The sequence below is a fragment of the Engystomops pustulosus genome, chromosome 7 (genome assembly GCF_040894005.1).
Source record: "Engystomops pustulosus chromosome 7, aEngPut4.maternal, whole genome shotgun sequence".
NCBI lineage: Eukaryota > Metazoa > Chordata > Amphibia > Anura > Leptodactylidae > Engystomops > Engystomops pustulosus.
In genome coordinates, this window is record NC_092417.1 from 91,192,529 (window position 1) to 91,336,707 (window position 144,179).

General features: G+C 41.8%; 3 protein-coding genes across 4 annotated transcripts; 1 reads left to right on the forward strand and 2 right to left on the reverse strand.

The window, feature by feature from the left end:
• Positions 1-8,872: 8,872 nt before the first annotated feature.
• VPS35 (VPS35 retromer complex component) lies at positions 8,873-59,293 on the reverse strand. The gene is made up of 17 exons (XM_072117206.1): positions 59,142-59,293; positions 49,554-49,652; positions 43,465-43,561; positions 42,385-42,508; positions 41,174-41,356; positions 40,530-40,743; positions 40,066-40,149; positions 38,847-38,956; positions 37,357-37,453; positions 36,710-36,858; positions 33,582-33,789; positions 33,350-33,505; positions 20,416-20,538; positions 18,393-18,572; positions 16,797-17,036; positions 12,905-13,048; positions 8,873-11,029 (listed from the first exon to the last, which is right to left on the reverse strand). Exons 1-17 carry the CDS (start codon positions 59,142-59,144, stop codon positions 10,850-10,852), a joined length of 2,391 nt encoding a protein of 796 aa, XP_071973307.1. The 5' UTR covers positions 59,145-59,293; the 3' UTR covers positions 8,873-10,849.
• Positions 59,294-67,281: 7,988 nt separating this feature from the next.
• Positions 67,282-79,652, forward strand: ORC6 (origin recognition complex subunit 6). Its single transcript, XM_072117208.1, has 7 exons — positions 67,282-67,562; positions 67,974-68,103; positions 69,701-69,864; positions 72,385-72,474; positions 74,658-74,770; positions 74,892-74,966; positions 78,270-79,652. Exons 1-7 carry the CDS (start codon positions 67,498-67,500, stop codon positions 78,395-78,397), a joined length of 765 nt encoding a protein of 254 aa, XP_071973309.1. The 5' UTR covers positions 67,282-67,497; the 3' UTR covers positions 78,398-79,652.
• Positions 79,653-94,867: 15,215 nt separating this feature from the next.
• Positions 94,868-141,475, reverse strand: MYLK3 (myosin light chain kinase 3). 2 transcript variants are annotated; one of them, XM_072117211.1, is made up of 13 exons: positions 141,262-141,475; positions 122,636-122,726; positions 118,073-118,424; positions 114,326-114,696; positions 111,661-111,766; positions 107,517-107,610; positions 105,492-105,601; positions 103,679-103,820; positions 103,138-103,208; positions 102,929-103,057; positions 102,455-102,607; positions 101,687-101,819; positions 94,868-100,491 (listed from the first exon to the last, which is right to left on the reverse strand). In XM_072117211.1, exons 1-13 carry the CDS (start codon positions 141,352-141,354, stop codon positions 100,420-100,422), a joined length of 1,917 nt encoding a protein of 638 aa, XP_071973312.1. In that variant the 5' UTR covers positions 141,355-141,475; the 3' UTR covers positions 94,868-100,419. The 2 variants fall into 2 exon arrangements, with proteins under 2 accessions (XP_071973312.1, XP_071973311.1); XM_072117210.1 differs by lacking the exon at positions 141,262-141,475 and adding an exon at positions 129,310-130,004.
• Between the last annotated feature and the right edge of the window lie 2,704 nt (positions 141,476-144,179).

Sequence of the window (144,179 nt, forward strand, 5' to 3'; positions counted from 1 at the left end):
GGTACTCTATGGTTATAGCTAAAGTCAGGTTTAACAGAATTCTTTTGGTTAACCACAACAGGAGTCAGGCCCTGTCTTTGTTTTATTATGTCTGACCCTCATATCTCCAGTGTGTCCCATCAGAACAGGGAAATCAAAATAGTGGTCTATGCCAATGAGATCTTGTTTTTTGTGTCTAACCCCAGGATGTCTCTACCTTAACTCTTGCAACATGTTGAATAGAAAACAATGCCTCCTTCTGCTACCTTGAAAGTGGGCCCCTTTAACACCAAGAATGACCTACAAAAAGTCTAAAAACATGATGTGGGATTAAGCCAAACCAGTATATCTATTGCAGAGGGAACTGGTTTGGTTGTGTGAGAGGCTATTGACTAGGGTCAGAAGCTAAGAGTTCTCCTTATGGAGAGGCTGCTAAATAGGGCGCCTTATAGTGGTGTGGAGACTTAAAGCCATACATGCTCCACTAGGGAATTCTGGGAAGCATGCAAATACATTTTTCAAGGTGTTAAATGGAAAATAAAGCCTCCTTTTGCTACCTTGTAAGCAGCCCCCTTAACACCAAGTATGACCTACAACAAGTCTAAAAATATGGTGTGGGATTAAGCCAAACCAGTATATCTATTCCAGAAAGAACAGACTACCAACTGTAGACAGCACTGTTTCATTGTTTTCCATTTAACACCTTTGCATACTTCCCAGAATTCCCTAATGGAGCATATATGGCTTTAAGTCTCCACACATCTTTAAGGCGGCTTTAATTGGCAACCTCTCCATAAAGAGAACTCTTACTTTCTGACTCTTGCAACATTTGAAGGACTACTCTCATTGGTTGAACCTTAAAATTTGCTTTACTAGATCTAAGGCGCTGGGTCCTACAGAGTTGCCACATAGACAGGGTTGTAGGTTGGTGTCGCCATGTTAAGAATTAGCATTGATAGGCTAAGAATCTTCCACTTTTGTTCAGGGTCCTCCTAACCGGTCTGTCCTTCAACTAGCAGAAACCTCTGGGTTGGCAGGGTTGAGCCAATGTAGATGGTTTACTTTCCAGTCCTTTCTTTGTACCCTGCCTTCCCCGGACTCTTTTGAACCTGTAACCAGCTTTGTTCAAAGGTTTGTGCTTGGGCATGGACCCTCTCTTCTACTTTCTTTATATACAACATGATACCATCAAACTCCACACTCTTTTCTATCTCAATGGGAGTCAACCTCCAGATTAATTTTTCTCTGAAACAGAGAGAGAAATTTCACCTAGGCCTATAAGCCCTCAATCAGCTCTTACTTCCAAGAAATTAATTATAGGTTGTTGTCTAAATGGTATTGAGTACTTACTCTGTTACACTATATTATTATGTAGGCTGACTACATTGCTGGAAAAGCAGCCTGGAGTAGTGCATGTTCCTTCATGTTTTCTGGTCCTGTCCACCCTTATCTCCGTTCTGGTACTCTTTTCATGCCATCATCCAGCAGTAGATTGACCTGGCTTTGCTTATCCTTCAGCACTGTCAGATCTCCACTCAGGTATATATGCACTTACTTAAGCATTTTCTAGCTGCATTCCTTTTCTTACAGAACCAGCCAAATGCTCCTTCTGTATCCCTCTGGCTTTAGAAGGTTAATTATATTATGCACATGACTTCTATATCCGGGTCCTGAAAAATTTTCATTCCACTTCTCTTGACTTTTTTCAGATATAAATAAAGAAGTCTTATGCTGTCTCTCATGTTAAATCTGACATAGTTTAATCTTATAAGGGTGCAGCCCCTTTCTGCTTTTGTGTTTCCATTTTCCATAACCCTTTACAGAGCTGTATGAGGGATTGTTTTCTGCATAAAAAAATGTATTTTCTAATGACACCATTTAATATTCGTGCCATATAATGGAAAGCTGTTTAGAAATTCCAAATAAAGTGCTGGTGAAGAACTGTTGCTTACGTTGTTCTCAAGGAATTGGTCCACTCTTTTTTTACATGGATGATTTGGTACTATCCATAAGTATTTTCTTGTGCAGAGGTGGTGTAAGGAGGAAAATAGTCACAATTACTGGAAATGCATTAGGAAGAGCGACTTATCAAGGCTTGTAAACCAGCGTGCCGAGGCTCATCATCCTGTTGTATGACCCATTTTCATCCAAGCCCACATATTGAGTAGATGGTTTCAAAGTTGACTTTGGAATCTTTTGGTACATAGAAGACTTTTTATAGTCGACTCCCTGCCCACGTCCTGAGGCTGCAAAATGCCTGTTAGTTGTAATTAGAAGTTTGGCCTAGTCTGTTTAATAAAACACTTGTTATTCATCTGAGATAGCATTCACCTAATTCAAAGCAGTTTTGGTTTATTGTTTTTCTTTTTTCTTTAATGGCCGGATACCTAAAACCACAGAATAACCTGAGGTCACACGTTATGTTGCTTTCAGCTGGTATTATGTGAGAGCTTTCGATTTCTGCTGCAAGCTACTGCTGCTTGTTGAAAAGTAATTATTTTTATACAACAGGAACATTTACTTCATGAGAGAATGGGAAAAACTTCCAGCTCAGACACCCCAAATACGCACTTGAGCCTGCGTTGTCTCCATGGAAACACATATATCACAGATTGTTTTCAAAATGTTCTTTTGGGGCCTCCAGTTGAATTACAAATTTACAATCTTTTTCAAAAATAACTATTATACAGCCTGAAATCTTAAGAAGCATCGCACATGTCTCTACCTAGTTAGTGAGGATGATAAGACGCAAGTGTATTCTTTAATGGGATTGCTTATTTCTGGGGATTGTGTTACATGTATGTGTACATAAAAAATAATTTGCATTATAAGTATAGTCCATTACTTACAGTATATATTCCAGAGCTGTGCTCACCATTATGCTGATTGAGTCACTTTGGTCATATATTACTTATCCTATACTAAGTATTATCAGAGCTGCACTCACTGTGTTGGTTACATCACATCAAATAAATAACTGTATTAAATTCCACAGATGAGTTCATCTTTCTGTTGGTTGTCATTGAAGCTTTTCTCAACAAGCTTGCGGCCAGATATACCTAAATGGAAAACTAAGCTTTTATAGTGAGCCTTAGCAGTGCGCAGAAATGCAAAAACTCCGAACACATGTCAATACTTCTGGAGAAGGAGATGACCCTTGGACATTTAGAGTTTGTAATTTGGCAACAATTTTCAAAAGTAAAGCACAATAAAAGACACAGGGGTATTGTTTTATCCACCAGTTTTCCGGCAGACAAGGCACTTCTAAACTGATGGGGCAGAGAATGGGGCAGGAGTTGCACAGTTCTCCAATGTAACAGGGGCACAACGTTGTATTGCTCTGGTTTCATTGAATGTGTATGTACACTGGAATCTGCACAGAGAAGAAGTCCAATAAAACACTGGACTCATCTCTTGGTAAGTATTATGTCTCACCCCAGAACTAAAAGGCCTATCTTGGCTACCAGTCCAGAAAAGTCTACTAATGGTTCAGTATTCCAAATTTACCAGTCTTCGATTTAAGCGATTCTTCCATTTTGTGTATGCAGCCATCATGCACACAATGGAAGCTTCCAGAGTTCCAGCTACAAACTTTATTTGGTCTGACTGCAACTCCTCTGTAACCTTTTCTTTCTAACATACAGACATTAGAAGAAACAAGTGAAATTTAAACCAAGTATGTGATCACAGAGGAGACCTGCACATAACCACTGGGCCTAATGCACACAAACATGAAATGGGCCTGTGTGCAATACGTTTTAGCAGCTAGCCTCCCATTTCAATCTATGGACTCATGCCAATAGCCATGGATACCATGGGCCTGTGCAGGAGAGAAAACATATCACAGGTCCCAATTACTTCCAGAGCCTATGGCCCATGAAGTTTTATTTGTAATGTCATCTGCGTGTGAGCAGGCCACAAACAAGGGACCATGGATTCTTTCAGTGGCCCTCAAACAGCTCACATCCGTGTACATGTGGTGTTATACTGTCAATTTTCAATCAGTAAATTCCTCACATAATACAGTAAATTACAATAAACTAACTGTTATCAGTGAAGCTTTAGTACCCCTTTCCAGCCATTCATTGTCGTAGTACTGAGAAGAATGAGCTGAGAACCAGAAAACCAAAAGTCTTAATATCCTCACAGCTGAATAGCTCAGTGTAAATTACGTCTCCAAGTAATAAGATGAGATAGTAGACATGGCACAGATTCAATTTCCTGTGGATGACCTCAAACCAGCCCTGGCGCAGACCTGCGTGAAATCTAATACTTTATCATTCCTCTTTTGAAGTAATACAGATGAAACAAATTGATTGAGGAGGTAGGAGTGAGCCGAGATGTAGGCACTTTCTATTCCTTCCCTCAATCGTTGAGGTAAAATGACCTGAAGGATTGACTCAAAATGTCAATTCTTTTTTAGAAATGGCAGCCGTCTCTGGCACTTGTGTGCGATGTGCAGATTATACATAAAAGCAGTCATTTCATAAACAACTGCGGGAAAACCTTTAACTCTGAAGTGTTTAAGGTGGAAATCCTGCCTCAGAAAAATCTTAGGGGGATGCCACACATGGCGTTTTGAACCCGTTTTTGGTCCGTTTTCAAGCAATCCGTTAAAAATCGCATCCGCTTTTGACCAGTTTTAATTAAGATAATTGGTAAAACCTGTCAAAACGGATGCATTTTCAAAAAACGCATGCGTTTTAAAAAAAACAGATGTGTTTTTTAACTCATGCGTTTAACGGACTGCTTAAAAACGGACCAAAAACTGTTTCAAAACGCCATGTGTGGCATCACCCATAGTCATGTAGTAAATGTTTTGTCGTTCCAGCATTTGCTGGAAACAAGCCCATCTAAAATTTGCTAAAGTCTGAAAAGGGTTCATATCTTATGTCTGTGCAAACATTACAGACGAAAAGTTTAAAGAAGACCCAACACCAGAATTTTACCCCTCACACCATTAATACCTGCTGCTTAAAGGGTTAATTGTCCTCCCCAAATCACCTTAAATTATCTGCCACTGAGGCTCTGTACCTTAATTACAGATGTTTTTCTAATATACTAATGACAGACAAAAATTATGAATGGAAGATTCACTCTTTCTCCAAGATGCCAGTGAACCAGGCCTCCTTGTGATTGACAGCTCTGTTTCTCTACAAATCTCGGCCTGAGTGGACAAGGAGTCCTCTCCCAGTATTTGCCACAATGTTGCCCCTCTCACTGCATGATGAATTTAGCAGTGTGCTGGAATCTGCAGAACTTATCATCATTTCACACAAACCACGATGGGCAGAGCCACGATGATCATTGGAATATCTCGGTTGTAAGTCTGCAACAAAAACCCCATAATGCTATAAAAGTGAATACAACGAAACTCAATGCCATTAATCACAAAATGGAGCTTAAATACTTTGCTTTTACGATTCACAGAATTTTCTGGGCTTTCTAACTCCTTAACCCCTTAAGGACGCAGCCATTTTGTAGCTTAAGGCTCAGCCCGATTTTTTGGATTCTGCCCTGCGTCTCTTTATACGGTTATAACTTTTGAACACTGTTACTTATCAAAGCGATTCTGAGATTGTTTTTTCCCCACTTGTTGTACTTCATTTTAGTGGTAAATTTTGGCAGATAAGTTTTGCGTTTATTTACAAAAAAAAAAGAAAATATGATACATTTTTGGAAAAATTTGCCATTTTCGAAATTCAAAATCATTGCGTTTTCAGGCAGATAGATTTACCACCTAAATAAGTTGCTGAATAACATTTCCCATTTGTCTACTTTACATTTTCATAATTTCTGAAATGTTTGGATAATTTATTTTGATGTCACGCGGCTTGCAAATAGAATATCGCTTTTCCGGATTTTCAGAATTGACTATTTTGGGGATAAATACAGTTTTGAATGAAATTTTACATATTTAGCATCAAACCCCCTATATAACCAACACATTTTCAAATCTGCACCCCTCAAGCTATCAGAAACAGCATTTACAAAGATTGTTAACCCCTTGAGATCTTCATAGTAAAATGGAGGTGAAATTTAGAATGGTCATATTGTTCCCTTATACGTTCATTTAGCCCTAAAATTTATACATTTCCAAAAGATAAAAAGAGAAAACCCACCATACAATTTGTTCTGCAATTTCTCCTGAGTACAAAGACCCCCCACATGTGGCTGTGACTTGTGTTATGGGGGCACAGCGAGGCGCAGAAGGGAAGGAGCACCCTGCAGCTGCCAGGATTTTAGTTTCCTCATTGGCCCCTTTTGAAGGCTATAAAATTTTCGCTTTTTCGTTATTGGGGCCATGTGATGCCATTTTTTTTGCGGGATGAGATGCTTTTTCCAGTGTTACCATTTTTGGGTTTGTATCACCTATTGTTGAAAATTTAGGAACTTTTTTTGAGGACATGAGTAGAAAAGCATCAATTCTGTACTGGATTTTTTACTTCTTTTTTTTTTTGGTGTTCACCATATAGCCTAATAATCATGTTATCTTTATTCTATGGGTTGATACGATTACGGGGATACCAGACATGAATATATTTTCTTACGTTTTACTAAATTTGTCAAACAAAACCCTAATTTGGGGAAAAATCTATTATTTATGTATTGCCGTCTTCCAAGTGGCATAACATTGTTACTTTTTTGGCTACGGAGCTGGTTGATGGCTTGTTTTTTGCGGGACATGTTGTACTTTGCACCAGTATCATGTCGGAGTACATATGGTTTTTTGATCACATTTTATAGCATTTTTTGTGGGATTGAAAAGGTAAAAATCATAATTTTTGGAGGGTTTATAACAGTTTTTTTTTATGGCGTTTATCGTGGGGGTTCAATAATGATTTACTTTTATTCTACGGTTGTTACGGACGCGGTGATACTATATATGTGGTGTTTGTGTTATGATTTAGACTTTTTTTTGAGTTATATGTCTCTTTATATGTTTTGGGGCTTTTGGGCATTTTTAGTGATTTATTACTTTATTTTTTTATTGAATAACTTTTTTTTTTTTACTTTTTCACTTTTATACCATGGGACATTAACAAGTAATCATCTGATTGCTTCTTCATGATAATATTCTGCAATACTCATGTATTGCAGAATATTATCAGTGTCAGCCTATACACTTGCATAGGCTGGCACTGTGCCAGTAAGATGACGTCACAGACGCCATCTTACTGGCAGTTCTTGCAGGTAACTCTGGGGTCCAGATCGGACCCCAGAGTTACTATAGCAACGATCGGCGCCCCCCGAAAACTGTTCGGGGGGGGCGATCGTGGGGGAAAGAACCCCCAGCTGCATGTTAGATGCCGCGGTCGCGCTGACCGCGGCATTTAACGGGTTAAGCACCCGCGATCGGAGACAACTCCGATCGCGGGTGTTACACTGGGGTGCCGGCTATCAGTCACAGCCGGCACCCCGTCTTTCCCGATGCCGGTTCAGCTCAGATCTTGAGCCGAACCGGCATCAGCTCAGCGTCCGATATATCGGACGCTGAGCGCTAAGTCACTGCGCTCAGCGTCCGATATATCGGACGCTGAGCGTTAAGAGGTTAAAGAGGACCTTTCACCACCTCACACATGTGTAGATTATCATACACAGCTACACAGATTCAGAGGCACTTTGAATTTTCCTTCTAGCCCCCACAGTTGCAGAGATATCATTCCCAGTTTCTGACCATTATAATTTATGTTTGGTCAGAGAGGAGGAGCTGGGACTGGAGGTGTGTGTTATGCTAATCTCTCATTCTGTCCAATGTCAGAGAAGCTATTATGAATTTGGAGTTTTTTCTACGTTTCTATGCATCACGTTTACACTTACGCAGCGTTTGCATCACGTTAACGAGGAGTTTGCGTCACGTTTACGAGGCTTTTGCATCATGTTTATGCTTACAAGACTTTTGCTTCAAGTTTATGCTTACGCAGCGTCTGTATCACGTTTATGCTTCTGAGGCTTTTGCATCACGTTTACACTTTCACAGCTTTTGCATCACATGCTTACGCAGCGTCTGTGTCACGTTTACGCTCACAAGGCTTTTGTGTCACGTTTATTCTTACAGTGTGCATCATGTATGTGCTTATGCAGCACATTTACGGTAACGAGGATTTTGCATCACGTTTCTGCTTCAATTATGTCATGTTTACACTTACACAGTGTTTGCATTATGGTTATTCTTACGCGCCATTTGCATCACAGTTAGGCTTACACTGCATTTGGATCACAGCTATGCTTCAAAGCATTTGCGGCAAACTTTAGCCTATGTGCGGTTTGTCTCACATTTATGTTTGCGTTTATGCGTACGCACCATTTGTGGCGTATTTACGCGTAGGCAGCTTTTGATGTGCGTTTATGTATATGCTGATTTTCTGTTTATGTTGAATTTGCGTTGTGTTTATGCTTATGTGGTATTTGCCAATGCTTACATAGCATTTGCGTTTATGTCGAGTTTAACTTGTGGTTTTGCTTATGTAAATGACGCTTGCGTTTATGGCAAATTTACTCTTCCTTGCCATCACATTTGCGTTTACACTTACATCTACGTTCCATTTGCATTTATGTCTTTTATGTATTGCATTTACGCTTATGTGGTGTATGCGTTGATGCCTCGTTTGCACTTACGATTACATAGCGTTTGTGTTTCTGTTTACATTGCCTGCGTGTTTACCAATGTGTGTAACAATGTCAACGGAATATTAGAATGTGTGTGAACACAGCCTTTAGATGCACAGGGGATTTCTACAGCAGGCAGGACCTGGCATATAATTCAAGCGCACATCTAAGAGCCTCACACATCCTGTATGGACCATGTCTGGTCCATATACACCCTGCAGATGCAGCCTTTCATAACCCTCATAATGAAGGGCTACGGAGGCTAAGAAAAGACACACATCGGAACGGTTAATAGTCATTTTATTATACCACGGGTGCAAATCATGAAACTGAATAAATGTGTATATCGCATTTATATCTAAATTTACAAGAATGGTTATACATACACTATATAGATCGTCACAAATGTTCTTAAGATTTCTTCTTATACTATGTCGAACATGAACACCGATGATAAAAGAGCTCTGCGCAAAGTACTGGCCCCAATGGACAAAACAGAACTCTAGTTGCTAAAATACAATGTCAACTCTGAAATTGTAAAAGTAGAAGCCGGAAGCTCCCTGCACATGAAAAATAATGGGGGGGGGGGGGGGAGTGGGGGGTCTGAATCTGTATCTTCACTCTTTAGATCGGTGGCTACAGCTGTAGTTACAATAATGCAGATTAAGGCTGGAATCACACATGCAGTGTTTTTGTGCCAACCACAGGATTGGATCCAAATAAAACTAGATTCTAAAAAAGTGTTAATGAAAGTTTTTACTTTTATTTGTATCCACTTCTTGTTGTGACTCAAATTAGGCCTCTTGGAGTAAGGAGATAGGGCTCATGCACCAGAAATCTATGGAGAAGGGGAAAATGGTTCCGGCTTACCCCTTCATATCTTTGGGAATACAAACTTAATTCAAATCTACAGGGGGGAGGAATCCAAGAGAGGGGGTTGAGTGATAGTTTAAGCCTCTCTTTTAGGGCTGAACATGTATATAGCATATAACATGGAAGTATCAAACTGGCAGCAAGGAATATATGCTGTATGCAGATTTAGGTGCTGCGCATTACCACCAAATATAAAATCACCTAAAACAATTAAATATTGCCACTAAAGCTCTCCTACAAGCAATTACTACAATCAGCAGCTCCTCCATACATTGCAACAGCTGATGTGATGTAATTTTAACCTATGACCGGTCAGCAGAATAAAGAGACCAATTGATCCGTTCAGTCAGTTCCAGAAAACAAGTGTTCCCCAAAAGCAGCATACAGGGAAAACCTTGAAGAAAGATCTCTCTGGCTGTTATACAGTGATGAATGCAAAAAGGACAGATAAAAGATTACTGCTTCTTTTCACAGGCTGAAAACACTGCACTTCAGATGCCTCCTGTGACACATTGTTTGGTATTTAATTGCAAGTACTACTTTATTCTACTGCTGATAAAAAACAAAAAAAACAATGGATGGTGTGCAAGAGGGCTAATCACACTGTCTACAGATGGCAATTGTATCATTAGTATATATGAGATCAGTAGTGCCAAAACCCGCCTCAGAAATTCCAGTGGTTGTGAAGCCGCTGTCGCCCATGCAGATGTAACCAACGTGCCGATTTATGGGAAATTAATCCAACATTAACAAGTAGTCCACCCTTAAATGTTTTGGTCCCACATAATGTGCCAATAAGAAGGCCAGCAGCCACCACTATCACGTTGACAGCTACTTGTGACATTCACAGACCATGTAACAAATACCTGATCATAATCATACATATTCCATTTATGTCAATGGTAGCAACAAAAACAGCCGAGCAAGTAGCCTCAGATAGTTTGGTTACTCCCATTGTCTTGAGGAGATCGTACAAATTCAGTCAGGCTACTGCTCATCCAAAATAGGAATTACCAATTACATTCACTCATTATTTATTGTATAGGCTTCCCCTACTGATGGCTGTAGACAGACAGAATTACATTTAGTATATTTGAAACTTTAGATTTTCAACTTCAACAGGCTGGCAATCGCTTTAAGCCATGGGGGTGATTCCTGCGTCTATGAAATTCATTATCAAGGAATATAGAAAGAAACTGGGGCTAGGATGAAAAGTTGGAAATTGGTCGTTTTAATACTTGGATTTTCCAAAAAAGGCACAAATCTATCACCAGAGGGGTAAAAAGAATATTAGAATTTGTAATATATATGAAAAACAAAAAAATCAGAGCGATATAGAAGATGACATCCTGGTAGAGGGCAACATATGGGACGAATGGTATTCACTTCACAGAACAAGACCTTCATAGACCGGACCTTCAGCTTCTGGCGACTCCTTTCGTAGACGTAAATGTTCCAGAGTGTTGTGAAAATGTTTGTTAATCTGTTCGGTCTCCTCACTAGCCTCCAGGTTGGGAAGGTCTTCACGGATCTTCTGGATCAGCTGGTTTAGTACCTGAACTGTAACCTAAAATGGCAATGGCAGAGGTTTAGGAGATGACGGGAAATATCAAGGTAAATTAAAGAGAAAAGACGGATGTCTATGAAAGTTTTTTCAATGCAAATAACAATTTTATTTAATTACAGAAGACAAATGTATTTTTAAAAACATTTAAAAAGCACAAGTCTGTGCTGCACATGCTCCACTATCACAAATGGTAGATAAATCTGCTAAAGATATAGTAGGTAAATGGAGATATAGGTCATCGAGGCTAAAGTTAAAATGGACATAAGTAGAAATGAAAGACCAAGGTGAGCATCAAGCATATAGTCTATAGAAGGTCACAATTTACCTCAATGTCTAGATCCTCCAGCTTGGGGATAGAAGGGGCAAGAAACAGTCCCAGTCGCGTGGGGACTGTTTCTTGCCCCTTCTATCCCCAAGCTGGAGGATCTAGACATTGAGGTAAATTGTGACCTTCTATAGACTATATGCTTGATGCTCACCTTGGTCTTTCATTTCTACTTATGTCCATTTTAACTTTAGCCTCGATGACCTATATCTCCATTTACCCACTATATCTTTAGCAGATTTATCTACCATTTGTGATTGTGCTGCACATGCCCCACTGACTTGTGCTTTTTAAATGTTTTTAAAAATACATTTGTCTTCTGTAATTAAATAAAATTGTTATTTGCATTGAAAAAACTTTCATAGACATCCATCTTTTCTCTTTATTTTAAGTTATTATATTGGGTGTCTTATAGTCTGATAGACCCAACTATATAAATATTGTTCAAGGGAAATATCAAGGTGTAATTCTGTGTCTATAAAGGATTATTTCCTCTCTATTCATGTGTTTCTAAGAAAAAAGAAGTATGTGCTCTTAATGGTCACCAAGGAAAAACTGTGCAACTCTTAATGTTGTTACTCAGCCTGCAATTGACTGAGCAAACTCTGGTGCACCCAAATTTACCAATTGTTATTTACTACAGCCTCATGTCAGCATCTACTCCTCAAACTGTAGCCATTTGTGCCAGCTTATACTCCACTAAGCTTAATTTGACCAGTTTCAGTCATAAGCTCACCATTACAACTATTATAACAATTTCAGCCACTACGCCTTTCTTTTGCACTTAAGGAGAAACAGTAAAGCTACACTGACAAACACTTCCTACAGGTTTAGGGTTTGTGCACTGGAAAAATCTAATGCAGCTGTCTGGGTTGTCCCCAATTACATCCAAGGGGTCAACAATTCCTACCAAAGGAGAACCTCAATTTAAATAAGAGCTCCCCAAGCTGGGCTTGTGCCCCTCAAGCCTTAGACTCCATGGAAAAGGGATGCACTTTGGCTGGTAGACATATATTTATATTAACACACATGATCGGGCAGATCTTCTGAGATAAGCTACATCTTCAGATAAGGAAAGGCCCAAGTTTACATCTGGTCAAAGTAATTAGTGTAAAAGCGTTAAGTAATTCTCACCATCTTAGTAAGGTTCACAAATCCCTGAACCTGCTACAAAGGTTAAATTGTAGACCCCCCTTTCACCCTATCATTTTTCATCTCGCTAAATCTTCACACAGTGGAAGAGAACTCATCTTTCCTGACTTGAAGTCATCAAGGGATGACAGGGACATCACCTCCATACTAATCCATAAAACATTAAATAAACCTGTCCGAGATGACAGAGCTATGCCTTATCACATGGAAGGATAATTACAGGGTTTCTTTCCACATCTAAGGACACTTTGCATCTGTATTCTGCACATGATCTATTCACCAGTATTTGATCCTGAGTAAAACGCAACTTCAAAAACAGACTCAAAACTTGCTGCAAATTAATGATTGGTGTGGGGGAAGGGGAAGAAGCAATGAAGACTTGAGAGGTATTCACGTACGGCATCATTTTCCTTCTCGTAGAAGTAGATGTATCTGTTGAGAATTTCGATGAAGAGTTGCACTTGAAGGGAAGGATCCATGCACTGATTAGCGATCTTTAGAGCCTTCTTCAAACACTCCATAACCCGTTTGCCACTGTGAATCTGAAATAAGACAAAACCACAGACACACTGTATTTCAGTGGAAACTTACAGATTACTTCTACCAGAAAATCAAACAAATTCTAAAAGTCGGCGAGAAAATAAGGAGTTTGATGCCTGCTGCAAAGTTTAATGGAGCTCAGCAGAAGTACATAACAATACAGGGTTCTGTAAAGATGCGGTCCCATAAGGTTACAGTTTTAAGGGATGCAAAGCTTATGCTGGCTATTAATATACATTATTTATAGGGAGATCACTCATTTCTGTAAAGAGCTACAAGCCTTTGCTGAGCCCCAGACATCAGATATTTGTAGGTGTACTGGTTTCTTAGAAATAGGCTGTATAGAAGAGAAATAGGTCACTCATTCCAGTCAGCCTGCACCACTGACTCCATCAAGACCAAATAGCCCACTTTCAATGAAAAATAGTGTACTTTCACCTCCAGTGCATGCCTAAGCTGTACTATGATAATACTAATTATAGTAATCCCTTTTGTGAGAGATTACAGTAGATATTAGCCGCCATTTTGTATACTCTTCCTAGTGAAAAGAACAGGTAACACGAGTTCCGTCAATTGGAGGAGTTTTAGGTTTCGGATTCTCAATTAGCTGTTCAGTTATTCTTTAGAACCCAATGAAGTTACTTATTTAGCTGTGCCTATACTAATCACAGTAGCCAAGCATAAATATGTGTAACACCAACAGTAAAGTATGAGCTCCCTTTTCTAAGATACCGGAGCCAGCGTCTTGGTTTTGCTTTCATCCTGATACATCAGCATTGGTGCCTTTTCTATTTCGGAAGTCACTCTACAACCTAGAGAAGACCTGAGACTTCACAGCAAATTCATCTCAAACACTTTCCATCACCAAATACAGTCAGTCCCCGGGTCGAAACTTTATATTTTATAATTGTAGATCCAGACAAAAAAAATTTTGGCCCCAGTGACAATTGGAGTTTAAACATTTTTTTTCTGTAATGGGACCAAGGATTATCAATAAAGCTTCATTACAGACACCTTACAGCTGATTATTGCAGTCTGGGACTATAGTAAAGCATTCGGAAAGCTTCACCAGAGGTCAGAGGGGTCTGTCTGTAACTATGGGTTGTCTGTAAGTCAGGTGTTCTTAAAGGAAACCTACCATTTAGAATGGTAGGGGTAAGCTGTAAGTACCGAGCACCAGCTCGGCTTCGGCACGATCGTGCGCGCGCCTACATAGGATATAGCGGAGATGTTGCGCAGCGCCGAAGGCCCTCCTGCTCTAAAGTTTAAAAAGTGTTAAAACCGCGATACCGCGGTTTATAACACTAACGAAAGTAAGTACCGGCACCAGCTCACCCTGAGCTGGTGCTCGGTACTTACAGCTTACCCCTACCATTCTAAATGGTAGGTTTCCTTTAAGTAGGGGACCGCCTGTATCCGGTTCTTCCATAGCAGGGTATATCTTGTAAAAACAAACATCCAACAGCCATTTATATACCCCCAGATCTTATGAATTATGAGCTACCCTATGACTCACCACTCTACCAAATTTACCAGCAGCTGCTGGGAGTGTTCTAGAAAGAAATGGGAGGAGAAATTAGACAATGAGGCAGTGGCTTCCCTTGAAAGAAATTTGGAAATCAGTGGACCAATTGGATTGAATTTCCGGCCTAGAATGTGATGTATTCTGTCTCCTAATAGGACATGAACTCCCGAGTGGATACTCACCATAAATGGAAATAGGCGGTGGGAGGAAGGTGGCATAGAGGCAACACTGCTCACAGAGGGTTGGTATGGAGTGTAGTGAACAGCCCAAAGTTGGCCAGAAGAGTTCTATGAATGCTCAATTGCTATTTATACTTCTACAGAGGACCTGTTCTTGCTATAAAATAGGTGTATATTACTTTAGGAAAAATTTGAATATAAAAGTTGTTCGATTTAACAAAAAAAAAAAAACATAAACATGTGGCGCTTTTGTTCTATGACCTCCCTAAATTTTAACATCCTTGGTAAAGCCCAAAGTAAGCCATCAATAAATCTTACCATCTAGCAGTTGTCTACTACCTGAAAAGCACCCATTCATATACCAGACCTTTCAAGTGAAAAGACCCATTTTGTTTATGCTGCAGCATACAGTGGATGTGAGAACACTGCAGGCTCAACCTTATGCGATTACTGTGTATAGCTTAGAAGACAAAGGGTAAAAATCACAGGAATGGAGGAATGAGGACTGGGTATAAGTAAGTGACTCATGTCTAGTAGAGTGCATACAACAATTAACCCCCAACACACGCAAGACCTTGGCTCTCCTCTCTTATTATGCATCCTATGAAATACTCACAAGGCAATAATTACATCTCAAGGACAGAGACGCTAAGTTGGCAGTACAAGTAAAAGGAGATTGTCTTTTCTCAGAAATGTACTTTTCTAGTTGAGGACATAAAAATTGTATATTTGTTCAAGCTGTTCTAAGTATAGATACAGGAGAATTTTCTTAATCTAGCAGAAGCAGCATCAGACAGACCATGAAAAAGATCCCAGAAACAAAGCCCAAAATAACTCCGCTGCATAATGGCTCTCATTCACACAGCTGTTTTTTTTTTCAGTATGTTATGCATGGATTTCAAAGCATACTGCCCCTATATTGTCTATATGCCCATTTCAGAATCTGCTGAAAAAAAAAAAAAAATATGGGGCAAGCACTTTTTTTTTTGTTAGAACTTGAACAATAGATGCCAAAGGGTCTGCAAGCAAAAAAAAACAAAAAAAAAAACGGATGCCATATAAATGAAGCTGGGGAACCAAGCCTTTGTGAATTTCTTTTTTTTTTTTTGCAGACGTGCAATGGACATTCTGTGTGAATGAGCCCTATAGAGATATATATATATATATCAGATCTATATGGAAACATTATGGATCAGCTCAGAGGTGTGTACGGTTTCAGCCTCTAGATACTGAGAACAACAACTACATTGTGCTTGTAAAGGACAGTGATGCCATATGGAGAGAGCTTACATCTGGCAGCATTTACAACGACCTTTTGCTTAATCTAAAAAAAAAAAAACACCCAAACACGCACACAACAAAAATTCCATTTGCACACCTCTTTCCTGAAATATTTAGTGCTGCTTTGCCTCCCTGTTCCAATTAGTCTGCTCTTATGTAACAGGACAGGATTGCAACTGATAGGAAATAGGTCACAGTTTTACATAACATCTAAAAGGCACAGACTGAAATTGTTAGAAAACGAACAACACGATCCAGCTTCAAAGGATGTAACAGGAATCCATATAAAAAATTCAAGACTTTATTCCATCTTTTTAAAAACCATATATTCGGCCATGGGATACAACGGCATGACTTTACACAGCGTGAATCGTCTACGCGTTTCAGGTGTTAGACACCCTTAATCAGTAGTCATGATTAAGGGTGTCTAACACCTGAAACGCGTAGACGATTCACGCTGTGTAAAGTCATGCCGTTGTATCCCATGGCCGAATATATGGTTTTTAAAAAGATGGAATAAAGTCTTGAATTTTTTATATGGATTCCTGTTACATCCTTTGAAGCTGGATCGTGTTGTTCGTTTTCTAATTTTTACCTCTCCTAAGCCAGAGTGATCCCATGCTCGGATGGTTCCAGGTGCTATGAAACACATCACCAGGGTGAGCTGACGTCTTTTTTTCTTTTTTCAGACTGAAATTGTGATTTACACAGCATCACATGGGTGACATAATGCTGCATCTACTTAACAGCAAGACAAGTTCTCACCTCTTCCCCGTTCTTATCCGTGTTCCGCCCGGACCAGAAGAGATGGGCAGAGGTGCTCACAGCTCTGCACTGATCAGGCTTCTTCAGCAGCTTGGAGGCTGCCAAGGCGCTCTGTGTCCTCAGAGGCTCATGGTTTTCTTCACTAAAACATTTCATCTTCTCAAATGTTCCAATTATGAGGGTGATCGCCGCCAATTGTGCCTTCGAGTCACTGATTTCATCTTCATACAGTGAAAATGCCTGTTGACGGTAAACCATACAAGCATCAAGTCAAGGGATAGCAGCTTATTGACCAATAGAGCAAGAAAGCAGGACACCCGCAGCATACTCTGTATACACTTCTGCTCTGCCCCTTACCATACTGAGCGAGCTCATGAAAATCTAAGGTAACCTCCCCACTTGTGAGAGGTATGGGAAGAAGGGGACAGGTGACCTCAAGTTATTACATTATTTTATTATTTAAGTTCCTGCATTGCAAACACAAAATATTCTTTACATTCAGAGGCTAAAATACTAACACTGTTCCATTCAGACAGCAAAAAGACTTGTAACAATGTGTTACAGCCGGAGGTTAGGAAAACACAACAAAGTCATTTAACCTCTGAACGTTCTGCACCATAAGGGGGGACTTCATACAGAAAAGGGGTTTGCTGCATATTGCAGCAAACACCCACCACTTACACCTGCAATCAGGGCAAGCAATGATCACTGGCATTAACCCTTCTGATGACGCCAGTGGCATATGAAAGACAGAGCCGCGTGGACGCTGGCATCTTTGTTCCGATGTTTGTTCCCATGGACGTCATCAGGGAACAGCGATCAGTTGCCGTGACAGCCTCAGGTCTTCATCAGATCTCGAGGCTGCATGTCATCTGCAGTTTTGTTACAATAAGCCAGTGGGTAAAATTAGGTACCTCAGCTTATATTCATATATATGGTAGTTGGGAATGTGAGCTGCAGATCAGAAAAAAAATGGAATTGGATCTTTAACTGTGCATATCTTTGGTTCTGTAGCTCACAGACCCACTTAACCATCTTTAACATGACATCAAGTTGCTCGGTATTCTAGAATCGAAGTTGGAGATGCTTGATGTAAAGCTTCCCCTGTAGCCTGTAAACTTGACTCCTCTCAGGCAAAATATATTTTTTTCACATCACTTTGGAGGATATTTTTTTTATAGGGAAAAGGGCAAAATTCCACATAAAAGTGGAAATTCTAGAAAGGACATTTCATATTATACCTGAGCAGTTTAGTTGAGTAAAATTTGGTGACAGATCCCTTTTAAGTCACAGAGGTGAAACCAACTTCAATCATAAAACGATAGTTTACCCTATCAATACTGTATAATGTGGGAGTAACCCTTGTAATACCACAAACGATAAAAAATGTTTGTACGTATGTGCATAAAAAACCCTGAGGGAATACAGGTCACCATCTTAATTCCCAACCTGTCTTTACCATAAACCCTAGGCAGAATAAGGCAGGATGCCCCTGAAGAGCATCAATTTCCACGGACATGCTCCTATAATTGAAAAGCAAGATTGCAAGGTCATCAGAGAAGTGACAGCATTAGACAAGCAGCAAAGGGTCATTACCTGAGACATAAATTCATAGGCCACCGTCTCATGGTTTTCAAATCCAATTTCTCCAGCTGCCAGAGCACCTTGGAGGAACAGTCTGAGGGGCAACTCCGCCAACTCAGCTTTAATTAATGCACTGATCGTCTGGTGAGCAAAGGAGAAGATCTTCTGACACTTCTTATCCCATTTATCATCCTGCACAGAGAAAGAAATTATTACCAGGCAAAGTATACATGTACAAGCACTTTAAAACCTATCCAGTGATTAGTTGTATTAGTTCCCTGGGGAAGCTGGGAGACAATCGATGGTACTATTCCCTCAATAGTTGCCGCTCAATTTTACTGGCTTCTGAATGGTAACCAAGTCTTGTTAAACAGGGATATAACATGTGTATATCACTACACAATTATATGACTTTCCTATGGGTACAACTCCAGGCACACAGTTTTTCAACAAAGTTTGAAATAAAATTGAAATATATTTTGATAGACAGCACATAGGGTTTTGTCGTAAATTTCAGACATTTGGGAGATTAGCGATTGTGCACTCCATAAGAGGGCAGTTCAATAAGTACCCGTGTTTGATGACAGAGGGCATTCCTGAGGGAAGTTGGTGTTATCATTGTGTACTGCCATCTATCAAACAATGGCAAAACAAATTGCAGACTGATCGATAGGTTAGTTTGGATTTGCAGCCATTGGAGTAAGACGTGTTTCGTGATTTTCACCAAGATGGAAAAAGAGTAGTATCGTTCGGTAATTTGCTTTTGGTTTTTGGATGGGAAAAAATGCGGGGAGATAAAAGAACAAAGTTGGACGAATTTAAACGTGGGTGAACATCCGTTTTTGATGAGGAGCGACCAGGACGCCCGGCAGACGTTGTTACCGTGGAAATCATTGAAAAAAGTCCACGACATGATACTCGCTGATCGACGAACGAAATTGCGCGAAGAAGCAGAGACCGTAGGTGTGTGGATCGGAACAATTAGTTTTTTCATTGCCAACTTATCACCAAATATTGTCGGCGCGATGGGTGCCGCGATTGATCACTGTGGACAACAAGCAGATGTGTCTGTTAACCTCGAAGCAGTGTTTGGAGCAATTTAAGCAAGATCTGAAGGAGTTTTTGTGTCAAGTTGTCGCTGTTGATGAATTCATTATTACACACCAGAAACTAAGCAACAATCAAAACAATGGATTTCTCCTAGTGAAACTGACCCATCGGCCGTAAAGGTCATGGCGACAGTTTTTTTTGGGATGCAAACAGCGGCATCCTCATGGATTTTTTAGAAAAAGGAAACACGATCACTGGACAATACTACAGTAAGTTATTGGACCGCTTCGCCAAAAAATTAAAAGAGACACAGCCGCATTTGGCGAAAAAGAAGGTGCTTTCAACACAATAACGCACCAGCACATTCATCCGGAGTTGTCACCGCCAAACTGCATGAATTGCGTTATGAATTGCTGCCGCACCCCCGTATTCACCCCATCTGGCTCCTTGCAACTTTTTCTTGTTCCCCAACATGAAGAAATGGCTCACAGGAAAAAAAAAAATTAGCTCAAACAAGGAAGTCATCGCCGAGACAAAGCCGTATTTTGGAGAGGTCGACAAATCCCATTTTTTGGAGGGGTTAAAAAAAATGGCAGGAACGTTGGGAGAAGTGTATCTTTCTAAAAGGGGACCATGTTGAAAAATAAAAAAAAAATTGGGAAAAAATGGTGTCTTCATTTCTAACATGCGTACTTATTGAACCGCCCATGTATTTGCAGGATTTGTGGAAGTTCCTAAACAGGGTCTACTACGAGGAGATTTTACAACAAGCTCATCTACCGTAATCTGTAGACTAGGAACCGACACCAACACAAGAGTGTCAAGCTAACACAACTGTGAAAAGTACTATGGTTTTAGCCATTTGCAGACTTTGTATAACACTACCCATTGATCATAATAATAGTGTATGCTACAGATATGCCATCAATGAATCTGGTTTTCAATGCATTTCATTACAGTAGAATGAAGAAAAGAATGGACTTACCACTTTGGAGTTTTCTTTGTATCGGAAAGCAAGCTGATATGCTGCAAACACCAGAGGCGGTAAAGTGAAGCGGATCCGCTGGTTCCCACCTGCTCCAAAATGCTTTCGAGCCGTGTTCAGGATCTTAAAAGAGAATACGATGAGCTGTCAATAAGGCCATGGGCTTCATGCTCACACTTAGCATCGTCAGCAGCGCATAACGGACATTGTTAAAGAACAGGCCTTTTGTTGTAATTGCCAAAAACCGCACCACACATGTTTATGGACAGGTCTGGTACTGCAACTCAACACCTCAAGCAGGTTAAATACATTGTTGTGGGGGACACAAAGATAATAGAACAGACACAAAGCAGGGACATTCACATTGCTGTCTGAAGAAGGTGGATGGAAAGTGGTAAGACATTGGGGGAGATTTATTACTGTGTTGATACGTAGTTGATAATATAGGAATATTGTTTACAACTTGTCAGCTTTCTAGATTTTATTACATTTATTAATAAATCAAGGTTGGCACAGAAGAATGTGGTAGCGCATTGATCCTTTTATTTTATAATTTTTTATTTGCATATTTAGCTAATCCCTAGACTGCCCACAGCGCTAATAACAACAGGGGAAGATATAACAGGTTGCACCTGATAGGAAAACATTTTATCAGTAGCTTGTGCGGATAGCATTTTAATAAATCCATTTATGGCTGGTGGTTTAGATCTAGGTTATTTGTGTTGAAGTGTTTAATATCACCCTCCACAATCACACTTGGTTTTCTCAGCTTCTGCTAAACACTTCTGGTGACAGGTCATGTCATTATTAAAAGCTTACAAAAGCGAACATGCCATGCCATATTGCTGCATATTTTTTTTTCTCTTTCTCCCAACATTTTCAAAACATGTAGCAAAATGTGCATGGTTACCACATTTTACACAATTAAAGAGGACCTGTCACCCATAAAAAGGCACTAGGAGCTGCTACCCCATTTTTAGCAGTGATAAACCGTTAGCTTTATCGGAACCCTGCCACACAGTACAATAGGTCCGGCGTATTCATGAGGGGGCGGGTCTAGGAGCCGGTGACTGCTGCATGAAGCCGGTCAGTCACTGCCAGCCTATGTGGGAGGGGCGTTCCAGGGAAGAAGCAGCGCCTCACTGGCTCCCGGCACGCACCCACACACACTATGATGTCAGCAAGCGCGTGCCGCAGACCTGCCGCCAGCTGGAAGCAAGAAGAGGACCTACGGGGGTGTCGCAAAGACGAGTATTGATTTAATTTATATTTTTTACTTGTGTTATCTAAAAACTGACCCAAAATTAAGGACGCCACACAGATTGTTTTTGCGTTCCCACAGACTTTTATGGAAGATCCAAGTTGCCCACAGGAGGCTAGAATAAGACCTAGGATCAGGGATATGTAGAAATCATAAAATGGAAATGCAGATTCTAACTATGTCCACTTTGAAAACCATGTGTCACTCTACAATGCCTATTAATGTCCAGGTTTGAGTGCTCAAACACACCTCATCCAGTGTTAACATTATCAATAGGAGTGGGATATCAATTTATATATCAAAAACAGTACGTCCTTGCGGGGCCATACTTCACGCACCAGTACGTGCTATTACGTCCAGCTTCTGGCATTGGCTCACGAGTGAAGCCGGCATCACAAGCAGTGGGTGTCATCTGTATTTCACAGCTGACAGCACGTTCCAACACCCGCAATCAGAGCCGGCTCCGACCAGGAGTGTTAAACCCCAAGGATCAGACCCTGATGCCGCTTACCAGGGGATCTGACCATCTTCAGCGCAGCCTGAGGTCTGCCCGATGTCTTTGGCAGTGAGACCCCATTCCGGGTCTGATGCAAGTCCAGACAGTTTACACTACAATATGTAAGTATTGTAAAGCAGTGTACTGGACTTGAAGCAGCGATCAGAGGATTACTGCTTCAAGTTCAAATACAGTAAAAAAAAAAAAAAAAAAAAAATTATATATATATATATATATATATATATGTATATATATATATATATATATATACACATACACATATATATATACATATATATATATTAATAAATTATTATTTAAAACAACCCACATAAAACACAATTTTTGGAGCCGCACCATAAACACTGTGAAAATAAAAACATATTTTTTATTAGTACAGGCAGTCCCTGGGTTAAGTACAAGATCGGTTCTATAGGTTTGTTCTTAAAGGAAACCTACCACCACGGATCTACCTATTAAGGCAGATAGTATAGCCCTTTTTAGGGCTAATTCTTTTGTGGCCCAGAACTTTCTTATTTTAATGCAAATTTCCTAAAGAGGCTACTGAGGCATGGGTAGCCAGGGCTGAGGCTACGCGCTTCAGCTACTCCACGCCCCAGTAGCCTCTTGTGTTCTGCCTACCAATGCAACTTCAGCGCGCAACTACAAGGAGCTTCGTGCACTCGTCTGCGAAGCTGGGTTATGCGCATGCAGGTCGCTGATTGCGCAGTCTCGGCTATGAAGCCGTGGAAATGGTCGTTCTGACCAACACATACCTGCACATAAGTTTAGCTGAGTTGATGTAGGAACATATTTTAGCTAAGCATATAATCCGGCCATTTCGTTATAAAAAAGATTTTTATATTTGCTAATCACCCACTTCTGTGTGCGTCACATCGCTGTGACGCACACAGAAGCGCCGAGTGGGTGATTGGCAAATACAAGAATCTATTTTATAACGAAACGGACGGATTATATGATTAGCCAAAATATGTTCCTGCATCCTCTCAGCTACACTTATGTGCAGGTATGTGTGGGTAACCACAACTATTTCCAAATGGAAGGATTCCTTTAATTTGAAGTACAATGTGTAAAGAGAAAACAATTAATAAAAAAACCCTGGATAGGTTAAAACCAAAGTTATAACCACTTATATTGGCACATGGCAGATATAAAAAATGTGACTCCTTGAGGCCAAAATTGGGCCTTTCCTGAAGGGGTTAAAACAAAACCACCAGGTAAGTGTGCAGTGATCTGAATCACCTACCTCATCATCCATATATATGGTTAAATCTTAGTACAACAAGTAACCAGAGATACTCCTTTTGTCTTTACGTCTAAAAAAAAAAAGTCACCATTCTGAAACTTGCACAAAACTTGATAAAATAAACTCCAAGGCACAGTACAGATACAATTTATATAGAGAGCCTACCTGTTATTCAACATCATTCAATTGTATTGGCCCCTGAGGCCACAAATACAGTTGAAAGAAGGTGGGTAAATTCTGACCATCATTGTAGCCTATCTCCAGGAAGAATGGTGGGTCCAGCAGGATGACCTCCAAAGACAATGCAGTTCTGCCAACAACTTCTCACTTTTCCAGCATTTTCAAACAGCCAATGAAGTGTTGCTTTAGAATATCTCTTAAGTTGCTGCCACCAGAGAAAACTTTTGGGGGGCGGCTGTAGCTCCGCGTATGGCTGTGTACTGCGGCTGTAGCTCCGCGTATGGCTGTGTACTGCGGCTGTAGCTCCGCGTATGGCTGTGTACTGCGGCTGTAGCTCCGCGTATGGCTGTGTACTGCGGCTGTAGCTCCGCGTATGGCTGTGTACTGCGGCTGTAGCTCCGCGTATGGCTGTGTACTGCGGCTGTAGCTCCGCGTATGGCTGTGTACTGCGGCTGTAGCTCCGCGTATGGCTGTGTACTGCGGCTGTAGCTCCGCGTATGGCTGTGTACTGCGGCTGTAGCTCCGCATATGGCTGTGTACTGCGGCTGTAGCTCCGCGTATGGCTGTGTACTGCGGCTGTAGCTCCGCGTATGGCTGTGTACTGCGGCTGTAGCTCCGCGTATGGCTGTGTACTGCGGCTGTAGCTCCGCGTATGGCTAAGTAGATGTCGGCGCACTGGGACCACGTGACTCCACAGGCAGCGCGCCGTGAACGAGCAGGCAGCGGGACGCCGGGGCCGCGCAGGCAGTAGAGCGCTGTGACCCGGCAGGCATCAGAGTGCAACGGGGCCGCGCAGGTACCCAGCAGGCGTCGGTGCCCACTTTGATGGGATTGGGGAGATGGAACGCGTGCCAGCAGAGAGGGCTCTGCGTGCCCTCTCTGGCACGCGTGCCATAGGTTTGCCACCTCTGGCCTAGGAGATGGAGTGAAAGGTAGATCCTACCAATGTTGTCAGGGATCTGCAGGTGCAATTGTTTCCATTCTGTGTTGGTGAACTTTTGGTCCCTAACACAGGTAGTATCCCTAACCCCCAAAAAGTTAACTCCCGCCCCAACAAGGGCACTCACCACATTTTCCCTGTCAGGGTACCGTTGTGCCCTACCTAGGGGTTTCATGTGCCGTCATGGTACACTCATCAGGGGAGCTTAAAGGAAACCTACCACTGCTGGCATGATAAAATCATGCGAGCAGACCACCTGGTAGGCTATGTAATACTGATGCCGGCACATACTTTAGTTAGGCACGGCGATCGTTAGTTTAGATAAAAAAATGTTTTACTTACAGATGAAAATATTCCTCCGGTGCTACCCCTACGTCATCTTCGGAAGGGAGATGCCTTCCGATCTTTAATTATTCACGCCTCCTTCATTGTAGCCGTTTCCTTCGGGTGCCGAGAGCCGTGACGTCACCAAGCTCTCGGCACCTATCGCTGTCCGGCTGTGTGAGAGTTAGTATCTGCGCATGCGCGATAGGTGCCGAGAGCTTGGTGACGTCACGGCTCTCGGCACCCGAAGGAAACGGCTACAATGAAGGAGGCGTGAATAATTAAAGATCGGAAGGCATCTCCCTTCCGAAGATGACGTAGGGGGTAGCACCGGAGGAATATTTTCATATGTAAGTAAAACGTTTTTTTTATCTAAACGAACGATCGCCGTGCCTAACTAAAGTATGTGCCGGCATCAGTATTAAATAGCCTACCAGGTGGTCTGCTCGCATGATTTTATCATGCCAGCAGTGGTAGGTTTCCTTTAAGACTATATAAAAAAAAAATGTATCATAGGTCACTAGTGTGGTGAAAATCTACTGCATCAGACATATGATGCGGCAATCGTGGTGTCAGTTAGTTCATAGTAAGAGCCACTTCTAAAGGCCAAGAGATGCAGTGGCAGCTCCTAATCATATTGCGGATGCCACAGAACCCAAGTCTTGTAGTAATTAACAGAGCCTATAGTGAATAGGAGTTTAGTATATAATACAGCACCAGGACTCCACATTGTTCAGAGTGCTAAGTGCTCTGTCATTTTCTCTGTAAAAATGCTCCTTCTCTATATAAAAAAAAAAAAAAAAAATGAATCACTGAGAGATTAATACAGGAATAATGGGGCATATACAGACCCCCACTTAACCCCTTCAGAAACAGAGCAAGATTGAAGCTTCTCTGTAAGGAAACCCAGGCCTCCACATCTTTGCTAAATGAAGCAATTAAGAATGCAAGAGTGCGGCTCCAGGGGATACTTCATGCACGTATCTATGGATTTTCTGAAGCCTTCTAAGAGCAAAAATCCTTCACAAAATCCCCATTTGTGAGACTTAATTGTAAAAGAATCAGGAGTACTGGTTCTTACGTGTATTAGACCTCTATTTGCCACTAACCCTTGTGGTCTTATATAATCACCGAGAGTGGAATACCGCAATTTAAAGCAAAACCAAAGAATTCATTACAGTGCAGTCCAGGCGGGAATTAGAAGCCATGTTGTGCTACAGAAATTCCCACTTGCTGCACAGTTGCTAAGGATGGTTCAATCCAAGTCAATTAAATAAGTGATGAGGAGGATAATGAATCACTTAGCATTTGTACAAGAGACCCCTTGACACTCCAGATAGATTAAATATTAAAGCCAAGAAATACAAGTACAAGAAGTTTCTTGGAAATGACAAATTTGTGTTAACAGACTGGGCCAGTGTGGTTTAGCCCGTTGTCACAGAACGTGAAGAGTGCCATGTCACAGACTGATCTATATCTATATCTAGATATATACAGTGCTCCAGCTTCCCTGATGCAGCAGTGAAGACAATGTAATCATTACAGTTTCAGCTCTGCAGCATATTGGAGGAAGAAAGAAGTATGTACATTATTAAAATGTAATAAGTGTATATGATTGCATGGACACCGTGGCATACGTCCAGCTTCTACAACCCCCACACACACAGAGGTATGGTTATACAGATCTCCTGGGCTGTTACCAAACACGGTCTGAAGCTTCACATGGTCAAAATTGATGATAGATTTTACTTCTCAACCACTCATTAATCAATGGACTTGTGTAACAACAAATAACTATTACATTTATTATTCAACAGACCTATACCGTAAAAAAAAAAAAAAAAAGCGTCCATGCGTTCTATCCACTGGCGCATACTATGACGCTGCTGTATCGCTGCTGCTGCTGCTCTTAGTGTGCCTCAGCGGGTACAGCACATGGACGCGTCTCTGGCCGCTCTGTTACCAGTGAAAAAGAAAAGGAAGGAGGAGCCGAACAGAGTATCGGAAGGTGAGAATGCAAGTTTGTTTTTTTAAACAATGAAGGGAATTTCATCACTAGGGCGTCCGCTGCGCGTCATTTCACCACTAGGGGACCAATGCATTTGCCACCCTCAGCTTATACCCAGGTCAATAAGGTTTCCCAGTTATTTGTGGCAAAAGTAGGGGTCAATAGAGATTATATATATTTTTTTTTTTTTTTTTTATTTTTTTTTAGGACACATTAGAATATGGTTTCATACAATAAGATGATGCCTCTAATAAAAGTATATTTTTGACTATTGAAGGGAAAAGGGAAAATTATGAAAAATAAAAAAGAACATATTATGCCATTTTTAAGTGGTGCCATTTTTAAGTGGTAGAAAATGATTTGGAGAAAGCAATTTTAAACAGGCCAAGTATAATTTATTTGGTAGTTTGGCTTCGCACAAAACGTCAAACGACTGGAGCGAGTTATGGATTATGAAGGTTTTTCCCATTTTTTTGGCACCACACACACTATGCCAAAAACAAACACTATGAACAACCTCAGAATAACTACTTTTTTGGAGGTCCCTTCTTCCTACTGCTGGTTTTCTGGCACCACACTGCCATTCCCCACGTGATATCAAACCAGTGGCTACTCGTGAAACAGTTGACACCCAAAAGTTTTTCAGTCAGAATGCTTTCTTCGTGCTATCCGACTATTAGTTTGTGTAGTCAGAGCATCATCAGAGTTGGGCCTGATGATCACAAATGGAACATTCCAATCGCATATGCGTTTCCAGAAAAACGCATGTGATCAGTAACCTGCACCCAGTGTATTGAAACACATATGTGATCAGACCGAGGCCCGTCCCTGGGCACTAGCGTCGCTTTTGTAAATGCAACGCTAGTGTTATGTGCGTACGCACCCTAAATGTCACCTCGAGATCTCACTGCCTTCCTCCTACGCTCACCGTTAACTGCTTACCACTGCAACGTATAAAGTCAGTGGTAGGGAACTGGTTAAAGTTTTAGGTGAGCAGGTGGATCTGTGGCCATAAACCACTACAATGGTCTAATGCTACATGAGATTTTCAGGTTTGGCCCACTGCTCAGCAATACAAGGAAAAGCCTAGGGCCAACACCAGAACTGGGATCCAAGTCCAAAAGCAACATTATGCTTTTAAAACAATTCCATAAACTATTAAAACAGCTTTTAGCAATGGAGAATGTCTGATCAGTGTTTCTATTCCATAATAACCATTTTTGCTTGCTAAACTCTACCAATTACTGATCCCCCTGATAAGCTACGCAGTGTGAATTATGTCCTGTCACTTGTTCTGTAAACACAGGACACTTTTGGGAAATTGCTTCCTTTCATGACAATGATGAGCTGTCACAGGCTACAACAAAAACTACTGCTGGAAAAGCAACAAGTCTTGGCAGGAGGCGACGTAATCAGTAGCTTCCCACTGCAAGATGAGAGGTGCTGGTGTACAGCCGCTAAGCTCATTTACAATGAAGAGGGGATCACAGCGCTCACAACCACCATCTCCAGGCTGCTTCTCTTACTATACATTCAACAATGACAACACAAGGTGCAAATAGACATGAAGATAACTAGCATGATGATTTCCGGACCGAGTCTCCATTGTAAAAATCTCAGACAACATTCACACATAGTAGTTGAATCGTATTTTGAAACGCACTTTAAAACGCAACAGTCATGGGCTTGAACTGGGCTTTGAACTGAAACAAATGCAACCAGTAATGAGCACCACATGTTTTACCTTGCTTACAAGAGAAAAAAAAATGCATGTTTTTTCAAAATCGCTTAAATAAAAACTGACTAAAAATGGCGTTCAAAACGCCACGTGTGCCACCACCCCAAGGGTGCATTAAGACAATCGGGGTGTTCTTTGGGCCAAACACATTTGCAACAGCAACTAAGTAGGGGGAGAGAGTGGGGGGGTTGTTTGATAAAAAAAAGGAATAATGCAAGGCATTTTTTATAAGTTTATTTAAGGTTGATGGAGCAGTGGTGGTATACTGCGCAATTTTTTGCTAGGTTCACACCGTATTTTTTTTTTAAAAAAAGGATTTCTCAGGATGAGGGCTTTCACATTTGTGTCGTTTCTCACATCCATGGTTCTGGGATTTCCAGGAATGCCTCACATTCACATGCATTCACATGCATTATTTTTTTTTCACCAATGCAGATCAGGGTGCGTCCACACGTTCAGTTTTTCAAATGCAGTTTTTCTGAAGCCAAAAGCCAGCGTGGATCAAAATGGGGTGAGACAAATAATTGAAAGGTGCTACTCCTACTTTTACTCCATTCTCGGTTTGGGCATCAAAAACTGCATCTGAAAAACTAAACATGTGGTCGCACCCTAAAAGTAAGCAATGAATGACAGCAAGCAGAGATCTAGAAAATCATGGGGAACAGAAAATTAATTTTAAAAAAACAACAACAACAATGTTAAAAATAAGCTTTGGTGGGAAAAAGTATAGCTAAACAATATCCTTCCTTCCCCTCCCTTTCTTTGGTTGACTAGATGGACTTAGATGGAATATGGAGCAATGGGTTTTCCGTCTCAAATGAGGTCCGCATGAAGAGACACTGATGACTGACATGTAGAGGACAGGACCCTTTTCTTCCATCAGCATATACCACATTATTGCTGCGGCTGGAGGCACAGCTGACTCATACCCAGAGATCTGCTGAGATTCATAGAATGATTAAAGGATATTAAAACTGGATTGATAGGGGAAAGAATGAGGATATTGGAAGCCTTGAAAGGCAGAACAACAGTTGTATGAAACATTCACAATACAAGTAATTACGCATATGAAATGTAATCGAGTCAGAGCTGGAACCATATGCAGCCATCTGCTGGAAAAGACAGAAACCTCCAAGAACTGAAAATCAGTCCAAAGCCTGTCAGCCGCACATACACGTCCACAGAACAGCCAACATGGCCGCCGCAGCATCATCATGTGCTAATACTTCTCCTCTGGTGCGATTTTAGATGTGCAGTAAATGTGTCAGAGCCGCAAAACATTCACAGCTCTTTTTGGAGGCTTATTTTTATGGTGTCCAACATGTCGTGTAAATAATAGGATACGTGATTTCTAGGGAGGTCACTACGATTACAAAGACACCAAATAAAATTTAGATTTACATGTTTTTTCCTCATGCACAATAAAGGGAATTATTTGCTTGCTACAGTCTCCATAGCAATTTTAATTTTATGTCAACACAGCTGTATTAAAGCAATTTGTTTCTGCAGACTACATGGTAACAGATTTTTTTAATGTTAACCTTTAATTTAAGAGAATAAATGACAGTAATTTTTTAGGGTTGGTTCCCATGAGGCAATATTAATTGTGTGTTATTTTTATCAATAAAAACAAACTTTGAATGCAATACTGGATGTGCTGGTTATTCCAGGGACACAAGGGGCCTCATTTCTATTATATACTGTTCAGAGGTTCAGAGGGAAAAGATAACCATAGCTCTGGTAAAGTAGTGCAGGGATTTTGCCTTCTGTATTTTTGCATGGTTTTTGTTAAAAAATAAATAAATTCAAAAACTAATTAACAAGAAGGTTTTTGTGGCTTTTTTTTTTTAAATTTAAATTTACTCATTGGTTAAAATCTATTTTCATTTGTTACATTCAGGGTTATGTTCGACTTTTTTATCAATTTTTTTGGAAGCAAAAACAGCATTTTTACGCAAATTTTTTTTATGGTGTTCATTAAGTAGGTTAATATCAGATAACATTTATAAATCAAGGCATAACTGAGGCTACTGAGGCAGGGGTCAGCTGTCATTAAATATGCAGGGCTTCGACCGAAATCTCAGGCACAGAATCTAAGCCCTTGTGAGGAACAGGTCAGTATAGTGTGTCGTGATGTGCTAATGCAAGGGCAACACAAGGCACTATACCAGTGCCCAAAAGGTGTTAAAAAAAAAAACTGTCCGATTAAAGGGGGGAAAAAAAACAAAAACAAAACACTGGCCCGCTACATTGACTCATACTATGTGAAGCATAGTCTTCACATATTTCATACATAGGATGTATATAACACTGATGTGTCTCCAAAGGTGGGGCTAAGGAGAGACACCCAAGATAAAGGATGGGAGGGTGCACACCTTCTGCACATCATGAACTTCTGGGAACATCTTGAAACTTATAGAATGGAGCTATAAGTTAGCAAGAAAACCTCTTTTACCCCTTCAGGACTCGGCCGTGTCCTAGATGCCAAAATAGGCTAAATTTTTCAAATCTGCCCTGTGTCACTATAAGTGCTTGTAGCTTTGGAACGGTATGAGATATCCAAGGGATTTTGAGATTGTTTTCTCGTGACACATTGTACTTCAAATTGGTATGAAATCTTTTGTGTTTAGTTATGAAAACTATTTGGCAAACATTTTGAAAAATTCTTTATTTTCAAAGTTCTAAATTCTCTAGATTTGATGCAGATAGTCATAGTGCCCAAATTATTTCATAACTTACATTTCCCAAATGTCTGCTTTATGTTGGCATGGTTTTTTAACTTTCCACATATTTTACTAGAATGTTATAAGGCTCAGAATTTGGGGGACATTTTTCACATTTTTGGGATAATCAACCAAACCTGGATTTAGAGGCATCTGCTCAACTTTCAATTGACTGTGAGAGGCCCAAATAATAGCTAGACTTGTAAATTACCCCATTATGGAAACTACACCCCTCAATTTATGAAAAAGCACTTTTAAGAAGTTTGTTAACCTTAAGGGGTTTTATAGGGGTTAGAACAAAATGGAAACATGATCTACAAATTGTAATATTTTTTAACAATACACTCATTTTGGGCGGAAAATTAAATATCACAATGGATTAAATGAAAAAAGGCTCCACAAATTTTAATACCCAATTTCTCCCGAGTGCACGGATACTCTATATGTGGTGGTAACCTGCTGTATAATTTTCTTCTTTTTTAAATATATATACATAGGGGCTTATTTTATTTTCACACGAGATGCTTTGTTGGTGGAGAAAATGAAAATCATACATTTTTGGCAAGATATTTTTGTTTTTTGTTTTTTTGGGCGTTCATCATACCATAAAAATAATACATTTGTTTTATTCTATGGGACGCCATGATTACGTGGATAGATCATGTAAAATAGATTTTTTAATTTTTTTTTACTGAATAAAAACTAAATTGGAGAAAAAGTTGTTAATTATAGCAACACCGTCTTTTCAGATGTACAAGGTTTTTTTAATGGTCTCTTTTTAGCAGCTTAGAGCATTTTTTAAAAAGGGTATTAATATTTTTTTGGATTTTTTTTTTTTTTTTTAAATGGGGTTCACTGTGTTGGTCGAGAAATGATTCTGTTTCATTATTTAGCTTTCCATGGATGCAACGATACCAGCTACGTGGGGGGGGGGGGGGAATTGTGTATTTTATTCAATTTTACTTTAATTTGGAGAAAATCTTGTTCATTTTAGCATGACCATCCTTTCAGATGCATTACTTTTTTATTTTTTAGCTGATGAATCTGGCTAAGGGCTTATTTTTTGCCAGAAGAGTTCTATTTAGTGGTCTTATTTTACAATGTGTAAGGTTTTTAAATCATTTTTAAGAGCATTTTTTAAAGGGTATAAAAAAAAAATTATTTTCTCAACTTTTTTTTTTTTGGAGGGGGGGGGTGTTAACCATGTGGCTCCTGTAACAAATCTGTTTTATTATATCGATTGTTATGGACGTGACCATACCGTGTGTGTGTGTGTGTGTGTGTGTGTGTGTGTGTGGTGGGGTGTGTGTGTGTGGTGGGGTGTGTGTGTGTGGTGGGGTGTGTGTGTGTGGTGGGGTGTGTGTGTGTGGTGGGGTGTGTGTGTGTGGTGGGGTGTGTGTGTGTGGTGGGGTGGGGTGGGGTGGGTTGTATTTGGGTTTTATACATTATTAAGTGTTTGTGTGGGAAAGTGACAATGTAGGGGCTTATATTTTTATTTAATGGTTTAAACTTCTTTTTTTAATTTTTTTTCACCAATACAAACTTGAACCATTGATGCTCTGATCTCAAGTACAATAAACTTCTCTACACAACTAATTCATTGTGGAACAGTGTAAACTGTTTGGCAAGCTCACGCATGCGCAGACAGTTTACAGTCAAGACTCGGAAGAGGTCTGACTGCACAGGGGCACTCTTCAGACCTCGGGCTGCCCAGAAGAGGATCGATTCTCCCGGAAGAACCCTTATACGGCGCGGTCATGCTTGACCGCGAGTGCTGATACCTGCTGCTTCTGGTGCCGGCTCCGTTTGTGAGCCGGTGCCAGAAGCAGGACGTGATAGAACGTCCTGGTGCAGGAAGTACTTTTATGTAACACATCAATGAACAGTGCCACTAGTGGAAAAATTCTGAAAGTGATGGTAGTCCTAAAGTACAGTCAAAGGACATAACAGGTTATACAAGCACTTCCATTAACCATAGAATGGTTTACAATCCTTACCAGGTATTGCTGATCAGGATCATCAGACCTTAGAAGGTGAATGAACCTGCCTACAAGCCCCTGCTCATCGGCAAAGTCTTCAGGATCAGGATCCTCTGCTGGCTGATCGGGCTGGTCCTGGATGAGTGTTGATACTAAATTCATGATGGCATCCACCTGCCAATAAAGCCCATAGTGATGCAAGGTGTAAAGAAAACCTCAGAGTACAGACAGATGTAACCTCTGACCTTACCTGCTCCTGAGAACCAACTTCAGTGTTGTACTCTAAGGCACTGCTCAGGACATAGCAGCTCATACTCTTTCTGGATTCATAGTCAAAGTATTCAAAGAGCGGATAGAAATGTTTCAGCTTCAGAACGGTCAGGATGTTGTTATAAGTGTCCACCGGTATCTTCAGAAGTCGGGTTAGTTCCTTAGAGACCGCACTGCTGGTGGCAATGCTGAAAAATATAAATTTAGCAAAATATATTACAGTCTCAAAAAAAACTGCAAAGGGGCACCACTGAATCTCATGGTTTCCATGGCAATGAACACAGTAATGTGGTTTTAGCATGTACTGCTGGTGGACCCAATGAGTAACCTCATTAACCAAATGAAAAATTGTACAGGTATATTTCTATTGTATTATTTATACCCCTTACACCATCATCTTTGTTTCTTCAGTAACATCATTGTCCGGTAGCAATGACTTCTCTTCTATGCCACCCGCCGTCTTGTAACCATATCCAGGGATATTTATAGACCTGCACTTTCATAATGTTTAATAGAATTATGTGTAAACATAGCCAACAACAAACTCAACATTAATAGTCCAACTCAGCTGCATCATTAATATATAGCAGTACAGTATCTGCTCTGCTACATATCTGGGAAACAAGAACTTCATGCATCATGTATCAATATTATGCACAGAGTTCAGTCGCCAGCAGAGTGATCAGTCTGTGTACAGCACTTATTAAAGAGAACCCGTCAGGCAAAATTACCCCCCTAAACTAAATATATTTTCATAAACTGCCATTAGAAAAAGCATTGCTTCTATCCCTTCATTGTCCCTCTACTTGCTTGTAAACCTAAGCAATGAGGTCCTAAAGCTGTATGTAAATGACATGGGAAATGTCCAATGAGTCATTAGCATATTCAAGATGTCCAGCTTATTCATGAGTGGGAGGCACTGCCACATCCCCAGTGCATGACTGACAGCTGCTCCATGTAATGGCTGCTCCATGTGCTCCACGCCCCCTGCAGCCTGTTTGTATGAGCAGCTCCAAGGCAGCCATGTTATACAAGAACATGTCAGGTACTACTTGTGTAGTTGATGTCTGTTCCTCTCACATGTGTATAGCAGAACATGTCAGGTACTTGTGTAGCTGATGTCTGTATCTCTTGTGTGTATAAGGAGGATGCAGCATGTCAGCAGATGCAGCACACACTAACTATGTATAACTATATACATTACACACAGACATGAGCAGGGGGAGGAGAGGGGGAACAGGGATGACATCACTGCCTCTGACCATGTGACCAGCCTCATTTACATAATAAAGAATAGATTATTTTATAATGATTAATGTATGAAATAACTAGATAAAGGCTGGGATGAGATCCTTGTGAGCTGCTCCAACAAGTAGTAGCGACAGGACAAGTGACACAGACCTGATGACAGGTGTCCTTTAAAGAGAACCCGTCAGGCAAAATAACCCCCAAACTAAATATATTTTCATAAACTGCCATTAGAAAGCATTGTCTCTATCCCTTCACTGTCCCTCTACATTCCTGTAAACCTAAGCAATGAGGTCCTAAATCTGTATGCAATTGACCCGTGAGATGTCCACTGAGTCATAATCATATTCAAGCTGTCCGGCTTATTCATGAGTGGGAGGCACAGCCACCCCCCCATTGCTTGACTGACAGCCTGTATAATGGTGTGAGGTATGATGGTGTAATGGCTCCTCCATGTGCTTCCTGGTGCTGGTACTTGTGTAGCTGATGTCTGTGACTCACACACACGTGTATAATTGACATCACTGCCTCTGACCATTTGACCAGCCTCATTTACATAAGAAAAGATAATTTTAGAATGATTAATGTATGAATTGACTAGATAAAGGCTGGGATGGAATGGGATCCATGTGAGCTGCTCCAACAGGTAGTGGTGACAGAATTAGCTGCAGAGACTTGACGACATGTGTTCTTAAGGACCAATTTAAAAATCGGCCAAGGTGTGGGGGGCAGGATCTTGGTTAATTTATACATCATTAATAGTTCTGCTCTGCTTTCTTGATCTGTAAAAGTGAAGCCTCCAGTCTTTTACCTCATCAGCCTCATCAGAGATTCCTGTCCATAAAATGGCTGCAAAGAGAACATGACCCTCTATCTGTGACCATTTTTTGGTCAGCAATGTCTGGCTGTTGAGGTAAAAGAAGGAAGCTTCACTTTACACATGAAGAAAGTTGTGCAGAACTCCCAAGTTTTCCCAAGCAATAATCTTTTTGTCCTTTCCCATCATTAAAGCAAAATTACAGCCTGAATCTTGTGTCCAAATAAACGTACCACTAAGGCTACATTCACATGAACGTATGGGAGGCGTATACATATGGCCGATATACCCCCCCCCCCCCCCCCCCATACATTGCAATGCGGGAGCGGTACGGTGCAGCACATGTGCGCCATGTCCTATCTTTCTCCGGAATACGGCGCCATATATCCCTGTGGAGAGGGTCGGTGTGAGCAGAGCCATGCTACTGTATGGCTGGCAACGGCAGTGTCAATGTAGGCTAAGGCTGCATTCATTCAGTCGTTGTAGGGACGTATATACAGTTGTATACATATCCCCATAGACTGCTATGGTGACACGGCGCCCTATAACCTCTGCTTCTGTGTCCCTTCACTCCAAGAAGCGACAAGGGGGCACAGATGCGTACGCAAGAACGGTAATGTGGCTAGTGACTGGCTGCAGTGATCAGGGGCGCTTTACCACCAGCAGTCCGCTGGAAACCAAATATAGGCAATGGAAAGTGGTTCCTATTCCCTGACAGCAATCATAGTGGTTGAATATGACGAGAACTAAAATACAAAGTGCTTCTTAAAAGTTGCAAATCTTTTCAGTTTAGATATTATATATTAACTCAGGACAACAGTTGCCAAGTGGTAGTATTACATCCTCTTTGTAGACAGGTCTGTGGTACGGTTAAAGTACAAGTATCATATAGTCCCATTAAGACTTGGCACCATTTATAATGAGACACTTCGGAGATGACAGTCTACTGCCAAAAAAGGAATGCTACAGAATACGTGCTATGGTTTCTGAAAGGAGTCCTCTAACAAGCTCTCACAGCCGCTCTATTCGTCTCATATACTCACTGTTCAAGGTTGAGCTTGTTAAAGATTTCTACTGTCGTCTCCAGCACTTTATCAACATAATCCACCCGATCAGGATAACACTTCATCGCCAAGTTAATAAGAGACACTTGCAGGGACACAACGTCTTCTGAGGGCATGTCCTGTCGAGACTGAGTATGAGTAGGTGGGAAAGAGAAAAGAGCAATACTTTAGACACATTTACCATCTAATTATGTCTGCAATACAGTAAAATTCCCTTAACCCCTTTCAAGGGGTTCACCGCTGACTATGTTTACATATATTCGTAGTAACTGATGAGAATTTTATTACAGTATACTGCAATATCCCTGTAAAGGGGCAGCTTCATGTCCCAAATAAGTTCAATGAATAATATAATGAGTTTATCAGTGTTACAGTTTACATTTGTTCAGCAGCACAACCAATTTGTATTGGGAAATCTGCTGCGGAGGGCTACATTAAAGATCAGAGGGAAAACAAGCCTTCATTAAAGGTCATCACACTTTCTACATTACCTTTACACGTCAAGTACAGATTTGTCCATGTAAAATAGACAATAAGATAACGGACTGTCAGCATGGCAAATGTAAATCTATGCATAGAGAATGTTAGCAGTAAGACAGAGGCTTACAACTTTCCATTGTGCTCACCTGTATGACTGTGGCCACTTGCTGAGAAAAAATGTCAAACAGCTTTATGTCTGCGGGAATTCCAGGTCCATCTTCACGATGCGCAAACAGGGCTAACCTAAGACAGAAGAAACCCAGTGAAATGAAGAGCACAGATCCATCCTCAGCCTCCTCTAAGGGAAACAGCAAACACCAGGTTGGAAATTAACAAGCGTTCAGAATTTTAATATCTTTATAATGGCAAAGTTCTAAAGCCAGTGATTTGCTGCTGTCATTGCTCAGGGTATCATCTTATATGGACAATAAGGAAAACGCCCACAACGTACACTCAGAGGAGGTAAGAGATGGAGGCCAAACACTGGCATAGCCACTAATGGCTTCCCTGGGCGTATACTGTGCTCCCCAGCATGAAGCAGGGGGAGCTTTCCAGGCGTACACCTCAAAAAAAAAAAAACAAGGCGTGAACAGAGCCTTAGGAGGTTGCCATTTCACGCAGGGCGACCATTGCTAGAACCATCTTGCATGCATATATGGTAAATATAGGCAACTGTACATTTAGTTCTCATAACCAAAAATAAATAAACTAACCCTGAAAGCCAAAGCAGAAACTAAAAATTCAAAAAAAAGGTAATTTGCTACAGAATCTGCAGGAATAATTAAATTCCAAGCAAAGTTGTTTTACGCATCCTGTGAATGGGTTAGCATTGGCTGTACAATACTGCAGGTCAGCTACCAGTGATATCACTGCCACCACCTTGCTACTACTTCACACGTAAAGATTCTTCCAATTGAAAAAAAAATGTATATGAAAAAAGAAAAAACATATTTTGTATACATTTCTGTAATTTAATGTAGTTTAATAATTGCAGCTGCACCATAACTCCCATGCTGTTAAAGGAGGTGACAATTTTCTAGTGACCTCAACAATCCTGTCTGCATATTTCTAGGTTTTTATTTTTTAGGGGTAATTGCCTGGCACTGGTTATTGTCACAAACGGCAATTAAAAGGTATATGGGACCTTTTCTTTCAAAATGATCGCAAAAAAAAAAAAACTTGATTGTTTTTGGAAAACTCTTTTTTTTTGTTTTTTTTATTTAGTTTAATAACTGCATTATTTAGTTACTAATAGCTTCCTACAGGTACCCTCTTAAGAAGCAACATGCTCTATATTTTGAGAAGTACTTAAAGAAGACCAGTTAAAACTGCTAGCGTTATCAGAACCCACCAACAAAGCTAGCAAACACTGCAGAGCCATAGCCTCAGAATGCCGGACCGAGCTTTCACCCCCTACACCATAGGCCGGCATGAATACGCCGGTCCGCTGTGAGCTTGGTCCGGCATTCCGCGGGTATGGCAGTACATGCTAACAGTAATACTTTCTCAAAAGCTGGAGAGCTACAGACAAATGAATTACAGGAACATTAACAATTATTCATATACTTTTGTTATCCTTCCATCCCCAAAAAGTGGCTCCATCTGGCAGCTAATGCAAACCATGAAACAAACTTACCTGTCGATTAAAGCGATGATAATATTTTTCACATTCACATTTTGATGAAGCTCTGCACAAGCACGAAGGAAAGGGTTCAGTGTTTGGAGGTGAAATTCATCAGGGAAAACCTAAACCAACAACCATCAGGTTATGGAAAGATGTGGACACAATACAATGTGGGGTCCTAATACACAACTTGAAACCAACTTCCACAGCTAGAGTCGGCTGCATAGCCTTTTTAACCCTGCTACACCATTTAAACAGAATAAATAAGAGAGCTGATTAAATCTGGTATAGCCACAACCATGCTGACCCACAAAACAAAAGTTAATTCTTTAGGTGTGAACAGCTTCCTGTTTAATTATTTGTGTATATAGCTGCAGAGAACAGCTGATCTGTAGGGTGCTGGGTGTTGGACCCCCACCGATCTAATATTCAATACCTATTCTTAGGATACTATACACAAGAGGTGGACCAGCACTGCCCAACAATAACCACTGATCAAAACATGCCAAAATAACTGATTTAATGAGCCATTTGCAGTTTCACCGTAAAGAATAGTCTGAAATAATGGATGGACACACAATTCAAGGATCAGCACAAAACCATGTACAAATAAGAAAGTTGTATACCTAAATGCTCAGGCCATGAGAGCGGGGTGCTGGGGACAGATGCCCAAGTCTATCCCCAGCACCCCGCTCTCATGGCCTGAGCATTTAGGTATACAACTTTCTTATTTGTACATGGTTTTGTGCTGATCCTTGAATTGTGTCCATCCATTATTGTGTTTCACCCCTCTTTTTGTTGTTATCTTGCATTTGTATGGACTTGTCAAAAGATTTGATTAGCTCACCATTTATAATATTTATATCTGTACATTGTTGTATACTATATTGTGGCCAGTAGGGGGAGCTGGAGTTCCGGGAACAGTGCACATTATCATGAGTCCTGCACTTTCCCGAGGATGTCATTCATTTGTGACTTCGTTCACAATTTTTAAAGGTTTTTAAGCATGTTTTGTGGTGTATTTTTATATTAATAAAGATATTATTTGCTTGATCTATTTTTCTTTTTGTGGCTATTCTTAGGATACAACATCAATACCTCTTCTGCAGCCGGGTTTTGGTTAAAACAACTGATGAAATAAAAGAGATCTGAACTGGCCCATGCTCATCATTTCCTGTTAATCACATAGTAAGACCCACCCACTGGACTCTTCAGGCAATACTGTGCTCACCTGTATAATACACTCCATGAGGTATTCCTGAGCCAGGGCATCTCTGCAGTTAACAACCTGTTCCAGGATCCCAGGTAACACAATCTGCAAGAGAAAACATCATAAATTTTGTCTCTTAAACCAAGTTCATACAGATTCATATGGTTCATAACAGTGAAATATATCCATAAGCAATGGTTGCAGGACTGAGGAAGGGAGGAGAAAAGCCGTGTGGATTTAGCCGCATTTTTTTTTTAATGGAGTAAAATTAAGTCTTAGACACTTGTACAGGCGTTTAGACAACCTCTGTCCATAAGAATAACAAAAGGTATGATGGAAGGATGACAACCGCACGACAATAGAAGTAATGGATATTTAATTAGAATCAGTTACGGTTTTCTGAAAATTCTGATGCGAAGTGGCCCTCACCAGCGACCTAGTCATAGAGGAAGCATCAGTCTTCAGACAAAGCTTGTACAACTCACCTGCTTATACCGTTCAACATTCACTCCCTCCAGCTGACTAAGTCGGACCAAATTGGTTCCAACTAGAATACGTAGTTCCTGCCTCTCACGTTCCCTCTTCTCTTTGTCCCGGCTGTGGCCCTGGTGCTGCATCCGCACCCACAGCTTGTTCATTTCAGCAAAATTCAGCAGGACGAAATCCATGGAGTCACTAATGTCTCCGGTGACTTCTTCACTGCAAAACAAAGTACAACAATGTCACCACAATGCAGTACACATATAAGTAAGTACATCATTCAGTCAAACCAACGAGGTCACTTTCATAACTCAAGATCAAATTCTCTCCAATCTGATGTGGGATGAGCTTAAAGTTGCATAACATAAGATAAACAAGATTACCTTTTTTAAAGACCATTTGCCATTCTCCCCACATTAAAATGGGTCTTAATAAAAAAAATCCCCATACCAGATAGCCATTACTTCTACATGTAGTGCCCTCTACAGATCTGGGCTGTACGAATATATGAATAAGATATAATAGCTGTTAACAAAATAATTTAATAATAAAGGTTGTGATTGGGATGATACCCTAGCCTAGTCTAATGACCACAGCACTCCCTAACAGCATTAGCAACCCCAATATGAACGCCAAAGATTCTCATTACTCAGTTTGTTCCCCTTCGTCTGGAAGGATATTTCGGGTGCACTGAAGTAGATAATTGCGTAGAAAAAGTCCTCTGAGCGGATGCTGGACCCCACGACACATCTCTACCATGTCTTTAAGAATGTCTTTTCTTGACTGTGAAAAAGACTTCACATATACAACGCCAACAGTGATCAGCAGATACCTACAAGAAAAAGCACAAGGTAGTTAGGTATGGGGGAAGTACTAACCAGTAGAAACAGAACTGTGTAGATTTAAAGTGTAACCGTCATTCTGAGCAAAAAAAATAAATAAAATACATAATTCTGCTCCAGGTGTCCCTGGGAATCATTCCTCAAAGTATTTTCCCTCTCGGTCCTCATTTAGTACCTTTTTTGGCCCATAGCAACCAGAGTCTCCAGCTCTCAAAAAACTACAATCAGCAAGATGGAGGGGCAGGCCTTCCTCCTGTCACCTCATCACAAGCACCTGCTGCTGACCAATGAGACCAGAGCCATCTATGTAATATCTATCTATCCCTTATCTATCTAGTCATATCTATCTATCTATCTATATCATATATATCCTCTATGTATCTATGTCTATCTATCTACGTAACAATCCAGCACAGCACATGAGGGCACAGCTTGCAGAGTTGGAGAGTCTCTCCTGCCACTTCCTTGTGTGAGGTGATGGGGGGAGGGGGGTGCTGCAGCTTCTGTCTGTGTGGATTATGTGTTATACACAAGTGTAGGGAAAGCTGGGAAGAGATAATGTAGGTGCTTGGACACTACATTAGTGAGGGCTTCTCCCTGCACATGGCTAAGTGCTGGGGCAGTGAGACATGAGGTAATCAGCTGTGTGCAGTGAGACATGAGGTGATCAGCTGTGTGCAGAGAGGAGTATGGGGGCTTCTTTATGAAGACGGAATGTCCATAGTAACAGACATATGAGAGATCACTGCCATCTAGGGGAAGTCTGCAGAATACAAGAGGAAGGAGCAGGATTCGGGAACTAATCCAATTGCAAAAGGGCTTAAAATGACCTGCCCTACAACATATCAAAAGTTTTTTTGAAATGACGGTTACACTTTAAGCATTAGACAGATGATAGAAAACCTCAGTTGTCATCAAGGATGGTCCATCAAGTAGGAATCCACTGACGACAAAGGGACCAGCTCTATAATCAGAATGCCAGGAGATGTAATAGGACAGAAAAAGAAGTTTTACTCACAGCCTGGGGATGATGTTCCCAGCATACTGGACAAGTTCATACAGGTCAGCCACCTTCCTTCCTTTAGCAAATTCATCGGTTAGATAAACCTCCAGGTAATGGAGTTCATCAGAGATGGCCATATCTGTGGTTGGTTCCATTAAGGTACCATGTCCTTCTAATTTTATTTACGGAATAATATCTTCAGTCATCATGTATCAAAGACTAGTCAAAAATCCATGTTGTGCTAATCCAGCTAGGAACAAACACCACCAGAGGTTCCCAGAGTGAAGTGCAGGTCCTCAGAGATGTTTAAACTAACCTCTGAAGGACTCCTCTCCCACATTTTACATGCACTATCCAGGTCATTTTGCCAGAAAATAATACATTTGAATACAGATGCCTAAAAGCATACACATATAGCACTGGAGAACTTTAATGACCTATGGACCTGATAATGGTAATATAGGAACTACAATCCACATTGCAAAGCTGCTCCCAACAATGCACAGATAATTTATGAAGATGTATGTCTCATGACAGCTGCCCAGGATTTTATAAATCTTAGCATATGACTAGGTGCCATATCTTACAAGCAGTTGTTGCCCAGCAGGGCTCATTAGGAATTCACAGTTTCTTCCTACATATGTGCACTCTACATTGTGAGTAGGTCTCCCATTTATAAAATCCCTGGACACTTTAAAGCTTCATACACACATGTGGCTTGAAGCATCCAGTATATGGTCGCTGTCCTGCTGCTGTCCATAAACAGCGTGCAGTCCTCATGTCTGGCCTCCTAACACCCTGACCTTCTGCTTCCTCTTTCCTTCATGGGTGGCACCAATATTGATTTCACAGTTTTATAAAGAACACCCCATCCTGCTGTATTTACTAACATCTAAAATCCAGGTTAGACAAGGCAGACATGTAATTCCAGTGATGTACTGCATGCAAGATATACATAGAGGCTGGTGCCCCTTTGTAATTCAGGAATACAGTGCACCAGCGGAGGGAAAACTAGGGGTGGCATTCAATATGCCAGTCTTAATAAACTCCCCCCCACTCATTTCAAGCAAATCTGGAAATACCATGAAAGGATACAAAGCTCATAGTAACTTTTTGGAGACAGCATGGAGGTTCTGAGTTCTCCAAGCATATTTGAGGCATGCTTCAGTGCATCCATCAGCTTGTTCTTGTCCTGAAATAAAAGAGTCAGAGAAAAAAAAAAAAAATATCTTGGTTACTCTATACACAATCTTTGGAAAAAAAACATGGATACAACTAAAGAAAAAAAAAGGATAAAGGTTTTTCCATAAACTCCCACACTCTTTACAACCGTAAAGACTGTATGAAATTCCTAAGCTTTGAAGGACCTCCCTCAGAAGGCACCATTACTCAGAAAAGGGAGCCTTACTGCCTAACAAATGGCTGACCACATCCAATGGGTAATGTTGGGATTCACAAATGGCAAACCAAGCCATGTACCCTCTGGAGCTTCAGAAAGACAGTCAAACCTGTGGAAATAAAAATCCTGGGAATACCTAATCCATAATGTGATGGCAACATCTGGAGAGCAAAGAAAACATTCTCTCTAGCACTTCTACACTAGAAAAGGAGGCTTTAGACTAAGTCACCAACTCAGACCCTCATGTAATGGAGGAAAAACACAAAAAAGAATAGAGTTCACATGGGAAGACCTGAAAAACCAGGTTAAAATTCCACAACGAGTAGGAGTTGTGATAAAATGGACCAACTCCACAAATATATAAAAAAAAATTATTTAAATGTCTGTTCCAATGCTGATCTAAGTATTCAGGCCAGGGGGAAACGTATTGGTCTTATAGATACGTTGTCATACTGATCAACTTTACTGCACAAGTAACCAGAACCCTAGCTGCATCAACAACTATCGTACAGCAACAAAATGCCACCACAGAAATGATAAATACACGGTGCAGCAATAAATACCACCCCAGAAACCAAATCATGCATTCAGAGCAGACAATAATATTGCAGACCCCAGAGCATATAACATTAAAACCAGAGACTACAAAACAGACAACTAATAATACTGGAGACCCCCGGGGCAGACAAAAAAAAAATTCTCTCTTTTTCTCGCTCTTCTCCTCCCTGCAACACACTTTAGCAGGAAAGGAGCCAGGACCAGCTGACAAGTACTTACCACTCGGATGCCAGTGCATATACAATGTCAGAATACGGAGAGGAGCGGCAGGAGAATACCCGGCAGTGGTGAGGACTTCTCATCTGAACTCAACACTACCCAAACTTCTGCACCAATGAACATTTCCATCAGTTATGGAAGAGCCCATTGGACTCAGATTGTCAGCAGGGTGATGGAAGCAACTCAAGGCTTGACAGCCTGCATGTGGCCTGTCGGGGAATGTGGTGCATCCTCTTCTAGACTTTTTTTTTTTAGTAGAGATCAATGTGTGCTGCACTTTATGTACATGCTCAGTTGTGAATCTTCTCCACTACGGAAAAGAGGAAAAAGGCACTTGGAATGAACGCTTCATCTTAGAACTGCTAGAATGACAACAGCTCTGTGGGACGGAGTCTGATACTATTTTGGTGGGGTCAGAGTTGGGTAAATTGAGGAGTTGGGAGTTTTGCCTTACCAACTCAGCCCTGTCTGAGGGGGAAGACACCAAAGCAAGAAGTATGACATGACCAAAACACTCTGATCAATCTGGAGCAGGAGGAAATCACTAGAACATTCAACATTTACCTTTACTGCCAGAGCCTAAGGGTTTTTGAGAACTGGACATAAGCCGAGACAGCTTATAGTAGCATTGTTCTAGTGTGTAACAGAAGCACCATCCTAGATATTAGATTTTATAGTTATTACAAAAATACTGTTACTCATTGCTGCATTAGGGGACACAGAACCATGGGTATAGGCACGGCAGCTAAGGGGCTCTCACTTGCTAGAAAACAAAGGTGGTGGCTCTGCCTCGGTGGGCTATATCCTCACCACAGGTCTTACGCTGATCAGTTCATGCAAAAGCATCTCATGTAATAGAGAAACCGCACAAAAGGAATAGAGAGGGGTAAGAGTCTAAAAAATTCACATGGGAGGACATGAAGGAGCAGGTTTAAAGGACACCTGTCATCAGGTCTCTGTCACCATTTCTGTCACTACTACTTGTTGGAGCAGCTCACAGCCTTAATCTAGTCAATTCATACATTAATCATTGTAAAATTATCTTTTCTTTATTATGTAAATGAGGCTGGTCACATGGTAAGAGGCAGTGATGTCACCCCTGTTACCCCTCCCCTCTCCTCCCCCTGCTCATGTCTATGTGTAATGTATAGTAAAGCATTGCTAGTGTCTGTGCTTTATCTGCTGACATGCTGTGTTCTCCTATACACAAGTGTGACACAGACATCAACTATACAACTACCTGACATGTTCTGCTATAACATGGCTGCCTGGAGCTGTTGTATCTCTCCTATACAAACAAAGGCTGCAGGGGGCACCAGCACTAGGAAGCACATCATTATACAGGCTGTCAGTCAAGCACTGGGGGTGTGGCTGTACCTCCCACTCATTAACTGGACAGTTTGAATATGCTAATGACTCACTGGACATTTCACAGGTCATTTGCATACAGCTTTAGGACCTCATTGCTTAGGTTTATAGGCATGTAGAGGGACAATGAAGGGATAGAGGCAATGCTCTCTAATGGCAGTTTATGAAAATATATTTAGTTTAGGGGGGTTATATTGCATGACGGGTTCTCTTTAAATTCCACAAGAGTAGGATTAGCAACTCAAAATATAAACAGATAAAGAAATAAAAACCCTAATATGCCCTGAACCCAAGAACACTGCAGCAGGTGCCTGTAAAAAGGATATAACATAAAGCAGATTTTACAGCAAGAACAAAAATCCCAATTTCTCATTCTAAAACTTGGGGGGGGGGGGGGGCAATTTTGACCATGGGCTGTGTAGGCTTCACTGGTAGCTGACAGCACCCACCTGAATATAGTGGTCTTGGAAGCAGCCATGCATTTATACAGACCCTCGGGGATCATGAACAAGGAATATGTACATCAAAAGAGCTTGGCGACAGATTAGTTGCTAGGTGACAGCTGGGTGGCCCGCACCAAATTAAGTTTATGAAGAAAAATGTCCAGCGGCTGCGATGTTGATGGGCAAAAATACTAGTGGTGAGGGTATAGTGTCAGCCGCCTAGGGGCCGGGTCTATCCCATTGGTGCCATGGCCCCCAGGGTTAGAACGAGAAAAACACATTTATTAAGAGCAGTATTACTGAATTGATATTGTTTGTATCATTTGGCAAGGTGGTTTCCCTTTAATTCCATGACCTATAAAATAGAAAATTCATGCAATCAGAAACAACTGGAATAAACAAGACTTATTGGGAGTGGGATGTGACAGGCCGGGCTGATGACGGGCTGCATCTCATTGTGGTTAATTCCAGCCCAGACACTGGCATAGTGATTTACATTGATTAGGAGAGCAATTTTCAGTGCTGTCCCATGGGAAATTAGGCAGATGAGGATTGATAAGACAGGAATGAATTTCAGCATGTTTTGAGGTTTAATTCATTGCGCTCTATTAAAATTAATAGGCTTAGCATTGTTTTACTCCATTTTATAAATTGTCCAATAAATTTAAAGAGGACGACGTAGATTTCCACACAACCACAGAAAAGCCTGAATATTTCACGCGCCCCTACTAATTCATGAGAAAACATGTTTATCACAAAAATAATAAGCCTAGAGTATTTATTACAACCAATGTACAACATTATTGATGAAGAAGAATTTGAGAACACACACAGTAACTTATATCACAGAACTGCATGCAATTACACTGAGTGATCAACTTCTGTTCCATAGAAATACTACCCATTGTAAGCAGGTGGGTGGGAAGGGTTTTAAAGGGAACCTGTCACCAGGGACCTCATTTTTCACTAAACATAGATTCTAAAAGCCCATGACACCTGCAGTGCAGGTGCCTTTTCTAAGCATTTGCATTACAATATAATTGTGTGTTATAACTTACCTTGCATGCTGACAAAATCCTGGGGTAGTCCCAGGGGCCGGACTTCGGTTTGGATGCATTTCAAAAAACAACATGTGACTTGTCTGACCTGCTGGCTGTCTCCATGTTTGTGCTCCTGTACAGCTTGTCCCTCCCCCACTGATGTCAGGCTGACCAGGCTGTGACCTCTGAGAAGAAGCAGGTGGAAGAGCTGTGCAGGAGCACAAAGGTGGGGGCCAAGCTCTGAGGAGTAACACAGAAAAGTCACATGTTGTTTTTTGAAATGCATCCAAACCAAAGTCCAGCCCCTGTGACTACCCCAGGATTTTGTCATGGAGCAAGGTAAGTTATAACTCACAATTATATTGTAATGCAAATGCATAGAAAAGGCAGAAAGGCAGATTTGCACTGCACGTGTAATAAGCTTCTGTAACCTGTCAGTGAAAATGAGGTCCCCGGTGACAGGTTCCCTTTAAGACTGACGCTTCCTAATTTAGTGACCAATGTGGGTCCCAATAAAATAACAGTTATTACATATACAATTTAGTTCTCTGTGTTTAAAGGGAACCCATCATGAGGATTTAAAGTGAACATGCCATTCAAATTAATGAGTTATAAACTTTTATGCAACCTACCTATTGAGTCCTGCATATTCATTCTGACTTGTACTTCCCTGCCTCCCTGTTTCTGATCAACCGTTTTCTTTGCTACCCCCACGCAGTTGTGTGGAACTAGTACTAGTCTGACATATTTCAACCACAGACTTATGAGGGGTAGGAAATGCTAGACAGTATTTTGCTGGACAGCTGAGAAAGAGACAGACTGGTTGTGTGGGACACGGCTCTGCTATATTATCAACCACTTCCTCAGAAAAGAGGGAGTAAGAGTTAGGGTACAGTCACACGTACGTATGAGGGATATACGTCCCCCGTAGGCATCTACTTTGCCCAGGCTTGGTACGGTGAGCACAACCAGTGCTCACTATTGTGAGTTGTGGGCGCAAAAAGTATATAGCATGCTCTAGCTTTGACCGTAAGAACGGCCGTGCGGCTCTATTTTCTATGGAGAGGGGAGAGCAGCGCTCACCTCTCCTCCTCTCCAGTATCCCTGACGTATACCCCAGTGTGAATGTACCCTTAGGTTGGCTGTGTGATGAGAAATCCCCCTTGCTTCTCACTCCTCCCTTAGGAATGTCTTCTTCCGGGGTGGGGTAGCATGACTATACTGCAGCTCCATGCTTCCATGACTGGAACAGAGGACATCAATAAAGGTTTGTTTCTTTTTTTTGAAGAATGGTGGCTCTGATCTCCTGGATAGACGCATCAGTGAAATGTGTATAAAGACATCAAGAATGTAAAGTGTGTGATTTGTAGGGGAGGGGTTCGCTGGTGACAGGTTCTGCACAGAAACCATCACTTACCTGTTATCCAGAACAGAGCGAATCAACATTTTACAGTGAAAAGAACTTTGAACATATATTAGGCTACATTCACACAGCAGTATGGGGGACATATATGCAGCCGACGTATATATATGTCCCCCATAGACGGCAAGGGGCACACAGCGCAGTACGTGCGGCATCATACCGTTCCGTAGCCGGGGTAAACATAGGACATGTCCTATCTTTCCCCATAATACAACGCCATACATCGCTATGGAGAGGGGCGGGGGTGAGCAGTGCTATGGTACTGTAGGCACAAGTCGTCTAAATGTAGATATACGAGTTACTGTGGCCCGACTCATCCTCGCTTGGCAAGGAAGCACATCATTAGCGGCCATCTTTCAGCAATTATCACTTAGACTTTTGATAATATACATGGAGTATGGTACTACAAGGGAAGGAGGGGACATCCTAACATGACTCTTGTAAAACATATTCTGTCACAAATGAGGTAAAAAAATAAATAAAAAAAATCTACAAAATACTAAACCTGAGATAAAGCAGCATGGCGTGGATGATTCATTGATACAAATACAGTCTAATTTAATAGCCGTTTGGACCAGTACAAAAACCCACAGACAAAATGAAATGATGTTCACAAGCACCATATTTCTTCTGGTCATATTTTATGGTAATCTGGTCTATGAGGAACTAATTGTCACAGAAAGACACGAGGGATCACACAAATCATGGGCCTGTCAACAAGCTTGATCACTCACCAGGCATCTCTTCATCTGAAATGACTGCACTTTTACAGCTTGGACGGCTTCATCCAGAAGCTTCTCCTGCTCATCCTGCGGGGACTGCTGTGTAGTTGGCTGGATAAACACACAAAAATAAAAACATTAAAAAAAAATACAAAATTACAGTACTTTGAACACAGGTATTAAAAGAAATCTACCATCAAAATCAAGTACGATAAACCAGGGACACTTCCTCATAGATCCAGGCACCGTGATAATCTTCATATCCATGGCCTCCTTCCTTCCAAAATCAACTTTTAAAATTATGCCAATGAGCCTGGGGCTACCCATGGCCCACTGTGATCTGGCTTTACAGTGCGTTACACTGTCTGAACCTGCCCCTGCTCCCACAGCAATTTTTAGAACCTGCTGTAATCTCAGCGCTGAGGAATCAGTGGGGAAGGTGAAACAGTGTAACAGCCTATAAAGCCAAATCCCAGAGGGGCTCTGTTAGTTCCCTGGCCCATAGCATTATTTTAAAAATTGATTTTAGAAGGAAGGAGGTGATGGATAAAAACTATAAGAAGATTACCACAGTCACAGTTCCTGGATTTATGAGCAATTGTCCCTGGTTTATCCATGCTCGATTTTGCTTGATGTTGTAGAAACCCATCACACGTGCAGTGAAAAATGCCTCTCTGCCTTTTATAAGCATTTACATTACAATATAATTGTGTGTTACCTTGCACCTTGATAAAATCCTGGGGTAGTGACAGGGGCTGGGCTTTGGTTTGGATGCCCCACCTCTGTGCTCCTGTACAGCTCCTCCCTCCTGCTCCTTCACAGAGGTCACAGCCTGGTGAGCCGACATCAGTGGGGGAGGGAGGAGCTGTACAGGAGCACAAAGGTGGGGGCTGAGAGCCGAGGAGTCTGCAGCACAGACAAGTCACATGTTTTTGAAATGCATCCAAACCAAAGCCCAGCCCCTGTGACTACCCCAGGATTTCGTCAGGGAGAAAGGCAAGTTATAACACACAATTATTTTGTAATGCAAATGCGTATAAAAGGCAGAGAGGCACTTCTGCACTGCAGGTGTGATGGGCTTCTGCAACCTGTCTTAAAGAAAATGAGGTCCCTGGTGACAGGTTCCCTTTAAATAATTCTGGTCATAGGTAACTGCAATTTTTTAATGCACTTTTAGTAGTTATCTATTCTTCCAAGGAGCATCTGAAAGAACAATGTACCAACACTCATACAATTTGTGTGCTATGCTTGAAATTGCAGGTCGTCCTCACTGGTATGCAGATGTGCTGCAGTACCCGATGCTGTCAGTGAATAAGACCGGCACGGTATCCAGTCCTGTTGTGCTTGTGATTGCTGGACGTCAGACCAAACAAACAACACACTGATGATAAAGAAAAAATCCAGCTCCACGTCCTCCTGATTGTAATGGCAAACTTTATTTTAGCACATAGCTTGTTTAGAGATCAAATCAAACTCCGAAACACATTTATCTTATGATTTTACCCGATGTCAAATCGAGCTACATGATGAAATAAGGTTTGCCATTACAATCAGTAGGACATGGAGCTGGATTTTTTCCTTTTTTCTGGTCGATACTGTGCCTCACGGGATCCATGCACCATCCGTCCTGGAAGTGATTGAGCTGGTACATGTATTCATATTTTTCTAACAACGCATTGGACGATGGACAATTTTAGGGACTGGCGACAAGACAGGTCATTATAGCCAAAAAGAACACAAATCTCTTTAATTCTGGGCATAGTGCGGCGTCTCTTCCACACGCCTGAGAAAGATTTGTGCATTAATATGCAGTGTACACCGATTACTATAATTTTACAATAGAAAAGATCTGACATCAGACCGAAGACTATTAGTTTTTCCAGCTGGCATAAAACCAGTGCATGAAGGAAGAAGCTGTAGTATCCATGCCGAAAGCCATAACTTCAAGTAAAAGAGAGCTATATTTTAGGTCTTAGAAGCCTGCTGGGTATATATTAGTCATTTACTATTGCAGTCAACCCCTCTGCTCAAAGCCGTTTGTCACGATTCAAGATTTCCCAGTTTTGGGCAATTATGTATGCCATTTTATTATAACTGTAGTGGTATACATGGAGCTGTCATCTGTGACAGGGGAATTGTTTCAGGATGATTGTGCAGCGCCATGACAAAGCAGATGGGAGGCAAGAAAGCACACAATCAAAATAATCAGAAACAACTGTACAAGCTGTAAAAATAAGGCAAATTACGGTAAGATGCTGCACCTTCTCAGACAAGAACTGCAAAAAAGGACCTGGATGGAACCAACAGTCATTCAAAATACAGGGTTTAAAAAGTGCGGTCTGACCGGAGCTCAAAGTTAATTCCTCAATCTTTCACTCCGAAATGCGAGACTTCTTTTGGCTGATGCAGATATTCTGACCAAAGACCTTTATTGGGAATAAGACACCATTCATACACAAAACCTGTGCAGTTTTTTTCTTTCCCAATCTCCACTGTAGCTCAGCTAGCTATACAGAAAATATATATACAATGTGAGGCAGGCACTGCTACAGGTAATGGGTCATGCATCAAACCATAATCCAACTTAACAAAAAGAAAAAGTGATGCAACAATTGACCAGTATCAAAATTTATTGAGTCATTCAATATATGTAATAAAACAACATACAAAAAAAAAAAATATATAAAAACCACTAAAAATGTGCACACATGATCAGCAACTGAATGGGTACAGAGAAGGCACATGCATGCTCTACCTCCTCTAAATATGTATGATGTTCGTCTGCTAGAATATTAAAAGATTATTGTAGTTGCTCAGTAGAAAAGAACCATCTCATCTAAAAATGGGAATATCAGAGGGATATATTGGGGGGGGGGGGGGATTGTAATCTTCTGATACGCTGATAATAATGCCTTCGAATTGGAGGAGCGTGCTGGCAGAGGCGTGTCGGTATTGCTCAATTCAGATACGCTGCTAGTTTTGTGGATTGGTTGAGAGTGTAGCTATAAGCTCAATGGCTAAAGCCCTAGTGGGATTCTGGAACGTGGGAAATTCAAAAGTTAGTGAAAGGCATACTTCTACAAAGGACTGGTAGTGTCTATACCAGTGATGGCGAACCCTTTAGAGCTCGAGTGCCCAAACTTCAACTAAAAGCCACTTATTTATTGCAAAGTGCCAGCGCAGCAATTTAAGCAGTAATTTATTTCTCCTTGTTCTTTGACAATTTTCAACCGTTCAGCCTCCTAAGGACACCAACACAGTTGAAAGGAGGAGGGCAAATTCGTCTAGGAAGATTCTTTGAGTCCTGTCTGGTCAACTTCATTCTGGGGTGATGGCCTGGGTGCCCACAGAGGGGGCTCTGAGTGCCGCCTCTGGCACTAGTGCCATAGGTTCACCTCCATTGGTCTATAATAGGTTTAAAATGTGAAATATATATAATATGTATTTATGCATTTGTGATTTTATATTGAATAACGATGTACCAACTACATGTATAATTTGGAAGAGAGGACTGACGTCAGTCATGCCCCGGAGGAGGCTAAGAGGTGAAACCCTGGGTCGGGCAATGACTGCCATCCTCGTGGGTTGATGTATGATATGTGCATTTTTCGCTTGTTTTATGCGAGTAGAACTGAGAATAAAATTTTTATTTCTGTCCAAACCGCCTACGCTATGTCCATATATATCGCTTCTGTATAGCTAGTTGAGCTACAGAGGAGATTGGGAAAGAAAAAAACTGCAGCGGTTTCTTGTCTGAATGGTGTTTTATTCCCAATGAGGTCTTTGGTCAGAATATCTGCCGAAAGAAGTCTCGCATTTTGGAGTGGAAGATCGAGAAATTAACTGTGAGCTCTACAAGCTGCTCTGACCTGCAAAAGCCAATGAACATGCCTGTAGCACAGCCCTGTCCACACAATGTATTGGGGTATCTGAGCTAGGACAAGAGTCAAGGGGAGAAGCCCAAATACCTGTGAAGAATGAATGGACCGACTGGGCAAAGTACCACTTGGCACCCCAATGTACCCACCACTGAAATACTCGCTGTAGTCTTGGAACAAACACTAGATCGCCAACAAGAGGTGTGGAATTTGGTAGGAGGTTTTTGAGTAGCCTCCATAAGGCAGGAGAAGAGCAATCAGCCTGAAACAATTCTGCTGTTGCAGATGATTGGCTAACTCCCAGCCAGATATCGTCCCATTTCTTTGATTAATGTTTAATTGCCAAAACTTTGGTGTACAGAGAGACTGGCCTCTCACCAACCTTCAGTAATTCACACAGATGAAGTGGGATTCGTTCAGGGATGGGAGGCTCGGGACAATCTGAATCTTCTGAAAGGTCTCATTCAGGAATTCAAGAGATACAGCACACTCAGTAATTTTAAAATTACTCCAAATCAGAAGCCTTAAACATCTCAGGGATAGTTTCCCGTTTCAGTGGCAGCAGACCTCAATCTGGTACCTGGGTATTTCAGTCCCTACTCAGTTGTCTAAACTATATACCCTTAATTACCTACCTCTTCTGGAGCGCACCCTGGGGGACCTACAGCAATATAATAGAAAGCAACAGGCATGGTTTGGATTAACGTCCTTAAAATGGACATCCTTCCTCGGTTCCTGTACGTCTTCCAGGGTGTGCCCATCAGCCGGCTATCTTTTTCCGCACGCTCCGCTCTGCAATGCTAAAGCCGCGGTCACACGTACTGCTAGGCGTCCATCATAACGCGACGCTAGCGCACAGGGGGAGGTCCTCGGGCCAAACGCATGCGATTGATAAGCCGATCGCATGCGTTTCTCTGGAAACGCATGTGCGTTCGGGCCGAGGACCACCCCCTGTGCGCTAGCGTCGCGTTAGGAACGGACGCCTAGCGGTACCTGTGACCGCGGCCTAAGGTTTATACGGGGCTCCACTCAGCCCAGAGTTGGCTGGAGGACTTTAATTCACCCCAAGTACAGGGGGGACGCTGGTCTTCCAGACCTAAAACTGTACCAATAGGCCTCAATGCTCATGAGACTCTTGGAGTAGCATTTTCACTCCACGTCTAAACAATGGGTGTCCTTAGAACAGGCTTACGCTCCAATACTTCTAAAGCTCCCCCAATGGATTTCCCTGGAGTTTGTCTTTCCCATTCCCTCACAGGCCACCCTTTTGAAAAATGCTTTGCGGCTATGGAGGTCGCTGATCTCTAGAGGGATCCTATCCCTGCAGTTTAGCCTCCTCACACCAATATTTCGAAATCCTGGTTTCCCTCCCGGAAGTTCCCAGACTACCGTATATACTCGAGTGTAAGCCGAGTTTTTTAGCACAACTTTTGTGCTAAAAATTCAACACTCGGCTTATTCTCGGGTATACAAAATAATAAACTTACTACTCACCATTCCAACGGCCCGGACAGCTCCTCTTCATCCTTATGCCGCTGGTCCGCGGCAGCTCCGTGGCCGCGCCTCTTCTGTCTTCATGCCGGCTCGGGCCGCGACAGCTCCGTGCGCACGGCCCGGCACTCAACTGTGATGTCATCCGCTGTTGACGTCACAGAGTGCGCCGGACGGGCCGTGTGCACGGAGCTGTCGCGGGCCCGAGCCGGCATGAAGACAGAAGAGGCGCGGCCAGGGAGCTGCCACGGACCTGCGGCATGAAGATGAAGAGGAGCTGTCCAGGCCGTCGGAATGGTGAGTAGTAAGTTTATTATTTTTTTACCGGCAACAGGCGCCTGGCAGGCTATGTACAGAAAGGGGCTGGCAGGCTATATACTGAAGGGGGCTGGCAGCTATATACTGAAGGGGGCTGGCAGCTATATACTGAAGGGGGCTGGCAGCTATATACTGAAGGGGGCTGGCAGCTATATACTGAAGGGGGCTGGCAGCTACATACTGAAGGGGGCTGTGAGGCTGTGACCAATGCATTTCCCACCCTCGGCTTAAACTCGAGTCAATAGGTTTTCCCAGTTTTTGGTGGTAAAACTAGGTACCTCGGCTTATACTCGGGTCGGCTTATACTCGAGTATATACAGTATATGATATCCTACAGGGTTCCTTTTATTATTCACAACTCCATTCCTTTATGGCTAGCACAGGCTCCGCTGTTGCATACATGCAACAGAATCCGAGGGACTATTTTGCTCAACTTCTGCTCCTTCCCATGTTCTCTCACAAATATATTCCCTTCTGTCCAAAGGCCCAGACACTGCGGAGCTCTCCTTTGTCAGAGGTTGGGAGCGTGATTCAGGCAATGCCCAGTCAGAAGAGGATTGGCAACGCTACTTCCTCTTCACCCATGTTCCGCATGGAGGAGCTAGCAGTGGTAGCGCCAAACGTACACAAAAGATATTTACATGTGTGGCGTCTATGGCTGGAATTTAAAGGCTCCAGGGAATTCAGGGACCTGCTTGGGGTCCGTGCTCCCAATCTTTCTTTTCACATTTGTTTCACTCTCTTTCAAGATGCATTCTTCTCCCTCCAAATTTTCTGCTGGATGATGCATAATTACAGTCGGTCCCCTACTTAAGAACACCTAACTTACATACAACCCCTAGTTACAAACAGACCTCTGGATTTTGGTAATTTACTATACATTAGCCCTAGGCTAAAATAGACAGCTTTAACAGTTATCAAAGGTGTCTGTAATTAATCGTTAATTCTGGTTCTTATGACAATCCAACATTTTTAAAATCCAATTGTCACAAAGACCAAAAAAATTTTGACTGGGGTTACAATAATAAAGTATACGGTTCTGACTTACATACAAACTCAAGCAAGACAGTACTAGATCATCCAATTTCCACACCGGTATTAGCACATGTATGTTGATACCACAAACTGAAAACCAAGCTAGTATGGTTGTTTGAGAAGAGAATGTGAGTAATTCACGGCAACAAATAGATGTGTGTAGGTACCTGTAGGTGAACGATCATGTCCAGCTTACTGTTCATGGATACAGCTGTAAGTCCAAGCGTTCAGTGGGTGATGGCTCCTTACGTAGGTTTCAATATCCCAGGAGTGATGTTACAAGTCGTTCTCCGCAAGAAATCTTACTTGTATCCAACATAGGCAGGTTTGTAGTGATGTTCCTGTACAAGGTAGCAGAGCCCCGGCCGGTGGCTTCTGCTCCGTTCACAGTTCTGGTACGGTCCGATGGGTGACGTCACCACGCTACGGGGAATCCAGAAGGACAAACTTTCCAACGCGTTTCGGAGACTGTCAATGTCTCCTTCGTCAGGGAATTGCACTTCTGGACATGCATCGTACCATTTATAAACGTACCCTGCCTATATTAGTGAGAGCCGCTTGGACTTACAGCTGTATCCACGAACAGTAAGCTGGACATGATCGTTCACCTACAGGTACCTACACACATCTATTTGTTGCCGTGAATTACTCACATTCTCTTCTCAAACAACCATACTAGTTTGGTTTTGAGTTTGTGGTATCAACATACATGTGCTAATACCGGTGTGGAAATTGAATGGTCTAGTACTGTCTTGCTGCAGTGGGTTATGTACATATAGGTTGGCGCAGGTATACATTTTTGTTTTTATGTTTGTTCATAGAGTTACCTTATAAAGTAACCTATTTTATAGTTTGGGTGCAGGTCACCGACTATTTATACCAGCGACATCACACAGATTGTTAGCAACCCCCATTCCCACTTTGGCGCCGAACCTATTCTTGTTTTCTATCTTGTATGTAACCCGGGGACTGCCTGTTCCAGAAACTTAAAAACATGTGGCCACGAAAAGGGGTATGCTCTGGCCAGGCCGACTTGTTCAACTGTTCGCCGCCTCAAAGATTTAATGCAGTGTACCATATTTTTCTTTATAGCCCAGATGTTTGTTCAACTTTTGGGCTTGTCCCATAACAGTGCATGCTAGACCCAGACTTACTTGGTAAACTACTAGGGACTAAAAAGTCGCACACCACAAAAAGTCTCAAAAGTGAGACTAAACAGGCAACTCATCACATGTATCACAAAGTGAAAAAACATAAGATACATTGCAATGATTAAGTAGTCCAACTTCAGGAAACTTGAAAAAGTGGCAACTGAAAAACTCTGATGCGTGTTGGATTGTACAGAAAAATAAATAAAGGTAAACACGACGTTTTGTGCCGTCTCAGTGTTCACCTTATTTTAAAGGGAACCTGTCACCACATTTTCACATATACAGCTCGGGACTGTTTCCTACAGAGTCCTATTAACTGACACCCTTAGATCGTCATAAATCAACTTAATCTTATATTATTCCCTTATATTTCAGAGGGGGTAGAGGTCACACTAACTTTTTCTGGCAGAGTAAAATTACTCCTCTTAGCATTTGCGAGGGGTATTTTTAGTCACGCAAGAGTACAGAATTTGTAGCAATATGGTGGCTGCACAAAAAAAGTGCCTGTGGAAACGCTGGTTGGATCCCAATGACTGAGCACGGTGCACTGGACTCATTTCATCAAGTCGCTGTAGATTATGCAATACCTATGCGGCCAGCCTGCCGCCCAGCCTCAGCCTGCCAACACAATGTTATTTGGGAAAAGAGAGTTTCTAATATTTAATCTGATACTAGAAGAATGGTTCAAGCTGCCGGAGGATATGGGCTACTAAAGCGACGCTTCCCCTACGGCTTCTCAAGTAAAACGTGACTTTTTTTATTTAATTATAGGTAAACGTGTACAATTTCCTATAAAAGTAGGATTGCTAGAAACACATTTCTTGCTATATCTGAGGGTGCAAGTAGTTTAAAGGGGTTTACCTCATGTTTTTGTAATGTGTGTGTAAGTGTAAAAGGGCAAGATATTACGCAATTTACCAACATACAGTGGTAAAGAACTTTTAATAGATGTATATTGGTAATATCCTGCCCCTGACACATTACAAAAACATAGTAGCCAATCATTTTAAAAGCTGCTGACTGGTTCCCTTCTGTCCACAAATAGTGGAGTACTTGAAATTATTAATTCAAGTGAATAGAACAGATATGAAGTAGTAAACTCAACCACTTAAAAGAGAAATCATCTGCCCTCGCACACATGACGTGCCATCTTATATCCCACGCCTAAAGCACCAGGCTGGGCAATATTTGCAAATGGCACATCCCTATAATTCAGGCCTCTTGGTGTGCTCCACCACTGACGTGCATGGCATCACATGACTGAGGGGACACTTCCATTGATTCTATGGGGGAGGGAGGAGTAAAGTTGCTTACCTATAACTGGCTCCATCACCTCATCATGGATAGCAGTACATATAGTGCAGTCACTACATAAATGTGTATAAGTACTATCAGGGTCATATGGTTCTCACAGCGGCATTTCATAGGTATATGCGGGTGCAGTATATGGGTATGTGATTAGATTAACATCAGCTGCGCTATACCAGGAGTACACACATGTGTATCACACACTGAGCCCCCATACGTGTATACTGCCTGTAACCCGGAATACAGGCACAGGCCAAGCATCACACCACAGCCTGGGCCCATCGCTGCCTGCCCGCCAGGTCTATGACTAGAACCGCACCAGAGGCGCCTCCACAGCGCAGCACAACGCCGGGCAATAGAGCCAGGAATGCCACCGCCCCGCGCCCCACACATCGGGGACCCCAGACCCCAAAACTCACCATGATGTCTCAGCTTCTCCTTCCAGTCATGTGACCTGCAGACACCGTCACGCCCTTCTCTAACATACAGCGCTTGTCATTGGTCAACTCCTGAAGTGAACAGTGCTCTAAGCTGATTCGATATTCCACGGATGGTGGACGGCGCGTCTAACCAATAACAACACAGTCTGGGCCTTCAGTCTGTCACAGTCCTGTCATATCATGTGTCCAATGCTGTGCAGTGTGATGTGGGCACAGGCGGATAACCTGCTGTACAGACCAGCACATTCCTGACATCCGGCTCCTGGGAGAGTCTGGACCTATAATGAAGAGACACACAGAGTGACTGTCCAACTGTGCATAAAGACAGGAGGCGACTTTCAATTGTCACCCTCTGGGTTCAAACAAGTTTTGTTCCCAATCATTGAATCTATAAGTAAGGTGCAGATGCCACTATTCATTCTGTGATACTCCCTTACGTGATACTTACAGGGGTTGGCCACTTTCAGCAAATAAGTAGATATGGTTTGTGTAATGAAAAGTTATACAAATTTCCACTATACTTTCTGCTTCAATTCCTTACAGTTTTCCAGATCTCTGCTTGCTGTCATTCTAGCGCAGTGATGGCTAACCTATGGCACGGGTGCCAGAGGCGGCACTCGGAGCCCTTTTTGTGGGCACCCGGGCCATCGTTCCAGCACACCAGACAGGACTCTAAGAATCTTCCTGCAGTTCCAAGCTACTTAAAAGATGCTGCTTTCAGTGATATTTTGATACTTGCTTTGCTACTTGGGACTGTAGGAAGAGGGAGAATGTGTAGATCAGGCCGAATTATCTTTGGAGGACCTTCTTCTGGTCCCACAATTCTGTGTGCAGAGGGACAGTGGAAAGAAGCTAAAATGATGAAAATTTTCCGTCTTTCTACTGTGTTGATGTCCTCAGGAGGCCAATATGATTGAAAATTGTTGAACAGGGAGCAACAAGTTACTGCTTTAACTTTTGGATGGCACCTCGAGATAAATAAGGGGGGTTTTGGGTTGCAGTTTGGGCACTCAGCCGCTAAAAGGTTCGCCATCACTGTTCTAGAGAGTAATCAGAGCTGTGTGACACTTCTTTGTGTCCATCACATCACCAAGACTAACCAAGTATATAACTTATATGCTGAAAGTGTGCAACCCCTTTAATATGTAGATAGGGATGCATCATTCCACTCACCCTCCTCAGAGATTGGCAGTCCCCTTAAAGAAGACCTGCCACCAGAATTGTACCACCCTGACTAACAATGACTGCTGATAAAGGGTCCTCCCCATATCACCTAAAATTAGCTGCCCGTGGGACACTGTACCTTAGTTACAGATGTTTTCTGATATACAAATTAACTTTCCTGACTCATATCTCTTGGCTTTGACATTTTTCTCTCCAGTGAGCCACACCCCATTATTGTGACAGCTCTGTGTCTCTTCAAACCCCATGCTCTGCCCCCTTATACTTAGGGACCATCTGCTAATATTCTACTACATACATATAAAGTTCTATGTACAGATGGGAAATATTGTGTCAATTTTTTACAGGGTGCCTTGTGTTATGTTTATGATATGAGACCAGAGTGACATCATTGCAGGTCCTTTAGTCTTCTTATGTATGTGATCACTTGAAATCACAGCAGCCTGCATGGAGGATGCAGAGGTGTAGAAGTCCAGGGAGGCTGCTGTGACTTCATTTGAATACATACAGTATGGTACGGCAGGGCCGGAATAAGGGTGTTGGGGGCCCCTGGGCGCAAACTGGTGGGGGCCCTTCTAACAATGTTTTTGGGGGTATAAAGCCTGCCAGCCCCCTGTAGTATGTAGCCTGCCAGACCCCTGTAGTATATAGCCTGCCAGACCCCTGAAGTACACAGCCACCAGCCCCCTGTAAACTTTAGCCGCCAGTCCCCTGTAGAAAATGGCGATATCGGCGATCTCCCCCTGCGGAGGCAGCTTTGTCTCACTGACACAGCTGTCATCCTAGACCCCTATGTGTGTTGCGGGTGGCCACGGGCCGCTGCGCATTGCACACAGAGACAGTCAGCGACTCAGCTGAGCTGAGTTGCTGCCTGTCGGAAACTGGTGGGGGCCCCTTAAAAAGTGAAAGTGGAGGGGGCCCCGGGGCTCGAGCCCCGTGAGCCCATCCTTTAATCCGGCCCTGTGGTACGGGTACAGTTTGCTATTGTTAAGAGGTTAAAGGACCGGAGATTATGTCACCTTGGTCAGGTGGCATGCACTGCTGAATAGTAAGGAGACATAAGGCACGGGGAAGAGTAGATGGGTAATATAAGATAAAAGGGGATTTATGGTGATGTGAGGGAAACAATTGTTAGCCAAAAGAAGGGTGTCAGTTAGTTATTAGGGCTCTATAGGAACCTGTCACTGGCTAAATATCTGAAAATGTAGTGACAGGTTCCCTTTGACCTTGTTAGATAATTCACTGTAACTGGAGATAAACTTTCTGTAAAATGAATAACTTCTTGATGTTACAATCCCTTGCTATTTCATAGATCTTTCATTGCTGTCAGTGAATGGTATGGTTTGGGTTCCTATTTCCAAACTTAAGATTACAATTTGGTGGGGGCAGGGGGCTGCATGGACATATGTGTTGGTTGGTGTACACAGTGCTGCATGTCCAGATGACATTATAATGTAAGTGACTATGGTATCATATTCTGGATAACTTTAGTAATACTGAATGACAACTTATTGTATTTCTGTTGTTTGTTCCTTCTTTCCAAATTGGAACACGCTGTAACTTTTATTGGTAACCCTCATATTGGGTACAACTTGATATCCATGCTTCCTTCAACATTGTGTTCTCCCTTCCATTCCCTCCCCCCTGGTTCTTTTACTGTTATAAAAATCCTAATAAAATGTAAATATGTAAAAAAAAAAAAAAGTGACTATGGTATCTTTAGGGGCATACAGAGAAGATGTGCTGTACTGGGCTGAAGACCACTGTGGCCACATACACTCACCGGCCACTTTATTAGGTACAATCGACTAATTATAGATATGCGGTTCACGTTCTGAATTTTGAATAATTTTCTGCTTAAATAGAACGTTTAAAAACAATAACTTTATTATGTAACACAAATTATTAAAATCTGGGCTAACTAAATAGCCGTATCAAATTATACTGGACTTACCAGTGCGATTCCCCTCAACCCTCTATATATAATCAGGTGCTCAATAGCCACCAGGGTGTTCACACTAGACTAAGATACGCCACCTCAGCTCTATGTAACTGATTAGCATCCAGAACCTCTAACTGGCTGCAAAGGTTAAAGCAAGCCAGTGAATTGCCTATCCTTGTATTTCCTGCCTTACGCATTTCAGCATTGGCCCTTATGACCAATGCATCAGCAGAGGCACTACAACATTCAGGCACATTCACACATTTGATGCCGCAGAACAGACGCTGCGACCACCATTGGTAGTGTTTAGGTAGTCACAGGCGTCCGTCTGCTTCTCCGGCACTGTAGCGGCCGCTACAGTGCCGGAGAAGCAGACGGACGCCTGTGACTACCTAAACACTACCAGTGGTGGTCGCAGCGTCTGTTCTGCGGCATCAAATGTGTGAATGTGCCTGAATGTTGTAGTGCCTCTGCTGATGCATTGGTCATAAGGGCCAATGCTGAAACGCGTAAGGCAGGAAATACAAGGATAGGCAATTCACTGGCTTGCTTTAACCTTTGCAGCCAGTTAGAGGTTCTGGATGCTAATCAGTTACATGTAGAGCTGAGGTGGCGTATCTTAGTCTAGTGTGAACACCCTGGTGGCTATTGAGCACCTGATTATATATAGAGGGTTGAGGGGAATCGCACTGGTAAGTCCAGTATAATTTGATACGGCTATTTAGTTAGCCCAGATTTTAATAATTTGTGTTACATAATAAAGTTATTGTTTTTAAACGTTCTATTTAGGCAGAAAATTATACTTTATTAGGTACACCATGCTAGTAACGGGTTGGACCCCCTTTTGCATGATGGCATCACACAGTTGCCACAGATTTGTCGGCTGCACATCCATGATGCGAATCTCCCGTTCCAACACATCCCAAAGATGCTCTATTGGATTGAGATCTGGTGACTGTGGAGGCCATTTGAGTACAGTGAACTCATTGTCATGTTCAAGAAACCAGTCTGAGATGATTCCAGCTTTATGACATGGCGCATTATCCTGCTGAAAGTAGCCATCAGATGTTGGGTACATTGTGGTCATAAAGGGATGGACATGGTCAGCAACAATACTCAGGTAGGCTGTGGCGTTGCAACGATGCTCAATTGGTACCAAGGGGCCCAAAGAGTGCCAAGAAAATATTCCCCACACCATGACACCACCACCACCAGCCTGAACCGTTGATACAAGGCAGGATGGATCCATGCTTTCATGTTGTTGACGCCAAATTCTGACCCTACCATCCGAATGTCGCAGCAGAAATCGAGACTCATCAGACCAGGAAACGTTTTTCCAATCTTCTACTGTCCAATTTCGATGAGCTTGTGCAAATTGTAGCCTCAGTTTCCCGTTCTTAGCTGAAAGGAGTGGCACCCGGTGTGGTCTTCTGCTGCTGTAGCCCATCTGCCTCAAAGTTCGACGTACTGTGCGTTCAGAGATGCTCTTCTGCCTACCTTGGTTGTAACAGGTGGCGATTAGAGTCACTGTTGCCTTTCTATCAGCTCGAACCAGTCTGCCCATTATCCTCTGACCTCAAAAAAGCATTTCCGCCCACAGAACTGCCACTCACTGGATGTTTTTTCTTTTTCGGACCATTCTCTGTAAACCCTAGAGATGGTTGTGCGTGAAAATCCCAGTAGATCAGCAGTTTCTGAAATACTCAGACCAGCCCTTCTGGCACCAACAACCATGCCACGTTCAAAGGCACTCAAATCACCTTTCTTCCCCATACTGATGCTCGGTTTGAACTGCAGGAGATTGTCTTGACCATGTCTACATGCCTAAATGCACTGAGTTGCCGCCATGTGATTGGCTGATTAGAAATTAAGTGTTAACGAGTAGGGTGACAGGTGTACCTAATAAAGTGGCCGGTGAGTGTATATCATACAAGCCGGGAATTGGGACTTTTGACTTTAACAGTAATGTAATTAGGCAAATCACCTCATCTCAGCTGTGTAAACGTAACCAAAGCACAACGTGTGAACGCGCCCTCAGGGCGCGTTCACACGTTGCATTTTGACCTGCGTTTTTATTGCGTTTGAAACGCATATACAACAGCTGAGGAGAGGTGATTTGCCTAATTACATCACTGTTAACGCATGCGTTAACAAAACGCATCGCAAACGCGATGTTAACACATGCGTTAACAAAGCGTTAACGCATGTGTTTTGTTAACGCATGTGTTAACATTGCGTTTACAAACGTAAACGGTAATGTAATTAGGCAAATTACCTCTCATCAGCTGTTGTATATGCGTTTCAAACGCAATGAAAACGCAACCAAAACGCAACGTGTGAACGCGCCCTCAGGGTGCGTTCACATGTTTCGCTAGGGTCGCGTTCATAATGCGACGCTAGCGCACAAAGGGTGGGGCTCGGGTCATTCGCATATGCAACGGTAGCGGAACATGTGAACGTGCCCTTAGGCCGGCGCCACACAGGGCGCTTTGTCTGCGCTTGCAAACGCAAACAAAGTCGCGCCCACCGGGGCGGGCCTCGGCCCGATCGCATCGGCGTTTCTATGGAAACGCCTGCGATCGGGAACGAGCCGCCGGTGTTTCGCGTTAAATTCACGCAAAACACCGGCGGCTCGTTCCCGATCGCAGGCGTTTCCATAGAAACGTCATTGCGATCGAGCCGAGGCCCGCCCCGGTGGGCGCGACTTTGTCTGCGTTTGCAAGCGCAGACAAAGCGCCCTGTGTGGCGCCGGCCTTAGGGTGATGCCACACATGGCGCTTTGTCTGCGTTTGCAAACGCAACAAAGCGGAACGTGTGGCATCACCCTAAGGGTGAAGACACACGTGGCGTTTTTAGGCCGTTTTTAGTTAGTGCGTTTTCACATCGTAAAAAACGCATGCGTTTTTGAGCAGTTTGAATTAAGATAATTGGTCAAACAGATCGCTTTTACGAACTAAAAACGGACCACAAACGCCACGTGTCTTCACCCTTAGGGTGATGTCAGACGTGGCGCTTTGTCTGTGCTTGCAAATGCAGACAAAGCCACGCCCCCGGGGCGGCCCGATCGCATCGGCGTTTCTATGGAAACGCCTGCAATCGGGAACGAGCCACCGCTGTTTTGCATTAAATTAACGCAAAACACCGGCGGCGCATTCACAGGCGTTTCCATAGAAACGCCAATGCGATCGGGCCGCGGCTTTATCTGCGTTTGCAAGCGCAGACAAAGCGCCACGTCTGGCATGACCCTTAGGCCTCATGCACATAACTGTGTGCAGTCATCCCAACTGCTGTACCACCCCCACTGACGTCTGGGTGAAGCTAACGGCTGTCAGCATGAAGCCTTAGCTCTGTGTAGGGCTTTAACCCCTTAACGCTCTGTGCCGTAGCTCTACGGCGCAGAGGTGTAAGGGATGTATGAAGAGGGCTCACGGGCTGAGTCCTCTTCATACAAAGGTGGGGGTTTTTGCATTTTGCACAAAACCCCCACCGCTAATAACCGCGGTCGGTGCTTGCACCGATCGCGGCTATTAACACCTTCTTTGCCGCCGGCAAAGTCGCCGGCGGCGTTTAAAAGACGGGCGCCGCCATCTTTTTTTCGATCGCCACGCCCCCGAACGTCATCGGAGGGCGGCGATCGGTTGCCACGGTAGCCTCGTGTCTTCTCTTAACACAAGGCTACATGGCAGCTGCAGATTCGTTACAATGAGCCAGTGGCTCATTGTAATGAATGTGCTGCAAAAATGCCATATATTGCAAAACAGAAGTATTGCAGTATATGGTAGCAGCGATCTGACCATCTAGGGTTAATGTACCCTAGATGGTCTAAAAGATAGTGAAAAAAAAAAAGAAAAAAAAAAGTTTAAAAAAAAAAAAAAATTAATAAAATATTAAAAATTCAAATCACCCCCCTTTCCCTAGAACTGATATAAAACATAATAAACAGTAAAAATCACAAACATATTAGGTATCGCCGCGTCCCAAAATGCCCGATCTATCAAAATATAAAAACGGTTACGGGCGGCGGTGACCTCCGAGGCGGGAAATGGCGCCCAAATGTCCGAAATGCGACTTTTACACCTTTTTACATAACATAAAAAATGAAATAAAAAATGATCAAAATGTCGCACAGACCTCAAAATAGTAGCAATGAAAACGTCGCTTCATTTCGCAAAACATTACCCCTCACACATCTCCGTGCGCCAAAGTAGGAAAAAGTTATTAGCGTCAGAAGATGGCAAAATTTTTTTTTTCTTTTTTGCACACATTCGTTTTATTTTTGAAAATGTATTAAAACACAATAAAACCTATATAAATTTGGTATCACCGCGATCGCACCGAACCAAAGAATAAAGTAGGCGTGTTATTTGAAGCGAAGAGTGAAAGTCGTAAAAACTGAGCCCACAAGAACATGACGCACGTGCGGTTTTTTTCAATTTTTCCACGATTTTTTTCAGCTTCGCAGTACACGGCATGCTAAAATAAATAACATTACGGGAAAGTAAAATTTGTTACGCACAAAATAAGCCCTCACACAGGTCTGTACACGGAAAAATGAAAAAGTTATGGATTTTTGGAGAGCGAGAAATGAGGCGAAAAACCCTCCGTCCTTAAGGGGTTAAAGTTGAATACAAATAGTGTTCATCAGATGTCATTGCACTTTCCGTAATGATCAGGGAGCCATTATTTGCGTGTTCAACTCCATGGAATATGGGGGTCTGAACTGTTGGAATATGCTGGAAAGACGCTGGAAAGAAGGTGGAAGCCGCAGAAGGGCAAGCTGAAGCTCCTGGCTGCGGCACTGCCTGTGACTGCATTTAGGGTACCAGTTTGGGTTACTAGGCGGATACTACAACTTGCAGTAGCAATGTTTGGGGGTCCTAATGGGCGTGGTACACCTGTACTTGTAGTTGTCTGCGCTAGTGCTACTAATAAAACCACGCCTCAGAAAATATATAAGTTCCTCTGAAGTCTGGTCTTTCAAATCACGTGATTATAGTGCCAGGCATACTGTGCATTGACGAGACGCGCGCTGTGCAGCCTGGGAACGCACCGTCCTGACGTCTCGCTTCCTTTTTCGAACGCTACCGCACCAGATTCTATTGGCTGCTGATTGGCCAATGATAACGCGTGTGGGTGGAACTAGCAGAGACCTATAAGCTTCGACTCAGCAGTTTTCCCGCGAAATATCCTGCAGACAGTCAAGAGCTGATCATGGAGAGTGAAACTGTGAAGAGACTGGCACCTAAGCTGGGCATCACGTCCAGCAGAGTGCTGGGGTAAGTGTGCCCCTGATGGTGGCGGAATACCCGCTGGTATACATACATACATACATGCATGCGCTTGATTGGCAGGGTTGAATCCTGTTCCTGCTGTCACGGAGGAGCTGATAGTATGGCTGCGGGGATGATCCTGTATTGTAGGGGTAAAGTTCCAGCCTGACTCAATGTAGGAATACAATTGTGTATACTGGCACGGGAGAAACTCCTGTTGCCTTTGTGAATGTAAGCTATTGCTCTGTGTTATTTGTGGCTGGCCAATTTTTTTGAGGGGTCTCATACACCACTTCATATTTTTTACTCCTAAACCGTTTACCCCAAAGGGTTTTGCACTGGCTGTTAGTGTACATGCACCATCTACAGCTTCACTCTACTAATCCCTATGTGTGTTTAACCTTTGACCTGTTTTAGAAAGGCAGAGGAGCTCCTGCGCCTGTCCCAGGTGAAGTGCACTGGACTGTCTGCCCTGAGTACGGCCACCAGTAGTGCGGTCATGTGTCTTCAGCTTGCAGCCACCTCATTGAATCATCCTATTGACAAGGTACAAGTTATAGCTCTAAGGATAAGTTCAGGTGCGCTTCATATGCAAACATCCACAGTGTTGTATCTAGTACGTCATCGCTGTAAATGTACTTTTTACAAAGAGAAGTAAAGTCGCTGCATGAATTCACACATTTACTCTAATCTCGCATGTATGTGTGTATCTCAGGTCGCACACAATAAACCCTGGACGGTTTGTCATATGCATGTGAGGTCCACAAGTATCTATTGTTAAAGTTGCAATTTTTGACTCCTGTACAGTATTGCCCAGGTTCAATTTCACCACAAATTACTTTTCCAAGAATTTGAAAGGATTGTTTTTGTCTTCCTTAGCTCATCTGTATATTATAACAAACCTGATAAGTTTTAAGCCCCTGCATCTTCTGACTTTAGGGTTGGCTGCCTTCTTGTCTGAGGCTTCACGAAGCTTCTCTCTCCCTTTGCTCTCTCCTGCATTACAGGACGGAGTTCTCACTGATTCACTCACTTCCTGCCAGCATATATACAGTATGAGGAGAACTACAGGCAGATAAGTTCTTTATCTGAGGAGTGGGATACAGACACAGCAGAGCAGTGTGTGTGTAGCTGACTTGTAGCAAGAGCTGGAGAGTGCCATTGTGTGTGCATCTACCATATCTGATCTTTTTCTAAGTGTCAGATACTAGTACAATGTTCGTAAGGTATATATAAACCCTGTTCCGTGATCTAACCACATTGTAAGCTCATAACACTAGAGGGATCATGAAGTGTCTGCTTACAGAGACACACACACAAACAGAAATCTTTCACTGACCATCACTGAGTGATAGGAGCTAAAACGGCAATAAAACTGAGTAAAATTTAGTAAAGGGTTAATAATAATTATAATTTTTTTTTTTTTTTTTGTGTGTGTTAACAAATCTAGGGGATTGAAATTTGAGAATCTTCTTTCATGGGCAAACCCCTTTAGGGACGTGACTTATTCATGCTTGGTTTGGATGGTAGATTTCTTTTAAAGGGAAAGCTACCATCAAAATCCACCATGATGAACCAGAGACACATACTCTAAAGATCCAGACACCCTGACTGCAGTAATCTGTGGCACTTTGTGTTTCAGAGAAATTAATGTGATCGCTGTACAACTGTAAAGTTGTTAGTTTTCAGCTATGGGAGAGAAAAAACATTTCCAATGTACTTTCATTAGCTTATTGCAGTGGTTTATCCTGTGATCTTAGAGTGAAGGCTAGGGAACAGGATATACAGTATAGGGACAAAGGGGTCACAGAAGGGATTATAGCTATATCAGGCTGGATCTCGGGCTGGGAAGAAGCATGATATATTTGCAATTGTATCGTTAGAAAGGCTGTGCTAAAACCAGGTAACCAGAGTATTTTGTGAAGTCAAAATGAGTTCTTTATCACTTATGAATTGTGATCATGTACCACTATTGACTTTCCAAATGAAAGAGCTCTGTAGAAGCATTAGTCTTCTGACACTTCTCAGAGAGGTTGGAAAGCTGACACTTTTGCTGAGTGTTTTTTTTTTGTTTTTTTTTTTTAGCTGACCGCCATTGATTGGTAAAACTGTATATTCATCCAATATCCTTTTTTCATTTCTAGGACTATCTGGTTAGGTTATCTGGACTTAACAAGAAGGTTTATTTGAACTGTCTAAAGTCATTTGAATGCCTGCTGGGCCTGGATTCAAAGTTGAGCATTCGCGACCTTGCAGTACAGTATGGTTGCATGGAGGCTGTAAACATTGCATCCAAAATACTTAGCAGGTAAGAAAACATAATAAATAGAATAAATAGCTTTCTGGTTTTTATAAAGTTATCATTCTATTAGATGCAAATGTAGATTGGATGCCTTGTACTCTAATGATGTGAATATGTGGTTGGTTTTGCAGCACCTCTATCAATTTTATTCCGTCTATTGAAGTCAGTCTAATCATGCCTCTGTTTCTTAAAAGATCGGGCAACATGACTTGGCCAAATAGTAAAGGCCTTATCCGTATTTGATTAGTAATCCCTTTCAAAATTCTTTGCTTGGAGCCACGCAGATGGCCACACATCTTCAGCTGCCAGCGTACTAAACAAGGCCCTGATCCATGTGCTTCTGGCTTGATGCTATGCTGGGCACAAAAATCTGAAAAGTGTAGGTGGTTCAAGATGGTAAAATTTTATATTTTCCCTAGACAAAACAGTACACGCAATAGATATGCATTCGGTTTAACAGAGTATAGATTACAAACATAGTAGTTAAAGTATGAGCAATTTGTGAGTGCTGGTCTAATGGGGAAAAAGAGAACTCCACACTTGAAGATCCTTCCTGCCCTTGATATAATGGTAAATAATCTCCCCAGATAAAAAAACAATGGGCAAAAGGGGGATTTTCTTATTACCTGCAGCCACACCCCTTGACAACCTCTATGTGGCTCCAACCCCTTACCCACATGCTAGCTGCAAGTTTATAGAGAAGGCTCACCGGCTGAGCCCTCTCCATACAAGGTGGGAGTTTGCTGGATATTGCAGCAAACACTCGCCGGTAACGCCGATCAGGCAAAGCTGCCTGAGGCATTTAAATCCATGGCGCCGCCATCTTGGATACAATTGGTCGCCCCTCCCCCCAGTGACATCTTACTCAGTGACAAAACCTGAAAAAAGACAGGCACTACCAATATATCAAATGATAATGAGATGTCCATGCATCCCAAAACAAAAGTATATCAAGTCAAACAAACAATAACCACAGGACAACAAGAAAAGATAAAAACACTTAAAGTACACCCAAAGGGTGTACACAGCTGCAAATGGCAAATATGTGCCCTGAACTCCGTCTCAATCTGCCTGAAAAGTAGTAACAATATAATTCATAAGCAATAAATAACAAACAAAATATGGCTCTAGTGCAAACAAACAAAATGTATGAGTCAAAAGGAGCCCTATTGCAATAACTACAGCCTGACATATACAAAACCCTGGCTAAATCCATATGGCCATATGCAGGAGGAAAGTAGTCATGGTCAGAGAGAGGGAGAGAAGCAGACCTCATGTGTATCGTCAGCCACTTGTGTGTAGGCAATATTAAGAATCCACTCAAGGCACAAGTCCCTTTTGGCCGATAGGTTCTAATCTTACTGGTTAATGTCGCTCAGCGGTTCTATATTTGGTCTGACGAAGGGTTAATCCCGCAATGTGTTACTACTGAATTTTATATTTTTTCTTTAAAATTATATTTGATTCTGAATCGCTTTGGTGGTTGAGGAACCCTCATAATACTAGGTTGTAGGTGCACTAGTTTAGCCTTTTCCAGTTCTTTATCCGCACATTATAGTGAATAATGAGGAAAATCCCCATATACTGCCATACTGCAGAATATGGTAGGATCTATCAGACAACCTAGGTTTAAAGTACCCAAGGTGGTCTGAAAAATAGTAAAAAGAAAAAATTCTAAAGTCACTATGAAGTGCAATTTGTTACGCAGGAAAGAAGCCGTCATATAGCTCTTTAATTCGAAAAATTAACAATTTTTTAAATAGATTTTTGAAGGAGGGGAGCAAAAAATGGAAATGCAATAAGAAAGGGCCTCGGCAGAAAGGGGCTAAGGAATATCCCATCATAGATCAGATCCAGGACCTTGGATAAGTTCTAGCCTCTCAGTGGAAGGATTTAGAATCCGGGTTCTGGTTTCAGGTTGGTCTGGATCTGCAGATTCTGGTAAGACCAGACTTGACCTGCTTACTATGCTCTCATTGAGAGTTCAGTAGATCTCCTTTTACAAGACCACCAATGAAAGCTGAGGCCTAGGAACGTTTGCCTCCCTGCCCTGATCCGGCTATGTATTTGGCCTTGCTCTGGGATAGACCATAACTGGCATATAGAGTTCTTAAGTTTATGATCCTTTCTCTTTGTAAAAAGTGGAGGGAATTCTAAGAGCTTTTGGTCTGTGGGAGTTTCAGTTACTTTCTCCCCCCCCCCCCCCCCCCACTAAGTAAATGACTCTCCTGTTTGTCTTCCTTTGAAACCTATCCCTTTCAGAGAGTTAATTGCACTATTCAGATATTGCTGGGAGAAGTGATGTGTTCTGGCACTGTTAAACACAATGCCCCATTCTCCAGCTGTGTGGTGTACTATACTTTCATCACACAAGTTACCCCCTCAAATTCAACCTGAATTTTACAGCTTGTTCTGATGATAAATCCTTGGGGGCAAACATTGAAATGCTTTCAGCCTCCTGTTAGAGTAAAAGGATGAATCGTGTATCTATTATATTCCTGCTAACAGCCATTGTTTTGTTTGTAGGTATGAGTCCAGCCTGCCACAGGCTCAGCGGGAAGACCTTGATTTATCCAAACCATTGTTCGTCACGGCTGCTTTATATGCTTCGTGCAGGTATGCATGCTTTTCTTTTAAATGTACAAACTGTTTTAAAGATTTGATCTTGAACCTACAACCCCTGTTCCAAAATCAGCCAAATTGTGCTCCAAGGTTGTTTGTCATTTACTACAGAATGTCCCTAGTGCCCCCAATATTCATTCCAAAATGATGGCTTAAAGTAGTGGTGGTGAGCCTGGGGCCATGCCATGTCTTATTATCTTGTGATCTCCAGCCAGGCACGAGATGCTTCCATGCGCCGGGGAGCTGCAGTGATTCTCTGGGCTTTTAACAGTACTTTAGTCTTGCTGGCATCAGTGCCGTTAAAATGAGTGGCAATGCAGAGTAATAAACTACATGCTCTGCCATAGCACTTTCCATCGATCCTCCCTCCGCAGTGACTACAGAGAATGATGGGGTATACAGATGAGGACTAAGGACAGGTTGCCTGACACATCGTTACAGTGCATATCAGCTTACCATCTTTCCTATCCTCTGTGGTATCTACAACTCCTGGCGTGACAGGACTTGTGGATCTGTTGAGAATTGTAGTTTTCTTTAGTGCAGACCACCAAGCCATTATGTCCCAGTAATGGTGTGACTACAGCAGTTGTGCCCATACCATCACTGGCTGATGGCAGCTTCTTTAGTTTTTTTTCAGTATTTCATATAAAAAAAAACCCTATACCCACTTTACAGGGAAATTCAGCAGAGATCCCCTAACCCCCCCCCCCCCCCCCCACTAGCCATTGACACTTACTATTCACCCCGATTGACTGCAGCAGTCATGTGCCAGCAGCAACCAAGACGCTAAGCTTGGTTCTGATATCTGAATTTGTCAGTTATATTTAGCAGGCTTCTATGTGTATTGGCAGATCAGGGATTGTGTTACTCCCTGCACTTCCACTCCTGACTCCAGGTGCCAAAGAGGTCTCTCTATATGGCGGTAAAATTAATCTCCATTTGCTCCTGTTATAGTGATCTTTCTTTGATTGCCTGCTGTGTTCTTGGTTTATTATGAGCATGGAGGAACTTTGTATTTTTAATGGTATTGTTTGGCCCTTGTATAGTGATATTGTTTTTAATATTGGGCTAAATTACCAAGTAGGCACTGGGTAAATGGGTTTTGATTTACAGTTTGTATCTTGATTTCTAAAAGGTTTGCCTTCGCTTGGCCTGGCACTTTAACTTCTTTGCACACCAGGACTTTCTATAATGATGTGGGGGTGTATGTCGACGGTTCACAAGATGATGTGCACAGCGGGGTGTCAGCTGTATAACACAGATGACTCCCGTTCTGTATAACCTGTTAAGTGCCTCAGGAAAACCCAAATGCGGTGTCTATTAGGGCTGCCAGTGGACACGGCCATCTTGGATGGGCAGTGACTTCATCAGAGGGTGCAAATCGTTTGCTATTGCAGCCTTTAGATTCATAGGCCTGCCATGGATACTAATCTCTAGTAGGCTGCTGATGGCAGGCTATTGGTGATCTGCAGTAAAATTACAGTAGTATATAGTAATCGGTGCCTCTGGGTTAAAGCGCCCTAGGGGGTCTGAAAGAATGGTAAAACAATGCCCATTCTATCAAAATCAAAAAAGATTATTCCCGGCCATGAACACCATATTGTAATATAGCGCCCAAATGGCCGCATCTCCACTTATTTAATTTTCTTTATTTAAGTATTTATGGATGGTAAAATGGCAAAACTGTCCTAGGTCCCAAACTTGCATAAAGGTGTAAAAAATTTTGCTGGGGTTTTAAAAAAAATGTCTGTACACCAAAGTATGGGAGAAAAAAAAAAATTGGCCTGTGATCGTACCGGACCAAAGAATAAAGGAGAGGTGTCATTTGGAGGGCACAAAGGGAACTGTAAATAGACCACAAGACGCCGCAAATGTGTGGGTTGTTTTGTTTTTTTAACTTGAGTGGTTTTTTGTTGTCAATTTCACTGCATTTTGAACAGTATATTGCATGGGATATTAAATAACATTTCCAAGAAGTACAATATGTGCAATTAGCAAGCCCTCAAACATCTCTGTAAGGGTAAAAATAAAGTTATAGCTTCGTGAATGAGAATATTTTAAAAAAAGGAAATGCCAAAATGAAAAAGGACTGAATCCTGAAACGGTTGAGAACTATTTACAGGTTAGTGAAGTATAAAAATGAGCTGCTTAAACATGACTTAAAACTTACTTCCCAGGTGTCTTAAGTTGAAGGTGGAAAAGCACAAATTAGTTGCCACATCGGGAGTGAAGAAGATGATATTTGAGCGGTTGTGCGTCCAGCTGGAGAAAATTGGAGCACAGATCTGCCGTGAGTTTGTCATTTTATCCATATTGGGAATGATTTTATTTTGGTTCAGATCATAGATGAATTTGTTATCCGTGCTGTCAATGATTTCCTTTATACTAAAATTGTATTTTTCACAATGTAGAGGAAAGTACAGCAATAACGCAACAACCACAGAGAAAACAAAGAACTTTGCTGCAATGTATAGAACAAGACCAAGGTAAGGGAAGGCTGGAATATTAATTATGCTTCGAAAATGTGATGTTATTGAGGCTCAATAACAGGAATATGATGGACTATGCAGAAGTCCTGCCAATCCATTCATTGCCTATGGAACTGCTGGGAATAGAGTTGCAGGGCACGTGTTGGACCTGCCAATCCATCAACTGAACTACATCCAAAATCTTGTGACCAACTCTTCTAAAGCTGGGAAATAAAATAAAAAATTGGGGATAACCCCAATTAAAATTACTGCTAGTTTTTCATACGGTTGTAATGTATGTGTATTGGTAGTCTGAGACATGCCTCTCTGTTTTCAGTGAAGTAGCAGTGAGTAAGATGAGCATCAAAAAGATTAAGTGAGCTATAGGTATTTTATACTTCCTATTTATGTTCTGTACAAGACCCTGATGGGGTCACCCATATTACAATTGCCCTGTTTTATTTTCTTGTTGGTCACCGGTTGCATGAACCCAGGCAGCAGGACTAGGGAGGTCCTGCTTCCTTATGGCAGATGCTGCTGGTAGGTGTGTAGTCATTACCATTCCTATAGCAGTGCTTGGAGCTGCATGTGGATACATTACAGGGAGTCTTGTAGCCTGGTGGTCACAGGAAACTGGGTAAGTATAATATTGGGGGGGTCTTATACTTGACCTGTTAACCCCTAGGCGCACCACGATGTTATACTACGTCCCCGGGGCTAGATGCTTAGCACACCAGGAAGTAGTATAATGTCCAGCTTCTGGGACCGGCTCACGAACGGAGCCGGTACCAGAAGCAGCGGCTGTCAGCTGTCTATCACAGCTGACACCGCGCTGTAACACCCGCGATCGGAGCCGACTCCGATCGCGGGTGTTAACCCCTTACACGCCGCGGTCAAGCATGTAAGGGTGTTCCTGCTGTGGATCGGATACCCCGTGCCGCTTACCGGGGGATCCGATCCTCTTCCGGGCAGCTCCGAGGACTGGCATGTGCCCCGGAGCTGCCCGGTCTCCATGGCAGCCAGATCCCTTCCGGGTCTGACTGCAAACTGTCTGAGCATGCGCAAGCTTGCTCAGACAGTTTACACTGCTCTACAATAAAATGGTATTGTAGAGCAGTGTATTGAACTTAAACCAGCGATCAGAGCATCACTGGTTTAAGTTCAAGTATGTATAAGTAAAAAAATGCAAAAACAGTTAACACTACACATTATAATAAATAAAAAATAAATACATAAAATATAAGCCCCTAAAATGTCACTTTCCCATAAAAAAACTTAATAAAGTATAAAAAACATAAAAACACAAAAAAACCCCGCATGTGTGGTATTGCCGCGTCCGTAACAATCTGCATAATAAAACAGAATTGTTACTGGACCCGCACGGTAAACGCCGGAGGAAAAAAACGCAAAAAACGTTCCGAAAAAAGATAATTTTTAATTAATACCCTATAAAAAATGCTCTAAAAAGTGATTTAAAAAATTTTATGCACTCTAAAATAAGCCCACTAAAAAGAACAACTGTTCTCGCAAAAAATAAGCCCCTAACAAGATTTGTCAGCCAAAAAATAGTTATGCATATAAAAAGATGGTGATGCTAAAATGAATAAGATTTTCTCCAAATTAGTTTTTATTCAGTACAATTGAATAAAATACACAAAACCCCCGCATATTTGGTATCCCTGCGTCCGTAACAATCTGTATAATAAAACAGAATCGTTATTAGATCCGCAAAGTGAACCCCGTAAAAAACAACCTAAAAAAACTCTCTGAAAAAGATGATTTTTTATTAATGCCCTTTAAAAATGCTCTAAAAAAAGTGATTTTAAAAAGTTACGCAATCTAAAATGAGACCACTAAAAAGAGCAATCATTCTCGCATAAAATAAGCCCTTAAACAGATTTGTGAGGTGAAAAATAAAAAAGTTATACATATGAAAGACGGTGATGCTAAAATTAACAACAATTTTGCCAAATTACTTTTTATTCAGTAAAAATGGTAAAAAATTAAAAATATATATAAATGAAGTATTTTCATAATCGTGGCGACCCATAGAATAAAAATAATATACTATTTTTATGGTATGGTTAACGGCCAAAAAAAAAACACATAAAAATTTTCCTAAAAATTGATGATTTTCATTTCCTCCACCAACAAAGAGTTAATTAAATCTCACCAATTGGCTATAGAGGCTCCAAAATTATGTATTAGAAAAGTGCATTTCATGTGGCAAAAGAAATAAGCCCCTATAGATCCTCGATAAAAAAAAGAAAAAAATTATAGCCTGTACAATATGACATAGCAAATCTGATCTGGATGGCGCCTCCTTCCCTTCTATGCCCGGCCGTGCGCCCATACAGCAGGTTACCAGCACATATGGGGTATCCGTGTACTCGGGAGAGATTGCGTATCAAACTTTGTGGAGCCTTTTTTCATTTAATCCATTTTAAATGTTTAATTTTCCACCCAAAATGAGTATATTGTGAAAAAATATTACAATTTGAAGACTCCATCTCCGTTTTGTTTTAACCCCTATAAAACACGTAAATGGTTAACAAACTTCTTAAAAGTAGTTTTTCATACGTTGAGGGGTGTAGTTTCCACAATGGGGTAATTTGAGTCTAGCTATTATTTAGGCCTCTCAGTGTCAATTAGTAGTTGAGCAGGGCCATCTAAATACGGGTTTTGGCGATTTTACAAAAAATGTGAAAAATGGCACCCAAATTCTGAGCCTCATAACATTCTAGTAAAATATGTGGAATCTTAAAAAACCATGCCAACATAAAGCAGACATTTGGGAAATGTAAGTTATGAATTTATTTGGGTGCTTTGACTATCTGCATCAAAAGTAGAGAATTTAGAATGTTGAAAATAAAGGATTTTTCAAAATTTTTGCCAAATTTTTTTTTTTTTTTCATAACTAAACGCAAAAGATTTCATCCAAATTTTTAAACTAATTTGACGTACAATGTGTCACGAGAAAACAATCTCAAAATCCCCTGGATATCTCATAGCGTTCCCACGCTATAACCACTTATAGTGACACAGTCCAGATTTGAAAAATGGGGCCGCGTCCTTTAGGCCAAAATAGGCTGAGTCCCCTAGGGGTTAAAGGGGTTGGCCACTTGTAAAAAAAACAAAAACAAAACTGTCCTGCAAGTTAGAATATATTTGAACTGAAACTTAAATTGACTTGGTCAGTAAATGTGACTATATCTTGCATGTATATTTGTGGGAAAAGCCTTTGGGCCATATGGTGTTGGGGCTCTATTCCCTATTACTTTAAATGGTTAACTTTTTTTTTTTTCTTTTCAATGTAAATAGTTTCTGATGAAGAGGATGAGGTTCCACGCAAACAGGCACGTACTGAAGCTACAAACCAGGAGAAGGACTATGAGGAGTGGAAGAGAAGAATACTGGAAAATGCAGCTAGAGCTGCAAAACCAGAATAGTTTTACTTCCATCTTTTTACTGTGTCTGATGCAAGGTGGGAAAGACTCTTGAATTTTGTATGAGTTGAAGTAAGGATATCAAATCCATATTGTGCTATTAATTCTCCTGATTTGGTTCCATCCATCCTATTGACTACAACCTCCTGTGGGTAGGACACTGAAATCTGATTCTGAAACCTCTGCTCTGGCTCAGCATGGATATTGTTTTATTGTGGGCCCCATTCAGACAGTACTTTCCTTCTGTATTTTTATCCATGAGTGAAAACTGTAAATCTCCACCCCTGCTGACCATAATACTGCTCTCTGAACTGGGGCCGTAATGTTCGTTTAGCTTATCTCTTCCAAGCTGCTGTACTTGGGAGATTTAATTGGTTTTAATTTTTTTTAAATGCATTAATATTTCTGTTAACATAGAAGCAATGATCTCCAAGATTAGCATTTTGATAACATATTCTGTGAAAAGAATGCCCATATATGCTAAAAACTACCCTTAAGCACCTTCCTCACAAACATGTACTCTGAACAGTCGAGTATACGGCCGGCTGGTGAAGTGCCCGAGCAAAATGCGCTCAACGATGGTCGTATGCTGGGTGTAGGAACAGTCACATGAAAGGGACCTTACACCTTTGTGTGAAATCAATGTGGGAAGGTTTCTGTGCAAAAAAAATTTAAGACCACGTAATGGTATTGCCATTTTAGTTCTAGTGATGTTTTTGGAAGCAAGCAGCCCAGTTTCCACCCACACTGGAATATTATATGTTCTGTATCGTGCTTGGATCTACCCTTATTGGGGAAGAGCAGGAGGAGAATGTACCATTGCAGGTGCACCTCTTTTTGGCATATATATGTGTTGCAGAATTGTCACATCAGCGTATTTGCTAATTTTGTATTTTGTACGCTAGATTTATCAAGACATTCGGTATATGCAATATGATAAATCTGAAATGTACATGCGCTCCTAAGACTTGTCTAAAAACAGGTGCATGCTGTTTACCTAATGATGCATTCCTTCCTATGAATTCTAGGTGCGAATTACAGAAAAATTCACCTCAAACCGTACCAATGGTTAAATATAGCCCTGGAGTGAAATTAATTTGTCAACTGCAGAAGGGTACCCCACCTGTTCATAGTGGGTGTGTGGTATATGTGGTTTCTACGTACAATGTTACATGGAGTTTTAAAATATTACAGCTCAATTTTTTTTATATTTTTTAAATTATTCTTTTATTTGGTCAAATAAAGATTTGGCTTTAAATTTGCTTTTGTTTTGTTGTCATAACCTTTATTTTAGATTGGTGTAGACTTGCCTTGTCTCTGTATAGCAAAATTTAAACTCAATGAGTTCATGTTATATCATCCAGGTCTTATGGCTCTGTTCCTTGTTTTATACATTAATTGTCAAAGAATACAAGTCTCAACTCTATAATACTAACAAATCTCTAGATCAGATCGACCATAATCTGTATTCATGGCATTGTCAAATCTGTGGAAGATGACGCATGGTTTAAAAAAATTATGCTCCCATAGAGGGTGTAAATCTAAATTTTACTATTCTGGCCATTATATGTTTGAACATATGTCATACTCAACCTGGAACAATTATTTAAAAAAGGTTTTGTGAGAAAAATGTGTTTATCAAATCTTTGTTATTAGCAGCAGGACTGTGCAAATGGATGTTTCCATAACTGCAGGGACAGGAAGAAGAAAGGTTAAATGTCCCCCCCCCCCCCCCCCTGCACCCCAGGGATACCATGAAGGTGTAGTACCTGATGCGAAGTCCTCCCCTCTCCTGGCCTCGATTGGCTCCCCTTCCTGGCTGCGGTATGGAGAGACATGTGGTGCTGAACCCGCGATTTATGGCGGCACCACGTGTTCTGACTCCCGATGGTGGAACACATTGTGCATTCCACAGGCTGCGATGATGACTTCGGGTATGGTGCGTCACACAGGAAATGACGTCAGCACTCGTCTAATGGCGTTCGGGAGTCATGAGCAAGGTGCGGCAAAGTTAAAAAGTTGGGTAATGTCTGCTAGTGGTCTCTCCTTTTACTTAGATTGTCACAGGATATCAGATTCATTTGTGTCACATGCCGCAGGTCAGTGTATATTCTGTCACGTCCTATACTGTACCCACTACTGCTTGTACCTCACCCTCCTCCCTTGTCTCCAGGTCAGTGATGGAGGCAAAAATGAATCAAACTCCCCTTCCTCAGACTTCTGTAAGTTTGTTGGGGAGGTGGGGCTTTGAAATTATACACATCCCCCTTCTCCTATATTACAGTTCTTCTCACTCCTAGGAGAAAGATAAGAGGGGGAAAAAAGGGAAAAAATGATAAGTCTAAACTCTGCAGTCCAGAAGATGTAACATGTGTTTCAATAAGCTATCATACAAAAAAAACTGCATGGATAGCTTTAATGCGTGAAGAGAAAACATCCTTCATGGATGAGCGAAGATCCTTGTTCCAGTCTGAAGTAAAAAAAAAAAAATAGTTGTATCCCTCTTCCCAGAAGGTCCTCCTAATAACTTCAAAAGCCCTGAACCCATCCAGGCTGCCTCTTGTTCCCTTCAAGGAGGTGAGGAAGAACAAATCCTACTAATTCAGGATAAAAAGTAAGAATCCGAATTCATATTTTCTCTAGACAATGTGGATGCTCTACTCAAGGCAGAAAGAGACCTTGAATATTGAAGATCCTGTAGAGGCAAAATCAGTACAAGATGAGCTCTTCGGGTGCCTGAAAGACATGAAAAAGCAAGTTTTTCCAGTCAATAGTGTTCTAGAAGGCTTCATTTATGAAAAGGCTTGTGTTTGAGGAAGACAAATGAAAAATCTGACTCCATACCAAAAGCTGATGATCAGGTAAAGTCGTCAAAAAATACTGACCTTCCATTCGAGGATGAAACCCAGCTGAAGGACGCTATGGACCAGAAATCAGACGGTGCCCTAAAAAACACATGGGAGTCCGCTATGTTGAACCTGAGAGTGAATGTCGCAACCACCACAGTTGCCAGAACCATGATCTGTTAGCTAAATGGCCTAGAGAATTAGATTATTAGTGGAGCCTCAAGAGGAACTACAGTATTCCTTTCCTGAAGTTGGCTGCTACCTTCATTGCGGATGCTGCAGGAGAATGTGTTGGAATGTGCTCTTAGACCAAAGATACCTAGGGCTGAAACAATGGTCAGGGGATTTCTGATCAAATCTGTGTGGCATACCCTTCAGACCAAATAGAAATTCTCCTATAGAGCTAGACACTATCCTTGAGAAAGCGGTGGACAAAAAGGGGTTCCCCGAACCAAAAACTCAGGTAGAGGGTTCAGTGCCACTCAAAGTAACCAAACCACCCCTGGCAAACACTACAGTTTATAGTGGAGGAAGGATACAAAATGGAGCTGAATTCTCTACCTCCCCAATCGTTTGTGACAACAAATTTCCTCACCCCCAACTCTATCATCTCATGTGGAAGAAGTACAGTCGGTCTCTTCTAGCGAAGAATGTAATCTCCCCTGTACCATCTCTTCAATTAAAGGGATTCACACACCCCCCCCCCACCCTTTTTCTAATCCAGAAACCAATAAATCATACAGGATGATCATAAAATTTAAAGAACCTAAACGGACACCATAAGTACCAAAGTTTCAGATGCAGTCTCTAAAATCTACAACACCTTTAATTCCTCAAATTGCAGCTCTTTGCACCATAGACCTCCAAAGATGCTTACTAGCACATCCCAATCCACCCCAACTCTCTAATATGCCTATGGTTTGTGATCTTAACTACAGAAAACAAAGTGCTGCGTTATCAATTCAGAGCTCTACCATTTGGGATCTCTTCAGTGCCCAGGCTATTCACAAAGATAATGGCAAAGGTTGTAGCTATACTAAGACTAAAGGACATCCTGCTAATTCCTTGATGGATGACCTATTGGTAGCCAATTCAGAAGAGAATCTAATATCCCAAAGGGACACAACTAAGAATCCTGGAACATCTGGGTTGAATCATAATCTAAGAAAAATCAAATCTCCAACCCATCAACAAACTAAAATTCTTGGGCATTTTTTTGGACTCTGTACATCGGTGTTCACTCCTTCCAGAGGAGAAAGCTCTCAATCTTATCACCCATGTAAATACCTTTCAAAGCAAACAGGCATGCTCACTCCAAGAAGCAATGGAGCTACTGGGGCTTCTCACAGCTTGTGTCCCTTGATCCCAAAACCACACAAACAATTTACAGAATTGGATACTCTTATCCTGGAACAGGGATTTGAAACCGTTGGAGAAGTAAAAATTCCTTCCTTTGAAAATTTCTCAGAACTGGTGGGCTGCAAGGAGAACCTTGCAAAGGAGTACCTAGTCAAGGGCTTAAAGTGGAACAACTGCCCAATAACTGCTATCTTGACAGATGCAAGCAAGACCGGTTGGGGTGTAAAGTTTACCAGGGAAATTAGTCCAAGGTCTATGATCCCAATTGGAGAGGGAGACAAATCCTTTAATTACAAGGAGTTAAAAGCGGCCTGGGAAACCTTTTAAAGATTTGCTCAAACCAACTCCAAGGCCAGAACCTCGATGCTGTCAGACAACATGACTATGGTGGCTTAGCTCAGCTGCCAAAGAGGTACACACTCTATCTATCAAAAAAAAAGACCTTCCTATGGGCAGAAGAAAATGTGTTATCTTTGACTGCAATCCACCTATAGGGTTCAGCATGGATCCTGAGAAACAAATGCTAAGATCCACCTAACAGGCAAGTAGGAAACCTGTAACCTTGGCTATTTACTTAAAAACCTGGAAAAGATTCCCTTCCTTTTGCCATCCTGAAGTTTCTAATTAATCTCCTCCCAACATACAGCAGATACTGGAATGTCTGCAAGCAGGTCTATGCAAAGGCTTAAAGACCAGCACATTAAAAGGCCAAGCCTCAGCCCTCAGCATCTTCTTTGATGTCTCTGGCTGAACATGGTGGGTAAAAAGGTTTATAAAAGCATCTGCTACACTTAGACCTAATTTCCCCATCAAAACCTGGGAGTTATTGATAGTCTTGAACGGTCTTGTGAAAGACCCCTTTGAACCCTTAGTCTTTAAGTGTTAAAGACATCCCGTTAAAAACTGCCATCCTTGTTGCTATAACAGCTAGGAGATTAGGATAAATTCAAGCACTTTCTATAAATGAACCTTATATAAAATTTTCTGATGACAGAATTTCTCTGTTTTGATCCCAGTTTTCTCCCTAAAGTGACAAGACTTCTATCGTAGCCAGGAAATAATCCTCCCTTCTTTTTGCCAAAATCTCCCGCGGAAGCTAATTGGCACACACTGGATGTGAGAAGGTTGGTCCTTCACTATCTAGAGAGAAAAAAAAAATTAGTTGGCGCAAAGATTCAAATCTATTTCTTCAGTTCCAGGGCAAGAATAAAGGAAGAAAATCGTTGAAGATCACCATCGTCTGCTGGATTGAACAGACTATCGGTGATTGTTATACTCCAAAACCTGGAAGCACCTACAAATCTTAAAGCCCACTCCACCAGGGCATTGGCCACCTCCTAGGCAGAGCGAGCAGGAGCTTCTCTTGAGCAAATTTGCAAAGCTGTGACTTGGTCCAGCAGTGGTACTTTTGCCAAACACTATCGATTGGACTTACATTCTGCTAGAGACTTACCATGTGGCAGAAAAATACTACAAACCGTAGTCCCTTCCTAAATCATCTGGTACATCATGGCCGTCATGGGGGACATCATGGAAAGCGAGAATTAGACTCACCGGTAATTTGTTTTCCATGTAGTCCACCTTGTCGGCCTGGAATTTTTTCCCTGCGCTTAGACATTCGTGTGTGTGTGGTGTAACATGCTAATAAACCTCTGGCATCCTTTTTTTGGTGTAGTTATTTGGTAGACACTGGAGAGGGATCCAGGGGGACGGACATTTAACCTAACTTCTTCCTCTCCCTGAGGAGGTCAAGAGGTAATCCTCCAGGTGGCCTCTCATGGTGGTCTAAATGGAAAAGGAATTACCTGTGCGTAATTCTCGCTTTTTTGCAGAATGCACCTGGATATGGGAGTTTCCTTAGTCTTGTACTGTGAGGTTTCTGTATTGTTCTGCTCCACAGCATCTTTCCTCTGCTCTGTGACTGGTTTGGTATTCAATCAAAATCTGCTACAGTGAATTTGAGGAGAGTATTCCAGTGCTCCAAGCTCCACTACAATCATGGCATATAAAAGAATTTTATTTTTGTATCACTTCCACAATGACACTGACCGGAGGAATTCCTCAGTTGATTCCTGTCCCTTGGGATGCTTGGAATTGTGTGTGTGTCTTTTCTACTTTCTGTAAGTCCCTCCTCTAAGAGCAAGCATCTGCATCTCTTGGGAGGGCTCCCACCTGGCATGAAATTTGGAATACTTAAAGAGCCAGCCTGTTTTTATATATGTTAAGGTGACTTCTTCATCGAAAACCACCTTCCTGGGATATGCAAGAAGGCTATATGCATAATTATGGTTTTATAAACCAATCCCAAGTGCGCAGATTCAGTGTAGCTTCCCACTGAAAGGAACCGTTAACATAAAGCTATTAATTGATAGCTCTGAATCTTCTCAGGGATATGAAACTGTTATATATTGCTCATACCAGAGAGGCAAATAACTCAGACCCCTGTGTATAGTTATAAGTTTTAAACAGGATTGTTCTGAAGACAAAACAGTCCTTTGAAAGTAACAGCTGATCCTAGATGAGATTTAATATAGTTAAACATAACCACTATAACTAAGTATATAAAGTGTCCCAAACAATTAAAGAACATCAGTGTATAGCCTCTATAACAAAATCAGTAAATCCCTGGATTCTTATGCTATAGTCCATAGTCTGAGCTACAAAGCTCCACATGCATAGATAGTGTCTACTCCGCACACCAGCACCAAACAGCATTGAAAGCACAGCTTTGGTTTAACACATCCGCCATCCTGGATCTTTAAGGTCCACTCTCGGAGTCTTGAATAGGCTCCACACCTCCGATTTTGGATGCTGAAGACTTCTCCTCACAGGTACGCAGCGCGCCAACTCTGGCTGGCTTCAAAAGGTTACGCCTAGGGACAAAGCAACTACCAGGTTGAGTAGTTGTTCAATAGACTGTGCTGAGCTGAGCGAGCTCCAGGGGCCCCGTGTAAAATGTGGCAGGCACCGCTTCACTGACTGGATAGTAGGACAAGACTAGGTACGGGTGGATTCCACAAACATTACAGACCTGACCAAGGTCCGAGCATTGTGACGTCACGTCTCCTCACATACGCCTCCTTCCTCCCTTGAGAAACTGGCAGCATGTTTATGGTTATTACTATTTATCTTTGTGTTCTAGGGAAAGGGGAGTGATTTAAAGTAAAGTTCAATTTTATTTATATACTTAGAAAAAAAAGAACTCAGCAGCATTCTATATATTCCTTTTTTTTTTCTAAATACTTAGGATGGGTCTTTCCTCGTTTGCTGGCACCCCAGCTTTTCATTTTGCAGTGCTGCAATAGATTCTCTTATAATTATATATAGTTTTTTTTTTTCTCTGGAGGGTCTGATCAGTCATACAATATACTGTCAGCCAAGGCAAAACACCACTACTCTTATCTGCTCTTTCTTGATTTCTTTTCCAGTGTATCTACCAGCCATATCCTCCTCCTCCTATTCCCGTTTTCTATAGCTTAACATGGACAAAACAGAACTCATGACTTTTTCTCTGCCTAACACATCCCTCCCACCAGCTCCACCCTCCCAGCCCCTGAATTCTTCTGGGGATTCAACTCAACCTGGGAGCTCTCTCCGTACACCCCCGCAGCTCCATGATGTTATAGTACATTGTACAGGCAGTCCCCGGGTTACGTACAAGATAGGGTCTGTAGGTTTGTTCTTAAGTTGAGTTTGTATGTAAGTCGGAACCGTATACTTTATTATTGTAACCTCAGTCAAACTTTTTTTGGTCACTGTGACAATTGGATTTTAAAAATGTTGGGTTGTCATAAGAACCAGGATAAACAATATATATTAATTACAGACACCTATGATAACTGTTACAGCTGTTTATTGTAGCCTAGGACTAAAGTACAGTAAATTACCAAAATCCAGAGGTCTGTTTGTAACTAGGGGTCGTATGTAAGTCAGGTGTTCTTAAGTAGGGGACCGCCTGTAGTGTGTCTAAAAGTTCTGCATCATTTTATTGATCTGTAAAGTAAGGCCTCCTGTCTTTTACCTTATCATTCCTCATCGTAAAATGGTTGCAGATGAAGGGTGTTGTGATCTCTATCCATGATTAATAGTCCTACCGGAACCTTGATCTTGTATTTGTGATGCTGTCATAAGTGTGATTGTTCATGGACAGAGAATACACGACCCCTTTATCTGCAGCCTTTTTATGGTCAGGAATGCCTGGCTGACAAGGTAAAAGACAGGAGGCTTCAGTTTACATAGAAAGAAAGTACAGGCAGTCCCCAGGTTACATACAAGATAGGGTCTGTAGGTTTGTTCTTAAATTGAATTTGTATGTAAGTCGGAACTGTATATTTTATAATTGTAATCCCAGCCAGAACTTTTTTGGTCTCTGCGACAATTGGATTTTAAAAATGTTGGGTTGTCATAAGAATCAATATTAACACTAAAGCTTCATTACAGACACATTTGATAACTGTTACAGCTGATGATTGTAGCCTAGGACTAAAGTACAATAAATTACCAATATCCAGATGTCCGTTTGTAACTAGGGGTCGTATGTAAGTCGAGTGTTCTTAAGTAGGGGACCACCTGTATGTAGGTAAAATAGGCACTACTGCTCAAAAGTTTGGGTCACTTACACATTTCCTTTTTCTTTTTTTTTTTTTTTTTTTTTTTTTAAAGAAAACCACATTTTCTATTAATGAAGCTAACATTAAATGAATCATAAACATACTGTATACATTGTTGATGTGTTTAACTATTCTGGCAGCAAACATCTGGTTTTCAATGCAATATCTACATAGGTGTATATTTTAGGTCTATATTTTCAGCAGCCACCACTCCAGTAGTTTAATGGTATACTGTGTTTGCTAACTGTGTAAGAAGGATAATGGATGTTTAGAAAACTCTTAATCAAGTAAGCTAGCACAGCTGAAAATAGTTTGGCTGATTAGTGAAGCTGTAAAACTGAGCTTCCCTTGAGCTGGTTGAGAATATGAAGTATATTTGTTTGTTTTATGAAACTCTCACAATGGCCAGAAACAAGAAAACTTTAATGTGAAACTCGACAGTCTATTCTTGTTCTCAGAAATAAAGCCCATTCCTTGGGACAAATTGCCAGGAAACTTAAGATTTCTTAAAACCATTTTCTATTCCTTTCAGAGGAGAGCACAAACAGGTTCTTACCAGAGTAGAAAGATTAGTGGGAGGCTCCGCTGCACAACTAAGCAACAAGACAGTAGAGTGCAGTAGAGTCTCTAGTTTGCAAAACTGACACCTCACAGATCCTCAAGAGGCAGCTTAATTAAATAGTACATGCCAAACGGCAGTGTCAATCTCTACATTGAAGAAGCGACTACAGGATGCTGGCCTTCAGAGCAGAGTGGCAAAGAAAAACCCATACCTGAGACTTGCTAATAAAAGGAAAAGATTAATATGAGCAAATGAACACAGACATTGGACTGAGGAAGATGCGTTCGAAAAGTGTTATCGACAGACAAATCCAAGTCTACGCTCTTTGTATCACACAGAAGAACCATTGTGAGAAGCAGAACAACTGAAAAGATGCTGGAAGATGCCTGACGCCATCTGTCAAGCATGGTGGAGGTCATGTGATATTCTGGGGTTTCTTTGGGGCTGTTAAAGTGGGGGATTTGTACAAGGTTAAAGGGATTTTGAATAAGGAATGCTATAACTCCATTTTGCAACGCCGTACCATGTGGACAGCACTTGATTGGAGCCAATTTCATCCTGCAATGGGGCAATGATCCAAAGCACACCTCCAAATTATGCATGAACTATTTAGAGAGGAAGCCAGCAGCTGGTATTCTATGTGTAATGAAGTGGCCACCCAAGTCACCAGATCTCAACCCCATTGACTTTTGCGTTCTGCCCTTGAGTCGAGAACTTTTGTCTTGTGCCAATACAAGCTAGAATAGCCAGATCTACTCACAGTAAATTAGAACAAAAAGTAGCACAAGAGGGGGGTGAGTGAAAACAGTATAAAATATAACTTTTAATAATTCAATAGATAAAACGGTATAACTAGTGTCACATACCTATTCCTGGTTAGGGTGACACCAATAGCAGAAGTAAAATACTCCAAGGTATAATGGTTATGCAACATCCAGGAAAAGCCACCTCAATAAAGAGATCAGTAGTCTTACCGTGATTCGGACAGGCCAATACAAGACCTTATTCATGGCTTCTACCATGCCATGAATAAGGTCTTGTACCGAAACGCGTAGTCTTGTAGCCTTCATGTCCTTTTATCTGTCCTATATGCTGTGCTGTTCATTGCCACTTTTTTTGGGGGAGGGGGATTAAATAAAACCTGGAATTTTTTACTTATCGACCGACTTCTTCAGCTGGATATTTTTCTTCTGTGATTTCTGCTTCATGTGCAGCTGTGACCAAGGTTGTCCGTACTGAACCTTCCGGAGTCGAGGTATTGAGGACTGTCTGTACAATGTGGTGAGCTGATCCTTTGAAAGTACACCTTTCTTTCGCTGTATTAAAACCAGTACTGTGAAAGTGCATGTTGCAAGAATCCATCCAAACTGTCAGCAACAGACCTATAGATTATTCCACTATTACATATGCAACACCCCTGCCGATGCAAGGCAGAGGGGTTGTTGCGAATACATCCCACCATGTAGCTTGCAGCCTCTGTAGGGTCATCAACCCCATAGCAGGTCACTACATAACACAGGGGAACACTGCAGCGGTAGAGTCTGCCTGGGAAGGCAGGAGTTAAGTATTAAATGTGATAGTAGACAATTGAGAAGCAGCACATGTTGGTGGAATAAAACCTTTTTATTCACTGGAAATACCGGAGTGCTGCTTCTCAATTGTCTACTACCAGATATTGGGGTCACTGTCGGACCTCCTAAGAAGACCTGCACCCGAATATATACATATACACGGTGCCGCTCAAAACACCCTATTTTGTATTAAATGTGATGTAATATGTGTCAGCCAATCACATGTGTTCATACCTTGTATCTGTAAGCTGGATGCAAATGGAGGAGTAACCACCTCCTGACCAGTGGGAGTAATAAAACCCCTGGTCAGGAAAGTTCTAGAGTTCAGTTAGCTGAGACAAGCTTGTCAGGGTCATAATCGACAATTAACCGGTCCAGTCAGTCACCTCCAAATTAGATAGAGCAAGCGTGCACGATTTCAAGATAAAATCTGAGATAAGATTATTCAGGTTTTAATCTTAAGCAAGCTCTTCACTCTAGCTTTCATGACAGCAAGATTGATTTTATTTCCGTGTTTGCAGCTTTTATACAGAAGAGAGAAAGGTGTGGTTATGTGTCATGCAGCATCATAATGGGGAAGGGTTAAGCAAATTTGTCTAGCATCCGATGTGCCCTGGTTGGTCAGTTCCAGTATCTGGGCAGATAATGTCCTGGGCATTGAGTTTCGATATGAGGGATGAAGCCTTTTTGGAATCAGGAATGTTGTTCTTTTCCTGGAAATAGGGTGTTGGCTGTGTGGATGCCGGCGCCATCTTAAGTAACATATCTGAGCATATTGCTGAGGAGGAAAAACTTTAGTATTTGCCAGCTATATAAAAGTATAAAAATATAAAGCTATAAGCTCATGTACAGATATTCCCCTTCACAATCCCCCCTAAATACTAAATTTTTCCTCTAACGTACCTTCGAGGTTGTCCATGAGTGGGGATAGGTCGGGGTGGGGCTGCTTCACAAACTTCGGGCAAGGCCTGCCCTTTCAGCAAGACCTCACCTCCCGCTTGCACTACGCTAACTTACACTCATGGAGTCCTCCCATCTTTCCCTAAATTAGCTCCATGGATGGGGGATTGGGCGATCGTGGTTTATTTTGGGGCATATTAACCCATAATGTGGTTAATCCTGAACCAATGTGGCACGAGCTAAAGAACATCATGTATATAGAAAGGATATGTTTCCTCATGGTGAAGCCGGGTCTCTTCTGCAGTGGGAGGCGTGTGTCCAGGTGGTTTTCCCCTCAAGTTTAACTGCAGTGGGGGTGACAAGAATCACAGTGTATGGACCGTCAAACCTTGGGTCCAGGCAGTTCTTGCGGATGTACTTCTTTACGTATACCTTGTCACCTGGTTGGAAGTAGTGGACCGTGTCACCTGTGGATTCAGGAATAGAAGCAGAGACTGCAGAATGTGTGTTAGACAGTTCTTTTAGACAGACGGACAACAAACTTAACAACTTTATCCATCCCCTCAGCTAACTGCTGCTCCCTAACTTCTGACAACTTAGGAGGTGACCCAAACAGAATCTCATAGGGAGTGAGACCATGTTTGGCTTGAGGGGTATGTCTGACATGGTACAGGGCAATGGGCAAGAGTTCTGGCCATTCCTTAGGGTTTTCTTGTGTCATCTTGAGCAGTTTGTTCTTCAAAGTCCCATTCATCCTTTCAACTTTTCCTGAGCTTTGAGGATGATACGGCGTGTGGAGTCCTATATTGGCTCCTAGCATCTGCTATAGTTCTGTGTAGATTTGTCCGGTGAAGGCTGGTCCTTGGTCACTTTCCATTACCTGAGGTACTCCAAATCTGCAGGCAATTTCAGTAATCAGTTTCTTGGCTGTGAGCTTGGCAGTCATGTTGACAACTGGGTAGGCTTCTGGCCATCCTGAGAACATGTCCACAGCTACTAAGGCATATTCATATCTTCCTGACTTGGGAAGCTGAATGTGGTCAACTTGGATCCTTTGGAAAGGGTAGTCTGACTTGGCCAGGTGCTGGTAGGGCACTTTGGTCGTGGGAGCTGGGTTGCAGGTAGCACAAATGGAGCAGGCCTTGATGTAGGCATTCACAGCTGTAGATAATCCTGGAGCAAAATACATCTTCTTGGCATAGCCTAGTGCTTGGTTCTTTCCTCTGTGCGTTACCCCATGAGCCCAGGCAGCAATGGCGGGGTACAGCTTTCTAGGGAGACAGACAAGTCCTTGCATTGTCCAGAGTCCATTCTTATAAGCAGCACCCCATGTTTTCCATGCTTTATGCTGTTCTTCTGGGGCCATCTTTTGTTCCTCTTGTAACTGAGCAAGGGTAGGAGAGGTGGTCCTTCCCTCTTCCTCCTTTTTCTTCTTCTGGGCTCTAGTGGCCACCATACAAGGGTAGGTCATCTCTTGTTTTTCCTTCGGGACCCTTTCCAGCCACTCGGATGACACATTCCCCATGGCAGCTTCTTTGGCTGTGCAGTCAGCCAGGTAGTTTCCTCTGGTTGCTTTAGAGTTCACTTTTCCGTGAGCTTTTACCTTGATCACTGCCACTGCCACCTTGGTAGGCAGTTGTAGAGCTTCCATCAGGCTCTTGTTGAGGTCTGCCTGCTTCACTGGGGTACCTGCGGCTGTGATGAAGCCTCTGTTCTTCCAGATTATGCCAAAATCATGGGCAATGCCATGGGCATACCTTGAGTCAGTCCTGATGTTCAGTCTTCCCTTTGGCCAAAGTACAGGCTTCCTTGAGGGCTATCAGTTCGGCTTCTTGAGCTGACATGGAGGCTGGTATGGCTTCCGCTTTCACCACCTGTGTTTCAGTGGTTACCGCATAATCTGTATGGTACCTTCCAGACTGGTCTGCAAACCTGTAGCCGTCTGTCCAAAGTTCAAGGTCAGGATGGGGTAATTCCTGGGTAGTTACCCCTGGAAGCGTTGAGGTATCATCAAGAAGAACTTGTAAACAGTCATGAGGATCTTCAACTTCTGGAGCAACTCCTGGGTCAGCTTCTTCCCCCCTGGAATGTGGAAGGAGAGTGGCTGGATTGATGACTGAACAACGTTTGAAGGTGATATGGGAAGGCAGAAGTAAAGAACACTGAAGTCTGAGGTGTCTCTGGTGGGTCAGATGTCTGGGTTGGGTCTGAGAAAGAACTGCCGCCAGATCATGAGAAGCTTGAATGATGAGGTCATGTCCCAGGACGATGTCAGCAGTCTTGTCTAGGAGTGCATGGGCGGCATGAACTGCTTTCAAAAAAGTAGGAGATGTTCTGGCCACAGGGTCCAGACGGCAAGAGTAGTAACCAATAGGACGTTGTCTCCCAGCATGCTGTTGCGCCAGGACACCAGTTGCATGTCCTTCACTTTCAGAAACAAACAGGTTGAAGGGATGGGTATAGTCTGGAAGTTCCAGAGCAGGCGCTCTGGAAATGGCCATCTTCAGTTGGTGGTGACAGTCTTGTAGATGTGGGAGGACCAGAGGTGAGTTGGCTTCCACAGGAGGTAAAGGCAAACAGATAACGGCACTTCAGGTGTAAGGGTACACTGAAGAAGGCATTAGCAAGATCGATGACCGTGAAAACCTTCGCAGAGGGTGGAATGCTGGCCAGCAAAGTGTTGGGGTTGGGTACCACCGGAGTTTCCAATACGGTAGCTGCATTGATTGCTCTGAGGTCCTGGACTAACCTGTACTTGGGTGGTGATCCCTTGGGGGTCTTCTTATGGACAGGAAATAATGGGGTGTTGCAGGAAGAGGTACAGTAGATCAAAACACCTTGCTTGACAAGGGCCTGAATTTGGGTGGAGAGGCCTTGTTCTTGAGCCATCTTCAGAGGATACTGAGGTATCCTCGGGGGCTGTGCCCCTTCTTTTAGATATACCATCACTGGAGGGACTGGTAGAAGTCCTACGTCATCAGGTCCAGTAGACCAGAGTGAGGAGGGGAGTTGGGCTGAGCCCCGGTCCGGGACTCCATAGAAGAGATCAGGTTGATGAATTTGCTGAAGCATCAGAGGGAGAGCTCTAAGTACACATCTGTCCATAGTTCCCTCTTCTGTCTTGGGATTACGTAATTCAAGCTGAAGACCTTGGGGGGTAGAACTGATAGAAGCTCTGAGATGTTGAAGAAGGTCTGCCCCTAGAAGGTTGATGGGGCAGGTATCTGACACCAGGAAGCGAGCCATGACATCAGGGAAAGGTCCAACGGGGACAGGAATAGTGAGGGGAGACTCAGCAGTGGTGCCAGTAATGCCAATACAATCCTGTGGTCTTGGTTCTTGATATCTTTGGTCCTGGTACCTGGGCTCATCATGTGATCCTTTATAGTCATCAGGTCTGGGTCTATTCTGGGACCCTCTATAGTCATCAGATCTAGGTCCACTTTGGCACGGTCTGTAGTCATCTCGGGGGCGTTGACTGGGTCTGGACCTGCAGTCTCTTTTGACATGGCCTTGTCTTCCACAAATCCAGCAGGTAGGGCGAGGTCTCTGGTTGTTGAATCCAAAGGGTCCTTGCTGTTGTGGTGTCTGCCACGGATGAGATGCATGGGGTACTGGTGGCTGAGGGTAGTAGTTGACAGGCATAGGTGGTCCTGTAGGGGCTTGCTGTACCATGATAGGAGCAGGGACCGTTTCTTCATCTCAATCACTGTCCATTGAAGTGGTGGTCATCAGCATCACTTCCTTTTTTCTTCTTGTCTCTCTCCTTATGTTGAGCTTTCTGGAATCCTTTGATTATGGTCACAACATCCTTGAATCCTGCGGATAGGATTTCTGGACGAGTGGCAAGAACTTTGTCTTTAAGTTCATCTTGGAGGCCCTCCACTAGGGCCTTTACAAGCATGTGGGCTTGGATCTTATTATGGAGGGTGAATCCGAGATCCTCAAATTGTTGAGACAGTCTGGAGGAGTACCTGTCCCCAGGTTCATCTTTTTCCTGCTGGACGTCCTGGATAGAACCTGCCTGTTTGGTGAGGGATTCCTGTGCTCAAGTCTTCATCTGGGAACAGAAGTCCAACCCTGACTGGTAACTGTCCTGGTCCGGTACTGCCGAGGCGTCCAGATACTTCAGGATGACCTGCAGATAAGTGTCAGGAGTTTTAACAGTAACCATATTGTAAAGATCCCTCCAGGTGGCACCATAGATCTGGCGGTTCTGCTCCAACTTCCGCAGAAACTGCATAGGGTGTTTATCCGGGTCTGGGAGTTTACTGATGATAGTGTCCAGTTGCGTGGGTGTGAAAGCCACGTACCTAGTAGGTTCACTGGTGAGGGTCTTGCTCTTCAGGGGAGCTTCTGCTGTGACAGTAGTCATGTTTAGGTCAGGGAGTGTAGGAACACTGGGTGTGACTGTGGTTTTCTTCATCTGGGACTGCAGGGTTTCCACTGTTCGGTAGTTTGCTGTCCACACTGTTCCCCTTTCCCCCTCTGGGGTGCCTGTGGGGTAAGCAGTGGAGGCTGCGGTCCCGGTCCCTTGGTGTGTGAAAGTCCGGTAGAGAGCCGGGCCCTGGACTTGGGAGGGTCAGTTTCCCACTCATCTCCGCTGTCTGCTATAGCGGCATGTCTATCTTGCAAGCGACTGTAGAGTGGGGACCCTTGCAAAATTTCAGGGGTTATTTGGACTTGAGGGGCCGGCTGATCCTGATCACGCTTTTTGTGAGCTCGGGTGTCATACTGGACTGGAAACAGGCCTAGCGCCTGTGAGGGGTGAGATGAACTTTCTTCCGAAGCGCTTGGGCCTTGGTAGTAGGCCCCGGAAGAAGTGAGGATACAGTGGCTGCACCCGGGCCTCTGCAGGAGTACCAAGATGGCCACTGCCGGAGGAGGGGCATATTCTGGATTGCCAGCTTTCTTTCTGCCAGATATTTGCCTGTGGCTGAGAAGCAGTCGCCTAGGAAGACCACTTTCTCCTGGCAGTACTGGAGCTTGTCTTTGGAAACTTTGCAACCCTTCTGGAACAGAAAACACATAAGGTCAATAAATGCATCCTGGCAAACAAAAACAGTAGGTCCTCCGCATACTGAAAAGGAGAACATCCAGTAAGGGGCTAGTCTGCCAGTCTACTCCCTGTAGGGCCGTGGGGTATTGGCTGGGTGAGTTTTACCCCCCTTGTGGGAATCTACATCAGGTATACTGGAATATTGAAGTGGTAAAGGCAAATAGGTACTGGCAATTTTCATGTAGGGGCACAGAGAGAACATTTGCCAAATCAATAACAGTGAATAATATGTCACTCTCAGGGACTGCTGCCAGTTTGGGCTAGGGACCACTGGGCTTCAGTACACTCATTGGCAGCTTGGAGGTCATGGACCATGCTACATGTATCCAGCTGTTCTTTCCGGGCCTTTTCCTTAACCGGGAATGGGTTAAAATCATCATCGGGCTAGCAGGGGAGAGTTTTACAATGGAAAGCACTAACTCTATTTGGAAGAGGGGGACTGTTCTGGCTGACATCCTTGCCCGTAATCACCCCCCTTGTCCTGCCCTGTTGGGGCCGTCTCCGCCACTCACTATAGTAATGTCTCCTCCCCACAGTCGAAACACGCCCACTTGGGTCGGTCGGTTGAGACTTCCGGAAACGTTGTCAATCTGACTTTGCTGTGGTCTGTGAAACTGGTCTCTGTTTCCCTCTGGCTTTCAGTCCCTGTATACATAAGTCTGGTAGAGATGTCTCCAGTCGTTAACACCTTTGGTAACAACCCATTACAAAACAGATGTACACTACACTGTCAGGTCATCAAATCTTCCATTACCGTGTGCGTCTTGCTTTATCTCATCCAGACATATAGGATTCTCTTAACTATCTATAAACTTCTGGCCAGACTCCAACATCTCAACAAAATCCAGGTACACTTAAGTTGGTTTTTAATCAAAAAGGAACAACAGTCAGTCATAGGCTCTGTAATACAGTCAGTCCTAGGCTCTGTAATACAGTCAGTCCTAGGCTCTGTAATACAGTCAGTCCTAGGCTCTGTAATACAGTCAGTCCTAGGCTCTGTAATACAGTCAGTCCTAGGCTCTGTAATACAGTCAGTCCTAGGCTGTGTAATACAGTCAGTCCTAGGCTGTGTAATACAGTCGGGGGGGCTTGTTCTTGCTTAGTCTGTTATGCTGTAAGCGTCAAGGTCAGAACAGAACACACACTGATAACACAGCTCAGGCAGAACCGTAGATTTTTGGAGAACTTCAGCATCAAGGTCATTTACATGTCTTCAGAAAACAAAACGCAGCTACACAGCCCCTGAGATCTCCCTCTCGTTAACCTCTTAAACGCCAGAAAGCAGGTACCAGACACGTTGCAACACTTTTTTATAGTAATTTTTCTGCAATGTCGGGATCAAATAAATTTTTAACTATCAGAGATGACCATACCCAGACAAACAGCGTTGCACATCCAAGAATAATCTGAACAGAGAACTGAAATAAGATGAAATCATCTCAGCCGGCGTTCTGAGCCCTGTTCAGGCCCTTCAATGGTGCTTCACTGCTACCCACAACCAGCGTTTATGGCTGCCAATAGTAGGGTCATAGGTAATTAACTTTCAGGGACTTGAAGGGAATATAACTTAAAATGGCCGCCACTGAAAAATAAACTGTCTTAAAATGGCTGCTACCGGAAGAGGGGCATGCCCCACTTCCGCTGGGTTTGGGGCTGTGTCTATGTGGGCGTGGAGCACCATACTGACAACAAGTCTCCACCCCATCCGGGTTCTGAATTCCACATACGTCACATGTCCACCCCTCCGGACTTGAACCGGCGCCATTATAGGGCGGTGGTGCACCAGAAGAAACGGCGGCCATTTTAGATACATCTTTTTCATTACCATTTTTAACACTTTGTGATTCACATTTTACATATCCGTAAATCATTTCTGCCCCTTCACTGCCACCTTCTCCTTTCTTGTGCTGACTCTAACAGCCCCTTGTCCTCTAAGGACCCTTTACTACCATCTAAGATGGTCTTCCACAGTGTGGGCTGTAATCTCTCTGACTTTGGCTGTTCTACAAACTTGTACAAGTCTTTTGCATATTTCACATATTTCTTTCCTTCTCTCCGCTCCACTATCTGGGTTGCCGTCTGTGCCCCCGGGGGGAGGCTGTGTTCCTTTCTCATGAGACGTAACATTCGGTCTAACTAAATAGAGTACTATGTTGGCGTGGCCACTCGCTCAACACAGCGATCCCCGTTAAATCAAAATCCTTTCCACACGTGCGCCACGGTGTTACTCTGTCCTAACCAATATACAGGCTAACACGGTGGTCTGGTCCCCAACCAGAATAACGGTATCCACTACGGTACTGCAGGTAACTCTCCTAGTGAGAAGTTCCTACTGGGTTATACTCCCCAGCTCGCCTTATTTTAGGCCTAGACACCCGTCATGGCGTATTTCTCTACTCTGACGGCCGATGTCACTAGACATTACTTAGTTACGTCTCTAAATATTCTTTTCCTGATCACAATACAACTTTAAATAACCAGACGGCAACACACAAATTTACTTTCACTGTCCAGGCAGAAATTATCAGTGACTGATGGAGCGGGGGTGGTGTTTGAAAACGAAACTAAATCGTCTTCCTTGCTGTGTCACGGTTCTGAGCGTAGCGCTGAGACAAAGAGAGCCCACACCACTCAGACAGTCACCCCGCAGACCCGTAGAGTCCGGAGACTACTACCTCACGCCCTCGGATACTCAGATAAGTACTATATATATATTATATACATAGACTTACCGTGTTCCTGTGAGATTGATCAGATCTCCTCCGGGAGCGTCAGGGGTCATCCACCGGGTGTTAGTGCGGGTCCCCGGGGGCTCAGAGGCTCAGGCCACGCCCCCACAGTTGAGCGCCAAATTGTCAGGGTCGTAATCGACAATTAACCGGTCCAGTCAGTCACCTCCAAATTAGATAGAGCAAGCGTGCACGATTTCAAGATAAAATCTGAGATAAGATTATTCAGGTTTTAATCTTAAGCAAGCTCTTCACTCTAGCTTTCATGACAGCAAGATTGATTTTATTTCCGTGTTTGCAGCTTTTATACAGAAGAGAGAAAGGTGTGGTTATGTGTCATGCAGCATCATAATGGGGAAGGGTTAAGCAAATTTGTCTAGCATCCGATGTGCCCTGGTTGGTCAGTTCCAGTATCTGGGCAGATAATGTCCTGGGCATTGAGTTTCGATATGAGGGATGAAGCCTTTTTGGAATCAGGAATGTTGTTCTTTTCCTGGAAATAGGGTGTTGGCTGTGTGGATGCCGGCGCCATCTTAAGTAACATATCTGAGCATATTGCTGAGGAGGAAAAACTTTAGTATTTGCCAGCTATATAAAAGTATAAAAATATAAAGCTATAAGCTCATGTACAGATATTCCCCTTCACAAGCTCAGTCAGACTCAGCAGAGTCAGAGTTCAGTCAGACCAAGGAGTCTGAACAGACTAGTTCAGAAGTTCCAGTCTAGTTAGACAGAAAGACAGAGCAGGAGAGCTCAGCTCCCTGCCTGAGTTAGTGTGAGTTAGTGTGGATTAGAGACTCCGAAGAGTCAGTGCAGTCAGCACACCAAACCAGATCAGACCAGTAGGTCTGTACAGTGCAGCCAGAGCTCATCTCACTGTCTGAGCAGCTCTGAGGTGCTAGTTAGTGAGAGAAAGGGGTATCATCCTACCTTCAAGGGTGATATCTGAAGCCACCCAGGACAAGCTGAAGCATCCTACTATGTCACAGCTATCTCCCAGCCTCCCATTGCATTCAGGCTGAAGACCCAGTCCTGTGGTTCCATCTCCAACTACATCTCCAGCATTCTACAATTTGTCAAGGCACGTTGCTACGGTTCAGTTCCAATAAAGAACTGTAAGTTATTTTTGTTCAACGTCTGCCTGTCCACCACACAGAGCCTCATACTCCAGACACTAGCATGCCTAGGCCGCAACCGCCAGCCACCCAGGTACTGCGGGCCCCGGCTGTCTCCAGGCCCCAAGAAAAGGCTAGGCCCCGGTGGGGGATGTTGCACATATGCTGTCATTGTGGCAGTGGAAAATATGTAAAATTGGATTTATCATAACCACCACAACAACAAAGGGTCTTTTCCCACCCCAATTTTTTATTCCTATAGTTTTTTTTCGTTATTTATTTAACTTTATTGAAAAACATATCTATACTCCCTGGAAAATAATGTGGAACGAGTAGGAGGGACCCCTTAAAATTGAGGCGGGGAAACATTCCTGTAGGTGCGATTGTGAAGGATAAGGAATATCCAAACATCCAAACATGTAAATACACATTGATTCAGGACTGGTACCTTGCACTAACTACATGTTCACAACTACTGATGGTCCAATTGAGGGGAAAAAACTTTACAAAGTATTTTATTCATTTATATCAGTTTATTAATTTAAGAAGTACATTATTTAATCACACATTTCCTATCACACAACTATGTCCCATTCTAATTTCTAAACTTCACAAAGAGAAATGTCTCAAAGGACCTGGTATCTGATCAATTTTTTCCTTTGCCAGGAAGTATCCAACAATGAGTGTATGGGGGAAGGGGTGTAATCTGTGCAAGGCAAGAATTATATAGCTGTGAGTCTTGTGTTACTACCCTACTTTTAGCTTTATTTTTTTTTTATGCGGTAAGGATTGTGATTGCAAACGGATGTGCAATATTTTACCCCTTTTGGTATCTAGCGAAAATGCATTTACCTAAATTATGTGCAGTAAGTTGTGTGGACCTCCAGTTTAGAAACTATACTGTCAACTGTTAACTTAAAAAAAAACACTTCTTGGGTATACATTTTACATGGGATAATCCATAATGCCCACTCTTCCAGTTTATCAGATCTTGTAAGTTGGCAACTGCTTGACAGCTCACCTACTGTCCTTACATAGTCCTTTGTGAAAATCCATTTAGTTGGGGGTTAGTGAAATATTACAGACCAATAGTTTATGACCTATAAACTCAACTTACATATAAAATAACAAAAAACTACATTTGTACTGTGCAACTGATGCTGTGAGGTGCCAAACTCTCAATGTCCTGATGTTGTTGCAGCTCTTACAGTATTCAGTGACCAGACAGTTGTATCTCATCTCTGTTCTGTGTGTATTGATGATGCAGGCTTATTCTACGAGGGCTTGAGGGTAAGTAGCTGATACTTCCTGAGACGATTTGCAGCAGTGACCACGTAGAAATGTTTCTAGGGAAGAAAGTCAGAAATAAGAAGCTCAGACATATTGAATGTAAACGCACGTGTGCAAAGTTTGCAGTATAGTGCAGTAGGCATCAGGCTGATGCAGCTCACAGGTAGACACTATACTCACTAGAAATTTAGCTGGCTATGGGCTTTCTGGGGAATATTGTGTTGCAGTCGCAGCTTTGACTTCAGGCACATAATCGTTATGTGCTCTCCAGCCGCAACTGGCCCACCGTCTGGTTGCGGCCCATGTGTTAATATAAAAAGACTTCCTGGGCCTCAAACTATTTGTGGCATGGGCAGTCGAATTGTTCACGGCACTATTGTAGACACGGCATGAACCAATAAAAAAAAATTAGGGACCATGTACCAAACATAAAGTTCTGTGCATGGGGCCGTAATCTGTCATTAATGTAAGACTGCCCTGTAGATCCCAGGGCACCAGTTATAGCAGTAGCTGAGCAGATCTAGCCCATGATCATCACCATCCATACAACAAACTAAGTATAGCAAGAAAATAAAAAAAATATTTTGGTGTTTTCTTGACCTTGGTGCATAATGTCTCCATAGACTTAGCGGGTATGAACAAATAAGTATCACACCCTGTCATCACTTACAGCAGACATCCACCAACCCCAGGGTCCAGGTTGGAGCTAGCCATGGCAAATGTTGCTGTACCAAGGGTGCCATTTATGTGGGGTGCTCTCTAGCAAGAACAGGTTATCTTCCTTACTGTTAAAGGGGTTGTCCGAAACCATTGAAAAAACATTGGTGCCCAGGAGCGGGCTTCATAAAAAAATAGCATTCCATGGTCCCTCCAGGAATCTGGTGCTGCCCCTGCAGTGTGTTCAGCTTCCAGCCGGCCACGCCCCCCTGTCCCGCATTATACAGCACTGCTAATAGGAATGGGTAGGTGTGGCCAGCCACCTCGACCGGCCAGAAGCTGAAAACGTGTCACCTTCTGTGCCCCTGTTTTTTTACAGGGGCATGGACCAGAGAGACGGCAGCACGGAATTCCGTGAGGGACCACGGAGGTAAGTAAATGTTTTTGTTTTTTTTACGCAGCCCCCTCACGCACATCAAATTTTTTTTATAGTCACGGACAACCCCTTTAAAGCTTCCTTTTAGATATGAAAAAAAAAGTTTATGCTCCCTGGACCTATAGATATGAAAGTCCCTTTAAGAATGTACCACTTACTTTCCATTTCTTCTGCGCCATGTATCTCTGAAGCAGGACCTGTGACTTAAGTCGAACTTTGTATTTTTGGGCTTTTATTGGCAGGTTGACTAGCCACTCATGTTTTAGGCACTGACCAGCACTGAGTCTGCAGCTAAAACAAAAGACAAAATTTTGAGAATGATCTCTTTTTTAATTCTAGTAGATTACCAAAACTGCTAAAAACTTCTCTGGCATAACCACTGTGGAAATGAATTATCAAGACTTCTTCTGCCTTTACGATTTATATCGTAGTCAGAAGTTACAGAAGCCAGAAGGCCACCAAAAAATTGCTTTCATGTCCCTTATCTAACTGGCTCCTCCTCTTCAGTTTACATGTATTTCTATTAAATACCTGATCCATACTGGTAAGTGACATCATCTCATTAACATCATCCAAATAATTGTACAGGCAGTCTTTGGGTTACATACAAGATAAGAACAAACCTAAAGAACCTAAGTCGGAACTAATATATTTTATAACTGTAGCTCCAAAGTTTAGGGTTTTTTTGTCCCAATGATAATTGGATTTTCAAAATTTGTGCTTTCATGGGAATAAGGATTATCAATTAAGCTTCATTGCATACACCTTACAGCTGGGACTATAGTAAAGCATCTAGAGAGCTTAATCAGAGGTCATAGTGGCAAAGATGTCTGTCTGTAGCTATGGGTTGGCTGTAAGTCGGGTGTCCATAAGTCAAGGACTGCCTGTATATCCCCCTCAAGAAAATTAAAACCGATCAATTTTACCTTTTTTCTTTCACCAATAATCTGGAAATAAAGTCTTTGGCATCTTCTGACACTTGATCAAATGTCTCTGTATCAAATTCCCAGTTACAATTTACAATGTAGTTCATGGTCTCTGCGTCACTTTCACCCAAAAACGGAGACAGCCCACTGAGTCTAGAAAGTAAAGGAACATTGAGTTATATGTAATGTGGAAATAAAAACAAAATAACTACAACTCCCAGCATAACCTGATTGCACATTTGAACACAGCTTTAAATGGCTTGACAAAAATTAGAACTAAAGGGCTTGTGCTATTTTTTCTTATAATGGACAACTCTTAAATATTAAATATTGTTTGCTCCTGAGCTAATGCCAGGGTATTCTACCTCGACGTTTTCTCCTTACGATGCCTCCGTTATATTACAATTGGAAGTTTGTGAACATGATCCAGATAATCATTAGAGAATGCAACATCCAAGCTAGTACATGACTCACAGCATGTAGGTAATGACTCCTACACTCCACATGTCCGTGGGGAAGGACACAAAATCGTAATTTACCACTTCTGGAGCCAAAAATTCTGGAGTCCCAAAATTCACTTTCAGCTTTTCACGTGGCTTGTATCTAGACAAAATATAAAAACTCATTTGTAGCATTGTTAGGGGTTCAGTTGGTCACCTGATGACAAGAGAGCAATCACTTACCTCCTTGCCAGCCCAAAGTCGATAATCTTTATCTGGTTTCCAGTGCGACTCACACATAGAATATTCTCTGGCTGATAAAATAATATTTAGTCTCATAGCAGTTTGCTTTGAAATATGGACTAGAATAATGAGGCCTTAGAATAGCTATTAATATGGGAGTCTCCACATATCAAGGGATCACTTCATTTAAGATTTCTACTTTCTACTGGAAAACTTCTGTAGTCAAGTTTTGGTTGGGGAAATAACTTAAAAAGGTATGTAAACAGTTGAAATGAATTTGTCTATTTTTCTGAATGTAAGGAGTAGAAAAACATATGACCCAAATAACACCGTATTAATAGTATCTATAAGTTGTCTTTTACCCTGGAAAATCAATGGTAGGGGATCTTTACTTTCTGTAAAGATGCTTCATATATTTTTTTGGGTTCTATTGGGGACCTTGAGAATTGTGCAAAAGCATTGAGAGACAGTCACAGCCTAGATTTGTAACCCGGGCCTAAGAGTATAGGCAAGGTGATGAAACACTACAATACTACACCACCTTGAGGTCCAGATGAAGAATATACTGCTGGTGCAGGTAGTAAATTCCTTCACAGATCTGCTTGGTAAACATGATGGCGTCAAGCTCTGTCAGGTGGTAGCTTTCATCTGTGATTCTGTCAAATAATTCCCCTCCATCCAGGCTGAAAAGTAACATGAACAGAAATAATGCATTAATGGGGTTAATGTACATCTAGACTGGATTCAAGGTAAATTTACTTGTGTCAAAACAGCTGCAAGGTGTCAGCATTTAAAAGCTCCTTTTTCAATAATCCTTGAGCGGTCCATTTCTATGTACAGCACATATAATAGCGGCCAATTTCCAAAATCAGCATATCAGTATGATTATCTTTAACTGCTTAAGCACCAGGACATTTTCACTTTTTTGCATTTTAAGTTTTTATGCCCCATCTTTAATAATCAATAACTTTTTTATTTTTCCAACTACAGAGCTGTGTGAGGGATTTTTTTTTCTGTGTAATAAATTGTCCTTCCTAGTGTCAGTATTTAATAATATACCGTATATACTTGAGTATAAGCCGAGTTTTTCAGCCCAAAATTTGTGCTCGCAATGCCGGCGGCTCACAAACAATGACGTCGCCAAGCGTCTGACGTCATTTTGTGTGCCGGCCTAGTGCGAAGACCCAAAGAGGAGCGGAACATCCTGAAGAGGGGCTGAAGAACCCGAAGAGGATCCAAAGGAGGATTACTACAGGGGCTGGCTGGCTATATACTACAGGGGCTGGCAGGTTATATACTACAGGGGGCTAACAGGCTGTACTATAGGGGGCTGGCAGGCTGTATACTACAGGGGCTGGTAGGCTTATATATGACAGGGGGCTGGCGGGCTTATATACTACAGAGGGCTGGCAGGCTATATACTTCAGAGGGCTGGCTGTCTATATACTGGGAGGCTGTGACCAATGCATTTCCCACCCTTGGCTTATATGCAAGTCAATGGGTTTTTCGCAGTTTTTTTGTGTTAAAATTGGGTACCTCAGCTTATACTCGGGTCAGCTTATACTCGAGTATATACGGTACCTTGCATTAGGAAGCTGGAAAAAAATTGCAAATGATGCAATGAAATTGTAGAAAAAATTCATGTGCGCCATTTTCTTGTGTACACAGTTTTTGGGGCTTTCCCTGTGCTCTCCAAATGACACATCTCATGTATTCAGGTTGGTACGATCAGGGGGATACAAAATACAAATTTGTATAAGTTTTCTTATGTTTTAAAATATTTTAGAAAATTAAAACCTTTTGTACACAACGAAAATTAAATATGGAAGGTAAACCAAAGATCTTCTATTCATCTTCCATTCTCTATAGTATTACAAGAGTGTAATTCTTCTGTCATGTTCCCAAAATGATGGGAACATTGAGGTTAGTATTGGCATGAGGTGTATATATTCAGGGTCGCAACTACCAAAGAAGCAGCGATAGCAGCTGCTATAGGGCCCACAGTGTCAGGGGGGGTGGAGAGGGAAGGAAAAACGTATGACTTTGTTTTCTGTTTATTTCTCTGCCTCCACTGCTAAGGTTTAGTAATGCCCTGATCCCGAACTACCTACTTAACCTTCCACATTTAAGTAAAATTTTCATGTAGAAGAAGTAGGGTCTATCTTACTGATGGTCCCAGGCATCCTAGTCCAACACTGGACAGAGACATTGACATCAGTGAGGATATGAATCACAGTCTATTAGTGGGTTGCAGAAGTTAATGTAACCTTAGTCCCATTAATCATATGACTATTCTATTATGATTATTACTATTTTCATACAGCATAATTCTCCTCCACTGACATGATACATACTACTCCATGATTAAGGTCAGGTCATTCTTGCACTCAAAGGCGTCGTATAACTGTATCAGGTTGACGTGATTTAACTGATTCATCACATTAATTTCATTCTTCACCTCATCCTGTAGGGAGAGAAAAAACATGTCACTATTGTACTGACATTTCCCTCCTTCTTGTTCTCCACATATAACAGAGGATCTTGTGATCCAGGTGTCTGAGGAGGAGTAAATATAGGAATAATTAGCGGCAGAAGGCACCCTCATGTCAACTGGCAGGGCCAGGATAACCTTTTCTATTCGCCTGAGCGCAGCATGTTATAGGACGACTGACAGCATCTTCTGCTAAAAGGCTCATGTATATGCAAATGTATTCTACTGGCGTCCCCACCATACGACTCCAAATGAAAGGGCAAATGGCATCTGAGGAAGCTGATCCACACATCATGGTTCATAACACTAAAAAAAACAATTAATGCAAGAAAAAATGGCTAACATGAAAAATAAAACCTCTGTCTATTTCTTAACCCATTGATGACGAGGATAGAAAAGGCTATGCTACCTCACCTAATTAATAAAACACAAGGTCCGCTCTGCTTATCTTGCCTGTAGCTTGTAGAGTAAGGCCGCAGGCATACGTCTGGAGCCATGGAGAGGAGGAGGGGGGACCCCTCCCCTCTCCATAGAGATCAACGGCATACGGGCTGTAACACAGGGAAAGATAGGACATTTCCTATCTTTTTCCCCTGTACGGAGCAGTAAGGTGCCCCATGTGCTTGGCACCGCATCACTCTGTGCATCCATTGCCGTCTATGTGAGACGTGTGTATGGCCACAAGCTAGCAGCTGTACATATGTCCTCCATATGTTCTAGTGCCTGTGTCTGAGCTGGTCTTGTAATGTAGGGGGGGGGGGCAAGAGGCAGAGAGCACTGCAGTGTGCAGACAAGAGAAGCTATTCATAAGAAGGATTGACTGTGTTTTCAATATTTACAAAGCATGAAAGCCACCTCTACTGTTCGTCAAAGCTCATCTGATCTGATCACATCTGATCACACCTTGTGATGGTTGACTTTTGAGTCAGATATTTTGCCTGGATATCTACCTCTTGGCTTTTGAATAGATGGACAGACTATGTTTTGTATTCTTCCTACTGTCATGGCATGATGCAGATTAGCAAATTTTGGCCAAAAGATCACTATCATGATCTGGATGATGCTATTTATCTTATCTTGGGAAGTCTTCATGGCTGCTTCTAGATTTGAACCACTGACCTTTCACTTGAGATCAACCTAATTACACATTGGAGGGTAATGTGTCTCAGGTTCCAACAGTCTCTAGCTAGAAATCGCTAGTCTTTTGTTGTGCTAGATTTCTCACTGTGTTAATGAATTCTGGTGCAGTATAAGACTGTTGGTTCCTGCTTTAGACCTAGTTTCAGTTTGTCTAAACCGTTCACCATAATTTTTTCAGTGGTCATGTTCCTTTGTCGAACAAGTCAGAAAAGTGCCAAAAAATGGTCCAAACGCCTTGATAAATGTGGCACAAAGCATTTCAGACATTTTTTGCTGCAAATCCAGCTGAATTCTGGAACAAGTACTTTAATAAATTCCCCCAACTGAGCAATTAGGGAATGTGAAAATAAGTTGTAATTTGTATACAAGAAGAAAAAGAATATTCTACCACCAGGAGCAAAACCAGTCACAATCCAGTTGCATGGCAAGAATCTGTATAATTAAGCATATGCTGAATAGTTGAAAATTTTTATATGACATAGACATGTTTGTCTATAAAATGATGCTAGCCTCATGTTCAAAGGTCTAGTGGGTGGTGAGATATGGAGCCTGCAAGTCATAAGTGAAAATCATTGTTACCCTTTACCTTTTCAGTTGTGACAAGTATCTCATAATGTAAACAGCAATATTTTTAATATTGAGGAATTGAATCTAAGTGTTTGAATTTGTATAACAATCAGCAGATAACTCCTCTATTAACCTGTAGTCTCAAAAAAATTGGTTACACGTGTTCTGTACCACTACATACCCTGTCCTTGGGTGCCTTCACCTTGATGATTTTTGCTGCTAGTCGAAGCCCAGATGTCATCTCCACACACTTGTGAACTTGACCAAAGCGTCCCCTAGTGATGAACGTCATAAAGTGTGAAAAATAAATACATGCTTAGAAAAACATGGATACTTTCCACTGTAGGTGGAGTTGCACTTTAAGTCAGTGATTAACCTGCTACATAAGGAAACAAACAAAAATGAAAAGTGTAAATTTATGATGCAAAACATCCCATCAAATCCTCCCTATCCGGTGTTAACTGAGGCATTCTGCTGTGCCGCAGAACCAAGGACTGCAGGAATGGAAAAAGTTACACAACCCCTGTACTCTGAGCACAAGCTATGTTCCTATGTTTAAGGCAAGACCTCAGATGCTTTGGGAGTTTGTCAAAGTGCTGTTGTTATCGCTGCTTATAAATAGCCTGGTACATGGCAAACACTATCGAAAGACCAGGAGCATAAGTCCTGTCTCTCTCACGCTTTACAATGGATTAGCCCCTCGCCCAGCTGTCCACTGTGTAATACAATGTTACGGTGCTTTCTGTACACCTCTGTCACATGCCTCGGGGTGTAAATATATCAGCTGCTCAAAAACAACCTTACAAGAATATAGGTCATGCACAAAGCAGCAATGTATCAGAGCCTATGGGCACTTGTTACATTAAGGTTCCATATACAGATATGATTACGCCATTTTCCTTGTACGTTTTAATTTGAGGTTGTATAATTCTGGTCTCTGAGGAATAGGGAATGGATACAGCAGTCTATTGTATATCTCAGTCCTTTATAAATCCATGTTTCTTGAATTAGCTTTGCGTTACACAGTTGCAGTTCCGGTCACAATTAAGGCCTCATTCCCACCACAGTGACTGGGATCCATTGAAATCTATGAGGGCTGTGTGAATGAAGCCTAACAATTATATAGTTGATGCAGGAATGGATTTCTTCCAAATAATGTGGGTCACAGTGTAATACTCTTAACCAGCATTAGGTGCAAAGTAGCAACACTGTGGGGCTCACTTACTAAGGGTCCGCGGACCGCACAAATGTTGAATATTCCGACGATTACCGATTTGCGCCGCATTCAAAAGGGTATTGTGGCGCACACTATCAGATTTTGGCTTAATCGCGTTGGCTTTCATGCGACAGACAGTGGGGGCCATGCCGTCGGACAATCCAACGGATTCGGACTGAGCACGGGATTTAACATTTAAATTGTGTCGCAAGACAATGCACTTACATACACCAGGAAGAAGGTGAACTCCGTCAGACCTGAGCGGGAAATTGACACATGCAAGATATCGGGCGCACGATCTTAGTGAATCGCGTCTGACCGGGTAAGTAAATGTGCCCCAATGTTGCGATCTTATGTAGTTTGACTATATGTCACTGTGTGACCTAAGGGAACTTGTGGAGGGCAGTGAGAAATAGACATGTAGCGTTTTTACCAGAGAGCTTTGCTAATGCAATCCATTTTTACTTTTGTTTTTTATGCTGTAATCACCATCATGGTGGGGTATCACAATCTTTTCTCTTTATTTGCACTAATTTTGATGACTCTTTGGGCTGCCTTTTTTTTTTAAAATAAGACACTCTTACAGCAAAATTCACTACAGCTGACTTTATTGTGTTGCATCTGATTTATCTTAATTTTTGCTCAAACTTACTAAAGGTCATACAATTTTAAACATAAAATCTAGACTTAAAAAGACTTAAAATCTAGATTTAATACACTGTAAGATAAATCAAACAAGCCCAAGACCCAGAAAAAGATCTAAAATAGACAAAAAAAAAAGACAGCCACTAATTTCCAGACTAAATATTCATACCCCCATTGTCTTGTTTTGTGCTCACCTGCATCCACACTTCTAAGTTTTTCTATAGCGATAAAATAAAAAACCTTATATAAGAAAAAACAGATGTCAAATATTCTGGATGTCAAAAAGTCAGGACTTGTACCAAAATATGAAGTAATTGCAATTACTAGTGAAATGCCAGTAATTGTGATTATTTCCCCCTTTGCCATAAAAAGCCTATGGGTGTGAAGGGGGCATGGCTGACAACAGAGGGTGTTCCTGCTCCGCACCAACACACCAGCTATAGCCTAGATCAGTGATGGCAAACCTTTTAGAGGCCGAGTGCCCAAACTATAACAAAGACCCACTTATTTATCGCAAAGTGCCAACACAGAAATTTAATTTGTGATTTATACTCCCTTCTTTGTCATAGTTTTCATTGAGGACACCCTGAGGACACCAATAAAGCAGAAAATAGTCCCAGGTACAGCTGTCACTTTAAAATAGCTCTGTGCACAGCAAGTCCTGGGCTGTCTGGGACTGCAGGAAGATACCTGGAGTTATCTCTGGTGATGGCCTGAGTGCCCACAGAAAGGGCTCTGAGTGCCACCTCTGGCACCAGTGCAATAGGTTAGCCATCACTAGCCTAGATTCTGGCCTGAAAGTTTGCAGGCTATAACATAATTATACAAAAGAGAGTTATTTTCGAAACGGAGAGATTCTGTAACCATGCAGTGATAAAATCTGTGCACATAAATCCAAAATTAGTTCTTTATAACTCGGCGCATGATAAATACCTCCTTTGTTTCTTTGAAGTGCAGTCAGATATATAGCAGTATAGCATATAAATATATGTATAGCATATAAATACAAGCTACATCATTTCTTGACAAATCTTTTATTACATTTTTTTTTGCCAGAATGAAAGAGATCTAAGCAAGTCTCTGAATACTAAAAAGCTAGTTTAACCACCATCCCAACTCCCGTAGAGGTTTGAGTCCAAAGGAGCATAGATACCAAGATTTGCAATGCTATACTCCATAGACCCGTCTTGCTTTCTAACTAGGCAGATTTGTCATTCAGGCCCAGTCTCTTTTTCGGTAGTGTGTTGTCTCAGCAATTCTAGAAAGCCATCTATTACCGCATTTTTTTCTATGCAATCCCCAAAAACATGAGCAGAAATTAGAACTATATGCTGGCGTCAAATACTGATTCCTTTTTGCCATTATATATAACATGCTGCTGTTTCTGTATTCCAGTGACACTAAATGGTTAAACATCCCTCTGACTCATGAGAGGATCTGGGTGACATTTATACATCGGCCAACACAAACAAGATGTAGGTGTTTTTAAACAGACGTTTTCTGGATTAAACATCTTAAGAGAAGTCATTTCTGTTTTCTACCTCAATTCTACTGCCAAATTGTAAATGTCATAGTTAATTAATACTTTCTGTGTATTTTTTACCCCCTACTATCCTGTAAAACATTGAAATACATAATTGGGTGTAGTACTTTTTCTGGATGAAGCTAGCAAGGTACAGAATGGAGCTTTTATATGTCATGCAAATACACATGCGTGATCTGTTTTGTGGACGACTAAAATAATACGTTACATCTGTTTAAAAACATAACGAAAATAAGCGCCGGCACCAGCTCACCCTGAGCTGGTGCACAGCATTTGAAGCTTATAACCACCAATTGGAAGTGGTAGGTTTCCTTTAAAAAAAGTGGAGCACTCTGTCAGAGCAGTACGGGGAGCGCCAGATACTTGAAGAACGTGCACCAGAAATCCTGAATCTGGTGCCCTTTGCACTATACAAAGGAAAACTGCACATAATGAAGTTTGCACTTGTCTTAGTAAATGTGCCCCATTATGTCCACATTCCAACCATCTCTTATTCATCTGCAAAGACTAGGGTGGATGAGCTCATTTGTTTCTCATGGACCATCTGTTCAACAGAGAAAACTAGTTGTGTCAGTGGTTTCCTTGACTTAAATGGGGTCAGCATGGAGTTAATTTCTTACATAAACAGCTCACAAATGTTGAACAAATGTGTAAAATGAGCCCCTAGTTATATACAATCTGGAAAAGATGAATAACAGCTTGTAAGGTTTCCATTAGAACATTTTCACCCAAGTAGCCAAAACACTTCATGGCAAATCCTTAGTACAGCAGTGCCAGTTGTCCTTCTATCATTACAATTCAGTACTCTAGTAAAGTGTGCTTTGAAATGAAAGCCATATTGGTTGTTATCCAAATACCATCAGGAATTGGTACGTCACCTGTGAACCATTTTTCAAGGTAATTGCATAAGTGGCAACTTACCCTCCCAACACTTCATGTTGGCACACTGTGTAGCAGGAGGATAATATGGCTTGTTTGATGCTCACTATCCGGTGGTTAAATGGTGCAGGAGGGGGCGGGCAGTCATCTGTAGAATAACAATAGAAAAGGCTGTATATGGAGATCACCCCTTTTAAAAATCCAACATGTATCTGCTATGACTGCTGATCACTTTATCTGCTATAGTGCTGATAAAAAGTTAGACTATAGTGTAGGACAGTAAGAGTGATACATGCTGCAACTAAAACCTACAGTGCAAAGTAACCTTTCATCTCTTCACCCGACTGTAATTCTTTATTAGCCTGTATTTGCCTTTTATTAGTTAATGATCTGCTAATTCCACTTCCGATGTAAGTTATTCATCAGCCCAGGTCATCTCTGGTCCAGCCTTGGTTTTCTACTGTTGGGTGGACCTAGACTGCAATCAGTGTAGGCTATAGGAACTGCGCCAGAATCAGTAACACAAATACAGGATGCAAAGGATTGAGATTTGGTGGAGGCAATGAATGGACCAATTACTGCTGTGGGTTTCACCTATGTCTTTCAACCTTTGCACAGCTGCAGGAAACTTGCACTTATGTCGGTGAGCAGCATAAAAAACACCACATTTTGGGCATTTTGAGATGTAAGAATTTTCTAAAACTCAATAGCTAAACCAATTAATATGGCCCCAGCACTGGAGGAGTTCTAGAATTCAGTTATTTACATGGATGTCAGAAGCCACTACCGTAGGCTGACTGCACAACACCATGCTTGGTCTGTGGAAATTAAACAATGTGCTGCTGAAATATATTACACGGACCTCTGTCCCCTACACTGTGCTCAGTCCATCGAAACCGACCAAAAAACTTTCCATGGATCCAGCATGGTTGTGTGGCCTAAGTGGCCTTAGGACATGCCACTAAACTGCTTCAAATCTTTTGATTTCTATTTATTTTATGATTGCAAAGGATAGATAAACAGATTTAAAACTTGATATGGAGAGCACAGAGTGTATTTATCTACTCTATCAAGATTAAACCTATTTTTGAACCTTGTGGCTCAGGACTCTTGTACCACCCTCACCTTAGAACCTCCTACTCTTTTTCTTTTCATTCGTCATATTATGATACTGCTGCTTTCACATAAAGCTCTGTTCTCATTAACAGAGCATAAGAGTAAACGGGTTACTGTCCCCCTATCATCAGCTCAAGACTACTCTAAAATGTTCTGTACTGTGGGTACCTGCTCTTTTCACACAATTTCCAACTTGTTTCTATTAGGCTAGATTGCCCTTAAGATGGACATTCTCAACAGTCAAGCTTCCTTGTGGTATTCGTTATTCATAGATCCCCATGAAGTGTAGACTATGAATGAGGAACATCAATGGTTATAAGTCTCCACACACCTGCAAGATAGCCTTAATTGAGAGTCTCTGTAAAGCTACATGCACACTGCCGTGAGCCCGCCGCACCATAGCACGGCGGGCACACGGCAGCGCGGGGAGAGGAGGAGGAGGTGAGAAATGCAACCACTTTGAAACATTGTAGTCTACAGATGGGAATCTCTTCCTTCTGGAATAAATATACTGTTTTGGTTTTAAAGGGGTATTCTCGTCTGGGCACTCACATACAGATTCATTAATCTGCCTTATATAAACATTTCTTCAATTAGATGTCATTAAAAAATTTTTTACCTGTGTGAGGATAATTTCTCATAAATGTAGTCATACTGTCCCTTAGAAACTAGACTGTGTCCCTGGATATGGCCACCTCTGCTGGAGGGATCGCACAAAGAAACAAAAAGTTTTTGTATATGAAATGTCTGGGAGTTACTGCATAACACCACAGCCATCCTGTGGTAATGATTGCTGAAGCCTGGTGGTATCCGAGGAAGCCATCTCTTTTCTATGGGACAACATGGCTACATTTATGAGAAATTATCTTCACCCAGGAACATTTTTTTTAATGACATCCATTTGAAAAAATGTTTACATATGGCAAAGGAATTTAATTAAATTTAAATGCCCAGATGGGAATACCCCTTTAATCCCGCATTATGTTATGAGGATTCATGAAAGGCATGATTGATGCTAAGCGGGCAGCCTTTCAAGGTAGCAAAAAGAGGCATTGTTTTCCTTCTCCCATCCTGGAAAACATATCTGCATATTTCCCAGAATCCCCTAGTGGAGAATAAATAGCTATGCAAGGCGGCCTTAATTGACAGTCTCAGTAAGGAGAACTCTTACTTCCTGACCCTCATGAACAACAGTTCAGACTAGCACAGCTGTATTTTTTACTGAAACGAATATATAGGTATAATAATAGCGGGGGGCACTGTTCCATTAAAAAGCAATGCATTTAGGGCAGCCGTGTGCAGTCTGTTAAAAAAAAATGTACAGCATAAGGCTGTTTCTAAATGTTGTGGGCATGAACCCTTACCCTCCTCATATTATAAGACTGCCCCATTTATTTACATTAAAATACAAGAGAATAGTTCACCAACTAATGCTGTCACAATCCAATCTGGCAAACTTTAGAGTTCTAAAAAATTATCTCTTTTAAAAACACTGAAAATTGATTGTTACCCAGCTTACATCAGGTGGTTTCTCTATGCCAGATTGTCAGTATAATCAAATAATTTGAGATTTAATATAGGATTTACTCACCAATTATGTGTAGAGAAGAGGCTTCTGGTACTTTGGTGGCATCATCAGGGCAGTTACAGGCCAGCTTGTGATCTGTTGTCTGGATGGCACTTAAGTCCGTCGTGCTTGGGTTTCCTTTTTGGTGCTTTACTACAATTTTCCCTCCTTCAATGGTTTCATCACTTTTTATGTGTTCTCCTGTTTTGTCTACATCAGTTGTCTTCTTTGCCAAACTCTCACAGGTCTGAACCTCTACTGTCTTGGTAGCAGGGGTCACCAGCTTTTCCTTACTGGTAACCTCTGCTGTCTGGGTTGACAGATCCTGTCTATGTTGTGTCTTTATTTCCAAGTTGGGAATATGTTCTTCTTTCAACTGATCATGTGAAGGATTCCTGTAAAATATATTGTTTTTTACTGGATTTCACCATAAAAATAATAGTAAAATTGTAAATATTTAACCCTGATTAGACAGGAAAGGTAAATTACTATTTCGTTCTAGCAAAGCTGGGAGCCCATAGAGAACACCTTTGGTCAACATAATACAGATGCACTGTCTCCACACAGTAGGACAGAAGTTGCTTATATCCACATAGCCTTTAAAAAGAACCTGTCACCAGGATTGACCCAGTAAACTACTAGTCTCAGTAGCGTAACTACAACCGTAGCAGCCGTGGCAGCTGCTACGGGGCCCACGAGGTCTAGGGGGTCCCGCGCTACCGAGCCGACTGTAGCGCAAATTCATTTTAGGGATTCCACCAAAGAGAAGAGAAGGGAGTGTGGTTAGGGTTTTGCGCCACCTCTAGCCTGATGTTCCCCTCTCGGGCCACATACATTTGACAGCGGGGAGCAGCAGAGGAGGCACACAGGTCCGGAGGTCCGTACACTGGAGTTCACACAGCCGCTGCTCCTCCCCAGGGTAAGGGACCCGCCGGATATGCACTGTGTCCCCGGCCAGTGTTCACACAGAAGCAGTGAGGTCTGGGTTGCTCCCTGCCGCGCTTTCTGTTCTGCATACAGTGCTGCTGAGCCACCGGGACCTCGGGGGAATGGCAGAAGCCCCAGGCACATAGTGTGCAGCACAGGCCAGCTAGGCACCATCCCGGGGACTGAAGAGCAGACGGACTAGGCCCGAGGAGAAGAAAGATCCTGAGCACAAGGAGCGAGGACACATCTTCTGGTAAGTATATATTTGTGTGTGTTTATGTATATGCTGTATAGTGTGTATATACTATATGTATGTGTGTATGATGTGTATATACTGTATGTATGTCTTCATATGCTGTATATGTGTGTTTATATGATGCATGGTGTGTATATACTATATGTATGTGTGTATGATGTGTATACACTGTATATGTTTCTGTATATGCTGTATATGTGTGTGTATATATGATGTATGGGGTGTATATACTATATGTATGTGTGTGTGATGTCAGTGCTATATGTATGTGTATGCAGCATGTGTGTATATGGTGTGTTTCTATTGTATGCAAGTGTATATATATATGCTTTGAATATACTACATATCTTATATGTATTATAAGTATATATTATAATAATATATTATGTATATACACTCACCGGCCACTTTATTAGGTACACCATGCTAGTAACGGGTTAGACCCCCTTTTGCCTTCAGAACTGCCTCAATTCTTCGTGGCATAGATTCAACAAGGTGCTGGAAGCATTCCTCAGAGATTTTGGTCCATATTGACATGATGGCATCACACAGTTGCCGCAGATTTGTCGGGTGCACATCCATGATGCGAATCTCCTCTTCCACCACATCCCAAAGATGCTCTATTGGATTGAGATCTGGTGACTGTGGAGGCCATTTGAGTACAGTGACTTCATCGTCATGTTCAAGAAACCAGTCTGAGATGATTCCAGCTTTATGACATGGCGCATTATCCTGCTGAAAGTAGCCATCAGATGTTGGGTACATTGTGGTCATAAAGGGATGGACATGGTCAGCAACAATACTCAGGTAGGCTGTGGCGTTGCAACGATGCTCAATTGGTACCAAGGGGCCCAAAGAGTGCCAAGAAAATATTCCCCACACCATGACACCACCACCACCAGCCTGAACCGTTGATACAAGGCAGGATGGATCCATGCTTTCATGTTGTTGACGCCAAATTCTGACCCTACCATCCGAATGTCGCAGCAGAAATCGAGACTCATCAGACCAGGCAACGTTTTTCCGATCTTCTACTGTCCAATTTCGATGAGCTTGTGCAAATTGTAGCCTCAGTTTCCTGTTCTTAGCTCTAAGGAGTGGCACCCAGTGTGGTCTTCTGCTGCTGTAGCCCATCTGCCTCAAAGTTCTACGTACTGTGCGTTCAGAGATGCTCTTCTGCCTACCTTGGTTGTAACGGGTGGCGATTTGAGTCACTGTTGCCTTTCTATCAGCTCGAACCAGTCTGCCCATTCTCCTCTGACCTCTGGCATCAACAAGGCATTTCCGCCCACAGAACTGCCGCTCACTGGATGTTTTTTCTTTTTCGGACCATTCTCTGTAAACCCTAGAGATGGTTGTGCGTGAAAATCCCAGTAGATCAGCAGTTTCTGAAATACTCAGACCAGCCCTTCTGGCACCAACAACCATGCCACGTTCAAAGGCACTCAAATCACCTTTCTTCCCCATACTGATGCTCGGTTTGAACTGCAGGAGATTGTCTTGACCATGTCTTCATGCCTAAATGCACTGAGTTGCCGCCATGTGATTGGCTGATTAGAAATTAAGTGTTAACGAGCAGTTGGACAGGTGTACCTAATAAAGTGGCCGGTGAGTGTATACTATATGGGGGAGATTTATCACAGCTTCTATGCCAGTTTTCTGGCATAAAAGCAGTGACATCACGAATTCTTGCGCAGTGCAAGAATTTGCGATTAAAATTAAGAATATGCCACATTGCTTGGAGGGGGCATAAAAGCCACACCACCCGCCAAATACTTCAAGAGGACTAAGCCTCTTGATGTATCCCGCACGATAAGGGGGGGGGATGCATGGCCGATAAATAGTGCAAGAGTGCTAGCATCTGATAAATCTCCCTGTGTGTTTATAATGTATATGTGCTATACAGAATGTGTGTATATGATGTGCTTATACTGTGTGTGCATGTTCGTATCTAATGTATGTATGAGTGTATATATATATGTGTGTGTATATGCACAAGAGTGTATGAGTGTTGTACTTTAAGTGTGTATTAGTATATAAATGTGCGTATATTTATGTGATATGTATATATATTTTTTATGGGGAACGGGGGGCCCCATGCAGAAATCTGCTATGGGGCCCAGCCTCTCCTAGTTACGCCACTGACTAGTCTCCTCGAGTATGGAATGAAAATTCTTGAATTCCCTCTTTTATGTGAAATCTCATCCGTTTACAATTACAAAAACTCCCCAAAAGTCTGACAAATGTGACTCTTCTAACCACATTTTCACATGCGATGAGTCAAGTTTAGTGGTTGCAGGGGTAGTGTCACATACGAAGTAAGTTTTTGTGTCATATTAAAGAAAATAATCTTTAATTAACTCTCTGTATGTCCAGTTCTGTAGCTCACAGAACCATAAGCTTGATGTGATCTAAAATATAAGATTGGTATCTTTAACATGACAAAAGCATGTTTCTAGGTATTATGGAAGCAAACATAAGGGCTTCTGAATTGGCAATACACCTGTAACCTCCAAACCTGACCCTAACCATAGTCCCCAGATAAAAACATCACATAGTGTATAACAACCAGGCATTATTTTCTTTACCTTGGGAGCTGAATTTCTATACAAGGTGGAGATACCAAAGAGCATGACTTCCTTTGATCCCCCCCAGGTTCATCGGGTATTTTCCTATGTTCTTGAAGCCTGTTGTCCTGGTCCATTTTGTTGTGAGAACATTGGCTGTGGGGAATAGTTGGGTGGACATGAAGGCTTTTCTCCTGAGGTTTTTCACTTGCTACTTTCTGAGCCCATGGTTTAGGATTAGAAGATGTTTGTGGATGTTGGGCTGTCTCTAGAGGAGCTTTGCTTGTGCAGTCAAATTTGTCCAGAGGACCGCTACTGTGAGCATTCTTTAAAATCATCTTTTTGTCTTTCAAAGAAATACTTTTCTGGGAACCTACAGGGATCAGTAGATTAAAATGAATTAGACTGCGACATCCCATGCAAACCACATAAAGCCTAATGCATTAAAAAGGTTGTCCGGCCTCAGCAAATAAATGTTAATAATTGTAGAATTAAAAGTTGAATAATTTTGCAATATTAATTCTATATTAGTTCATGGTTTTCTAGATGTCTGCTTGCTGTCACTCAATATTAACCTTGAGGCTGCATTCACATATTCCGTTAACACAAGCGTTTTCAAATGCATCAGAGCGGCTGAGAAGAGGAGATTTGTCTAATTACAGTGCTGTCAACATTGTGTTTACAAAACGCATGTGTTAACACATATTAACATTGTATTGACACATGTGTTTGTTAACAATATGTTAACATGTGTTTTAAAATTGGTAATGCATGCGTTTTGTAAACGCAATGTTGCCAGCAATGTAAATAGGCAAATCTCTACTCAACTGTTGTGATGCGTTTGAAAACGCATGCAGTAACTTACCTGATTGTTTCGGTGATGTATTTAATGTATTTATACTTACCTGTTTAGTCTTTCACGCATGCCCAAAGAAGCAGGACTGCAGGGGGAACGATGGAAAGCTGAGTAAAGTTTTTTTCTTTTTTCAAACAGAGAGAGGGCAACAGGACCTGCCATCCTACCGCCCGGGACGCAGGAAAGCACCCAAAAAATTCAGGAACACCTGCCAAATTTGGGACAGTAGGGAGCTATGCAGAAAAACAGCATTGTGCGAAGAACATTATAAGCTTTCTAGATGCACAGGGGAAGATGTATAGCCTGAAAGCTGAACTATCAGGCCAGGAACACCCCGACCTGTCATACTCTGCCACCAGCCACGCTGCCTTCTCACCCCTTCATGCCCACTTTTGGGGATATGGTGAGAAATGGGAAATAATCGCAATTACTGGTCCTTCACTAGTAATTGCTATTATTTCAGGGCTTGTACACAAAAAAAACCTGGCATACAAGCACTGATAAATGTCCCCCACAGTTTCTATGTCCCAATGTATTTATGCAAATGTTGTTATCGGTGCACTAGTGACAGGGTCATATCTTATTGAGCACCTGTTTCCGTTTTTTCTATCCCTTAAACCGCGTTCGTAGGTGGTGTTTGCGCTGCGTTTCTAAACACATTGCACATACTCCTGTGATCACCTGATGAAGTGAGATGTGTTTAGTGAACGCAATCTTACTTCATTACGTGATCGCAGCAACGCAAAGCAAATACCGCGGCCTCAGGGTGCGTTCATGTGTGGTGTGTGCATTGCCTTTACAAACGCAATACAAACAGCGGCAGGGCTCACCACTATAGCATCTTGGTCTACAGTGAAACACAAAAAAAGCGCACCCCAGCAAACACCCACCGGTCACACCCGCAGTCGGTGCTGGCACCAATCACGGGTGTTAACCTTGTAAATGCCTCCCGCAAAGCTGGATACAATCTTGAATACGATCACCGCCCCCCTATGACGTGATCCGAGGCTTACTGGTTTTAACACCTGCATTACAATGTGCGATTTGCACATTGTAATGAATGAGGAGGAAATCCCCATATACTGTCATACTGTAGTATGGAAGTATAAGGTAGGATCAATCAGACAACCTAGGGTTAAAGTACCCTAGGGGGTCTGAAAAATAGTAAAAAAGATATAATAAAAAAAGTTTAAAAAAAAATATTAAAAAGCCTAAAATATAAATATATAAACAGTAAAAATTGAGGTAAAAAGTGAGGTAACGGTGCATTCCAAAATGTCAGCTCTATCAAAATATGTTAAGTTATTCCTCTCGTTTAACCAAGCAACAGAAAATAGCGCCCAATGTCAAAGATACCACTTTTTTGCCATTTTGAAAAATATAAAATATGAAATAAAAAGTGATCAAAAGGCTTTACACAATCTTGCTGTGACAACAAACTTCACGTGGAGAAGGTAAGTGGCTGTATCCATGTATACATGGGACTATATGGCTGGTGTGGCTGCGGTGTATGTTACATAAGACTGTATGGCTGGTGTGGCTGAGGTGTATGTTACATGGGACTGAGTGGCTGGTGGGGACTGAGGTGTATGTTACATGGGACTGTATGGCTGGTGGGGACTGAGGTGTTTGTTACATGGGACTGTATGGCTGGTGCAGGCTGAGGTGTATGTTATATAGGACTGCATGTCTGGGGCAGGCTGAGGTGTATGTTACATGGGACTGTATGGCTGGTGGGGACTGAGGTGTATGTTACATGGGACTATGTGTCTGGTGCTAAGGTGTATCTTACATCAGAGTGCACGGCTGTGTGGGCTGAGGTGTATGTTACTTGAGACTGCGTGTCTGGTAGATTTTTAGGTGTATGTTACATGGGACTGCATATCTGGTAGGGGTGAAGGTAGATATAAAGATGTGTTACTGGGCATGAGGCTGTATGTAGCTGTGTTATTGGGGGTGAGGCGGCCCTATTTACAGTCCTAAATATGGTAGCATTGAAAACATCATCAAAAGTTGCAAAAAGTTATGCCACCCACATCTCCGTACACCGACGTATGAAAAAGTTAATAGTGCCAGAAAATGGAAAAATGAAGAGTTTTTTTTGTACGGGAGATTTTAATTTTTGTAAATGTATGAAAACATTATGGTAAATTTGTTATCCCCATGATCGTACTGATCCAAATAATGAAGTACACATGTCATTTGGGACGCACAGTGAAAGTTTACCGCATGGAACATTAACCCCTTCCCGACGCGCGCTGTACTAGTACGGCGCGCGCCGGGTCCCGGTGCATGGAGAGGGCTCGCGGGTCGAGCCCTCTCCATAGCCGGTAAGTCTTTGCTGCATATTGCAGCAAAGGCTTACCGGTAACACCCGCGATCGGTGCTAGCACCGATCGCGGGTGCTTTCACCGCGATCGCCGCCGGCAATGCTGCCGGAGGCTTCAAAAAGATGGCGCCGCATGGGCGCCGCCATCTTGGCGCAGATCTTCGCTCCCCGATGACGTCACGGAGAGCGGTGATCCGTTGCCATGACAGCATCGGGTCTCACGAAGGCCCAAAGCTGTCTCGTTTTAACCCATTCATTGCAATGTGCTATCAGCACATTGTATTGAATGAGGAGTAAAATCCCCATATACTGCCATATTGCAGTATGGCAGTATATGGTAGGATCGATCAGACAACCTAGGGTTAAAGTACCCTAGGGAGTCTGAAAAATAGTTAAAGTAAAAGTAAAAAAAAGTTTTAAAAAAAAAAATTATATTAAAAAAACCTAAAAATTCAAATTTCCCTAGAACTGATATTAATATTAATAAACAGTAAAAATCATAAACACATTAGGTATCACCGCGTCCGAAAATGTCCGATCTATCAAAATATAATAACGGTTTTTCACTGCGTTTAACCCCGTAACGGAAAATAGCCTCCAAAGTCAAAAATGACATTTTTTTGCCATTTTGGAAAATATAAAAAAATTAATAAAAAGTGATCAAAAGGTAGCACAGTCCTAACAATGATAGCAATGAAAACTCCATCAAAAGTCGCAAAAAATGACACCACCCACAGCTCCGTACACCAAAGTATGAAAACGTTATTAGCGCCAGAAGATGGCAAAATCAAAAAAAAAATTTTGTACAGGAGGTTTTAATTTTTTTAAATGTAAGAAAACATTATAAAACCTGTACAAATGTGGTATCCCTGTGATCGTAGCAACCCAAAGAATAAAGTAGACCTGTCATTTGGGGCACACAGTGAAAGCTGTAAAATCCAAGCCCACAAGAAAATGTCGCAAATGTGTTTTTTCACCATTTTCACTGCATTTGGAATTTTTTTCCCGCTTCCCAGTACGTGCCATGGAATATTAAAAACCGTCACTATGAAGTGCAATTTGTTACGCAGAAAATAAGCCATCACAGAGCTCTTTATGTGGGAAAAATAAAAAAGTTATAGATTTTTGAAGGTGGGGTGTGAAAAATGGAAGTGAAAAAACTAAAAAAGGCCAAGTCGTTAAGGGGTTAAATACCATTACTGTAACGTGTAATTTGTTATGCATGGGGAGGTGGGGATTAAAAAATGGAAATGCAAAAACGAAAAAGGGCCTTGGCGGGAAGGGGCTTACAGGACCGCACCCTGAATCAGTCAGGTTAAATTTCCAAGTTTATTCATTCACTGAACCCAGGTGACCCAATATAATGGTCCCAACCCTGATCCGGTATATCGAGGCTTACCTGCTGTAGCCAGCTCCATCTCAGCCTGGTAGTCTCTGCTGGGGAGGACATTCTTTGGTTTTGTCTCCTTTTCTTCAGATTTTTCTTTAGCCTTAAGTAAAGGTAATAATATTTTTACATTAAATAATAGGAACCACTATATATGTGCTTAATGTGAACGTTCACTTTTAATACAACTATGGCAATTCATTATTTAATAACACAGAGATGTCACTGTACAGGGATTATACATAGTGATACAGGGATAATAAACACAGTGAGGTCACAATACAGGGATAATACATACAGTGAGGTCTCAGTACAGGGATAATACACACAGTGGGGGAAATATGTCATTAGTATTTTTGTCTATGATTGTCTTTGTTTTGTCCAAATTCATTAATGTGTTCTGCTTATTCATTTCTTTTAGACTGCATGCATGTTTTGGCAAAATGACAGTATTCCCAGGGCGTAGAAATAGGACAAAAACCATTACAAGTATAATAAACACAGTGATGTCACAGCACAGGGATAATATGCACAGTGATGTTACAGTGTAGGGATAATACACACAGTGATGGGTAATGGCCTACCCAATGCAGTCTCCATCACAAAACAATGCTCCTATTAGATTTTATGTGTCTGCTGTCTATATGTGGTATTGCAGCTGCTTAAAGGGATTTTCCCACAAACAGAAGTTAGGCCCTAACTTGCTGATCAGTGGGGGTCTCGGTGATGATACCCCCACAGATCACAAAAACAAGGTGTCCGATGGGGTCCACGTACCTCCGTCGGACCCCTCGTCGCTCTGTCACACTAATTGAGCAGACTCATGACTGTTCTGCTCCATTAATCTCTGTGGAGCTGACAGAAATTGAATGTCATGCGCAGCCGTCTGCTCCATTAGTCAGACGAAGCGACGAGGGGTCAGACGAAATACGTGAACCCCATTGGACCCCTCATTTTCGTGACTTTGGCTGTGGCCTTTGAATTGTTATCTTAACCTGTTGCCTTTGCTGTATCCTGTAATAAAGGAACCTTTAATGAATCCATTGTCTCAGCATGATCCCTGGCAGACACATACCATCACTGGTATCCCCTCTACCATCTACCCAGGAATCCTCACATACATATAGAGTGCCAAAGACATAAAAAAGAGCAGGCACTACTGTGGAAGTATATTAGTGAAGCGTCCACGCATCCCTATATATCACAATATTCAAGACAAGGAAGGAAAGATGGGATGCGAACACAGGACTAAACAAAGTAATAATATTTATTAATTCATATATACAAACAAATAACCACAAGACAACAAAAAAGGAATATAAAAACACTTAAAAATACACCCAAAAGGGTATATGTAGCTGCCAAAGGGCATGTAAGCCATATAGAGTGCCCAACGGAGTGCTGTCCAATCATCCATGGCAGCTCCCTCTTTATCTTGCAAACCCCCTGTCGGACACCTGCCACGCGTGGACGAGGCTTGCTCCGCCTGTAGCAAGCGGCCGTGACCCAGTTGAGTGCTAGGCCGCGCTCAAGCCAGCCACTCAGGGGAACCAGTACCAGGGGAATCCAGCTGCCCCCAAGCCTAAAAGTCAGGCCTTCTTGGGGGAATGTTGCACATGTCATAGCACAAGGATAATATGCACAGTGATGTCACAGTGTAGTAGTGATGGGTTGTTCGCAAATGATCCAGCACTTTTGTGTAAACTCCTTGTCGTTAGCTGATGGCTCACTTAACTCGGCCCCTAATCGGGTAAACATGGCCCCATTAACCTAATAACTATCAGTTAGAAAATGGTGTGGAGAGGGGTGACTGGCTGACTTAGGCTCCCTATTATACATTTTAAGGATCCAACTAACTAAGAAGAGTTGGACTTCCGATCACTACAATGTAGGGTTAATGCACATAGTAATGTCACAGAATAGGGATAGTAAAGATATCAATGATAGAAAAGCACAAAAAATGTAATGTCATTTAAAAGAGGATTATCACATTCTCATGATATTATACTTTAGTCTACTAGGACCTAGCATCATGCATAATCAAATATTTGCTGATTTTTTTCTGCATACATAACTAAATGGGTTTTACAGGCTCAAATATTTGATAGTTGACCATATCAGTTGAACCAGTCTAAAATATCAGACTGATATGGGTTCAACACCATTCTACCCCATCAGGGGCAGGGTCTGTCGGGTGAGACTGAATCTTTAAGAGGCCTGTATAATTGGCAAGTTGTATGCCAAATCATATGTGAGACAAAGTGTAAATGAGATTTACTTGGTTGTCATGTAAGTCGATGCTGGAGATCAAGAGACACTTGAGCAGATTTGAAACAGTTGTTTGCATTTTATTGATACAGTTTCTTGTAAATTTTTGTCTTATGTTGCTATAATGCAGCAATTAGGGCCCCTAAGAAGAAGCTGAGGCTCACTGGGTGAAGCAGTGTCGGGACAGTGTTTTGTAATGCAGAGCAGTTTTACAGGGGTAGTTTGTATGAGCGATAGAACAGCGAGGTGGTATCTTGATACATTCCACATTAGTGGAACTGACCTGTTAATATTTCAACTGTAATCCTAAATGAGATCCACTCTGCAATTGACCATTGTTAGTGATATCCGCTCTGTCAGATAATGGGGCAGATTTACTTACCCGGTCCATTCGCGATCCAGCGGCACGTTCTCTGCGAAGGATTCGGGTCCGGCCGGGATTCACTAAGGCAGTTCCCCCGATGTCCACTAGGTTTTCGCTGCTGCGCTGAAGTTCGCCGGATTGCACTGAAGTTCACCGTCCTCCGCTGGGTGCAGGTAAGCGCATGTCAAGCGACACTTTTTTTTAAAAAAAAATGCGGCAGTTTTTCCAAATCCGCCGTTTTTATTGGCTTCTGATAACCGCTAACCAGTGGGGGTTTTCTTGGTGTTCACCAACCTGATATGGAGGGCCTACTCTAAGTACAGGTTAACAATATTTATTACCAGTAAAACACCTTTAATCTGAATGGACATACTATTTAGAAATCCATTTAAAAATGAGGAGGGTATCACAAAGAATGCAAGTGACATGTGTGTGGCTGCAGAGGTCAAAAAGACAATGGTAACCAGAAGGCCATGTGGTGGGTCAGGCATTGATCTGTAGCTCCAGAATCTGTTGAGCTAAAATTTAGGAGACTTAAATCCCGAGCCTTTCAGACAAGCTGGTTCTGTAAAATCAACATTCTCAGCCTAAAGTGATATTAAAGAAATGCATGTTGCTCAATTTACACTGGAAGGAAACGATCCAGATATCATCACAAGATATGAGTTTACATTCCCTAGAGGTTTGGCTTCTTTTATCTTAGTGAATCGTATGAATAGAACAAAGCTGCTTTATATATAATAAAGGACATGGGGGGCACTTTCATATTCCCTTTTTCTTTAGAAGGTGGGTTTACAGCTCATTTTGCCAATTTCCTGGGGAGAGTAACGTCTGCTTCATCTTAGATAATTTAAAATCTGTCTTGTATAAAGCTTTAAAAACCTCTGTAAAGCATATAGGAAAATAATATTTTAGTTATCATTTAGTTATGATGACAGGTAAAGGCCCTGGTAGGTGGCAGACTCAAGATCAGTTGTGTTCAACATATGGCTCTCCTGTTGCTGCAAAACTTCATTTCCCAGCATGCCCTGACAGCCTAAAGAGGTATTGCCACCAAGTAATAAATCCTTAATGCTCTTAGTTTGCTCTTAGTTGTCACTTTTAATCCTACCAACCACCCATCCATCTGAAATGACTGAACAGGAAGCAATAGAGTACATTTATAGGGAAGCTGTTGGCAGAAACAGCTAAGAACCACTCTTAGTTAGTTGTCAAACAGATTAAAATCTTCCAGACCCAGTGGCATGGGATCATCCAAAAAATCTTATTATTTTAAAGTCCTAGAGGCTGAGAGTTTAGCACTGAAATCAAGTTTTACTTACATCATAACACCCCCTTCACTATAATTGATGGTCATTGCTTCCAGAGACATCACTAACCACCTCTCCTGAAGTCTGGTGAATTATGTGGTGCGCGAGAGCTTAACTTCAGTGCTAAACTTTCTGCCTCCTTGACTAAATACAACTAAATTTACACCTCACTTCAAAGTTGATTTTGTGGATGATACCATAACACCAGGAAAGAAACATGATCTGGAAGGTGTTAATCTGCCTGACAACAAACTGCTGACAGGTTCCCTTTAAATTATTTATATAAGGTCTCCATATTACAAGAATAGAATTTTAATGTATGCAACTTATATTAAGGAAAACGTGGTGATGTTTTTCAAGAAGATCAAACACCCAACCAAGGATTAGTGCAAAGCACAGTTTATACATTCCCCCTTCCACAGGGTGTCATCAATGTTAATGAGGTGAAGAAACCTGTAGTTCTGTTTAAACTGTCTTTAAGACTGTCCTACTTCTAGAATATACAGCCAAATCGGTGTGGGTTATTCAAGGTCTGCAGAAAGCTGAGGGATATATGTACTGTGCCATCTGCACATTGGTGAACCTTAAAGGGGTTTTCCCACGAATTGAAAAATTTTCTCTATCTCCGCCAGCTCCATAGAGATGAATGGAGCAGAACATGCACAGTCATGCGCTGCTGTCTGCTCCATTACTCTCATGAAGCAACAAGGGGTCTGACAGAGATATGTGGGACCCCATCGGAACCCCTTGTGATCAGTGGGGTCTCAGTGATCACTGAGACCCCCCATCCTGTGGATCGGGCCTAGCTTCAATTCGTGGGAAAACCCCTTTAACTCTCTCCTACCTGAGACAAGCTCTAGAACTGCGCCCCAGTCCACCCCATTCAGTAGTTATATAACACATTATTTGTTTAGCAAGTGGGTTCTCCATGCAGTGTGTCACACCCATGCTGACATCAGTTGTGAAGAGACACTATTTTTAAATGTCAGGCTTTGTAGCAGATGACTGCCCCCCCCCCCCCACCTCGATGCAGGCGGGGCTTCCTGAGGCAAGAGGCTCAATCTGCCTCATGACTAGTGCACCTCTGCATCTTCAAAATATCCAATCAAGTGAATCCACCTATTTGTATTGGTATTTTATTATTTCTAATTCATCCCACATTGACTTCTTTTTAGATTATTTCAAGCATTTAAAGTGCTCTCTGGTGCAGAAATCTTTGCAGAGTTAAGCTGGCCATTTAATAAGTACTAGATAAATATACATATTTCTGTATTAACAATTATATGGCATTATATTCCCCACGTGTCCTTATAAGCTTGTTGAAATTAATCTGATTTAAAGTGATCCCTCCGCATTCCTTAATCAAAGGGGCAAAGAGAAGGGCACTGCCAGATGAATATCTCATTATTAAGTCTTTATCTTATCATTTACAAAGACATTGAAACCACAAGATATGTAAAGAATTGCACTACAATCAATATGCCTTAAAGGGTCACTAAAAGTTACCAGTTTAGAAGTACGGAAGGTTATCTATGATATATGGATGTTAATTTTCCTGGAATGGCTGATAATATCAAACAATTAAATGAATACAGGGTGAAAGCAAAGAAGATAAATAGGGTCCCCTGATTTCCATTCATGCAAATCTTTTGGTCTAAAGATTTCTATCCAAATCTGTTAAAAAGCTGCCAAGCTCAACGATTCAGCCTACCATTGAATGTCTATGGGTCCTTCTGACTCTTTTCCAACTCTGTTCACTGTGAAAGTGGCATAGCTGTGTTTTTTCCATTAATTGAACATGTACATTGGCCAAGATGATTGTTCAAGTGTATTAGGGATTGCGGAAAGCTAGCAACCTCATATCTATGGGTGCTTTATATGTCACCAAAATGTAACTTTTACCTTTATATAAAGTTGTGATAAAAATACTCTTTAAATTCTTTGGTTTTACAAATAGGGTATAGTAAAAGAAAAACAGATCCATATAAGGTCTTAAAATTAGGGAAAAACAACCTCAGATTACAACTTAATATTTCTTCAGCAAAAATTAAGCCAAACTGGAGATATCATGAGTAAAAAAAAATAAGAACTGACCTCTGGCAGGATCTGCTTTTTTTTGCTTTATATGCCCTTATTTTTATGGAAAAAAGGTATTAAAATTCATGCAAATGAGCCAGAGGGGCTCCAGGTTCAATAAATGCCAATGGAGCATGGAACCCCTCAAGCTCATCTGCATAATTTTTAAAACCTTTTTTTTCGTAAAAACATGGGCTTAAGAAGCTAAAAGAGCATATCCTGACAGAGGGGGCACCAGAATGTCAGGGTGCTTGGTTAACAATCCTTCATCCTTGTGGTAGATGTCCTTTAAGTTAAATTACATCACAGCAGAAAGTTTTTGCCTTACATTGGATTTATGCATTATGTATGCATTATGTTTCTACCTTACCGGACAGTTATAAACTGTATCTAGGAAAAAGGTGTGTCTTATTAAATGGGTTGGCTTAAAATGTATCAGATTCATCATAAGCACAAAATTTGTTCTCTATAAGCTAACAAAGATGTAACATAATAAATCTAAAAATGTCTTACATATAAAGCAAGACCTTGTGAATCTGTACACAAACATTTTGTCGACATTTTATCCTTTTTAGAGATATTCAAGATTTTAGTTTCCGGTTACTAATCTTAGGCGCTTTTTTTCATAGGTATTAAGTAAAACTTTATAAGAAAATAATATTACCAACCTGTTCATGTGCCTCTCTCCTCCAAGGCACAGTACCTTTCAGAATGAAGTCCACAATTTTAGAGTTTTTGAATGTATCCCCTACAAACTCCACCACTTTATCCATGGTGTTAACCACTTTTTGTAGACCATCAAGTTTTTCTTGTTGGATGATAGAGTCCATATGCAGCAGTTTAAGTAAATGGATTAACTCGTTAAAGCCACCTTGCTGTTTGTCCTGCTCGTTATCATACTTGGCGTCACATGGCCCTTCTACCCTCCTTAGATAAAATCCTTGAGAAGTTGATAATCTGTCCATTCCTCTTTCTAGCACATCCATGGCATGATAAACCATCTCCATTTTCCCCATGATATCTTCCTGAAAGTTTAAGAGTTTATCCATCTTCTCATTGAGAAGGCTCATTTTCTGGTCCATGGTATTGTTTTCTCCAGGAGACTTCACCCGGGATTTTCCAGGCCCTGTAGAATTGTCGAATTTGCTCTCATACATTTTAGCCAAGCAAGATGTTAATGAATCCTGCTTGCTCATTTTCTGTTATGACCAGGGCAAACAATCTTAATCTGACCCTGCTAATCCTTCTCCTAATTTTGCAACTACAAGGAGGATTAAGGTTTATACAGTCGTAACTGTAGACGGACGAATGGGCGTGTAATTCCTTTTGTGCAAACAGATTTAACTGGTGCTATCTGCCTTCTCATTGTGAGGCCTCTAAACAACTGTCTAAACTTGGCCAGTGAACTTTTTTCGTGGGCCCTTTGACGTCACAGAGACATTTTAAATTCTTTCCTAAGAGGGTGGTGATGGATAAGCATGTAAAGAATTGTCAGAGTTGCTGACTGATAATAAAAGAGTGAGGTATAGGGCCACCATTATTCAATGTGATAAAAATCTTAATGTAACAGGATATTATGACATAGAACCTTGTACGAGGGCCAGAATTTAACATGAATTTGTATTTTTATTATAAACATCCATTATACAAGGTACACAACACATTTGAAGAATGACAAAGCTGAAAGATTGTACTGTGACTTGTATCTATAAATAGACAACAATGACAAAGATCACAGCTCACATATAGCCAGCTCTCTGGAAATAGAATCTTAACAAGAGGCCAATTCTGTTTTCTACTGATACAGGAAAGTAATGAAATTGTTCCTGTTTTAATCACATTCAGTCATCAAGATTTAGGGTCCATATACAAAACCATTGAAAAAATAGGGACTTCTTTCAGGTGTTTCAATTGGTGGTAAAAAAAACTAAACAAGATGAGTTTCGACTAAGGGCATTCTGGGATAGCTTGCTTTTAATGTCAAACTTTCCATCTCCATGCATGTATGTAGCCAATTTACATCTCAGTTCAAAACTGACTATCTGGATGATGTCACTACACTGGGCCATGAAAGAAACATATTCTGGAAAGGTATTAAGCTGCTTTCAGCATGACTGCAGTGGTTCATTAGGTAAATTTCCTGGAACGGCACAAATCCTCTGAATATTAGTTCATAAAATTATGCAAAGAGCTGGAGGCGTCGAAACAGCCAGTGACGCCCTGATCGATGGGCAGGCCCAGGCTGCCATGCACAGAGTGGCGAAGCCAAGGAGTGCTCAGCTGACGTAGGCCAGAGCATCTCTTGTATGAACTCATTTTCAAAATATTTGAGCATTTCCAGGATATAATAAAAATGGTTCTATGCCCTAAAATTCATTATTAGCAAGTGACTTAAGGCAGTCCACCATCAGTAAATATGATGGTCTGTTAACTCTATAGACATCATATCATTATTCAGCCCACAACTACCATACACCCAATGGTAGATATGAATGCATACAGACTGGAAAAATTAAAGTGGTTTTCCAGCCCTTCGTTGGGGAATCTGTATTTTCATGTGAGGAGGAAAAGGACGAGCAATCATAGAGTCATAGAGTAGTCATAAAGTACTAAAACGTAATCTTCAGTGTGAATCTTTAGGGGTAGTGGACCCACTTGACCACCACAGACGATGATGTAAGCCGACACCTCGGAACGGAGTCTAAGTGGCACCTGGTTTTCACCAGAACCCGTCGCAAAGCAGGTTGGACTTGCTGCAGTGTGGGACCACCAGGTTGCTCCAAAGGTGGATCTTTGTGGCCAAGGCAAGGTCGTGGACGCGCAGGAGGTCAGAACAGGCATAACGGGATCAGAGTCATGGCCGTAGCAGAAGGTCCGTGCTGGCAGAAAAGGAGCAAAGTCAGAAATGGAGAAATCACCATAAACGCAAGGGACATCAGGAACAAGCTTTCTCTAGGGCACAAGGCATGAAGATCCGGCAGGAGAGACAGAATTGGGGCATGAAATTTAACTGGGATGGCGGTCAGCCAGCACCAATCATTGGTGCGCTGGCCCTTTAAATCCTAAATTGCAGGGCGCGTGTGCCCTTGGAGGTGGGGACGCACGCACTGGAGCGAGGAGACTGGTGCAAGGAGACTGCGGCGAGGTAAGTGATGCTGCCGAGCCCCAGGGGCATAGGTAAGCACACCGTTGCGCCTGTGACCAAGAACATGGGTCGCAAGGGCACCCTTTACAAAAAGCAGACTCTATAAAGGTGAGGAATGGGAGTCTGACATGAAGTAAAGAGACACATACAGCTCGATTGGTATTTACCATAGAAGACCATAATTGGCACAATTGAGTTGAATCACTGTGATCACATGTTACAGACACAAAAGAGTCTGAAGACACCATGGTAAGATAATGCTGCCTGCCACATCACCCAGTATGCCTGGTTTTGCAGTAATAGGTCAGTAATGATTTGGGGAGGCATTTCCTTCATAAGGAGTGCAATTCAATGTCTGATGTGGCCCGAGTGAATTGGCAATCAGTGGATGGCAAAGGCATTGATGACATTGACTACCCCACACGTCTTCTTTTCGAATTGAGAAACTCTGGGACATTATAAAACAGGTCTGGCAGGATATGCCTAGGACACAGTGACTGTATGACTTTGTGCATACAAGCTTGTGGGACACAGGCTTCCCAGTTTCTTACTGTCGGCATTCTGTCTTCCCTTGTGGTTGTATGTGATTCCTTCCGTGTATCTTAATGCATTTTTTACTTTCCATCCCCAACCAATTTCCCGAAAACGTCGGAAAAACGGGGACCGCGAACCCTTAGTACATAAGCCCCATTGTCTATGAATTGGGAGCTTCATCAACCAGAACCAGGCAGCTTAGGCCTAAACAGAGGGGTCAGGTAATTTTATTTTACTTTTTCTAATACTATGCTGTCTTAATGCAGCTTTGGGTTTGACTTGGGCAACTCCAGTAAGACAAAGATTACCAAAAAACACAGTTTACTGTTGCCACATTTATCGAGCAGGATAGAAGAAGCTGCATCACATACTGTTAAGGAATTTAATGTGAAATTACCTGACCTCACTATCAGCAATGTAACACAGCTATGTGTTGAAAGGTTTATCTTCTGCCAAGTAAACATGATGCCAAACCCCTCTGTCGAGCCACTCTGTTTTCCAGAACTGTTAAACATCTTCATACATGCAGGTTTGAGACAATAAACTAGTAGCCCTCTTGCATACAAAAGCTGTTGTTTTTGCTGCTAGCTTATGTCCCTCATACACAGAGCTCAGGTTTTCTCAGCCCTGTCTATGAGCCTAGTGACTCTGAACAGGTCCTATTCCGGGTGAAACAATTATGTGCAAGGGGTTGGAACAAACCACTTACATAATTTGCCAGTCTTCCGTTTTTTCTTTTTGCAGATCCCCAAAAAAAATTAAAATTACTAAAGATAATTTGACTACAAAAATGGGACAAGAGAGCCATGGTTTGCAGTCAGAGGGAAAATGTTTGTGTGTATGTGGCCTTAAATTTACACGTCATATTCATTGTAGATAATATATTTTTTTCTTTTATAGGTTAAACTATAAAAAGATGAGAAGACATGACATGTGATGAGCAAACCTGAACTGATTTTGGCATGTTTGGCACCCATGGATCTGGAGATTGGCGGGACTAGATATGTGACTCTGCTGTATAAGAGATGGGTCACATGTCAAGATGCCATTACAAATAGGAAATAGAGCTAGGTTGAGGTTGCTGCCCGTCATATGGTCAGGCAGGATTGGCAGGCACTTCTCAGGAGGCTGCTGTTGTTAGGGACAGGTGGAATAATACCCCTTTTTAGGACACTCTGAAGTATTCATAGGCTGCTATAGTGCAGGGATATTCTTACTGATTATAGATGATTTATACAGCAATACCTGGAAAGACCAGATCAGTATATTAGCATTTACTACATCATCCAGCAAGATCTTGTCTCTGTAGTTGTCAGCTCCAGAAAAATCAGACATCATCTTCAATCATACCTAGGTTGTAAAGGTTCTTCTATCAGTAAATATCACCCAGTAATAATTAGATTGTAAGATTTATTTTGTCAGCGAATAGCGCTCACTAATAGGTAGATAGTAAAGGTGCTCTTGTCAGTGAATAGTGCGCAATAATGTTGAGATCATAAAGGTGCTGTCAGTGAATATTGCGCTCTAATATGTAGATCAAAATGTAGCAGTCATCATTGAATAGCATTTTGTAATACATTGATTGTAAAGTTGCTCTTGTCAGTAAATAGCGTCCAGAAATACCTTAATCATAAAGGTGCTCCTTTCAGTGAATAGCGTGCAGTAATACCTAGATCAAATGTTTGCATGCCATTTTCTGTGCTGGAATTTTATTCACCAGTGACCAATAATATTTATGAAGTTCTGCAGTATGATTATGTATCATTAAAAATATATAATACACCTGACCTGTCCCAATAATATAAATGATATATATGATAATTGTATCCAGATCGAATTCTTATTATTCACCTGAATAATCCAAAGAGGTTTCTGCATCCAAGAAATTTGTATATAGATGAGGTCCTACAAGTGGTGCCCTTTGAATAAGTCAGCAACAATGCGGCGATGCCCTGGCTGGTGGGCGCCGCCATCTTGCCGTGTATCGTCGCTCCCCATGATGTCATCTTACGAAGACTCGAGGCTGTCTTTTTTTTAACCCATTCATTACAATGTGCTAATTGCACATTGTAATGAATGAGGAGGAAAATTCCCATATACAGGCGGTCCCCTACTTAAGAACACTCGACTTACATACGACCCCTGGTAACAAACGGACCTCTGGATATTGGTAATTTATTGTACTTTAGTTCTAGACTACAATGCTCAGCTGTAACAGTTATAAAATTTGTCTGTAATGAAGCTTTAGTGTTAATATTGATTTTTATGACAACCCAACATTTTTCAAATCCAATTGTCACAGACACCAAAAAAGTTCTGTCTGGGATTACAATGATAAAATATACAGTTCTGACTTACATACAAATTCAACTTAAGAACAAACCTACAGACCCTATCTTGTGTGTAACCCGTGGACTGCCTGTACTGCCATACTGTAGTATTGCAGTATATGATAGGATCGATCAGACAACCTAGGGTTAAAGTACCCTAGGGAGTCTGAAAAATAGTATGAGTAAAAATTAAAAAAAGTTAAAAAAAAATTATAATTAAAAACCAAAGTATGAAAAAGTTATTGGCACCAGAATACAGGAGGTTTTAATTTTTGTAAATGTATGAAAACATTATAAAACCTATACAAATTTGGTATCCCCGTAATGATACCAAGCCAAAGAATAAAGGAGACATGCCATTTTTGGTGCACAGTTAAAGCTCTAAAATCCAAGTCCACAAGAAAACGTTGCAAATGTGTTTTTTCACCATTTTCACTGCATTTGGAATTTTTTCCCCGCTTCCCTGTAAGAGACGCCACCTTACAGGCACTGCTGCCAGGCAGCCCTGGGGTCCTTATCAGACCTTGAGGCTGCCAGAGAAACGATTGGCACCACCAGTGCCCCCCGGGGTTAGCTACAGCCAGCACCTTGTGTGTCCCGATGCCGGTACGGCTCAGATCTTGAGCTGAACCGGCATCACCTCTGCATCCAATATACTGGACACTGAGCTTTAAATTACTGCGTTAACAGGTTATGAAGGAAATAATTCTATTTTATGATTAAGTCTGCTTGCGGGTCTGCTCCGTGTTATTCAAAGTGCACCACTTGTAGGATCTCATCTATTTGCCAATTTCTTGGACGCAGAAACCTCTTTGGATCATTCAGGTGAATAACAGGAATTCGGACTGGATACAATAATCATCTAGGAGTTTTCATGCTCCATCACAGGTACTACATTAGCTATCATTTATATTACTAGGACAGCACTGGTGTATTATTTATTTTTAATCACCTTTACTTATTTGAAGGAATAGTGTGGGCTACCCCTTCCTCCACCAGCGAAGTCCAACCACACTCTAAATTGTCTACTCTGTTTTTTTTGCGCCATTTGAAATTGTATTGATTTACTACACAGCCAAACAATCAAGCTACATCCGCAATACTGAGTGGGAGACGCATTATAGACTAATTCCTCTATGACACAGCCAGTTTGCACTTTAAGGCTCAGTCGCTTTTTGTGAAATCTGACCCCTGTCTCTTTGTGTCATAATAACTTTTTAACACTTGAACTTTTCTGTTTTTGAGAATGTTTTCTCGTGACACATTGTAGTTTAATTAGTAATATAGTTTAATTAGTAGTATAATTTTGCTGATTGGTTGGGTTTTTGGGTGGTAAAAATTCAACATTTTAGGAAAAATTTGGAAAAAATTACAATTTTCTTACTTTCAAATTTGGCCCTTGAATAAGTGGTCATACTCCATTGATATATTATCAAATCTACACAGAACATAATCTTGAAGCACTCTTTTTGATGTAATTGACCAATGTCTTAACTTCATCTGGCCTCTCCATTCTGGCAACACACAGGCCCCTCTCTGTCATTCTAGTTCTCTCCTATACCACAAACAATGCTGCTTGTATCCACTCACCATTATCCATACCACAATGACATTAACATTGTTTTATTATTATAATTTTATAATATTTTTTAGTTTGACATTACAGTGTTTTTCTTTTTTTATGTTATTATTTTAGTACTTTCCCTATCCCATTGTGGGCGTAACTATGGTGTAACTGAATTGGGTCCCCATACCCCTTAAAAAAATACACTCACACATGATATCATTTATACACCTATAAATACAGTATATACACATCAAATACACAAACATAGTATATACAGTCATACAATATACAGATACAGGAGATTAATAATAATGATCTTTATTTATATTGTACCAAATTCCGTAGTGCTTTACAGATTATCGGGAACCATAAACAAATAAAATAAGACATTACAGAGAAATAACATTGTCATATGAAACAATAGGAAGGAGATTTATCAAAAGTGTCTGAGAGCAGAAGAGTTCTAGCTTCCCATGGCAACCAATCAAGCCCAGTTTTTATTGAAGAAACAGCTGTGGGAAAGCTGGGCCCATAACATTGGCAACCAGAACAGTTCTGCTCTCAGACACCTCTGATCAATCTCCCAGTATATAAACACAGACACATATACAGTATATACACACAGCGCATTCACATGCATACAGCAAATACACACCACATTCAAACACATACAGCATATACACACCATACCATCACATATACACACACATACAGCATATACACACAAACATGCAGTTCCATATACATATCACTTATACACAGCTCATATTTATTAACTCATACTCACTCTCAGGCAGTCTTCTTATCCTAGGATGGTCAGAGGCCACATATCTTACTTCATGCAGCCCAGTAGACAGCAGGAAGTAGAGATGAGAAATCCATACAATTCTTCAGTGTAGCAGGTTGGGTGGTCCGGCCCCCTGACACTGCAGGCCCAATAGCAGCAGCTATGGCTGCTACACCTGTCATTACACCCCTGAGCTCCATCCTCTGCTTCTTGTACTTAGTTTGCATTCTGTTGTGTGCTAGTCTTAACACAGCCTTATTTCATTCTTCACTGTTTTAAGAGATTTCCACCACACACCATTGTTTATTACTGGGCTGCATATAGTTACGCTGTGATGGATAGTTGCTTGCTTGTATTCTGACAACCGATTTGTCTCTTAATTTTGAACCACACTGTCCTCTTGCTTTTGAACAGTTTTTTGTCTCTGTGTTTTCACTTTGACGTAAGAAATGTAGACCAGTAATCACCTACTGTCTAAGGTAGGATGGGCAAATGTATAGAAAAGCCTAGCTTTAGGGTTTGAACCATTACTATTAAATTCCTTAAATTAGTTTGTCCATGAAAGAAAGTTCTCAAATTTTTATTCCCTAGTGATGTTTACACCATAAATATCATTTAACCCCTTACTTTACAATTGTTATTGATGTTTTAACTCCTATCAGTGTGGGCTCTGTAAGCAGACACTTCATGATCACTCTGTGCTATGAGATGCTGTGGGCTAATAGTGTGCTTAGATTATCAAGGCATAGGGTTTATCTATACTTTCATTTAGCTTCTGATTCACTAGATTCACTAGTGTCTGACACATAGAAAGAGAGAGCTAAGTTTGGTAGAGGCCACTTGGCGCAAAATCTGGTGGAGGACCCCACTGAATGTAGCCTAGACAGTGGCACACATTACTATTCTAAATTATCATTAATATTCTATTTTTTCTCCTACTTACATGTTAGCCTAGCTTCCGGCCAAGGTAGCAAATGGTAGTGGTGGTAGTCTAGCTGCTGGTCTATTTGGTACAGTGGCAGTAATACTGACTACTAATCCTAGTCACTACATCAGTCCCAAGCATGCTTTCCTGAGAGTTCTCTATTTTCCACTTATAGATTGGTCTGAGTCATATGTGAAGAGGTAAACGTAACACTGTTTGGCTACGACTTTGCTAGCAAGCAATGTAGCCAACCAGTGTTAGGTAATAAAGAGTCGGAGCAGCTGAATGCAGAATGCAATTGAGTACAGCTGGGCGGGCATGCTCTGCCTGAAACAGCAAGTGGGCTGACTGTCAGATATTGTTTGTGGGGGCCCCCTTATGAGTAAATTGGTGAAGTTCCTGGGGCGCGTTCCCCTGGAAGCCTCTCTATAATACAGCCCTAATTCTAAATGTAGGACTTCTCCTAATCTCCAACATGTCCCTTTCTTTCTTATACACCATCAAGGCTCCATGTTTCCACTTTACTACTCACCTTGACAGTACTTACTGAAATTTTGGCAAAATCAGAACATTTAAGCTTGCAAGAAAAAATGGTAAAAAATAATCTCATCTCTTTGTGATCCACTTCCTGGGATTGTACCGACAAAATTAGAACCAATTAGTTTCTTAATTGCTGCTTCAGGTGCTGTTAAATGGTGATTAGGAATAATAAATCACCCATCCATAAGACCATGTGTGGTTTAGTATTAATTCTCTTCAAGTGCTTCAAGTACATGCTAATCTTCTGACTTTAGAGTAGGGAAGACATATCTTCTCCTGTCACACATTGCACTGGGGTCCTCTCTGCAGACTTCCTGCTAGTAAACAGTGTGAGGAGAGTAAAGCTAGTCTTTGTCTAGAGGAGAAAGTGGTAGGCACATCTAACAGTGTATGTTGTGGCTGAGTTAGCAGAGCTAAGAATATCATGTGTTACATGCATCTCATGGATCTCATCAACTCTCATCTCAGATCTGTCTCATGTCTCTCTCTGTGTCAGATATTAGTAGAACGTTTGGAAGCTAAACAAAAGAGTATATAAGCCTGTTCCCTGATAATCTAAGTACACTGTCAGCAAACAGGATCTCACAGCACTAAAGGAATAATAATGGGGCTCATTTACTAATGGCCCGATTCGCGTTTTCCCGACGTGTTACCCGAATATTTCCGATTTGCGCCAATTTCCCTGAATTGCCCCGGGATTTTGGCGCACACGATCAGATTGTGGCGCATCGGCGCTTGCATGCACGCGACGGAAATCGGGGGGCGTGGCTGAACGAAAACCCGACAGATTCGGAAAAACCGCCGCATTTTAAAAAAAAATCTGTCGCAGAGCTTGCACTTACCTTCACTCAGCCCAAGCCGGTGAACTCCAGTGCGTTCCAATGCTTTTCAGCGCAGCAGCACCACCTGGTAGACGGCGGAGGAACTACCTGAATAAATCCCGTCCGGACCCGAATCCACCGCAGAGAACGCGCCGCTGGATCGCGAATGGACCGGGTAAGTAAATCTGCCCCAATGTGTCTGCTTAGAGAGTCCCTGCCCACACTCTGGCATTTTACACAGACCAGCCTCTAGGGAGTAAAATTGTAAGGTAAGGGGTTAAAATTTATCTTTATTGTGTAGACATTACTAGGGGATTGAAATTTGAGAAAGCTACTCTGGGTTACTCTTGTGGTGTTGCTTCAGGGAGACTGGCCATCTCCCTCAGTCAGTTGCTGCAGGCTAGCTCTTTCTATAACCCCTGTCTGAGTGAGCAAGATGGAAAACACCTCCACCTGCTGACCTGTATTCCTATTTTTATTAAAAGTTTCTTTTTGTGTGTTTACTGATAGTAAGTTGGCTGTATCAGTGGCTGGAAACCCAGAACCTTCTAGAGTGAGAACCTCATAGTTCATGACGGGGGGTTACTCCCTAGGTGTCGGTGTGGGGTTTTAGTCATGGACAGAGACAGGAGAGAGTTGAATGTAGCATAACCAAATGAGCTACAGCAAGTTCCACGATACAGACTGTTGCTGCAGTGCTGAATAAGAGTGTGTTCCAATCCCAGAGTTAAGGGGATATTCTGAGCCTTTCTGCCACCAACCTAAGGAAGGCCAAAACCCTAGCCAAATTTAATGCCAGCTCCATCTTTGTCTAACCTGCTACCAGTGACCATTCCTACAACACTGCTTACTGCTGTTTGAATTTTGGTTTGGGACAAAGGATTTCCTGGGCTTACTGCTTAACATCACGGGCATCCCCTTTAACAACAGCCTGGGTCTCTTTCAGGTTGAGAGTGCTCCAAGGGGACCCTTTCAACCATTCTTCCCAACTTCTTTATTTGTCTCTGTCAGCCCTTATGAGTGTGGGACTTTGTCATCTATCAGAAGAGAGCCACAATGATCCTTCAGCTAGACCTTATCACTGATAACTGATCTCTTGGACCGTTATTGTCCATTTCCATTAGGCCCTGGCAGGCACCTCACAATGCCAAGTGTTTAAATCAGTTTACTACTGCAAGGGAAAATTTTATATTTAAATATGGGTAAATTTGTTGTTAGCCAGTGTCCAAGGTTCCTATGGAGCCATGGCTACCAAAACCACCCACCAAGTTTAATAATACCCTGTAGAGATAATGTAGATGTAGAGAGGGCCTCCATCCCTCATAAATAGGTTCTGATAAGTTATTTCTTGACCTGAAAGCCAACAGATTGGACCCCCCTCAATACAAGGTCCATGTCTTAATCTGGTCCTGGCCGGGACACCTTGTTTATGTAAATCCATAGACTGCTCACCTGCAATGATCTGCATTTTATGTGGAGTGGCGCCCAGCCACAAATCCTAATTAGTCAGCCTTCCCTAGGTACAACCTGGCCACAGGACCCAATGGAAAAATATAATCCTACTATAAATACAAAACATCTCAGAAATGCTTCAAGTAAAGTAGATTTTGTTATTTCATTGATTGCTTGCTTTAACTACATAAACATCTGCTGAGAGTTGTAGTTCATCAAATTCTGCTAGCATTCTACAAGAAACTAATAAACAATAGCAATATGTAAAATATAGAAGAAATGAAAATGGCTCAGTCATCAGCTCACAGCCAGGAACATTATCTGAACTCCTCGGAGCTAGCAAACAAGTACAGCACTGCTACATCTGCAAATAAAATCTTACACAGTATAATGAAGTACCAGTGTAATCCATGTGGAGTTTGGTTTCAATATCATTAGATTTTCCAGCATCCCTATCTATCTAATGATGGGACTTGTATCATAGCATAGATGGTGGTGTATAAAAAGCTAAAATATTACCGCAAACTTCTTGATATAATCAGAGACGCTGAATCCTCCAGTGGCCAGCCGGATGGATCTGTGGAGAGTGGAATCCTGGTACAATGTTCCCATTTTTGACCTTTCGGTAAACAACTTAGAAGCAGTTTTCTATGAATGTTGTAAGTTAAAAAAAAATCTGAAGCTTCCAGTCTGGATCTAGTGTTTGGAATTTTGTTTTATCAGACTCCGCTCCTGGCGTCAGTGCCTTGTCATGGTCTTATCTCCTGTCAAGCAGAATATAGCTTCCTGCAGAGGAGATACTGTCACTACATGCTTTTAGCTTTATGGAAATAAAAAAAAAACAGTTAATAACCTTGTCCCATTTCCTGAATATTCTAGAACGGGAAAGCCATGGATATGACAAGATGGTGACATACAGTGTTCCAAAATAAATATCTATGGGCACATTCTTTTTATCCAAGATATGACAATATATTCTGATGCTGTGTCCAGGGACTTCATGTGACCACAAACTGTGTGTAGAGGTTTCAGGAGGACACACAAGCTTTAGTGGGCTCTCTTCCCCATACAAAGACACCAGTACTATAAGCAGTACATTATAGTGGAAAGGCTTGGTACACCTTTTGTAATAGGGCCTTCATCTTCATGTCATGCTGGTGACAGCGATCAGCGTGCAATACTCCATCTTTTAGAGTAGTGACTCTCTTAAAAGGGTTGTCTAGTTTAAACAAATGAATGTTATTGTTTCTATAATGAAAAATTATAGTATTTCCAATATACTTTCTGTATCACTTCCTCACAGGTTTCTACATCTTTGCTTGCCGTCATTCTATAGGAAGCTTCTATGTTTACTTCCTGTGAGTAGAAATCTGTCCATGGTCATGTGATTGACACGCACACTCGTTTTATCACACAGCTCTGATTACTATCTGTGATACTAACAAGCCTTGCACCTGTGTGACATCACATGACCATGGAAGCTTCCTGTAAAGCAGAAAAGGCACCCGGGTACAGTAATTTAATTTTAGAAGGAAGAGGCCATGGATAACAAAATATATGGAGATGACTACAGTCACTGTTTCCAGAACAATAAAATTATTAGTTTTCATCCTGAGCAGCTAAAGTCATGAATCTGCTACTATAAAAAATATATATCAATTAAAAAAAAAAACATCTGAAATGAAAATGGATACAGTGGGGCAGATTTATCAAGCTGTCTGAAAGTCATAATATTTCTAGTTGCCCATGGCAACCAATCACAGCTCCCCTTTACAATATTCATGAGCACTGGTAAAATGAAAGCTGAGCTGTGATCGGTTGCCATTGGCAACTACAAATATTCTGACTTTCCAACAGCTCGATAAATGTGTCCCAGTATCTTATCACAGCTAACCTTGAGAAGAAGTGGAAGAACTGGGTATATTATGTAAACAACTGTAACACACTAAAATATTTTGACACCCCCCCCCCCTCCCCTATTTCCATCTATACTCTCTTGTGCTCTTCATTTTTCCTTTTTTCTCCTTTTATCACTTGTTTGACATGTTTATGGTTTGGGTCTTTATATTTTGGTATATCATGCATGTTGTTTTTGTAATGTTTATGTTTTCTGGTCAATAAACAATGTTTACGTTTTCTATAATAAAATTCAACTTATAAAAAAAAATTATATATATATATGTGATATATATATATATATATATATATATATATATATATATATGTGTGTATATATATATATACACACTTACTCAGGGTGGGCAGAGAGAAAAAGGACTAGCACACCCCTACTAGCCACAGGTAAACAGCAAAAACAGTATACTTTCCACGTAAATGCATTAATGGTTTTCAGTAGAATCTGAGGAACAGGAATAATTCAGTCTGATCAGATTTAATGGTTTTATATTGTAGTACAAAAGAAACAATCCAGCCCACACTGGCATTATGTCAAGGCTCCAGTAGGAGGCATCAGCAGCTTTTATAACAGACACAAAGTAATTATATATAAAGGAGTAAAAAGACAATGGCAGAGAAAAAAAACTGCAATGTTTTTCAGTGTATGACTAAACTAGTCATAGTACATAGTACAAGTATAATACTGCCATTCACATCTATATTCATGTCTATATGATCAGAATTCCAGGAGTTCTATTCCTGTACACAATAGTCAATATAACCCTGGTGATATTCGTAACAGTCAGGCCCAAATTTGGGCCCTTTCACACGAACCTATGAATTTGCGGCAGGATATTGAACAATTTACAGCCGGTCATCGCTCCTCATAGACACCTATGGCACCCGGACACAGTACATTGAGCATGTGTGTTACTGTACCGTACTGTCAATGGGAAAAAGATAGATGGAGCATGGCCTCTCTCTAGCGCGGCTGTATGCTTGCCCAGGCTACGGCCCTGGTGACCATACGTTTAAACCCACATATTGTAAGGGATTAGGTAGCAGGATACTTGTCTCCTGGGTGGACAGGCACTATTTGTGAGACACAGGAACACCGTTTGGTTCACTTGGCCGGAACCAGTTTTATTTTCTCTAAAATTGCGGCAGCAAAAATAAAGAACATGCAAAAAAATATCCTAGGCCGTCTGGTCACTAACTATACATCAAGCTCCTGACTACCTAACACTGTGCCTACTGCACAGCCTCCCAAACAACACAGCAGTAGATGCAACTGGCCTGTTTGGTTGGAGTGGGGCCCACCCTCTCTTCCCCACTGCAGTAACACAGGTCTCTAGTAGGTTTTTCACAAATCCTAAATGCAGAGGAGTTGGCAAAGAACTGACATACACCATGGTTGCTGTCTAGAAACTTGTAGATACAACTTAATACTGCCTTATATATCCAAAAAAAGACTACAATACCTTCTCCGATAAAGAGATAAAAAGAATACCTTCTCAAATATAACTACTATAATACTGCCC

Excerpts from the sequence above, each read along its gene's own strand:
- VPS35 (XM_072117206.1), bottom strand. Across the intron at positions 41,357-42,384 it reads GGGAACATCATCCCCAGGCT|GTATCTGCTGATCACTGTTG; the intron begins GTGAGTAAAACT and ends TTTTTCTTGTAG. Across the intron at positions 36,859-37,356 it reads AAGTGGCCACAGTCATACAG|TCTCGACAGGACATGCCCTC; the intron begins GTGAGCACAATG and ends ACTCATACTCAG.
- ORC6 (XM_072117208.1), top strand. The coding sequence starts at position 67,498 with ATGGAGAGTGAAACTGTGAAGAGACTGGCACCTAAGCTGGGCATCACG. Across the intron at positions 67,563-67,973 it reads ACGTCCAGCAGAGTGCTGGG|AAAGGCAGAGGAGCTCCTGC; the intron begins GTAAGTGTGCCC and ends GACCTGTTTTAG. Across the intron at positions 74,771-74,891 it reads AATTGGAGCACAGATCTGCC|AGGAAAGTACAGCAATAACG; the intron begins GTGAGTTTGTCA and ends TTCACAATGTAG.
- MYLK3 (XM_072117210.1), bottom strand. The coding sequence starts at position 129,837 with ATGAGCAAGCAGGATTCATTAACATCTTGCTTGGCTAAAATGTATGAG. Across the intron at positions 118,425-122,635 it reads GATGGAGCTGGCTACAGCAG|GTTCCCAGAAAAGTATTTCT; the intron begins GTAAGCCTCGAT and ends TGATCCCTGTAG. Across the intron at positions 100,492-101,686 it reads TGGCGCAGAAGAAATGGAAA|AAACATTTCTACGTGGTCAC; the intron begins GTAAGTGGTACA and ends TTTCTTCCCTAG.